The sequence below is a fragment of the Ochotona curzoniae genome, unplaced genomic scaffold, assembly GCF_017591425.1.
Source record: "Ochotona curzoniae isolate NIBS_2020 unplaced genomic scaffold, NIBS_Ocur_1.0 contig_4514, whole genome shotgun sequence".
Classification (NCBI taxonomy): Eukaryota; Metazoa; Chordata; class Mammalia; order Lagomorpha; family Ochotonidae; genus Ochotona; species Ochotona curzoniae.
Window position 1 is genome coordinate 2,677,827 of NW_024466312.1, and position 144,179 is coordinate 2,822,005.

The 144,179-nt window shown below is 41.5% G+C and overlaps 1 protein-coding gene across 26 annotated transcripts; it reads right to left on the reverse strand.

Annotated features, from left to right (window-relative positions):
* Window positions 1-4,303: 4,303 nt before the first annotated feature.
* FN1 (fibronectin 1) lies at window positions 4,304-68,851 on the reverse strand. 26 transcript variants are annotated; one of them, XM_040986456.1, is made up of 47 exons: window positions 68,546-68,851; window positions 67,534-67,662; window positions 66,326-66,463; window positions 64,931-65,062; window positions 63,879-64,016; window positions 61,693-61,844; window positions 58,120-58,315; window positions 57,267-57,446; window positions 56,720-56,896; window positions 55,512-55,664; window positions 53,888-54,016; window positions 52,742-52,885; window positions 46,856-46,977; window positions 45,715-45,895; window positions 45,344-45,520; window positions 44,476-44,604; window positions 44,288-44,377; window positions 42,983-43,177; window positions 42,197-42,469; window positions 40,678-40,944; window positions 36,514-36,608; window positions 35,037-35,205; window positions 34,498-34,584; window positions 31,123-31,314; window positions 29,626-29,898; window positions 28,481-28,663; window positions 26,486-26,575; window positions 24,954-25,223; window positions 24,131-24,247; window positions 23,335-23,499; window positions 22,625-22,780; window positions 21,587-21,700; window positions 20,470-20,739; window positions 19,137-19,324; window positions 17,597-17,684; window positions 17,192-17,368; window positions 16,562-16,651; window positions 16,051-16,230; window positions 14,877-14,966; window positions 13,658-13,916; window positions 13,456-13,564; window positions 12,052-12,190; window positions 9,929-10,093; window positions 7,973-8,098; window positions 7,362-7,468; window positions 5,418-5,528; window positions 4,304-5,065 (listed from the first exon to the last, which is right to left on the reverse strand). In XM_040986456.1, the coding sequence occupies exons 1-47, from the start codon at window positions 68,694-68,696 to the stop codon at window positions 4,994-4,996; spliced, it is 7,335 nt and encodes a 2,444-aa protein (XP_040842390.1). In that variant the 5' UTR covers window positions 68,697-68,851; the 3' UTR covers window positions 4,304-4,993. The 26 variants fall into 26 exon arrangements, with proteins under 26 accessions (XP_040842390.1, XP_040842398.1, XP_040842399.1 ...); XM_040986464.1 differs by lacking the exon at window positions 20,470-20,739; XM_040986465.1 differs by lacking the exon at window positions 29,626-29,898 and having other exon boundaries at window positions 68,546-68,850.
* Between the last annotated feature and the right edge of the window lie 75,328 nt (window positions 68,852-144,179).

Consider the following 144,179-nt stretch of genomic DNA (forward strand, 5'->3'; position numbering starts at 1 on the left):
TCTAGCCACTGCTGCCCAAGTCCTGGTTTTCATGCTCTCCAGTGGCATTGATGCCCAAAGAGGGAGGTGAGAACTGTTTCCCTACTGGGCCACTCCCACTCCTGGATCATGCACTCTCCAGGTGGTTCTGCAGTTTAACTTGTCAGATTAAGTCCCCAGTGCCAGCCTCTGCCAATTGATGCTGCAGCAAAGCCCAACCAACCCTCACCCACTCTAATTATTGCTTGCACCAGTTGGACCAGTCAGCCTAGCCTGGATTGTTCCTGACCTAGCCCACATGAGGCCCACAGGTGTTGTAGCCCTGCCTGGTCTGGTCTGCCCCCATCAAAACTCACGCTCTCCAGTGGGAATGGTGGTCCAGCAGAGGAGCTGTCCACATTCCCCCTACCAGCTTTGCCCCCTCACCCACTGGATCTCATGTGTGCTGGTTGGGTGCTGCATCCCAGTCTGGCATGGCCTTCCTTGCCTCCACATTTGCCAGTGGGTGCTGTAGCCTGGCCCTGGTTGGCCTACCGCCAATTCCAGCTTATGCTGGTGGAGGTTACAGCCTAACCCAGTCCAGAAGGAACCCAATCCCAGCTGTAATGTGCACTGGTAAGTATTACTGCTGAACCTGGCCCAATCCACACTCTGTTCTGGTGCTCAGATTCACCTGCGGTTAATGTGAACTGGTTCAGTTTGGTCTACCCCCAACTTATGCCAAATATATGTTGGTGGGTACCTTTCCCTGGCCTGCTCTGGGCTGCTCCCTATCATGGTTTTTGTGCTCACCTTCAGGTACTATGTCCTGACAGATTAGTTTTCCAAGCTCTTCCATAGAACCTCCCCAAATGCCATATCTTGCACATACTGGTGGGTCCATGAGCCAGTCCTACTTAGTCTACCTCCCTGTCCTGGCAGTAACAGTGGCCTTTCCTGACTGCCCTTCAGCCCATTCCAGTTCTTACTGCTGGATGTTTCAGCCCAGCCAACGCTTGTCCATACCCAGACACAGCTCACACATGGCTCTGTTGGGGCAGAGACCTAGCCTAGTCCATCCTACATCTATTCTGGTCCTCCAGAGCACCAAATGGTGCTGGAGTCTAGTCTGGCTTGGTGTGCCCAGCCCTGGTCTACACTTGTGCCAAACGACACTGCAGCCATATCCAGACTAGAACACAGCCCCCATTCCAATCCCCGCATCCACCAGTGGAAACCCCAACCCAGCAAGGGTGTACTCGCATAGCTCCCCAACTGGGCCTATTGCCAGCCATAGATTATGCACATACCAATGGTTGCTCTGACCCAGTTGGCTTAGCCCCTCATCTGTCTCAGCCTTTGCATTAGATGCTGTGGCCTAGTATCCCTGGCTCATGCAGACCAGTAGGTGTAAAAGCCTAGCTTGGCATGACCTGTGCTCCAGTCTGATTTCTATTCTTGGTTGTGAGTTAAGGTTTCTCGGCCTTGCCTGGTCCAGCCCCTTCTGTAACCAACCCATACATTAGCCAGCTATTGAAGTTACTTTTCCTAGCTTGTCTGACCCCCATGCCTGGACCATGTGATCATCAGTGAGTTATGACCCACTAGGGGAGTTTCCCAACTTCTCCCACTCAATTCACTCCTAGACCCAGATCTCATATATACCAGTGGGTGTCAGGCCAGTGTCCGACATAGTCTACCCTTCCATCATGGCCTTGCATGAGCTGGTGAACGTTGCAGCCCGGCCCACCCCACACCCTGTTTTAGGATGCACATTTGGGTGCTGCTGCCTTAACCTGCCCAGACTGTTGTTGGATTTTTATCAGTGAGTGATGGCAGGTTCCATGAATCACCACCCCAACTCTTAAGCTAACCAGAGGGACTTGTATTTTCACATTGTTGGGTCCATTTATCCCCCCTCAGAATCTTTCTCTGGACCTGGTTCTCTTGCGTGCTGGTTAGTATTATGACCCTTCCTAATGACACCCATCCCTTATTCTGACACTTAGTCAGGTACTGGGATGTAGCCCTACCAGACATGCCCTCAGCCATAGCTTTCACGTGGACTGGTGTGTGGCAGTCAGTGATGTTCTATGCTACCATCCTATCTCAGGATTCCCAAGTGGGCTGGTGAATCAGTCTGACCCAAACAGATCATACAGACTCTCCTCTCCAAACCACCAGGTCTCAGTTCCCATGCTTCTACAAGCTCACTGACCCCATTGAATCACACAGGATTTGTCCCTCACCTATTACACTCACATTGGCTTTATCCATGGATGTCTCTAGGCAGCAGTTTTTCATACCCTAAAAGCTCCAGAGCTCACCGTCAGGTAGCCCCAGGCAGAGCCTGTCGCCCAATGGGTGCACCGGCCACCCAAAGCCCAGGACTTGTTCACCATATGGCGACGGTGTCCATGGCCAGAGTCTGAAGCATTTGGTCCGACCTGGCTCAGGTACCCCCCTGCGGCTGCCATGTTGCTGAGGGCTGCTTTCACCCTAGCGCCACGGCCAAACCTAAACCCAATCTTTTAATTATGCTTTTTAATCTAGCCTGCTAGGGCTGATTCTTAGGGAAAGCATAACTGAGTCAGTGAAAGTTAAAACGATCCCAGTGACTTGGGCTCTTCACCGCAGCCTTCCCAGGTCATCAGCAGGGGGCTACACTGGAAGTGGAGTCATCGGCTTTTGTACCCTACCCATATGAATTTCTGGTGCCACAGACAGAAACGTAGCCTATGTGCCATAATATTGGCCCCCTCTGAACTTTATTTTAGGCAAAATGTTTTTAAAGGAATTGGTTTAAAGAAAAATTCATGTCAACCCAAAGCTGTTCTCTGTTTTTTAAATATAAAAATCTTTAAGCCAAATCCTTATGAAGATGGAAGTACTTCGTGCTTTCTTTTGGGCATGTTCTCCATGAGGTTTCCATTGCACAGTGTGCAGAAGGATCTTCAGTTCTGTTCTTGCCTATGAGCAGATAGCCCACCTTGTGAGACAGTCCTTTAATATCTCCTGAATCTGTACTTTATGTGACATACGTATTTGGGTCAGAAAAAGCATATATGGACTCATCTGCTACTTCACTCCCCAAAGTCCTCAGTAGCAAGACTGGGCCAGGGTGGGAACCAGCTTCCTGAAGCTCAATCCAGGTCGCCTATGGGGGTGGCAGGAAGCCAATGGGTTCAGCCATTATTGCTGCTTTCTAGGGTCTGCATTATCAGCAGGACACTGGAATGGGAAGCTGGAGCCAAGCTCCAAACTCAGGAACTGTTCTGTAGTATGTGGGAATAGTAAGCAGTTGTTTATCACTACTCGAAATGCCCACTCCAACTTCCTGTGTTGGAATAAAAATGATATAGAATAACCATCTTAGGAGCAAATTAGTGGGCTTGATAAAGTTGAAAGAGGAATGATGTTAAACAGAAGTCCAGGGTCTGAGCCCGTGTTTTGCTGAGCAACACTCATCAGAGCTGTATTGTCTATAAAATTAAACTGTGAAGTCTGCCCCAAATGAGAAACGAAATGTCAGAACATTTTTACAAGCTGTAGATCAGTTCAAATGTGGGCTAACAAATGAACCTTTACAAAATCTCTCTGGATTTAGTCTTCATATTTTTTGCTGAGGACTTGTGGAAATACTTGCCTTCACTGAATGATAGTATAAAAAACTGACTTCACCTGTTGTCTGTTACAAACTACTAATGTTTTCCTAATTAATAATCAACTACTTCCGGGGCTCCTACTCACTATTCTGAATGCCAGATTTAATCCCAAAGTTTTGTTGTAAAATTGGAGAAAAATATCATCTTTCGTCTTTGTAGGTTAGGAGTAAGCACATTTTCTTCAGTGTTACTTAACTACAGCATGGTAAGTTTCAGCTAGCAGATATTAAAACCAGCTAAATGAGATTACTATACTATGGGGATTCCATATGACAAAATTTGTTATACCATTCTGTTCAAGTACTTCTACACCCCAGTTATTCCTTTATGTTCCTTGTAGGCAAACTAATTTCAACAGCTGAAGGAAAGAAAGGGTAAGGGAGAGAGGGAAGAATTACAATGGAAGAAACAAGAAAGCAAGAAAGGCTGTTTACATTGTGAACTCAGCTGGCGCGTCTGCTTAAATTTTTGGTTATCACATATAAAGCCATCTCCGTTACTGAGGAGATGAAATGGCCACCATGAATCTGTGTTTTAGATACAGTACATGCTGTGAAAACCCCGTTAGAAAGGAGCCAGCCTGGCACACCGTGGTTTCAAATGTTTGAATTGAAAACAGAAAAGGTAAGATTAACCCTCTTCAGGTACCCCTTATGTAAAATAAAATGCCTTTCAAGTTGTGAAATGTAAATCTTTTATTAAAACAATTGTCTTTCCACAGTAGTAAAGCTTTGGCACATACAGTATAAAAAATAATCACCAACCATAATTATACCAAATTCCTTTTGTCAACTGCATACTAAGTGTCTTCATTACAATTTTTTTCCATATAAAAATACTGGGAACATTGATAAATAACAGGTAAGAGAAAGATATTTCTAGGCAATTACTAGAATCATTTTTGGGAAAATTGAATACTGTGAATATTTCAAATGCCACAGTAACACAGCCAGGCTGTTCCTACAGTGTTGCAGGCCAGAGAATTAAGTGAAAGCAGAAGTGTTTGGGTAACTTTCCTACTTGATATTTTGGTAAGATTATTTCAACACATTTGGTATTTTGGTTGGTTGCATATATGCTTCTCTACTGACCCCAAACCAAATCACAAATCACAATCATTTCCTTTAAAATACTGAGCGGTATTGAATATTTTGAAGCAGAACGGGCATCACCTTGCCCTCATGGATGAGAAAAGTCTCAGAGCGCTCCCAGGGTGATGATTGGAGAAGCTGTGAGTTGAGCTGAAGCTGGAGCCCTTACTTGAGAGCAAAAGGCTTACAAAGAAGCAAACACACTAACACTGGCTCGGCCAGCATCCCTGGGGCCGGGCCTTTGCTGAGACGCACGTTTGCCCCTCAGGGCTGGAAGTATTACTCTCTGGAGTCATCTCTGTCCGCCTGCACGTCTAGAGGCATGAAGCATTCAATCGGGCAGTTCACGTTCTGTTCAAATAGAAGAAGAAGACAAACGAATGATCATGGGAAGTATGCAGAAAACACAAAGGCAGGTCGGGGAGACTCCCAAGACAACCACGTGTACAAGATCATACGATAGTATTTCTTTCTAGTAAAAGGGAACTAGCAGCACACTAGACCCTGATGTTCAGGACCTTAGTCAATTCTAACTCAAATTATGTTCTACGGTACTAGATTATACCTAGCGTTTGTGAGCTTTATTTTACATCATTTTTTCAATTAAAAAATATTTGGTCCATTCAGAAGGAAGGCACCTGTAGAAAGATGCCCTACTCTGTACCTACTTGGGCTTAGGGAGAGATACAGTACACGCACTTACAGTGTTTGTCCTCTGATGATATCTCTGTGAATACTGGTTGTACGAGTGGCCGGTGGAGCCTTCAGGACCGAGCTCAGATCCCGGCCGGCGGCAGTTATCACAGCGCCAACCCTGAGAAAGTAAATGCACAAAGTTAAATGGGGATTATGATCATCTAAGGACATCATAAGTCAGAGTTCCAACTCAAGAATTTCAGCTCTACGCACTGGTGAAGCAAGAGTAGTTAATCATGAAGGGAATTACGATGCTCTCATCTACTAAGAACCCTCGTATTTTGATTTATTTACATATTTTCTCCCTCCTCACTGTTTGTGACCTTTCCTTCTTCCTGAGATATCCCTAAGTGAAAGCCCGGGATCTGCCAGCATCGGAGGCTGCTCCTGGGACAGACAGGGGGTGGGGGGCGGGTGTCTCTGCTGTCTCTTGCAGAGAAGGCCAATGTGAGGCTGGCTGTTATTTTTGCTACAATCAAGTGAGACTTTTCTCTCATCATGGAAAGGACCCTAAGCACTACAGTTACTTTCTTATACATTCATTGAAATATTTTAGAAAAATTTCCCATTTAAAAGCCATATTGTACTAATAATACCTAACACAACACAGCTAAATATCTACTTGGAAGAAATCAATTAATTTTGCTTTCAAATAAAAACTAACAGTTTCTACTCCAGAACTGTACCATTTTGCACTTTCTTTTATAACAGGTGTCACATACCAAAGGTTTGCTGAAGTGAGACCAATATCTACTTCCAAACAAGTTTATTCTCCATCACAATGCTATATCAAAATGATGACAGTCTTTCAAAGTGTTAAGGATATAGAGGGGGCAGGGCAAAGAGAGAAAGCTCAACGGTTTTTTTCCCATCACTATGAGGAATGGCTTCCTCCTCACTTAGGACACTTGCCATGGGCAGCTCCAGGTCTTTGGGTAGGGTATGGACAGGCCCCTAAGGACCCTCTTCTGGTGCAGATTAATCTTCCTAAAATCATTTTTCCATCAGCTTTTTATCCATCTTGGGTATCTGTAATTGGTTAATGCCAAACCCACCTGCCAGTGAAACTCAGTGTAAGGTAGGAGCAGGTTTTTCAAGCTTCAGAATTGGAGCACTCCTGGAGGAGTGTATGTCTCCACTGAAAACAATGGGCTAGTATGTTCCATTGCTTATCTTTGTGGCATAAGTCAATTCATTTTGGTATTTCAAATAATATTAAAGAAAGACATAGTGGTTTGTATAACACTGCAGTGGCATTCAGATTAGAAAAAGTTAAGAAGTACTGGCTTCAACTATGGATTTCCAAAGCCCCCTACATTCTATTTCTTCCACTGTTAATATCGTAGCAATAGACAATAAGCAGAGGGTAGCTGAGAAAGCCCATCTGGACTTAACATCTTCTCCCAGGGGGTGTGATCATTTTCTTACTGCTTCATCTTCCCCACCAAACAAATGTTAGCCAAACTAAGCCCTAGCAAATTTACATTTCTTTCTTGCTGGCAGATACCTACCTGGGGATGGTACTTGCCAGACCCACTCAAGACCATACTTGATTCATAAGCAAGGTTAAAGATACTTTGTCGGTTAACATCTGCGGCTGTGACATTAACAGCCATTACCACCTTCTCCTTTCCTGTTTGTCCTTTATTAGGACAGTGCTAACAAGGCCACAGAGTCACCTGCCCATCAGCATGGAGCTGGAGGCCCAGGGCTACAGAGAATTCAGTACTTTTGTTGCAGAAAAACAGAGACAGCCTGAGACTAGTAGGCACAGCAAGTGGCTGAGGCTGGCTAGGAAAGGGAAAGTAAAAGAGAGGTACTGAGGCAGAGCCTGATGTTGGCAGCTGTCAACATTGTAAGGGGCACTGTCATGCTGATGTGTGCCATGCAGCAGTGCAGCCACCTCTTCTTTGTCTCAAAAGTGCAGGGAGCCTGGCACAGTTGTTCTTACCCTCTGGCCTCCAAAGCACGTGCAGGAGCAAATGGCACCAAGATATTCCTTCTGCCACTGTTCCCCTACATGGTACATCTTCCCGTCATCGTAGCACGTTGTCTCGTCTACATGTAGGCAAAAGTCAGAAGCGCAGGAATGAAACGATGCATCCAATAATGCAGACTTCACCTAGGGCTCGGCTCTATTTGTGTCTTGAATTTGTACACAGTCACAACACAAATCCAATGTATTTATGTGAATCATCTGCGGGGAAGTACCTCTGCCCAGATCTCAGGGCAGTATTTTCAGAATCTAATCAACCATAAAGGGTTCAATGGGAAATCCTATTTTTAAGAGTTGAATCTACAGACCTATAAAGGTTCCTTGTTAACACTGCACTGCAGATAATGGTCAAACACTCCAATAAAAAGTACCCCATGATAACATTAAATCATGACATATTTTTGAAGTTTGGCTCTGCTGTCTCAAAAGAAAAGATTAAAAAACCCACTGTTCACTCCTCAAAGGAACCTAAAAGTCTCCAATCATTTCTGGAAATGAGAGTTACAGCCGGGTAATGAAAGTGGGAGTGTGTATGAAGGCACTAAAAATGATGTGTGATGACGTACGAGGATCGCATTTGAATTCTCCTTTTCCGTTCCCCAGGCACGTGCAGCTCATCATCTGGCCGTTGTCTCCCTGACGATCCCACTTCTCTCCAATTTTGTAGTTCACACCGTTGTCATGGCACCACTCTATAGGGGTGGCGAAAATCGGGGCAAAGAGTTATCTGCGTGTTTGGATTCACAGAAAAGCATTGCAGTGGGTCAAAAGGTTTTAAAAGCCACAGATCTTGAGTAACTGGAAAGTTAAAGGTCCTAAGGTCTAGGACAAACCATTTGTATAGTTTCTGTTGGTTTTTAAAATCTTGGATTTTTACCACTTATCATGTTCTAGGGTTTTTTTTTTTAAGATCTAATTTATTCCATTGCAATCATAATTCATAAGAAAAGTCAATGAATTTCATTTAAACACTCACTGCTAAGGTTCAAAACTATGGAAGGCTAAAGTAGGATGAGATTGGGGCTGTCTTTAGGAACAACAAAAGAGAAATAAGCTTTTGGGTCTGAAAGACCCTAGACACATAACATTTAAGTTAACCCTCAAACAGGTCAGGTGGCTTGTGGATGTCACCCCTCACTAAAGGTAAATAGGGAAGAGTCAGAGAATCAGGGCGGGCAGTAACACAAAACACAAAACAAACAACATCAACAACAAGTAATGGTCATGATCCCTAAAGATGAAAGAACAGTTTTAAGGAACACCTAGAAGTCACACACAGTCTGTCTTCAATTACCACACAAAAAAAGATGACTATTTACTCTTCAAAAGTTTATGTAAAAATACACAAATTCTTGCATTTTGCCAGCAATCAGATCTTCTTATATTGTAACAATGCATGTAAGAAAATTATAACATCTAAGCAAAGAATGTGTCAACTGAGCTAAACAATAGCATAAATGAACCTCTATAATTGCACCTAAGAACCTACACTGATAAAAAAATATGCACAAACTTAAAAGAATTTCTATTTTAGAAGTTTTAAAAAAAACCCAACATTTAGTTGATACCAAACATTGAAACTTTCACCTCCTAAACTTCCTGACTTCCTTTTTTCTGACAGTCAAGCATGGATGTCTGTGTTGAAAACACATTAAAAAAATCTGTTCTATTTCGTCTTCACAGAACATCGTTTCCACAGACGACCAGAGGAAGCTTATGTATAGGGTATAATGTTTAACATGTATAAGCATGAATAGCTATCAATAATATTTACCCATCCTAAGAAGTAAAAAAAAATTATAAATGCAGATACTTAATATCAAATGATAATAAAGAAATACTCTGATCATTTTAACTAAAAGAAAGTTTGGAAAATTACTCTCTTTATACTTTGAAAATCAAATATTTAATTAAAGTTGATTCTTAATTTTCTACATATACATGACCTGCATGATTTCATATATATTAATATATGTGTTAATATAAATATTACTGGTAAGGCTCAAGCTGATTAGGTTGGGGTATGTGTGCATGTGTGTGTAACTATTTACTCTTCAGTGCCAACGTGACAGTGTGTGTCTTCTAGGACTTGTGTAGTTTGACCTGTGTGGAAAGATTATTTGAGAGCACAAATATTCACCTCTGATCTCACTCAATACTGAAGACTAAAAGAGTTGTGGGGTTTCTCTGTGTTTACAACACTCTCCATTACACATGGTTCCACTGAGCTTGACTTCACAGAGTACACGTAACAGACAATTTCAAACACCACATTACCACCACAGACTTACGCGTTAATGGTTGTATCCACATACAACCCTTGGAGTGAAGCAACATTCAACAAGTAAAATTTCCCATCATTTTGTATGATGCAAAATGTTACTTTTTGTCAAACGTTTTTTGTTTGCTTCATGTTTGGAAGGACACGCTTCTGCCAAACATGCCTCCTTGGCACATTAGTGCGAATGCGTGGAACTGGAAGGGATGGATGGACAAGGCGCTGGACAATGCGAGCTACTCACTAGATGAATCGCATTTGAAATGACCACTGCCAAAGCCCAAGCATTGGCATGAGAGCTTAAAGCCAGATTCAGATAACCGCTCCCACTCCTCTCCGACGGCATAGTGGGAAACTGTGTAGGGATCAAAGCACGAATCATCTGTGGGCTGGTTCAGGCCTTCATTGACTGGGAAGAAAAGGAGGAAAAAGCAACAGAAGACATTTTATTGGTGGCATTGAACGGTGAATACTGCACACAACGTCATAACCCAGAATTGCAGCCATTCGTGTGTCAGCTGCTTCAGTGACTAACCTGCAGGTGCCACCGGTAGCAACTGTTCAAGTCTTTAGGAAGAGCCCATCTTTCATAATTGTCTTTGCTTCTAAGAAATGATCATTTCTGGCAAATTCACATTGTAGAACATGGAACAATTCTTGAGGAAATTTAAGCTAGGTAAGTGCATTGGTGGCAGTATTTCCCCACTGGCTATGCACCTAGTTCAAGTTCATTATTTAACATCTCTGCCTAACTTTTCTGATATCTAAAATGAAGGATAATAATAACAATAATCAAACTATCTTAGGGATCTTATGAAGATTATGTGAGGCCAAGAATTCAAAGCACTGGTTCTCTGACAACACAGTACTCCTTAAATTTAAGAATCATTTTTCTCATTTATCATCTTCACTTTTGTTATTGAATTTTTTTTTTTTTGCTTACCACTGAAGAAATCAGAGGTTTTGCACATTGTTACAGGATGCTTTATACAAAGCAAAAGCCTTTCAAATAGGAAGTGGGATACAGATAGCTTAGAAATAGGCAATGTCTTCATGTCACTCAAGATCTTGTTTCTTTCAATTTTGGAGAGGTGTATTTTAAAACAACTTATGCAAACAAAGCCTATCTCAAATTATTCACTAATAATTAAGTAAGCTAAACTAGCATGGCTTTAAATTCCACTGTGTATTTTTTAGTGGAATAATCACAAGTCCAAATACAATAGGTACGTGGCGTGCCTAATGTTTTAAAAGGCATCACCCTGTAAGAAAATAGTCCTGAAGAACTAGGAAATCTGGAATGTGTCTGAGCCGGGAGAACCTGGCTAGACTACAGAATATTTCAGCTGTTATTAAGATGTTGGAAAGAAAAATGAAAGGAACTCAAACTGTTAGGAGGGGTTTCATTACTCTAAAAATAGTTGGAAATTAAAATCTACCCTAACAAAAGTCATAGAAATGGAATTTTGCAAAAAAAAAAAAAAAAAGATGTGGAAAAGGAAAAGACCTTTACACACTGGAAGATTTTTTTTTTTCCCCACATGGCATTCTACTAGTAAAACTACAAATGAGAAAAAGATGAGCATGACTACCAATACGTGATCCAACAAACTCCAAATAATCTCTCTCCCCAGCTGGTCAAACACGAGTAGTCATCTGTTTAATTCACAGGAATTTATTCATTTAAGATAGCAGTTTTCATCAGATGAAGGAGGCCGGAATCAGTCACTGGTCCTTGGAACTGTCTCTACCACTCCCTGCTGCTATGAAGGAGCTGGAGCCTCCAGGGGGAAGATTGGATTTTCACGACTGCGATCACAGTCTACTTCAAGTTCTTTCTCAACCTCTCTCCTGGTTGCAAGTTGAAAAGCAAGGTAGCATACTACAGTTTTAACCGAGCTTTCCAAGAGCTGTAGTCAAGGGCCATTTAACATTTAATCGTTAAGATTTTGAATGTATACAATTAAAAAAAAAACTTTCAAATATAGACAAATCTTTTTTTTTTTTTTTCCTTTGTTTGCTAAGAATTACTCAAGAAGACAACGATGTGGTGAAAAGGAGAAGGCACAGAGGAAAAAATGTCAGGAAATTGTGCTCTGCATCAACTCAAGACTCGCTAGCAAGGACTTTAAAATCTAGCTTCATATCTGTTTGAAAGTCGGTGAAATTTTATGTTTAGCTAGTGGGAAACACTATGGGAAACCATAGGAAATAAATACTCGAGTTTAAAATTTTTTATTTACTTTATGTCAATGTGCAGCATTATTTCCCAAAGCTAAAAGACAAAAGCAACCAAACAACAGTCAAGAAAAAAGCTACCTCTGGTGAAGTCCAGAGGTGACAAAGTGCCTGAATGTGTTTACATACCAGAGTTGCCCACGGTCACGACCTCTTCCCGCACCTTATGCCTTCTCTGGTCCTTCAGTGCCTCCACTACGATGTTGTAGGTGACACCTCGGGTGAGGCCAGTCAGAGTGGCACTGGTAGAAGTTCCAGGAACTCGGAACTGTTATCATTGTACATCCAAAGGAGGGGACAAGGCATTACAACGAGGAACACACATAGGATCCTGTGTTTCTAATCACTGATTTGCGTGATTTCAACCATTCAAAGGGGAACAGAGAGGAAGGGCTTGGGATGAAGTCCCATCTTTCCTGACACATGCTCTTGCCCCTAATCTACCTATATGTTCCAGAATTGTCATGGACCCCGTCCCAATGCCAGAGACAGCTTTGGTCTCAGCTTGCTGCTGCACTCCTAGTCTGCAAGTCCAGTGGAAACCCCAGGCAGGCCCCACTTCCCCTAAAACACGGGGCACGGCACCAAGTGGGAGATGCGGTGAGGCTGGGTGATGCGGCACATCATAGAATCCTGAAAACACTTTGACGAATCCTCAAGCTCATGTCTCTAACTGAATACATTTTCCACAGTTGCAGTCAGCTTTAAAAACTGTTCTACTTTCTAGAAATAAGGACACGATAAAAATGGATACTAACATCAGCAAGACAAATGAACAGAAGAGAAGTTTCAGGTAGGGAATCAATCACGTCTAACAGCTGATATGTAAGCTTCCCCTAAGTTCTTTTCTTTTTCAGACATATTATAGATAACGCAATTCTTCAAGGACATGTGATAAAAGAAGGACAGTTTTAGATTTCTTCACATAAATGTAAATGAAGGTAGAATATTTTTCCTTCTTTTCTAGGATCAACTCTGAGTCACTAAGAAGCCTCAACTATGTGAGAATAATAAAAATGATTTCATTCTGTCTGGGAAGTAAAAGCTTATGACACTCTCTAGTACATGTTCCAGAAAACAACCATACTGAGATTAAAAAAAAACCAACCAACCAAACAAAAGGGAGTAGGAATTTGGCCTAGTGGTTAGGATGTCTATGTTGCCTATGGGTCGGCCCGGGGTGGAGTCCTGGCTTCTTCGCTGAATTGAGCTTCCCCTGATGCACATCGCAGGAGGCAGGGGATGATCCCGCAAGTACTAAGGTCCTGGCCATCAAAAAGGAGAAGTTCTCAGGCCCACAGCCTCAGCCTGGCCCAGCTCTGGCTAGTGCAGGCATGATGGAAATGAAGCAACAGGAGAGAGCTGGGACTCTGAGCTAAGTCTGATGCTTTAAAACCTTAGGGATGAAATGCACCATCCTGCTGAACCTACCAGACTTGTATTCACTTTCCCATCAGGGCACTGTTCATTTTCGTTACCTAGCTGACTCCTTTCTGAGCTACCCCATTAGAAGTAAAGAGAAAAATGAATTACCTGCAAGGGTTGTTCATCAATGCCAACAGGTTGACATGAAATGATGTACTCAGAACTCTCCTGGAATGGGGTCCAAGAGATGGTTGTCTGAGAGAGAGCTTCTTGTCCTGTAGAGGCATTTGGGTTGAGTCCCAGAACGTGAGGATAGAGGTGGTGGTCCACGTCTCCCCTGGGGACGTGACTAATTTGGAAGTCCTCATCTACATTCGGTGGGTAGGGTCTTGGTCTAAGGTTTACTGGGGTGGCCGCTGTGGGTGGTGTGGTCCGCCTAAAACCATGTTCCTCAAAGATCATTTGTTGCCCAACACTGGGCTGCTGACCGGAAGTGCCGGGAAGCTGAATACCGTTTCCAGTGTCAGGATTGGTGATGAAAGGGGTCTTTTGTACTGTGGAGGGAACATCCAAGATCTCTGGTCCATGAAGATTGGGGTGTGGAAGGGTTACCAGTTGGGGAAGCTCATCTAGCCAAGAGAGGTTAGAGCCAAAAAAGCAAAGCATGTTAAGCTCCAGGAAGTAGCAGCAATCATTGTCATCATCAATACAGGCAACAACGACTGTTTATCAATCTGATCAAAGCTCCTGGGAAATCAGCAGTTCTCAGATCACAAAACACTTTTTTTTTCCTGAAAGAAATCTTTAGGATTTTTTTCCCCAAAGGTTTCTTGATAGTTAATAAAAAAAAGTGTTAGTATGAATTTATCATACACACAAAGCTTTGAACCAGGCAGCCCCATAGAAACCGCCTCTGCTCAGATTAAGCCTAATGGAGCTAAAATGTGCAGCCTTTTCTTTCTCTCCTTTAAAAATTTTAAAAGCAGATTAGAAGAACTAGAATCCAGAATAATCACATCAGTGTCTGAAGTATGAGGATAACAAAGGCATGGCTCAATAACTTTCTCATGGTTCCAAATGGCAAAGAATGGATTAAAAACACACCTATGTTTTGTTTTAAAAATTTCCTGCAACATCATTAACACAGTATTGCTTTTTTCAAATTAAACTGGATGGAAAAACAAGACACTGTTTAGTTCCAAGTTTTAGAAATCATATAAGACAGTGGGGAGGAGTTTATCTCCCCCTGTTTTTGTTTGTTTGTTTTTTGTTTGTTGTTTTTGTTTTTTTTTAAATAATTTTAAAACAGAAGTTATTTTTTTAAAAAAAGGCAGCAATGACAGCAACGTCACTGTTCGTTTCAATATCTGGTTTGAGGTTTTCAAAGGTGAATAACAAGATTTTATATTGACTGATTGTAGGAAAGAAAAAAATAAATCCAAACCCTGCAGAGCATGTTACATCATTCAAGTATAATTTATAAATTACGCTGTTAGAAAATTCCACAAGAACACATTAACACGTAGAGAACATTTTCAATGGCAAACCGTGTGCTGTTAGTTTCTTATAACCCCGAGCTTTCTTTTTACCAGTCTTTTTCCTCCCGATCAGGGGTTCACTCTTCTGGTTGTTCTTCAGGGCAATGATGTAGATGGTGTACTCGGTTCCCGGTTCCAGACCTAAGGGAAGGCCAGAGCCATTGCGTTACGCTGGTGGATTCAGCCACTCTGCTGGCAGCTGGTCTCATCAGCAGAGGCTGCTGGGAGCAAGCAGATCCCTTGCAGCAGGCTCTATATCTCTTGAGAGGCAAAATCAACTCCCTATCCCCCCCCCCCTTTTTGTTCCATATACATCAAAGACTCTGCATTTGAAGGTCCCTTTGCCAATGACCTTACTATCAAATCTAACACTTGAGTAAGTATTTTCATGCTGTTTGCAGTGCATTCATTTAACATGTTGTCTATACATGTTCTGTGGGACATGATTTGAGAGAGATCATTGCAGATGGGTTACAAGAAGTTATTAAGGTATAGTGACCAGGCAGCCCTTGGCGGCAGTTCTGGGAAGAGTTAGACTAAAGAAAGCTAAGCGCTGCAACAGACAATGAGCAGCCCTTGTGTCGATCCAGTTCAACTTCTCCAACAGCCAATGCTATGTTCCTGTACCCCCAAATTTATAAACAAGCAGTGTCTCTTCTGGTATTTAGGAATCTTACATCAAGATGATATCCTATAAAGTGCTTTAAATATTTAATTTTTTACACAAAAATACCAGAGAATTTTCATCTTTCTCATTGAAGTGAAAACTCCTCCCTGTGCTAGGTATTCTCTCCAGATGCAAGGTCAGCACTGTCCTATTTCCAGATTTAGCTTGTGAAACTGGAAATTGCAGACAAAAACAAAAGTCAACTTCTGCCAAACCCACAGATGGAGAAGCATGGTGACAACAGTCAAAGATGTTTAGATTTGAGAAGTATCTTTTTTCCCCCCCAGGATTCAACTAACAGGTAATAGGTTTAAAAAAGCAAGTGTAACTTTGCTATGACAATAGTCCTGCAATTGTCTTTTCATGAATTCCTTCCTTTTGAGAACACAATACAGGTACTGAGCACTATAGCTCCTAAAGAGAGAACGCCTTATGAAGATCTCAGGAAAAAGGATTCTTGTTCTTATAATACAGCATCAAGATGCACTTGGGGTTTGCTAAGGACCTCATGTGTCAGTGGCAGTTCACAGAAAAATCACAGCATAAAACCAGCAATACCTGTGATGGTGGCTTCCGTCACGCCAGGCCGGGGTCGAGGGACCACTTCTCTGGGAGGGAACCCGGGCTTCTCATACTTGATGATGTAGCCGGTAATCTTGGCACGTGGTGGCTGCCATGACACCAGCAAGGAGTTGGGGGTGGTAGCCAGGAAACGGAGGTTGGATGGTGCATCAATGGCTAAAAGAAAACCAAAGTTAAGTTTCTAAATAAATGAATAACCAAGAAAATGACTCTCACATTTTTCCTTCAGTCCTTCTAAATAGACGTGAGGGAATCTGAGGATTCTGTGAGCTATAAACCCGAGTCATGGAATCTGAGGATTCTGTGAGCTATAAACCCGAGTCATGGAATCTGAGGATTCTGTGAGCTATAAACCCGAGTCATGGAATCTGAGGATTCTGTGAGCTATAAACCCGAGTCTTTGGGATCTTTCCAACAAAAGCTTCAGCCCATCCACATGATTGATTCCCTAGGTCCACTGCCTCATCTCAACAGAAAGTGTAGTTACCAGTGGAGGCATCGATGACCACAGGAGAGCTTCGTGCATTGTCGTTCAGGGTGTACAGGTGGATCTTGTAGTCAGTGCCTGGCTGCAAACCTGTAAATTAACAAGTAAAGATTTGCAACAGTCCTGGCTTTATCAGGGAGTTTTCAATCTCATGTGCAATTTCTTTAGTTCCTTTGCCATTCTAGATCCATGTGGATGACAGAAGTGAGCCACATTTGAACACTAACATACAGCGTATGATGAATGTTTGCTCATTGATGAGAAATATATTTCAAAAGCAAACCACTGGTGCACACCAAGACAGCGCCTACAGTAACGCAAAGATGTTATGGTAGAAGCAATCCTCTTGGAGATTCCCTTATCTAATTGACCAGGATAAGGGAATCTGATGGTCATTGGCTGGAATCTGCAATCAGTTTTAAAGCTTCAAATTGACACAGATAAAGAATACTCTAATTACAATTTTGACCTTTATTAAATAGTAGTGCTTGCCTTTGTAACTGCAATCATGCATTTTCATCTGACTATACTCATGCTAAGTCGTTATTCTTTTTGTTTCATGTGTATATAAAATAGACATATTTATTCACAAGCCAGTCTTCATTTCACGGGTGCAGTGGGTTCACTGACCTGTGATGGTGTAGCTTCTGACATCTGGCTTGATGGTTCTCTGAACTGGAGTCAGGCCATTGGTGGGGATGGCATCGACCTGGAAGCCAGTGATGGTCTCTGTCTTAGTTCGCCAGGTGATGGTGATGGTGGTCTCAGTAGCATCGGTCACACGTGCCCTTCTCGGAGGGCTGACATCTGCACAAGATCACAGCTCAAGATCAGTGCCTGCTCCTCAGAGTTTACGGAATGTGAATACTATCTGTGGATTCCATTTCCCCACAAACTTCACAAGGAATCCTTTGCATACAAGATTGTGGTTTTAAAAATACTTCCTCATTATTCACCAAATACACCCAAATACTATCATTCTCTCATTTTGGTTGATAAGGAAGGTTTGTCAAACTAAAACATTTAGTTACTTACTCTCTAGAGTGGTGACGACCCCCTGAGCTGGTCTGCTTGTCAAAGTGTCTTTAAGAGCATAGACACTCACTTCATATTTGGTGGCCACCTGGAAACAGGGCACAGCAATAAACAGTGTCATTGCACGAAACTCAAGGAATGTCACTACCATGTTAGGTGAATGAAGTGACTGCAAAAGAAAACCGTAAAATGGCAAAACCTACGGTACTATAAATTTCAGGATTAATCTTATTTTTTAAATTTGTTTATTTTTGTTAGAAAGGAAGATTTACATTTATACAGAGAGGAAGAGAGAAAAGCAGAAAGAAATTTCTTCTATCTGCTGGTTCACTCCCTAAATGGCTGCCTTGGTTAGAGCTGACCTGATCTGAAACCAGGAGCCAGAAGCTTCTCTCTAGTCTCCAACACAGGTGCAGGGTCCCAAGGCTTTGGTCCATCCTCTACTGCTTTCCCAGGTCATAAGCAGAGAGCTGGATGGAAAGTGGAGTAGACAGGACACAAACTGATGCCTATTTGGGATGCTGGCTTTTGCAAGCAGAGGATTATGCAGTTGAGCCATTGCACTGGCCCTGATTCATTTCATTCTTACATTATAGATGATCAACAGAATATTTAAACTAGATAATTTAAAGATGCTATTGTGGTGTTGGAGGGAGACACTGTGACATAAACTGCTGCTTAGGATGCCTGAATCCATACCGGAGTGCTGCTCTGAGTCCCAGCTGCTGTGTTTCTGATCTAGCTCCCTAAGCTGCCAGAGGTGACAGCAAAAGGTGGCTCAAGTACTTGGGGCCTCTGGCTGTTGCAGTCATTTGGAAAGTAAACCAACAGAAAGAAAATCTCTCTCTGCTTCTTTCAATCTCTGTAGCTGTTCCTTTAAAAGCAACCAGCCATCAACCTTAAACATGCTTTTGGTTTTAAAGTAAATCACAACTTACAAAAGTGTATGAAAAAAAAAGGAAGATGGGTATTAGCCTATTTTTTCCCTTTATGATCTGGAAAGTAGAAATCATGGTAAAGTTTGTTCTGCTTTATGTTTGAATCTTTTTTTTTTTCCCCCTGTAAGTTTAGCTTTATGTTACAACACATTTCAGCCCCACAGATTCTCATTTAGTTTTCTGTATGCATGTCTAGAAGGATTGTGTTTTAACAAGGGTAGCGTCAAATTGGATTGGTGTAAACTGAAAAATATTTCTTGCAAAAGTAACAGAACAGAGAAAATGTATCACTAAACTGGTCCAAGGTATTTCCACCTAATGATGTATTATAAATACACAATCCCCACCCCCAAATTATCTTTTAAAATAAGCAAATACATCTAAAAGAGTTGCACAAACCCCAAAGCTACTTATAAACTGTGTTCAAAGAGTCATCCGAAAGAGCTTAGGTCCACATAAAGAATTTCTCTTGACAGAAAATCACACTAAATGTCTTTGATGGCAGCAGAAAAATATAGAGTATCACATTGTATTTTCTACCTCATAAACCACGTTAGAGATGACCAACTCCTTTATTGCAATGAAAGAATGTAACTTCTTACCATGAGTCCCGATACAACGACAGAGGCGCTGTCAGGAGCAAGGTTAATTTCCTTCATTGGTCCGGTCTTCTCCTTGGGAGTCACCTGAACTCGATATCCAGTGAGCTGGACCCTGGGTGGTATCCACTGGGCACTCAGGCTTGTGGGTGTAACCTGAATGAACTTCAGGTCGGTTGGTGCAGGAATGGCTGTAGGGATGGTCATTAGTTACAGATTAAAGTGCAGAAAATCAGAAAAGGAGGAAACTAGTGAATTTCAAGAAGTAGAATGTTAGGTTTGGTGGGTTTCTCTGGGCAAACAGAGGCTTGGGGGAAGAAAGTACAAAAAGAGATGCAGTGTGAAAAAACAATGTTTTCTGCAAATCGGTTTTATATCCACCAATTCTCAAATAACACTGCTGGGAAAATGCCACAACTTGAAAAAACTGGCGGTTTTAAAAATGGGTTTTGTTTTTGTTTTTGTTCTTCCTTGAAAAACCAGAGAAGCTGAATTGACTTATTGGCCATTAGGATTGATCTTTCACTCGTATGAAAAGATGAGCAATAGCTCTTTTTCTGTAGAAATGATCTTAGTATGGAAAAACCATTTCACAGAGTGTTTCACCTTAAAAAAGACAGACTTATTCTTTTTGTGTCTTTACTTGGACCCCGTGGCAGATATTACTGCTAAATCTGAAGCATTCTCCACGGTACAGCCTAAGAAGAAAATTGGCTCACAACAGAAGCAGAAAAGAGAAGCAAAGAGCAATAATCTAGGTTGTCACCTCTGGGGTTTATCCTGTCACCAGGACACATCTTTAGCATTCTGTTCTGCTTCACAAACAACGCACAAGAGGATAAAGAATTGGGGAGAGTGCTTGCCCTAACGACGGTTCCCTGTGTGTCTGAATCACCATCTTGAAAGCAGATTACACGCTGGAGAAGATGAGTCGTCTCCAGCTCGTCTCAGAACCACGCTGTTCTGAAACGCACGTGGGCTCCTTTGTTTTTAGAGCTGGCTCTAGGATGCCAAATTTTCTTCCTTTATGCACTGGGAAGTTTACCACAGGGAGTCACAGCTTAGGAAATAATCCACAAAATCATCTTCAAATATCCTATGGTATGGCCTTTTTTATAAGCCAAGATACTCCAAAATCACCTTTCATCAGGTTTGTTTAAACAGCACCTCTGTTTTACCATTACTATTCCTCTGTAAAGAGAGTTTGCCCTGATAGTTTGCTATTTTTTTTTAACCCCCTTATATGGGACTCAATTGCCCAATAGAGTATAATTCATTCAGCGGGGCATTAAGCCGCTGCTCCCGTGAGCACCCGGATGGTGCAGTAACGATATACCTGTGGACTGGACTCCAATCAGGGGCTGGCTCTCCATATCACCGTGCAAGGCAACCACACTGACTGTGTACTCAGAACCCGGCCTGAGGCCTTGCAGCTCTGCAGTGTCCTCTTCACCACCAGGTGCAGGGAATAGCTCATGGATTCCATCCTCAGGGTTCGAGTAGGTCACCCTGTACCTGGAAACTTGCCCCTGTGGGCTTTCCCAAGCAATTTTGATGGAATCGACATCCACATCAGTGAATGCCAGTCGTTTAGGGCGATCAATGTCTGTTAGGCAAATTAACGGTAAGAGGTTATGTGAAAAGCAAGTTGTGAAATAAGCATTTTTTTTATAACATGCAAAGCAGTTTTCTCAGATACCATTTTATTTGCTCAATTAAATTTCAATTAACTCATTGCTAGCTAGAAAATTACTTGACATTTGCTTAGATATCTTTGGTTTAGAAAATATTTAATGTTACATCACTTTTTAAAACACAGTTGTATGTGATACCTAGAAATATTCTCCCACGGTTGGGAGAGTTCTTAAGATATTCTACCAAGATTTGATTTTTGATTTTTTTTCTTTTTTTGCATTGTGATGTTAGTCTTAAAGACCTCAATTTTCTACGTCTTGGAAGCGGCAAAGTTGATTTTCAATGTTAGGTTCCATTTACTATAGTCTTTTTTCAACTCTTCTTTTCCCTCATCTACAAAAGCTCTTGGAACACTGGTCCCAGCAGTCTTACAAGTGCTTAAGTCGTAATAGGTCCATGAGGCCCACTGCAATCAACTTTTCCTTCCGTGGTAGAAAAAGGAGGTCCTAGCGAAATATTTTGTAGATCTGCTATAGGCAAATAAGATTGTGCTGAGGCCATTTGAGCAAAAGCAATTTAAAGCACAGCAACTAACGACAGTGGTTTTACAGCTTCTTTTCACTGAAGTTCATTGCTTGTCACTGAGAAGAAAAAAGTTTTTCACCAAGGGCTCAGCTGAAGTTATAAACTAAGTGACAAGACAGTTGTTCTCAGATATCAATATAAGATACACAGAAGGCATTCAGAAACAGAAGGCATTCAGAAACCCAAGAGCAAAATACGACAGTAAAAATGGAAACCAAGCATTGGGCACTTACTGGTGACTGCAGTCTGAACTAGCGGTTTGCTCTCTCCGTTCTGGCTCTGAGCGTACACACTGACCTCATACTCCACTGTGGGCTGCAAGCCTTCGATGGTCATTTCCGTTTGATCTGCACAGGGAGGGAAGAGCAAACGCAGCACGTAATGTCATCCACTATAAAGTCATCCAGGTGAGTGAGTGTTCAATAGTAAGTGATCCATGTGGAAGGATCCTGGAAGAGTGGCACACATTTCCTCTTGGAAAAAGTTGTCTACTACTGCTGCAAATGATTCTATTGGAATAAGGTCTTACTCAAGGATAAACTCTACAATGTAATACAATGTAGTTCTGCCATTGAGAATAATAAAAATGAACTTGATTTCAAGTGGTTGCCGTAAGATCCTCATTAACAAGTATTTCATATGAACACAAAGGCGTCAGAGTTGAAGCCACCATCCGCTGCATCTTTGTGCACAAGAAAGAAAACCGCAAGAGAAGATCCATACCATTAGACAGAAGCACATATGCTAGAGCAGAAATGACCTGTCCTTAAGCTTCTACTCCAGAGTGAACTAGTAATAGTCTCGGCCTTTGAGCTCACAGATAGGGAAATTATGCCATAAGACAATAAACAGACAGTACTTATGGTAGGGTGGCTATTTATTTATTTATATTTATTTGAGACACAGAGAGAGAGAGACAGAGAGAGAGAGAGAGAGAGAGAGAGAGACAGAGAGAGAGGAAGAGTATGTGTGTGTGGGTGTGGGTGCGCGTGAATCACATCTCAAGTGTCCGCAGCAGCTGGAAGCGGACTGTGCAGAAGCCAGGAGTCTCTAGCTCCATTTGGGTCTTTCATGTGGCTGCCAGGCACTTGAATACTGCAGCCATCATCTGCTGCTCCCCAGAGTGTGTGTTAGTGAAGATGGATGAGGAGCTAAGCCAGACGCCGTGATTTGGAAATAGTACCACCATGCCAGTCTGGGTGTCTGTTTGTATTAACAAAAACGTCCTACTCTAACCATGCCGCTAGATGTGTGATGCTGGCTGTTCTTACCTGGGCCTACAGTCTTAGTTTTTGATGGTCCTGAGCCATTTTTGGGGATGGTGGTCACTTTGTAACCAGTAACAGGGGAACGAGAAGGCAGCCACCTGATACTGATGCTGTTATCCTGAACATCTGTCACTTGCATTTGGGAAGGTTTGTCAATTTCTGCAAATAAAAGCAAAGGAGAAATGAGTGAAATACAGGTCTTCGGGGACAAAGCTGCACATGTCTTTTGGGAAATTCTGGGATATATTCACATGATCCCTTGGTTCCACTAATCTCATCCAGATGTTGCTTTTTGCAGAAATATAGTTATATTTTTCTATGTGTGAGACAGGAACATGTATTCATTCACCTTTACAATTATCTCCAAGATGACTATTCCTATAATAAAGAAACCGCATTTCCAAGCAGGTGCTTGTTTTTTTTTTTTTTTTTACCTTATCAGCCCATCATCCATTATTCAACATTTATTGACTACCCCTTAAGCCTGTTTCAGCTGTAGACACACAGAATTTATCAATTAACAAGACAGTCAAAAATTCCTTTCAGGTGCCTCCTTATATATCTAAGTTCAAAACTCAGTTACAAGCATCAACAGCAGGTTATTATCTTGTTAAAAAGAAAAGTCAATTTCACAATGAGGAAAATACTTTGGCAGAATACTTTTGAAAATTGTCTTTAAAAAGTGGTGTTACTCCTAGAGAGGGTGTCTGTACCTGTTCGGTAATTAATGGAAACTGGCTCGCTGCTGGCTGGGCTGTCCCCTCGGCCAGTGACAGCATACAAAGTGATGGTGTACTCTACTCCAGGTTGAAGGCCACTGATGGTAGCTGTAGACTTGGTCCCAGGCACTCTTATCTCGTGGTCAGGGCTATTTTTTCCTGTGGAAAAAGAGTTAGTTTGGAGTGTGAGAAGTTTAGATTCATCTGGGTGTTAATGTGAACTAGCGTAGTGAAAACAGCATGTTAAATACCCCCCATCCAATCGCTTATTCAATTTCAAAGGACACTATGCATAGGCCTGAAAAGAAGAGTCAATTTATGCATGGAGCAAAGTTTGATAGAAGTATAAAAAAAAAATCGAGACAACTGTAGTTAATGCTATCTTAACATTATGGCTGCAAAAAAGTCACTGAATTGTAGGTTGATGTTCAACGGGAAAAAAAGATAAGCTTTCTACACAGGATTATAATATATCCTTTTTAAAAACTGTTACATGAAAATTGGAAAAAAATAGAAAAGTAAAAAGAAAAACAAAAGTCATTGATTTCATGATTGGTATTTGTGAATTTGCAGCATTTCCCCCTGTCTAGTTGCATTATATAAATTATCTTCTGTTTGTTTTATAACCATTTATATCATACACATCATCCATACGTCCTTGGAAAAGACTAGACTCCGCTGAAAAGGCTTACAAAAGATCCTTTGGCTTCATGTCCACTGCAGTGTTTGCAGATTACCCACAAAGGAACTTAATTTGATCAGAGTGTGAAGCAGCATTTTAGTAGCGCACCTGTTTCTCCATACATGATCCTGTAATATCTCACTGTGACCGGTGGAGGTTCCCAGCTGATCAACAGGCTGGTGGGAGTTGAGGCAATAACTTCCAAGTCCTTTGGAACATCAGAAACTAGAAGAAACGTGAGAAGCATTTCAAACTCATAACTTCCAAAAAATGTCGAGATCTACCACTCTTATTCAAGTTTCATGCAATCATGCAAATAGTACACTAATTTAACAGAGCTAAAATTATACACAATTCAGGGTAAGGGGTTAAGGATCTCAAATGGTGGTAAAATGATTGAAAGTCACTTCAGATTTTTCCTTTATGTTTTTATTTTGAAAAAAAAACACCCAAAACCATAGAGAAGTGACAAAAATCATAACCCATATTTTATCATCTTAGGTATCTGCTACTCGCTTACATTTGCAACATCTGCTGACCTTCCACTTTGTCTGGCTAAACCATTTGAGACTAGGGAATTAGATACCATGATGACACTTCCCTTTTAATCTAGGAAAATCTCATAAGAACAGCAATACTATCAAACTAACATATTTTTAAAGCAACTTTGAAATACTGTTAATTCTAAATAAACTTTATTTATCCAAAATATACAAATATCTAATCAGGTAAGAAATTTCTTGGGGTAAAGAAATTATCCTCTTATATTGTACAAAGGAGTTTTTCCTCCCACATTCTCTCTCCTTTTCCTTTTCTGTCTTGTAACTTGGTCTGTTCTTTAAAGAGGTGATGACTCCAATTACAGGGCTACTTCCTTATCTATCGCACCTACATAAGGAAGTCTTGAGGTTCTTTGGAAACCAGAAGTTACCTGTTGACTGTTGGCCAATCAAAGGAGGACTCTGCTCTCTGCCATTGAGAGCCACGATGCTGACCACATACTCAGTGCCTGGACTGAGGTGCATCAGGGTGATGGAGTTCCGATTTGGGGGCACACGATCTTCCCGAGGTCTTCCACCGCGGTGCTCAGGGTGATGGCGAATCCAGTAGCCCGTAACGTGAGCTCGAGGAGGAATCCAGTGAACCACGAAAGAGTTGGTAGTGATGTCAGAGAAGTCAATACCAGTTGGAGCAGCAAGAGCTGATTTTCCCAGCCGAGTGAAGAAGAGGAGGGATAAAAAAAGGTAAGACACCCTTGGCTTGGAAAGTGACCAAGGCTCACTTGGTGTGGGGAAACGTGACATGTATCCAGTATGTGGGTTCTTTCTCATCAATGCCTTGATGTACATGGGACCTCAGGTTGAGATATGTCACATACGATTTCTAAAATAATAAACTTAAAAACAGTCAGTGCACACATGCCATTTTTTGTTCTAGGGAATCTTGGTAATTTTCCTGTGTTTTTCTAGTAGGTATCTGCATTACCTTTGAAGACAGGTATTTAAGATACTATGGGAACTGATATTTTCAAGTGCTTCAGTGTTCAAGTATTACGTTTTTATCCTCAGTGAATTCTCAAAAGTAACATGAGATCTGTTCATGCCCAAGGTAAGTTTTGTTTTCTAAGAAGTGTTCTACGTTCAGGAAAAAATTAAAGTATCAACAGAATGGCAATGGTACAAGGCACTGAAAACTCCAAAACTAAGAACATCCTCCTACACAAATTACAGCACAGACCGGTCCACATGAACTGAGAACACAGTGCATTTTTAAACAATCAACAGTAATTTTGAGTTTATATCATATTCAAAATATGTAACCTCTTTGGAACATCCAGGAAATTTCTGTTCCAGCTACCACATTAACTAATCCTGTCCAATAACAATCATCTCAGACTGAGATACCATCACTTCCCTTTGGAGGTAAGTGGACTATAAATTAATTAGTCAGTATATAAAACTATAATTTCTAAAGGAAAAAAAAACTAAAAGAAGCACTGTTTTAACAAAGGGAATAATCTTTATGGAATTTAACTTCTTCCTTGTTGTAAATGAACATTTCATTAGGTAGAAAGTGGATATAAATTTACCAGCTTAACAAAGTTAGAAATACTTAGATACCAGTGACAGTGCTGGGTTAGTCATTAGTTGGAGGTGCTTAATCATTACTTTTAGTAATAGGGACCATAAGTTTGGCAGGGGCAGAATTTTTTTGAAGAATAATTTCAATTCTCTTTGGAAGCAATGAGTAGAATCCGAGCGCCACAATTACTTCTTACTAATTAGCAATTTTAACTGTTGAACAGAGTATCTCTTAATTTCCAAGACCAGTGCTGAACAAGTAAGGACAAGGCAATATGCACCCTCACCACCAAGCACAGAGAGAGATTTGGGGAGTAGCATTTCATCTGGTGCAACAGGGAAGTGAAAGTGATTTGATAAGCTCAGCCCCAACATGACTCACCTGTCTTCTGTCTTCCCCGGAGAGGTGTACTTTCATGTTGTTCGTAGACACTGGAGACACTGACCAAATATTCTGTCGAAGGCAGGAGATCTGAAGAAGCAAGTGGGACTTATTTTTAAACATGCACTTGGAAGCATGGCAAGTACATAATCACACCGTGGATTGTTGCTTTTTAAAGCATCTTATATTGACATATAATACATGCATAAAAAAGTAAAATTTCACCAGCTTTGAGATACGTATTACCTGTGAAGCCATCACTGAATTTAGGACAATGAACATATCTCCACTTCCCAAAGTTTTGTCTACTACAATTATCCCTTTAGTGCAAATCTGAAAACTGAGGCACAAAAACGCTACCTTCTTTAATTTATTAGCCCTAAATAATACATGTTGACCCAGCGAAAGTCTTAGCAGTTAACCTTTATGAAAGGAGCGCCACACTCCATAGGGAGTGCGGTACGTTCCACCACGTTAAGGTGAGACTAATTCTAAAACACTGGATAGGTATCCCTGATTATCATCTCTCCAAAAGGTGCAGCGTTGGCTTTTGACCTTTGAACCCATTAGATTCTCATCCTTCCCCTCCCTCCGACAAACGCACACCTGCCCTTTGGTCTTTTCGTAGAGGCTTCTGTGTGATGTGCAAAAACATCAGACCAGGTAGCTGTTTGCTTGGGTGTTACTTCAATCTTTCTGCTTGGCCAGGGACAAATTCCTTAACCCCTGGCAGCCTCAGTTGTTTCATCTCAAAAACAGGGTAATGATGAATTCTCTAGTGGGTGGGGTGGGGGTGGCTATGATGGCCATTTGTAGCATTTTGCAGGGATGCAAAAGCTCCTATGTTGACTGAAGCTGTGAAGACTGATTCCCAAAGATACTGGAACGGAAGCAACTGCCCATCCACGTAAACAGGCAGATTTAATAATGTTCTTGTCTGGACCAGGGCAGTGGCATAGCAAGCCAGGTTTCCACATACGGTACTAGCATCCCATATGGGCATCGGTTCAAGTCCTGACTGCTCCAGTGTTACTCCAGCTCCCTGCATGTGATCTGGAAAAGCAGCAGCGGCTGGCCCAGTTGGGAGACTTGGTAGAAGCTCTTGGCTCCTAGCCTCGGATTAGCCAACTGTTTCCATCGTGGCCTTTTGGGAAGTGAAGCAGAGGATGGAAGATTCTCTATTTCTCCTTCTCTATGTAACTCTGCCTTTTCAACAAAAATAAATACATGTTTAAAAAAATATAAATGTTTTTGTCTTCAACCATGAAAAGTGAAAGGAAGATCATGGCCAGGCTGGGCTGCCTTTATTTGTGTTTCACTCCCTGAAATATGTTTGAAAGGTGGAAGACATTGTGAGATCATCTTTTGATAATGTACCTGAGCAGAAGCTATTTCTCTTTAGTGGAAATGTTCGTCTTTTTGTATACATTATTAATGTAGTGAAAATAATAACAAAAGTAGCTGATGCTTACATTAGTACCATGCTATGCCTACTCTCACTTTCTATAGCGGAAGTATTGACTCCAATACTGTAGGAAGTCAATTTCCAGAAAGTGTTGATGCTTAATAACAGTTGTCTTCTAGGTAGTCGCCTTCTGAGAAATCCTGTCAACAGATGTTTCGTGAAGTACAAATTAAATTTCTGACTCAACTTCAAAACAAAATCCTGATGGAGCCCAAGTAATCAGTTTCTATTTCTGAAATTTTCAAATGCTAAGTGGATTACCTGATGACACTGCTATTAAAATCACAATAAAAAGAGAGTGACGCTATATTTAATCAACTTTTTCAGTAACGTTTAGATTTAATAAAATAACTTGTCTTGGTATTCACCTATAGGTCTTTCAACACTGACAAAGTTGCACACTGGCGGGGAGTTTGGCCCACTGTTCTGTTGCACCTTGCTAACTCTCAATTGCTCTTACTTGAAAACTCGGAATTCATGCCTTAGGCTTTAGATTAGTATTTGTTGCACAGAAACATCTGACTGCTTACTTGTTAAAACCACTGCATTGTCCGACGGAGAAATGGACAACTCTGCAACATCTTCCTCGTTCTTCACAGGTGAGTAGCGCACCAAGAAATTGGTCAATTCAATAGATGGAGGTGGGGCCCAGGTGACACGCATAGTGTCTGAACCAATATTGGTGAATCGCAGGTCAGTGGGTGAAGGGACAGCTGGTTTCAAACAGGAAGGACAACTGAGTTAATATACACTAACAAAAAGCTGGAAAGGTAAAAGCTCTATTTCATGCATAAAGGAAACAGAGTCATCATCATGCAAATAGTCTAATCTGATTCTAATCTAAGTTATAGTGTACTACTGTTAAAGAGAAAACATTACACATAGTACTGTTAGGTCCCTTTAACCCTTCTGTCATTTTTAAGAATATATTTTAATCTGCTTCCAAATACACTGATTTTACATACATTGCAAGGCTCAAGTGGCCACACAGCACAAAGAAACATAGCAGTACTTTCCAAAGAAACACATGCACACGGACACAGATCAGAGGGTCTTAATCCACACCCCCCTCCTCCAAAGTGAGATGTCTACAAGCTACGGCGCAGCTACAATTCCATTCCGTGAATTCTACTCACAAGTGAAAAGGGTTCATGCAAATTGGTTCTCGGCATGTTTCTTACCATGCAGGGCAGAGAACCTATAAAATGTTGCATGCTTGTCCCTAGACGATGGTTAAAGAGGTGTTTCTTTACCACAGCATAGAAATAAATCCTTGACTACTGTATCTCAAAGAGTCTCCCTCCTCTCCGTCCTCAATTTGGAAGAGGGATCAGGGTAGAGTTAATTAAGTGTAGGAGAAAGAGCATACTGGTATACTGGTTAGACACGAAAAGATCTATGCATTTAATTATCTGTGCTCTTTAAAAGAACAAGTCTCCAAATATTTCTAACTTCAACTCTATTTGTGGTTTTGCTTAAAGTACACTTAAACTTCCTGCATATGTTTTATCTAATTAGTTTTACGTATGCAATTGATTCCTTATCCCTCAGCCAACCCCGTTTTAATGATTGGCCAATTGCTGGGCTCTCTTATGAAACATCCATGTTTAACCAGAGCGGCTAGTGGCAGCATGCAACACCATCCATGTTTCAAACACAAGTTTTCAAAATTCACCCGTTTGCTGTGTCAATGTAGTAGGGGCACTCTCTCCGCCATTAATGAGAGTGATTACGCTGATGTCATAGTCAATGCCCGGCTCCAGCCCTGTCACTGTGTAGTATCCTACCGAGGAGTCCACAAATTCTTCCAAAATAGGTATCCCTTCTCCTGCTGCAACTACTGTGATGCGGTACCCAATAATGGTGGAAGAGTTTAGCGGGGTCCACCTCAGGCCGATGCTTGAGTCAGTTATATCAACAAAGCTTAAGTCAGTGAGCTGGGGCACCTCTATTGAGTTACAGTGCAAAGAAAGGGCACAAGGAAAATGGAGGCAAAGAAAAAAAAAAATAAAGCAGTGTACATCAGGTTACTGGTGGCAAAAACTGAAAGAACAGTAAAGCAATGATGGTAATATGCAGTCGGTTTCAAATAATCTGAAAGACTCTAAGGCATCATGATTCAGTAGCTTCCCAGGGCGAATAGAACAGGTTACAAGATTTCTTGTGGGATTTTCGTGCATGTTGAAAATGTCCCTAAAAATTACAGTTTCAACATTTCAGCTTCTTAATAATTACAGCTGTATTGAGGATATCAAAATAATTCCTAAAACCAGACAAAATATCTGCAGGATCAGAGGCTTCTAAAAAAAATCTGCAAAAAGAAATTTTTTTAACCTAATTTTCCCCCATACCAAAAATAACTGTAATATGCCCATAATGCTAGTGCATTATGAATAGTGTGAAATGTGCCATATAAAAGCACACTCAAGCCAGTGACCAGCAGGCCTAAGTTCAATGCCACGGCCGATATCTTAATGTATACTCAGTTATTTAGTTACTAAAAACATTTTTACCAAATAGTACAAGGGGAACACAATCTGTGTCATGCATTTACTGTATCATAATCCAATTTTGGACAATAAAATTAAAAATTATCCCTAGATGGGTCTTAGAAGTCTTTAAATTCGTAAGAAATAACATGCTGAAGATGTGGTCTTATGGTTTTGACATTTTTACAAAATTTTATCCAAGAAGGATTTGAAGCTGTAAGATGAAGAACTGGACGTGTCAGCCAAACGTTGTTTCAGTGCTCATATGGTGACCAAATTACTTTATAGATCGCTGTTGGAAATTGATATGGACTATAAAATCAGGCACAAAGGGACTGGTCGGATGCATTTACCACATTACTTTTAGCCTGTCAGCACTGAACAGACGCGTACATTGTTTTAGTAAATTTCCAAGTGGGCAGACAGTACAGGGTTAAGGCCACGGCTGCCACATCATCACACAGCCATTGCCACAAACAGCATCCTGTGAAGCACAGACAGTGAAGCAGCGTTGACAGCAAGCGTTTGTCCAAACAGTTGCTCTGATTCCATGGTTTTCAAGAGTGGAAAGTTAGGATTAAATACCAAATATATTTGATACTTTCAGCTGTCCAGGATACAATATTAATCCCTACTCTAACTGGAACTGCCCCTGGGAGGATTCCAGCTTAGTCTTCTATTACCTGGAATGATGGTGTCAGAGATAGGGACGCTTTCCTTGTCATCTTTGACAGTGTAAACACTGACATTGTATTCCAAACCAGGACTCAGGTTTTCAAAAGTGCATGAACTCTGATCAGCATGAACCACTTCTTCCAAGGAATATCCCTGCTGGCCATTAACAGGGGTGGTGGTAATTCTGTAACCACTGATGTCTACGGACAAACACAAAGGAGACCATTATTACAAAGAGCATTTGTGACCCATGGCATATTAACTTAGACTCCAATGATGGACCACAACGAAGAGTGGAGAAGAGACGTGTTCATTATTGGCAATTTCACTGTCATTCAATGCTTGGAATAGTACTCGCAGGGAGTGTGAAGATACTTGGGCTTTAAAGGCAGTCTTGGTTATCCCGTGAAGTGAAACAGGCTGGCAAAGATTCAGAAATGCCACTGTTCTCACTCACATATTAAAGCTAACAAAATTCCCTTCATAGAAGAGAGATCGCCACTAGAAACCAGGAAGGGTTGGGATAGGGGCACCAAGAAAGAGACTAGATAACAAATACCAAAATACAGTAAGCTAGGGGGACATAGCATTAGTTTTCTATAATGCAGTAAGGTCATTACAATTGCCAGTAACCTGCAAAGTGTTTCAAAACAACTAGGGAAGAAGGGTCTAGAACTTTCCAACACATTCAGAATAGCTATTAGAGTAGCTAAAAATGGTGATTATCTTGCTTTGATCATTAAATGTTGTATACATATCAGATTATCATATTAATAATCTGATCCCATTAGTATGTATAAATATTAGGTATCCCATTAGTATGTATAAATATTAGGAGTCCCCAAAAGGCCATTTTAAGGAAAGAACATGGTGACAAGCTAATCCTCCACCTGCAGCGCCAGTGCCCCTATGGGCACCAGTTCATGTCCTGGCTGCTCCACTTCCAATCCAGCTCCCTGCTTATGCCCTGAAAAAGAAGCGGGGAATGGCTCAAATCCTTGGGACCCTGTGTCCTTGTGGGAAACCCAGAGGAAGCTACTGGCTCTCCATTTCGGATTGGCTCAGCTCTGCCCTTTGCAGCCATTTGGTGAGTGAACCAGAGTCTGGAAGACTTCTCTCTCTCTCTCTCTCCCTCTCACCCCTTCTCTCTGTAAAATCTGTCTTTCAAATAAAAACAAGTCTTAAAAAAATAATAAGAAAAAGAAGACAATCTTGGAAAGGAGATATGATGCTAGACACTATTCTATCACCCCATCCTACTTCTCCTTAATAGACTAATTTAATAGACAAGTGAGGCATGCTTCATTTTGCCTGCTGAGCTAGTATTCAATTGCTTTCTACCTAAAGACATTCCTTGAAAGGGACTCTCTTAATATAAAAGGTCTAATGTGATGGGGTTTACAGGATGAAGCTCAAGGAAGGAGCAAAAACGAAAAACAAAAGTGGTGTCACTGATTCTAAAAATATTAACTGTTGAAGTATTCAAGAATAATTGGAGTTGGGTAGGAAAAGGGTTGACGGGAAGGAGAAAGACATTTAAATGAATATATAGTGGTTTGAAATCTGCAGAGCCATATTAAATGTAAACCAAGAAAGTATAATATAGTTAAGCTTACTACAGAGCAAGAAAATGATGGCACATTTCTCTTTAAGTACTGGGGGAGCACCAACAGCACTTATAGAGGGAATCCTACTGGGTGAGGAACAAATATTTAGATCATTACATTTGCCAGATGGGGCCATTTAGCCTGGATATTGATTATGCAGTTGCTGGCAAGCATGAAAGCAAACAACTTCAAGTTTCAAGTTCAGGGTACCTCAGCTGGAAACAGCGTGTCTCTGGCTTAAAAACTGTTTCCACACATATTGAGAACTTAACCAAAATCACTCAACTTTAGAGGAAACTGAGAAGGACCCCTTCAGCTAGCTTTATTTTGTGTGACAGAATATATTAAACAAAGATTAAGTAAAAGACTTTACTTAGAGAAACATTTGAAGATAATTGTGACAGTGAAAAATAGTGAACCAAATAAATCTTTAAGAAGTATATGCAGTGAGTCTGCAATCAATATTAGTTGAAACTTGTGCTTCTGTTTAATTTAGAATTGTTAAATGATGAGTGCTATGTCTTAACAGCAAATTCCTCAATACATCCAATATTAAATAATGCAATTCCATTTCCACTTTAATTTCTCAGAGGCTTTCATGTGATTTTAGCAAAGGTAATTCATGCTTTAAATTTCCTATCACTGACATGGCACATAATGCTAGTCAAATACTGCATTAGATATTTTTCACATATTTCAGAATTTTAGAAATACTTTTCAGCACATGGAGTTTACACAAAACTTTCCTTTAAGCTTTTAAAATAGTCATGGGGTTCCTTAAACAAATGTTCACTTTTCATGTAAATGAAAAGCAAGATCAAAAACATGTGTAAGTTGTAATTTCCAAATATGTGATTTGTGGTGTGAGAAGGAGTCAAAAATTTAAGTTACACTTCCAGGTCTGTAGCATTTTAAATATGTCTATGGGGAAGCCAATTTCTGTGTCCCAGTTCTCTCATTCTGTAAAAAGAAGGTCATCTGTCATTTCTACTTTATATCATCCTTCTATTTTTGTGATGCAACTTGTGAAAAATGTATCCCTCCTATCTATCAGTTCCACATTCAGATTCAACTAACCTCAAATCAAAAACATTCAAAAGAAAAATCTTTACTAAACATGCATAACCTCATTTTTACAACGTATGTACATATAAATGTAAAATCTCTCAATACGTAAAACCTCATCACTCAATAATATAATATTATAATAATTTGTATGGCATTTGCACTGTAGTGGATAATGCAAGTGATCTAGGCATGATTTAGTCATACTGGAGCGTGTACATAGGTTATATGTTAATATCAAACCGTTTTATATAGGAACTTGAGATCTGTGGATTCAAAGAACTGCAAAATGGGGATGAGGGCAGTACTTCAGGAATACCAAGAAACAACGGATTTGTAAACTTCAGTGGCTACTAAACTTAAGACCTGTGAACAACTCACCAGAGAAATTAGATAGTACGGTTTTCATCATTTGCTTAGCAATCTTAATGCCTTGAGCAAAAGGCACCCTTCAGTTTTCTTCAGCCTTTATGACTCCTTCTAACTGCATAAGGGTCTGTCTCTCCGTGACAGGTTAGTACAGGATTGTTGGCCTCCCAGACATGAAAGTCCACATGCACAATGCACCCTACCTATCCTTCTATCACGGACACCCAATGTACGCCTGTGAGCTGATGCCACCTGGATCCTGTCTGTCTAAAAGGAGCCCATCTGTAAAATCTCAACTGGAAAAGGATGATGTGTCCTTGTCCGTGTCCATCCCAGGCTTACCGGGCGCGGTGCTCCTCTCCCAGGAGACTGTGAGCACGCCAGTTTCCGGGTTGCTTTCCAGGTGCAAGTTCGTTGGTGGAGACAATGCTATTGTCACAAGAAAATTTGTTACAAACTAAAGCACTAAACAGAACATCATTTGGTTTACGGAATAGTTCTCCCCTCGCTCTGCATTTTATCCCCTCCCTCTCCTCCTCCTTAGGTCCATTCCCACCTTCAGTCGCCCTCCTTCCTTCATCAGTAATAAAAACTATTCTATGAAAATATAGTTAATTCCAATAGTTTCCCAAGAATTTTGATATGATAAAAGATTCTGCAATACTGATGAGACTGGCATCTTTGTCTATTTCCATCTTGCCAGTTTTGAAGCATTCTTGATATGGACTTGGGACTCCAAATTTAGAAAAAGCTGATTCAGCAGGGATAGGATGGTTCCCCCGTGTCATTCTCACAACTAAAACGTGAAATTGACACTGGCTTTTTTTTCTAAAAAGAAAACAAGTAGAAAAGAAAAGAACGAGGAAAAGGACCGTTCTTACGTGTCACCACTCTGTTCACGATTGGTGCATCCCTTTCTTTTCCATTTCTCAGGACTTGGAGGGAGTAAATATATTCTATACCAGGGGTCAAGCCAGACACAACGATGCTCCCAGATTCTGAAGTCACTTCTCGTGGTGCTTCCCCTCCCTGGCTGGGTCGTACACCCAACTAGAAGAAGCAAAGCAGAATAAAGACCGGGACTAAACAATACTGCGCAGAGATTGTGGCACAAAGTGATATCCTTGGGGGAAGAGACCTGGGGACTTAACTTTATTATAGCATACGTTGGCTGGAAATGCCCTGCACCAGTGGCCCAGAGTGGGAGAGATATCTTCTACATTACATTAAGGTGTCTTGTTATGGAAGGCTCTCGAGACATGCCATCATATATCAGTATTTGCTGGCTTTGAGCCCCATGGCACTTCAACTCTACTTTCTCTGTGCCAGAAGAAATCCCCAGGCACTCTGCTTCATCAGTTACTCGTGTTCAACTCACTTTTTAGTTACCATTGAAAAGCACTAGCCTCTGTAATGCTTTACACCGCAAAAACACTTGTTTAAAGAAGTATACTCATAAGCTTAACTACAGGATGGTACACTGGGAAGGAAAAATTAAAATGAATGTGCCCACTGACTTTAGGAGTCTAGGTAACACTGTTGGTAAACAGCGTTCAGCACTCAAAAAAACTTCATATGCTAACCGGCTGCTGAAAACCACCATGACACCACTAAGAAAAAAGAAATCTTCCACAAGATTTTCTCCAAATTTAAGTATAACCATTGGGTTCGGGTATCTGCATACCTCAAATGAAAGTGACCCTATATTACTTAAAAAAAAAAACAAACAATTATGAGTATGGGAATTTAGTATTGATTTCCAGTCATAAAAATATTTTCTCTCCATACTTTAAATGCCAAAGGAAGTAATTCATTTAAGCATATTCATTTGTATTCATTGCTTTCTCAATATTATTACTTTAAAGGAATGAATTTAGACACCTGCAGGGAAGATCTAAATCTTGACTTCCATTAAAAGATTCCACCCACAGGGCTTTGAACACTTTGAGATGAAACTGATTGGATGAAAATGTGATTTTTAAGTGACTCTGAGCTTAATTGGTCTCCTTAATTGGCTTTCATGAACTCATTGACACCCATTTAGAACAACAACACATCCAACTGAGCCTTTCTCTGTTTTTTTTTTTTTTTTTTTTGAATGGATAACCCCAGGGGAGAAAGTATAGTGGAAACAAGATAACAACAGCTAATAGTTCCATGCTTAACAGCTCTCCTAGGCTTAGCAGGCACTGGCATAGCTTCACTTCTCCTGTGTCCAGCCTAGCACTTAAGGAAGGTGAGTGGGCCACAGGTGTCATGAAGTCCTCCCAAAGGCAGACAGGCAATGGCGGAAGCAGGTACCAAAAGCCATGCCTCTGAACTCTTGCACATCTTGCCTCCATCTTGAGGGCAGTTTACCTTGAAGCCAATCCTTGGTGCAGGGGTCCAGGTGATCACGATGCTGGTCTCTGTCACCTCTGTGTTGTAAGCAGGGATGGAGCTGTGAGGTTGCACTGTGAGACAGAAACAAGGTGCATGTTCAAATGGTGGAACAATACACAGTTGACTGCATAGGACACACACACACACACACACACATGTATTTTTTAAATCAAGGTTCTTTATTCAACTGGTGGATCGAGAATCTAACATACGCTTCTTCACTAGACAAGGATTTGGAGAAGATAACTGTCTTCAAATCTTTAATGTGCCACAACAGTTAACTGGGGCGTGGCTAAAATATTAAGTCCTGATTCTGTAGGTTCAACAGGAAACCAAACAATTTACATTTTGGACAAACCCACAGATAATGCCAATTTTATCTGTCAATCAGTAACAAAGACCTCAGGATCTTTGGGGAGGTACTTTTAAGCTTTCTGGTCTAAAATTTCTTTCTTTTTTTTTTTTTTTAACCATTTTTTCATATTGTCGGTATGGCATCTGTATAAATTGTAAAGCTAGCCACACACAGTGAGGATCACATTACTGACCATCAGTTTAAGAACAGTTAAGTTTCAGGAAATGATCTTATAATTAGCACTATGCTGAATTATTCCATTGTGATGGCCGATTTTTTGTCATCATTATTTTCATGTGCGAGTTAAACAAAAGCTGCTGCCATATACACATGTTAAAATTCTAAAGAGCTCTTCCTTTGCTCTTTTCCTAAATATATTTAGTGTCTTACCACTAAAATTAGTGATTATAACAAAAATTTATTTTTGCACTCCAGCATCCTGACACCATGGTTATTTTGTATAAAAATATTTCTTAAAGAAAACAAAAGAATGAAAGAAAATGGGAAGTTTTGGACAAGTAAAATTCAGATACATGTTCACAATAACTTTACAGGTATAAATCTAGAAAGGTGAGACCTCAGGTACCAAGCTATTTGAATTGGGTCAGTTAAGGTCAAGGGTTTCATGTTTGGTGGCGTCACAATTTCTTCTTCTTTATGGTCCAATCAAATCATGTGCCACTGGAAAAGAAACTGCTGACTGCAGGGATACTAAATTATGAGTGGCTCATGAGACAGAGTTACCCTTCAGATTTATATGCATGGGAACGCAAAAGTCTTCAATCTTCACTCAGCTCCAGCTATTTTTTTTTTCCTTTGCCACAGAGATTTTAAGTTCAACTTTATAATTCTATTTTTCTCTTCCAATCTCGATTTGACTGTGTACTTTTGAAATCTTATTTTTAAAAACGACGTGGGAAAAAGTCAAATATATGTGTGGGCCTCTTGATAATTACTGCCCTCATGGTTGAATTGATGTTGTGCTGGTTAGCGAGCTGTTTCATAAGTAGGCCATTATTTTCATGGCACTGGGGATGGGGTGGAGGACTTAGAATGAGTGACCCATGATGCCTTCCATGCCTCTGAAATCATACGCCACTTGGCCGCTGCTGACTTGGCCAAAAAAGCCCAGGCCAGGCTGGGTGATCAGTTTTTAACGGCCCACAAGAAACAACTCAGAGGACAGTTTCTGAACATCTGTGAAAACCACAACTTTTTCACCAATTACATTTTCCTTAACTATCCTGGGCTGTAACACTGGGTATTTTCTACTGCTTGAGCCAGCCAGCTAGAAACTCCCTAAGTTTAAGATGATGCTTTCTGCCTGGGAAGGCCATTACAGGAAAATCACCAAACCACAAATCCACAAACTGATGTCAAAGAAGGGAGACCGCGGGAAGCACGAGTTACGGGCTCTGGCAGGGCTCGTTAGGTGAACAGCTGGCTGGCCAAGAAATAAAATTTGCTCTGTCGATAAAGGAGTAAGTGAAATTTTCCCTAGAAACGGCTCTTTTTTTCCCTACTTTTCTCACATTTGCTCTTAAGAATTTAACATAAGTCATAAAATCCAGAGATGTTATTCCCAGAATTCAGCTTAGTAAAACTATAAAACGCTACAAAGAGGTTAAAGTAATTTCAAAAACATGCAAGCCTTGATAATGTCTGCAGTCTAAGGGAGTGCTCAAAATTCAAAGATTTCATCGGTTAATTTACATCTGCATTTGGTTGAAAAAATATGTGAAATATATTAGGTTGGCCCTCTCTTTCCATTTAATCAACATTAGCATCATGGAATTTTTTTAATAGACGTTCTATCTAACTACATAAAACAGGTCTCATACAAAGGAATGAAAAAAGTCAATTTTGTAATTTTGGATTTTGGTTAAAAATTACATCTACTAAAAGGCCACAGTCATTGAAATTCTCCACTCTGGTTCAATGAAAGACATCTGTAAGAAATGCACACCTCAAAGAAATACATACAGAGCCATTATTTCATGAATCTTTCATCAATTTAAGCCATGTCAGATCCATGTAACATAAAATAGAAAAATTGTAGGGTGAATTTACTTTCAAACTGAAAAAAAAGAGACTCAATTTGTTAATAATTAATAGTTAGGAAAAAGTCTTCATTGGCCAAATTCATATACTAAATGTAAATGGAAGAAAACAATGAATTTCTAGGAGGAAATTTTATAAAATTATTTTTTGGAAAGTAAATTTCAGATTTTATATCCTCCCCACTATACCACCCCCCTGCCAAAAAAGCCATAAGACCTGGTGGGCACTGATACCTGGAATGCTGCTCCACATTGTTAGAAATAATAGATAATGTTCAACTAGGAACAGCACTTTCATAATTCTTTAACAATGGAATGTTCCTGACACAATTCAATTTGCAAGGTCTTTACTATGATGTAGACTTGGGAGATTGAAATCCATGTCTTTGGGCCCTGCATGGTAGCCTGGCGGCTAAAGTCCTCACCTTGCACGTGCCAGGATCCCATATGGGCACCAGTTTGTGTTCCAGCAGCCCCACTTGCCATATAGCACCCTGCCTATGGTTTAAGAAAGCAGTTGAGGATGGCCCAAAGCACTGGGACCCTGCACCCACGTGGGACACCAGAAGAGGCTGCTGGCTCCTGGCTTTGGATCAGCTCAGCTCTGGCCTTTGTGGTCACTTGGGGAGTGAACCACTGGATGGAGGATCTTCCCCTCTGTCTCTCTTCCTCTCTGTATCTGACTTTGCAATAAAAATCAATAAATCTTAAAAAGAAAAAAGAAAGAAAACCATGTCCTCTAAAATGTTGAGCAAACAGAAATGACCAAAAATTATGGTTAGTATTGTTTCCTTCTGTGAAATTTCAAGAGTAATTTTAGGCGGAAAAAAAAAGCTCCTCTGTCCTGCAGAGGTACTTAACGGTCTGTAGCCAACACTGCTAAAGAAATCATTTCCTCAGCTTCTTTCTCGGTTGGTTGCTTTCCACTCAATCTCTTGTTACTTTCTACTCAGCATTTACGGCTACCATTTGATGGCCAAAGGAACAGAATGGAGATTAACTGAACTGTTTTCCTTGCTTTAGCTGTTTTCTGCACAATTCATTTCAGGCAGTAAAATATCAGGATTGCTTCATAACTACATTAGTCAAAGTGTTGGCCCTCAACGACATAAAAACAGCAACATTTGCAGATTAACACAATACTTCCTTCATTAAGAAAACCTTATTACAAAATCATTATCATCTGGGAGCCAGCTTGGTGGCTTATCAAGCTCACCCTCCAGCTGCAGTGCTGGCATGCCATTTTGGCACCAGTTCTAGTCCTGGCTGCTCTGCTTCTGATCCAGCTCCCTGCGAAAGCAATGTAGGATGGCCAAGGCCTTGGACCCCTGCACCTACATGGGAGACCTTGGAGAAGCTCCTGGTTCCTGGCTTTAGACAGGCTTAGCTCTGGCTGTTGTGAACATTCGGGGAGTGAACAAGTGGATAAAAGACCTCTCTAGCTCTCCCTCTCTCTGTAATTCTTCCAAGTAAAAAGTAAATAATCGTTAAAGTAATTATCAGCTGAACTAAAACCACGCTTTGTGATTTAAACTTCTTTAGTTGCTGCAAAACCAAATATAAACCATGATCCACCGGCCAATCCATGGAGCATATGCCAAGTAGCACTGCTTGAAATTATGTAGTGGCATTTTAAAATTAAATTTTGTAAAATGGATTAACAATATAGAAATCTAGTTAAGAATCTCTGGCATTACTAAAAGGCATATCTAAATTTTGACTTACAAGTGGTGAAGACTCCAGTGACCCTGGGGCTCTGAAAGTTGTCTTTGAATGCAGTCAGGGTCACAGTGTACTCGGATCCAGGCTGCAGATCCTGGACTGGGTACTTTGTGACCGAGGGCCTCAGAGTCTGCTGCGTGGGCTGGCCTCCTCGGGTTGGGCCCACGGTGAGCAGGTAGCCTGTTATGTGAGCCCGAGGTGGAGTCCAAATGATCACTACACTCGAGTCAGTTTCATTGACGAATTGCAGGTTAGAGGGAGCATCCAGTTCTAGAAAACAAAAGATGTCACATGTCAAGAGACCTTAAGATTCATGATCATCACACTGAGATCCTAAACCTTGATCAAGTATTCCAAGTTTTCTCTCCTTAAGGTCGAACCTAAGTGAAAGACGCAACCTTGGAAAACTTGAGCCATTAAAAGACTCAGTGCCATGTTGAGCTTGGCCGGAAGTCTGTGTCAGTCATGAGAAATTGCTGACCCTCTTCTTGGCTATCACCCTTTGCAAAGTCTAATTTTCTAGCAAGATTTTCCCATCACACCCAGAAATTAGAGTGACATGATAGTGATGGTGCTAAAAATCAAGGCAGAACAAATAGTTTGGAGCCCCATAATTTACTCAACTCTGAGCCAAACAGACCAAAAGGGAGAAAAGCACAATAGAATGAGGGAAGGAGAACACTGCAAAATTCTCTATGCAAATATTGCATAAGTAGTTATTTACTAGAAAAATAATAGCTATTGTCACATGGTTTAGATTGGCCAATAAATACAATTATCTAGTTAGAAACTCAACCTTCTGGTAGGACCCAAGTGAGTTTGTACTCTCTGAAAGGGTCACTTGAATGGTGGATTTTCTTCCTCACCATGAAAATGTGCAGTCTCCCCACAGAAATTTAAAATGCCTTCCAGACAGGGGAATCTAGAAATTCTCCATGTGGTCACTGAGAGCCCGAGCTTTGGAAGGGAAAGCATGTATGTCGCAGGGTCAGTTCGAGCATTCCTTTCTCTGTGATTTATTAGTTTCCAGACTTTTAAAAATCTTCAGTTCCTTTGAACGCAACAGGAATGATAACAAGACCTTTTTCGCAAAGTCAAACTGAAGATTAAACTTGCAAAAAAAAAAAAAAAAACAAACCTGAGCATGCTGGTGCCCAGCCATATTACTCAGTCACTATTTTTCTGGACTTATGTGAAAGTCTAGAGCCCGTATTTTTCACTCTGATCTAGCAATATTTAATAACACAAAAAATGGATCCTTAGTATTACTCCAAGCATCCATTAGAGGAGAAAATTAGGATTTCTCATGTTCTCCCTGCTTAGTATCATTCCTCTGGTCCATGTATCTTGGTCATGGATTACCACTCAGCAGCTACAGAGCTTGTATGAGTTTTCATTTCAAGTGTAACGCGCTCTATGTCCCACTGCAACCCAGGAGTGGACCACATGCTGCATTTCATTACAGGTTGGAATTGAGGGTGGAGAACTGGAGCAGGTGGGTAAAGCCAGAAACAAGACATACTGGTTGTCTGTTGTGCAGTCAGAGGCCGGCTCTCCCTTCCTTGGTTCACGGCAAAGACCTTGAAGTAATAGGTGACCCCGGGGGACAGTCCAGTGATTTCAGCGAAGGTGTTCCTGCTGACAGGCAGCCTCTGTCCGTGCTCCCCTGGCAGGCTGACGGGGAGTACGTCCACTCGGTAGCCGGACACCGCGCTGTCAGGGGGTGTCCACATGATGGTGACCTTCACGTCCGTCACTTCCACAAACTGCAGGTCTCGGGGAGGGGGAACTTCATCTAACAGACAAGAGTCAATCAATTACTCACAATTCCTGCTGAAGATTATTGCTTTTCAAAAATCTATTTCTGTGGACTTGTTAGGCAATCCAGAGCCTCTCACTGCAGGAAAATATTGTTTTGTTTTAAATCAGATAATATGCTTTCTCTGTTCCTATTTTCATCATTCAGTCTTACAGTTTAAAGTACGCAGGCAAGCAGGTGCGCTTACAGCACTTGAAATGTCACAGAGAGGATGGCTAGCACACACACAATCACAAACACACCACACACATATACACACAAGTAAACGTTTAGGCACACATGGAAGAAATGAAGGAGTTTTTGTTTTACTGAATCATTTTATAATCCCTGAGGTTCAATAGTTCTGCTGCCTTGCACTGTTTGCCCTCTGCAGGAGGCTAATGCAAAGAACCCACTGGAAGGTGGCTGGATACTCCGACAGACAGCAGGATAGACATCTCCGGCTCAAGCCCTGCAGGATGGACCAGCATACTGCCTTTCTGAAGTTACCTGTACGTGGGATGCCGGTGGTCTCTTGCTGGATGAAAACAGGAGTACTTTCTTGGTTTTCCTCCACAGCGTAGATGGTGATGTTGTACTGAACACCAGGTTGCAAGTCACTGAGAGTGACAGAGTTGGCACTTTCTGGAAGGTTGAGTTCTGTGCTGCTGCCTTCTACAGAGGGTGAGTAGACTATTCTGTATCCTGTAGGGGCAGTGGAAAAAGTAAGATACATTGGTTTTCTGAAAGGGGCTTTGAGAAAACATTAAATCCCCTTTTCAAATAGCTCTTAGCATCTTGCCTGATTATGTAAAATTTAGAAAAATTCTTTTTGAAACCTTCAGGATTGTCATTTCTTGCAATAATGACTAATTTACACAAATGTAAAATAAGAAGTTACACAAACTCTTCACTGAAAAACAGTATCCTTAAAGTCCTGAGATCTTTTATAAACGTCTGTTAGAGAAGCCACTAGATGAAAATATTCCCATGAAGCCTCTGTTTTCCCTCTTGAGTTCTGGAGGCTGAAGCGATAACCATGAGACCATAACGTTCTTGGAAACGCTTGTGCCCTCCAGGAGCTCGTGAGGAAGCAGCGCAGTCACCTTACGGGCCAAGGAGGCCACTCAGCTACCGCTTTATGATTAAGTCTTAGAGGCAGGTTTTCAAGAAAAACATCTCTCTTCAACCCAAGGATATTTGCTTTAAAAAGTCAGTGAGCTGGCTGTGTGTCTGTGTGTTTGTGCATGTGGGTACTATGAAATACATGTTGATACAGGAGCCAGCAAAATGAATTAAAGGGAAAATGAGGTAAGGCTGGGGCCAGCATCGTAGAGTATGTTAAAATGCCAAAACACTAGTACTCCATATGGGAACCGGTTCGAGTCTCAGTTGCTCCATTTTTAATCCCAGTTTCCTGATGATGTGCCTGGAAAAGCAGCAGAGGATGGCACAAGCCCTGGGGTCCCTATCACCTATGTGGGAGACCTGGATGGAGCTACTGGCTGCTGGTTGTCAGCCTGGTCCAGCCTTAGCCACTGTGACCATTTGTGGAGTGACCTAGCAGATCAAGGTCCTCCCTCTCTTCCTCTAACTCTGTCTTCTAAATAAATAAATAAAATGAATATCCAAAAAAAAAAAAGAAAGAACATAGGGTTGGAAGACTTCAAAACACACACACACACACACACCCCATCTCTAAAACCTGTATGGCAGATTTAAAGTAAAATACAGGTCCACAGTCATCATCCATACCCTTCACCCCTATGCCACCAAAATGAACCCGGTGTCCAACAAGAACAGGGCTGGGCTGACCTGTGATGGGCGCCTGGGGTCTATTCCAGCGAACAACAATCGAGGTGTCATCAACTTGGTCCACAGTAGGGTCAGGGGGCGCATCAGGAGCTAAGGCAGATGGAAAGGAAGGTGTGAGGCAAAGAGGACGTGCTGTACCTTCAGTGTCTGCCTTATGACTGTTTTAGCATCACGTAGTACCCATGTACCTGTTGTCTGTGAAGTGGACAGGATCAAGCTCTGCTTTCCTTCTTCAGAGATCTGATAAACATTGACAATGTATTTTCGGCCAGGAAGCAAGTCAGGGATGTTCACAGAAGTGGCTGTGCTTGGAAGATCTTTGAAATAAAAAGGAAAGATTAGCACTTACAGCAAGCCAGCTTTTCACGAGAAGTTATGAAACTTAACAGAACATTTTTAAGTTATATATGCATATGGAGAAAAGACTAAACAAAAACATACTAATGGATAATCCATAATCATCATGGCACTATGCACTCTTTGTATCTTCCAATTTTTATTTCAAGATATAAAAATCCACCACCAAATTCTGAAAGCTAACTCCATACCATGAGAAGTTAAGATAATGGTTCTGGGAAAAGGGCTGGCTGGGGTGAAGGTAGGAGGGAGGTTCGTTATCCGGATGTGGGTGCTGCTTATCTGACTGGGTTCAACTTGTAAAACCTCCTCCAACTCCAGGCCTGCGATCTGTGCCCCTCACAGTTGAGTTGTGTGAAGGCCTCTGACCCTGAGAGTTTGTAACCCCCCACACCCAACGTTGCCATCTGCAGTTCTCATAGTGGTGATCACTCCTGTGGAAACACAACTTCTGTTCCAGGGTCCTGTGCCCAAGCGAATGCATCGTGCAGCTCTCACGGGGACCAGAAAAATGTGAGGCTAGCTCAAAAAACAAACCGGCTCAGTTCTAGACAGCATTAGTGCCACCTACCCTCCGAGAGGGAGTGGCTTGTTAAGTCTGAAGCATCAATTAGTTCCAAGCAGCAGAGACCACCTGCTGTAAAGGCCTCTCCTACAGCAGGGGCTGACCAATAGCCCCTCCAAGGCTGTCACACTCACCAAGGTACTGGGGCTCATCTCCTTCCTCACTGAGCTCATACTCCACCCGGAATCCGGACACCGTGTCAGAGGCTGACACCCACGAGACCACGAAGCTGCTGGCTGTGATTTCAGTCACGGACTCAGAAGTGGCCACGACAGGAGACAACCGTGCCGTCTCTCCTGTGACTGTGTTGCCTGCAGAGACACGGAGAGAGGAAGGTGAGCCTTCAGCCGTGGGGGACGTTTATCGCCTTCACCTACAGGATATTGTTTTGCAAACAAGAGAGGTAGTACGCGCAGGAGCACATGCATTGGGAAGCACAGCCCTTCCAGAGCCGAGTCCTTCTCTGAGAACGCGGGCACAGACACCAGGGCGGCAGGACACGTACTGGTCATGGGCGTGCTTGTGCTGGTGGTGGTGAAGTCGAAACGCGTCACCTCTCTGTGGCCGTACTGCTGGATGCTGATGAGCTGCCCTTCGTAGATCACTCCTGGTCTCAGGCCTTTGATGGTGTAGGAGTTTAAGTGGCCTGGGATGGTGGCTTCCTTCCAACGGCCTACTGAATTTTTCTGGGAAAAAATAAAAGGCAATTACATGTGCGAACAAAGCTGAACATTCAGAGATGACTTTTCAGTGCTCTTTGATGTAGAATGAGGGGCTTGACACCGCTGGGTTTTGGAGGAAGAGCGGAGCAGGGACCTGTGCCAAGCTGAAGAGTAATGAATCTCACAGCCAACACCTACGGAAAGTCTACCGTGCGCTATGCTCTGTGTCGTTCGCTTGCTTTCTCCCATAATCTCCACCTCTCCTCCTTCTAACCATCCCACTTCACAGACGGAGAAGCCGAGTTCAGGCACATGTTCAAGGTTACATTGTTCAACATCAGTGACACAGTTAAGATGAATGTAAGTTTCACCTCTCCCAATCCCTTAGTTCCTCTTGAGTGTTGGAAAAATGGGGATACAGTTCAGGCTTCAGGCCATGCTGAAGCACTCAAGGGCATTGAGTCAGTTCCTGGGGTCATTATAAATAACCAGGCTGGCTTGTGACTCACTTTCAGAATATGTGCTACCCCATCAAGAGTGGCTAGCCAACTTGGGGCAAGGCTGCAGAAAAGTCCGATTTCAATTTATTTCATCTTTTATTTCCAGTTTACATGTACACATCCTGTCTAACTTCATTAATATGTCATAAAACTCATGGCACTAAAATGTGTGGAAAAGAAACACTCTCATTTCAAACAGGATGAGACCCTTTTAAGTGTAAATACCCTAAACTGATATCAGTCCAAACAGGCTTTTATGTGCAATGATTTTCTAAAATGATACAATCAAACAGTTCCTTAGTAATTCACATACCCCACAGGGCCAGCCTTGTGGTACAGCAAGCTGAGTTGTTGCCTGCAATGCTGGCATCCCATATCGCAGCAGCAGTTGGAGCCCTGACTGCTCTGTCTCAAAACCCACATCCACATCTGGTAAGACCACGAGATATTCAGGGTCCACACTTCATTTTGGGTGAATACTCACGGGTCTCCACCTGAGGATGTACTTGGAGATGTGAGATGGTTCGGGTGCATTCCACTGAATAGGGTGTGAGTTGGGCTGACTGGGCGTCTCAGTGATAATTACTTGGACTGGACCGCTTGTGCCTGAAAATAAACACGTGACGTTGGGCATTGATTCATTTTCATTTAAACTTCAGTGTCTATTGCTATCATTACAGAATTCTGCCTATAAGGAAATGCAAATGCAATACAAATTAGCTGTCATTAGTTCATCTTTTCCATGCTGACTTTGGAAGGCAATGTAACAAATACGTTTTTAGTTGGTAATTGTCCCCCTTATGAGAAATGCAAAACAACTTGTTCATAAGAAAAATTTTAAATGCAAATTCCCTTAGCTTACTCTCTTTAAAGTCCAAATTGTGAGAAAATCAGGGATCTATCCCAACATAAAAGATGGGACACAGAAAACAGACTTCATTTACTTATTTTGGTAAACCTTCCTTCACAGCAAATTTTGCTTATTAACCTAAACAGAACAAATTCCATGTATCTCATAAATAAAACTCTAAGAAGATAACCATACCTCTCGCCCTCCCTCAAACTCCCTTCCTTTGCTTCTGAAAACAATTATAATTTGCAGAAGTCTTTGTTAAGAATCAATCTATTTAAGAAGGAAACATTCCCATGGCTATATGACATGATATAAAATACATTTCTAAATGGGTTAGAATCTTAGATGAACAGGCAAAGGTAATAAAGACACAGCTTTTTTAAAAAGATTTATTTTTATTGGAAAATCAGATATACAGAGAGGAGGAGAGACAGAGGAAGATCTTACGTCCTATGATTCACTCCCCAAGTGGCGACAAGGGCCCTGGCTGTGCCAATCTGAAGCCAGGAACCCAGAGCCAGGAGCTAGGAGCCACGAGCCAGGAGCCTCTTTTGGGTCTCTGATGCGGGTGCAGGGTCCCAAGGCTTTGGGATGTCCTTGACTGCTTTTGCAGGCCATAAGCATGGAACTGGATAGGAAGTCGGGCCGCCAGGATTAGAACCGGCGCCCATATTGGATCCCGGAGCATGCAAGGTGAAGACTTTAGTTGCTAGGCTATTGCGCTGGGTCCAACCCAGTTTCATTATTATTTTTTTTATCTAATAAGTCTAAGTATTCTTTTAATCAAGAAAAATAAATCTAGCTTTATTTTCTCAAGCTATCAGAACAAGCTTTTTATTCCAAAATCCACTGTAATGACATTAAGCATAAACTCAATGGTTCCACATTTTGCTACAAAAGGAGAATACCAGCAAAATTTAAAGCATGGGTTTGATTATTTTGTTTAAAAAACAGAGAGAAATTAAGGAAAGGGAATCAATTTCTAAATAGACTTCCTTTATGAAGATAATGGAATAGCTGAGAAACTCATTCTTGTGGAACAGAAAATTGCCTTTTTCTATTTGTCACAGTTGAATCCATTAAAAATTAGAAAAAGGGCCCTGAGCTTGGCGTAGTAGCCTAGTGGCTAAAGTCCTCACCTTGCATGTGCCGGGATCCCATATGGGCACCAGTTTGTGTTCCAGCAGCTACACTTCCCATCTAGCTCCCTGCCTGCAGCCTGGGAAAGCAGTTGAGGATGGCCCAAAGCCTTGGGACCCTGTACTCATGTGAGATACCAGAAGAGGCTGCTGGCTCCTGGCTTTGGATCGGCTCAGCCCTGGCCCTTGTGCCCACTTGAGGAGTGAACCAGTGAATGGAAGATCTTTTTCACCGTCTCTCTTTCGCTCTATATATCTGACTTTCCAATAAAAATAAATAAATGAATGAAATAAATAAATGTTTTAAAAAATTAGAACAACAACAACAAAAAAAGGGTCAGGGTTATGGCTCGGTAGATTAAACTGCTGTCTGTACTGCCAATATCCCTAATGGGCGCTGGTTTGAGTCCTAGCTGCTCCAATTCCAATCCAGTTCCCTGATCATGCAGCTGGGAAAGCACTATAAGACCACCCTGGTCCCCTGCACACACGTGGTGGAGTATTAAGATCTGACTTCTGCCCGGCCCAGTCACAGCTGCTGATGCCGTCTGCTGTCTTTCCTCCTCTTTCTGCAACTCTGCCTTTCGCACATGTAAGGAAGTAAGTCTTGTTTAAAGTTCTTTGTAGTCAATTTTCCAAGGATTCCTCACTGACACGCCAGTCTGTCAAACAGTATCAATTTTGCTATTTGATAAAGGATGTGAAACCAGTAACAGATTCACTTCTGAAAGCTCCTAGGGAAAATATATTGATTTTCAAACTTACTTAATATCTTCCCTGTTAAGTTCTCTTGGAAAACAAAGCTTACTCTGGCAGAACAAACATACCACTTCGGGATCTGTGTGTATGCGGAAGCTTTAGTGTAAAACACTGACCTATATACTGGGAATACTCCGAAGTTGGCTGAGGATTCACAAATGTTCTGAGTCTAAATTTCACTTAATGCACGTATTCCCAAGCCACATGAACCCTGACATTCACATACGATATTCCCAGTTTCCCATTCTAACATGGAATAGATTTCCCAGAACATCAAAGATGTCTACACCAGCAGCAGGCTGCCAATCCATGACGCCCTTTGATCACCACTTGTGCTCACCAACGCCTCACCAATCGGAATTTTTAAAGCTGGTAGCTCAAATCCTGGAGATGTGACGGTTTAAAGTCCATTCATCTAACCGGAAATACAGCACTACCATGCTTTCCAATTATTTACAAGCATGGGCATAAAGCTGTTTGGATATTGAGCTTTACAGAAATCCTATTTTACTTGTTTAGATAGGAATACCAGATATGTAGAGTCTCAATTTTTCAAATGATTTTGGGAGGGAAAAGCTGAGGACAGCTAACAGCTATTAACTTTTCAGATAACATAAACGAACTTTAGCAGTCTGTTATGACACGGGAGGAAGATATGAAGCGAGAAGGAAGGAAAAAGGAAAAGGCACTAGCAACGGCTTTTCCCTGACCCCAGGGGCACAAATCCAGAAAAGTTTATTTTCTTTAGAAAACTTCAATCACTGATCTAAAATTCAAACTTAAGAAAAGATTACGCCATAACCTGCAATTAATGGAACTACACTGATCAGCATATCTTTTTCTCGGGAGTAAAAAGACTATGCACATTACTTGCTGGGTCAATTAAATCCGTAATCATCATTACACTCTATCCTGCACCATAAAGAATTTAAAGCTGGGGAAGTTGAGCATTCTGATGTTATTTGCATTACTTAGACGTCATATTTTGGTAATCCTTTTGAAACTGGCTGACTGATCGGTATAATGTTTTAAAATGGCCTACTTAATATGCATTAGCAATTGTCACTGTGAAATTTCCATTTTCTCTCTTATTCAATATGATCGAGACAACACTAAAATAGTGAAGTAGTGATTGATATGATTTTAAAAATCGGCTTAAAACAAGGCTAAAATGAGTAACTTCCAGTAATAGTGAGCCAGGAGAAGTTAAACATTCATGACTGTTTTACTCCGTCTTTTTTTTTTTTTTCCTCTAATTTGCTGAGACCTGTTCTTTCCTGGTTGCTTATTGACAAACGAAATGCCCCTTATCTTCTGTTAGTTTGAACTACTCTGTTAAGTCCACTGTTGGAGCAACAAACAGGGCAAGGCTCACTGACAACCCCCCTGGTAATCTGCTCTTTATTCTTCCTTCACCTTAAGTGAGGCATGAACCACTGAACAAATCATGTACACATATCAGCACCTAACTGAGTGTGGGAAGTCGAGAACCAGTATTCTTTCCCTCAAACCTCTTCCATGCTCCGTGAGCTCCTGCTGTTGCCCTTTTAAGAGAACAGGAAAGGGCCCGGCAGCATGGCCTAGCAGCTAAAGTCCTCGCCTTGGACGCACCAGGATCCCATATGGGCACCGGTTCTAATCCCAGCAGCTCCACTTCCCATCCAGCTCCCTGCTTGTGGCCTGGGAAAGCAGTCGAAGACGGCCCAAAGCTTTGGGACCCTGCACCCATGTGGGAGACCTGGAGGAGGTTCCTCATCCTGGCTCCAGATCGGCACAGCACCGACCGTTGCGCTCACTTGTGGAGTGAATCATCGGATGGAAGATCTTCCTCTCTATCTCTCCAGCTCTCTGTATATCTGACTTTGTAATAAATAAATCTTTAAAGGAAAAAAAAAAACACAGGAAAAAAATCAGCATGTAGACTTTAACACAAAAGGACTTGTTTCTATCCAGATCTTGTCTCTAACATGTCTGCCTACATGCTTCCAGTTAACTCCTTGGGAAACCAACTTATTTTAAAGGAGAGAGAGAGAGTAAAAGAACTTTAGGTAAATCAACACATCATTTTTAGTAAATTGTCAGGCCAATGAAATCATAAAAAAAATACGAGATTTTTTTTAGACATCTCTACGTTTTGGTTGTATCATAAAAAATATTTAGAATGTGATTTCAAAAAGTTCATGGACATTTTGGACAGGGAAAAAATGCACAGAGTTCAATTTTTTGCATCAAAACAAACATTCTTCTTTTGAGAAAGATTTATTTATTTATTTGAAAACAAGTGTGATAGAGAAGAAAAGAGAGAAATATCTTCCATCTGTTGGTACACTCCCCAAGCACCCACAGGATCTGAGCTAGCCCAGCTAAAGCCAGCAGCCAGGAACACCACGTGGGTGTCCAAGTGGGTGACAAGAACTCAAGCACCTGGGTTATCATTGCTACCTCCCAGATGCATTAGCAAGAAACTGAATCAGAAGAGGGGTTAGCAAGCTTCCCTGGCACTCTGACAGCAACGCAGGCATTGCATTCAGCAACTCAACTGATACACTTTGCCCTCTCAAATGTTTTCATGAATAAGCCAGCATACTTCAGATTTGGGAGCAGCCCATGCATGTCCATTCCCCATGATCATTAATTTTAAAAGATACTATATTTCCATTTCTCATTTTACAGATCAGGGAAAGTAGTACAGCTTTGTGTGAGCTAAAACCAAAGCCATGGCCCCCACTGCCATTGGTCACATCGTTTTCATGGTTTGTTTTCCAGGATAGAATCTCCTATCCCATTCGACAGGAACTGAGTTTGAATTTCCTCACAGCCCACTTTGATGCTGCAAAATTTCTTTGTATCTTAGTGCAGGCCATGTTTTGAGATCTCAAATTAAGGGAAGTTCAGGAGATTTTGGTGCTACAGTCATTGCTCAAATAATTAGGCTTTCCTAATCCAACAATATGATAATATTTCAGTGTATATTAAATTCAGTTTTTAAACCAAATATGAATTAATAAAACCTGTAGCTGTGCATGATGTCTTTGTGTCCTAAAACAAAACCCAGAAAAACATTTCAGAATATTTGTACTGTGTGGGCAGAGTTGACCAAGTTACTCAACTGTTGTCCCTGGGTACTTTGTGCCAGACGCTATTGATCAAAACAGATGAAAAGTTTAACACAAAAAGCACCCACATGACATGTCAGGGGAGCAGATGCCTTGTGCTCTATTTCATTTCACCTGTCTGCAAAACACCTCTGTTAAGAACCATGATTATAAAAACCCTGATCCTTTACCCCCAAATAATTCACTTCTTGCTCTTTATTTCCATGCTTAAATTTGAAATAAAATTAGCTATAACATTTTAACCTAATGGAATATTCTGCATCTCAAAAAACAAAAAGTGTATCAGCACATTTTAAAAGTCTTCCATACCTTCTACTTGATGGAGGGAGAAGGAAAAAATTTTAGTCAAAACTTTGATAATTAGACATTAGTATGATTATTAGACACTGGATGGGAATGAGAGGAGACCCTGACTCGGTCATGCAGGTATTAATCCACACTTGTGTATTATGGCCTGTGGTATGGGCACTGCCAATTCTGTCCTGCAGTAATATCTTACTTACCTGGGTATGTCTGCAAAGGTTGACAATGCCACTCCCCAATGCCACGGCCATAGCAGTAGCACTGGTACCTGACACCATGCACAAACTTCTCCCATGAGTCTCCAATTTGATAAAATGTTCGAGTTTCTGAATCCTGGCATTGGTCTAAAATTTAAACAAGAAAAAAGTAAACAGCCTTGAAAAGGTAGAAATATAATTTCAGTGGGCAAACATACATATTTAGCTTGAACATAAGTTTGCAACTGCCCTTCTAAATACATGCATTTGGAAAAAATAGTTTATTTACCTCCTTGACCTTCTAGGATAATAGGAAAAAAATACTCATTGAGAGGAATGTTATTTTTCTAAATGGAAAATATTACTAAATATAAGAATTAAGTGTACATTGATCATCTGAATCTTATTTTGAGGGAACAATATATTATATCTTGTGCTTTATCCTTATAAATGCCACTGACCTAGCATTTGAATAGCAAGGGGAAAAACTGCAATCATTTCATTTTTTAATGCTTCTTCAAAATGTGGAGAAATTTTATATGGAAATTAATGAACCAGATTTTCATAATGAATGTTTGTCAAGTAGCTTATAGGAAAATGGCCAGCCGTTTCCTAGCTTTGGTAATCTGAGGTCAAACGAACACATTTAAACCGATTTCATCAGCTTGTTTTCTTAGTGAGCAACCTCTGTCCCAGTAAAGGAGTATTAATGGGTTCCCTTAAACTAGGGAGTGCAGGCAATGGGACTTTTTTGAGGCTCAAACCCCACTCTGTGCTCAGTTCTATTATAAAGGGGCAGCCTAAAAAACTGAGCATTTTGGAGGGAGGTGTTCACTGCCATAATCACTCGCCCATGTTACTGCACAGTTCACACGGGAAAGTTTCTTTTCAAAATACGAACTTTTTGATGACTCAGAACCCAAGAATTAATTCCTTTTAATTAAAATGTATCTACATTTATTGTTAAATTCAGCAAAAACAAACAAACAAAAAAACTATCAGTCATATCAAGATTATATAGGTTCATGATCAGAAAGACATCTTGGTCATGCCCTCTGCTAGCACCTGACCAAGGCCTAGACTCAACTTGGGTCAACTTTCTAATCATCCTCTTTGTCTAAAACGATGTAGGGAGATGCGGCAGCTTACCCACGGGATCACACTTCCACCTGCCTCGGCCCTGACCGTAACAGGTGCAGTTCAGCATGTGTCCCTCTTCATGACGCTTGTGGAACGTGTCATTCACATTGTAAGTGATGTCATCGACAATGCATTGATCTGTTCAGGAAATGGTGAATGAATGAAGAACCTTTTAACATTTCATGGATAAAATAGAGAAGTGATACTTATCAAAACATACAATTCCTTGCACTTAATGAACACCTTCCACTAAATAACATTTCTACAAGCATATGACAAACTTTTTCTTTAAAGCTTATATTTATACTTTTTGTCAAAAATTTCTCCTACAGACTTATCAATGTCAGAAGTTCAAATATATGCAAGAGAATGTGGTAAAATACATGTTCCCATGAAAAGCTCCTGTTTGAACAGATACATGTCAGTGTCTGTAATTTCTACTTAGTTGACCATTTAAATCTTTGCTTTGCATAAGAAAATTAAACATATTTATACAGTACCTAGAATAGTGTAGTGGTCTGGCCTTTGGAGTGAGAAGGGAGGGGAAACACTCTGATTTGGAAATAACATCTAAAGTATTTACAAAGTTGAAGAAATTCTCCTCAAAGTGAGAAAATTTACTCTCTCTTTTTCTGTCCCAGCGTCTTATCCACAATGAGGAGCTTGTCTGCATGCCTTATTAAGGCCCATTCAGCTCTACAAAATCATGAAATTTTTATTATTCCTTGATTTGTTACTCATTGTGCACCATAAATTAAACAAATTCAGGCCAATGTTTACACTAGTCTAGCTACATTGGAATATTATCAGTGCAGACTCCTACCTAAATATTACTTTCAAACCAAAGAAATGAAAACCAAAAGTTTTAATGAATCAATAATTCCTAAATTTCTATTTGATTTGTAAGAGGAAAATCTGATATGAACACAGAATACTCTCTCCATATATTTGTCTTCTTAAATTTAGATCTTCAAAGATCTAATCTTAGAAAAGCAAAGTCTTTTTCGTTATAAAAATTATTCCACCTTTCTCAGATACAAATCCAGTGGACTAACCTCAAGTTCAAAGGACCAAATATCTGTGTTCTTATCTCTAAAATCATCTTTTTGGCTCAACCTAAGTACTTACATCCTAGTAATATTTCAGAATGGCTGTGCAATTTTTTAAAAACTTTATTTATGTATTTGAGTTTCAGGGAGAAAAATAGAGAGAGAGAATCTTTCATCTGTTGTTTCACTTCCCAGATGGCCACAATGGCTGAGGTTAGGCCAGGCAGAAGCAAGAAGATCCAGATCCATGTAGGTGTCAGGTAGTTGGGCCATTTTCTGCCATTTTTTTTTCCAGGACATTAGAAGAGAACTGAATTGCAAGCAGAGCAGCTGTGGCAGGAGCCAACACTTCTATGGGATGAGATGTTGTACGGAGCTTTGCAACTACAGCACAATGCCAGCCCTGTGCCAGCTTTTCCTAACTGATTACCTTAAATACTAACCTTATCCAGCATAGTACACAAATGAAGTGGCAAGGCATATTTCTTTCTCTGCTTTTGGGAGAATATAACATTTTAAGCCAAAGTCTGTTGTTTTTGGTACACTCTGTTCTCTCGAATGCTTTCACGAGTAACTCAGTATACCTCGGAGTTGAGAGTAGGCCACGCATGTCCATTCTCCACGACCATTCCCAACACAGGTGCACCTCATCATGTGGCCCATGTCATGCTGCTTGTCCCACTGATCTCCAATGCGATACATGACCCCTTCGTTGGTTGTACAGATTTCCTCATGGGCTGTTTGCAAATAGATAAGAAATGCACTGGATAAACAACCACAAGGGCTGAACATGTTTGGATGTGATGTTATCTGACTGGTTTGATCTTCTAAGAACTCTCAGAAGCCTGTGCGTCTCAGGTGAATCTGTGGACTCCTGATGCAACTGCAGTTTTGAGCCTCAGAGGCAGAAGGCACAGTTCAAAGGTAAGGTACACTGTAGCACGTCCTAACAGGAAGGGCTAGAGGAGGTTAAACCGAGCTAATACTTACACATATACACCAAGGACTCACACTGTTCCAGAAGCTGGGCTTTAACTACTGCTTCACAAATTTGCCTAGTTCCAGTTTATTCCAGCTCAAAGAAAAACCATGTTTCGCCATAGAATTACCATTAAACGTGGGTTTTCTACCTCAACCTTGCATTTCCTTTGTTTGAAATGAGAATTTAAAAAAAAATCAAAATGAGCGTTAAATATTTTTCTTACTTCATATTCACTCCTGACAACGGCGTAGAATCTAGTTCTTCGTTTTACTACTGGAAAGATCAAATGTAATCTATAAAGTTCATGAATTTTGAAAACAGATGAAAAGATTGGTTCCCCTTTATGCATTCATAAAAACTAGAAACATTGTTTAGATTTCCTACTAGGAGTAAATACTGTATTTCAGACACTTTAGTACTTAATATTTGAAAGAACTTATGTCAATCCAACCCAAATCACGTGCTAATACTGTATGTCTGTGACTATATATATCACATAATGTTTTAAATTACTCAGTTATATGTTCATTAGGGAAAAAACCTGTGTACATCAACTTATCTAGATTTACAAAACTGAGTTCATTTGTATATTTTCTACATTAAATCATGCCTATGAGATTTAAAAACTCTACAGATGATATTATAATTACATTTGCTTAAATCTTAGGACTATGTCGTAGAGTCTCTACATACGTAATACATCCGGTTTACCATTGTCTCTAAGTTTCCTTCATGGATAAAACAGAATTAGCTCAATATTATTGCTTCCACACTAAATCTGCACGTGAAACCTACTAGGACGCATCTTACCAGCCATGGGACAGAATCCAAACTTCTGGTCGGCATCATAGTTCTGTGTGGTTCCACACCACTTCATGTTGTCTCTCCTGCCCTCAGAAGTACAGTCAGTGTAGTTGCGGTTGTTGTATAGGAAGGGGAAGTGGCATAAGGCACCATTGGAATTCCCACCTCGAGTTTGAACCAAAACTGCCAAGAACAATGCACAAGGCGAAAGTAAGGTTACATATGAGTGTTTGCACACACAGAGGGCACTCCTATAGAAAGATTCCGAAAGAACCAAGGTATCCCGCTGTCTCTCAGGCAGCCTAGCCTCAGAAGAGATATCTTGATTTACATTCAAACATCCTTCCTGTGTTTTCCCAGCCCAGAGGTATCACATATTGATTCCAAAAATACCAGCCGTTTTCTTTTTATCGCATCATCACCCAGTGTGCTCAGATCAATGAACAACAGGGCTTTTCCCTTGCTTCATTTCCCGGAGGGATGACATCAGCCGGACGGCTGGAAGATACAGAGGGCACGAAAGGTGAGGTGTTCTTACTGTGCAGGGACTCACCAGTGTGATCCGTGCAGAAAGAATACTTCTGGTCTTGCTCATAGTTGGAAGTTGTGCTGCACCACAGATGCCCGTCCTGGCGCCCTTCCGACGTGCAGGAGTAGAAAGTCCTGCCGTTGTAGGTGAAGGGTAGGACACACGGCTCCCCGTTCGAATTGCCTCCGTACGTCTGGGTTATAGCTACAGGCATAACCAAGTGAGGCTCAGTAAACAGAGCAGCCGGATCTTGGATAGCTTAAATGAGAGACTAAGCTGGTGCTCCAGAAGCAGAAAAGGCCGCGACTACAGACTATCACCTGCTTAAGCTCAGCAGAACTGCAAGAAGCCTTGACTTTTTTTGGTTAGAAAAGCAGCTGAATTCTTGTGCTGATATTTTTTGTTACCAATTCTGCCACTCGGCCTCAGTGTCTCCAATTCTACAACTATATTAACACAGGTTCACTAAGAATGCTGCTCAAGGATGTTGGCAAGACACCTGCAACCACACGAGTGGCGTTTCCGCAATCACTGCCACATCTGTAGCCCAGATGAAATGCTCTCGGTTACTGAAAGAAGTTTACTCCATGCTGAAATATGTCAGAGGATGCAATACTGATGCTTAGCTATTGAGAGATAACTCTTACAAGAGGAGTTTACAGAAATATGATGATGCATTAATGTTTAATCCCCATAATGGAAAAAAGTTCGGATAAAAATATTTAAGAAAATACATCAAAAGTCAATGTGATTGTGATAGAGTGGTAAGATTAAATTTTCTTGTCTACTTTATCATTTCACTTTTCTAAAACATAAGTGAGTGTGCTGCCTTTCCACAGAAGGCACCAGTACTGTTTGTTGAAAACACAAGGCATACCTGTCTCTTGGCAGCTGACCCCGTTGCCCAGACATGTGCAGAGCATTTGTTTATTTCCTTGCGTCTTTAACCACTGCATCCCCTCGGAATAGACCACATCACTGTCTGTGATACAGTGGCCATATGAAGCTGGCTGCGGTTGAGGCTGGGGCTGGTAAACGGACGATCGGATATCTGTAAAGGGATCAGATAGATCCTAAGTTCACGAGAAATGAAAACTACAAAACCGATTACAGAAGACAGCTGGGCACACTTCAGGACATCACAGGGATCACGCTGAAATGTCTGCTATTAGTGTTCATTAGAATCACTCCCCACGGGAGAGCAGAGAAATCTTACATTCCCGAGAAGGTGTGAGGAAGATGGGAAGTACGACCTATCAGGATCAGAACTGGTAACTCATAGACAACAGACTCGAATCAGCATTAGACAACAGCTAAACTACAAAGGCATATGGGGGAATCAAGAGCAATCCTAACAACCTCTTAACAGGAGGTCATATGCACAGAGCAGGGAGGGACCCCAGAGTGAAGCAGGGGGACAGAAGGAGGCTTGTATCCCAACCCTGAAGCTCCCAGATCCTCACCAAGGACTATCAGTATGAGCACTGAGGACAACATCCCAAATGCCAGGGAGACCACAGGGAAGTGGACAGCCTTCGGAGGCTGAGAGCTCTGAGGCCACCCACCCCCGCTTGGATCTACCACATGGGATGGAAGAAGCCCAAATCCTGCCTTGCAGGATCCAAGGTCATCGGAATGACATCGGAGCACTGAGCGGTCCGCAGAAACAGAAGAACAGTAAACTTCCTTTGGGACTAGGGATAGGAGCTTTCTCTGGTCCTTGCTCAGTTCTGACTTTGGGTCCCCACCCTCTCTTGTAATGACCATCAGGATCACCCCAGAGGGCCCGGCAGCATGGCCTAGGGCTAAAGTCCTCGCCTTGAATGTGCCAGGATCCCATATGGGTGCCGGTTCTAATCCCAACAGCTCCACTTCCCATCCAGTTCCCTGCTTGTGGCCTGTGAAAGCAGTTGAGGATGGCCCAATGCTTTGGGACCCTGCACCCATGTGGGAGACCTGGAGGAGGTTCCTGGTTCCTGGCTTCGGATTTGCTCAGCACCAGCCATTGCGCTCACTTGGGGAGTGAATCATCGGATGGAAGATCTTCCTCTCTGTCTCTCCTCCTCTCTGTATATCTGACTTTGTAATTAAAAAAAAAAAGATCGCTCCAGAAACCCCGCAAAACAAACAAACAAATAAACAAAAAAACTAGAATAGATAGAGAACAACAAGGAAAGCTTAGAAACAGACAGGAAACAGTCAGCGTGGATTCACTTATACATTACTAGGTGGGACACAAAGATTAGTTACTCCTCACTATGGTATTGAAGATTTCTCTGCACACCCCTCCTAAAACTGTTCTGCACCTAAACTGTTGACATATGTCTTGTTATAGTTAGACTACCCGAAAAATAGCCAGGTTCAGCAAAATCATGCTTCAACGCTATAAACTGCTAAATACTAAAATTAAAATAGACATGAGACAGCTGAACAGTAATCTATAGCCATTTTAAGGTGCATAGAACCCGGTTGTATATAAACTAATAATTGAAATGTCAATGTAGAAGTCATAGGATGTGGTTCAGAACTTGCATTCTTTTTTTCTCTTTCAACGTATTGGTTCTCAACACCATGTCAACTAATTCTATAACGTTAGAAATTGTTACTGATGTAATGTTGGGGCTTTTAATTGATCGGGATTACAGTCTGCCAGCTCTACCTTCAGACCAGAGATGGTCTCCCCAAGAAACTGTTGAACTTATCTGGACAATAAGATGCTGGACTTTATGCTTGGTAGATGCTTACAATGAAAGAATCTCAATGGAATTTGAACTGTGGTAATGCAACAAGGTGGAGAAAAAAAAAAAAAACACTCCCCGTGCCCCCATTCTGTAAAAGGTTTGCATTTAGCCTTAGAAATAATCCCTACAAGGTTCTACTGAATAAATGGTCTCCACTTTCAGGTTCATGCAGGACTACTGGGATTGCATTACTAAATTACAAGTGGTTTTATCTGCCACTCAACAGAGCAGATACTTTGAACAAAAGCTTACTCATGGCAGTTAACTGCAAAGTTCCTATCTTCACCATCCTTCCCACCAGACTTTGTGTGGCGTCTCTTAAGTCGACTTTCTCCCTTGCTCGATGCCTCAGGCTCACATAGCCATGCATCAGTCCACATCACTCATCCCTCAGTGCGTTCAACTTCATGGTTCTGTCTTGTCCTCATGCTTTTTTCTTCACTTGAAATGGTCAGCCTCAATCATTCTCTCCTAGCAACTTGCATAAGCTCAACCCTCCCAGACATGGCACTTCCTAGCAATACTGTGAGAAGTCCCTGCCATGTCTCAGCATGCTTCCCACGTAACTCCTGAGCAAGCTCAGCAGCCACAGCACCTTCTGTGGAATTTGCCACCTTCTTCTACATTTCACTTTCTCTTACAGTGATTTGGGATTGTGTTACAACTTTTCTGCTTGAGACTGCAGTTTTTTTTCAAAGTCATACAGTAGAATGTGTTGGTCATTTCTTTAAAGTTTTGGAAATCTCTTCCTTGGAAGGTCAGCGGCCCCAGCCAGGTCAGAACGGAGACTAGAATGACAACCAGACTGAATTCAGTGTCTCCCTGAGTGTACTGAACACCAAACACCAGTGGTCCTTCCCCAAGAACCTGAAGGCCAAGCACACTGGAGATCCATGGCTGCTGCCTACACGTGTCCCACCTTGGAGGCGCTACACAGGAAGTCCAATGTTGCTTAGCCTAGCGTATATCCAACTTCCTTGAACGGTGGAACTGTTTCAGTATATTATTAGTAATATTAACAAAGGGAACTAGTCATATCTATCAAGAGTTCACCTTCATTTAATTTACAACTACTTTTTAAATTCCTTTTAGTAGATTCACAATTGATTCTTTTGTTTTTTTTTCATTTTTTGCAAGTGGAAATTTTACTCTTAATAGTCAAGTAACTCAAAGATATTACCAAATCTAATCTTATTTACCAAACTCCACAAAGCAAAACAAAAACTCAGCAAAAAAAGAAAAATTCAGATTACTTAATATTTCTAGCAAAATGGCTGATTGCTGATGTGCCAAGCAACAAGACTGGCCTCTCAGATAGTAAAAGTCTAGTGTAAGCATTGTAAAAGTCATAACAGAGAACGAGCACACTTCAATTCCCATTTTTCTTCCTTCATCCTTACAACAACACCTATGAAGCAGAGGCCATGTTTTGGGGACTCAAATTGCTTTTATAAGGACACTTAAATATTGGTGTTATTCCTTTCCATTTCTGGACCCTCCCTAATTTCTCAAGTTTTGGATGCTAATATATGAATGAAATGATTATGTGTTACTTTATGGCATGTTTCAAAAGAAGTTGAATAGCAGGATGAGGATTGCATTTTGAAAAAGAACAGAGACATTATCCTTGTCTAGAAAGGTTGACTTGCAGAATTTCTGCCTCGTTCGACTCCCCGTTTCTGAGCCCTGCTGCCCAGTGTCTCACCGGCCGAGGTGCTCTGAGATGCGTGCCTCTCACACTTCCACTCCCCTCTGCCGTTGCCTGTGCACACACACTGGAGCAGGTTTCCTCGATTGTCCTTCTTGCTCCAAGTGTCCCCAATCCTGTAGGAAGTCCTCGTGTCCTGATCATTGCATCTGTCTGTGTCAAAGAGGAAGCATTTAAATTTGAAAACCAAGTCAAGCCTAGGAAGGGAATACAGTAGTGCAAAGCTTGAAGCCATCCTCCCCACTTGTCTTTGATGGTTTGCTCATAGCAACACTAATGTCACAGGTATCAAAGCTCTGACAAGGGACTACATTTGTCACACTGGAAATGAAGTACGGAAATCGTGCTTTGGCTTAATTCTACTGCTCTGTCGAAAAAAACTTTCCATCATTCTTCATATGTTTATTTTTTGAGTTTTAAATTTATTTTTTCAACACAGACTAAATTTGACCAAATTTTTCCTTCTCTGCATTCTTCAAGTTTCTCAAGCTTTCTCCTACTAACGAATGTCTAGTGTCTGCTCTCAAATGAGAATTTTCTTCAGAAAACTAAGAATAGCAGGAAGTTTTGTAGGCGTTGACGGGGCTGTACTTCGGAGGGATTTATTCCCCAAGGAGCCAGAAAGAGTTCTTTATTTGTTATATAAAAATATGTTCAAGGAATTGAAGTCCCCTTTGACTACACTGCCTTCTTCTACCCTCCACCTGACCTCAAAAGAAGTTTTTAATAATCACACACACAAAAATGATCTCTTTGGAATTGTTCCTGTTTACCCCCCAGTGGAATGGGGAATTACTGTAAAATGCTCATTGGTAGTCAACTTAGTCTGAGTTAGACCAGCTTTGCCCATTTACTACCATGAGGGCACAAAGGACTTAATTACTTTATGAAACCAATATTACTGCAATTACCAAGTGGAAGAAAAATATTTTTACAACCAGTGAAGGTTCACACAAATCTATGCTCACATGGCCCACCTCCAGGATGGAGATCTGAATGCCACATGAGTGCTCATTATAAACCTTTCCCAAATTCCTACACGAAAGTGCTAACATCCTCCTGCTCAACCACCACCAATTAATATTGTGTATTTCCAGATGTACATAAGCAGGAAGTATTCTCTGAAGGCTGGGATAATGTCCAATTCATATTTGCACTGCTACACTGTGCTATACAAAGTAAGCACTTAAAAAATGCCATGAAATAAATGACTTTTCTTTATGAATCTCTTCCCAACTTGCCGTTAGAAGATTTCTAAATAATGTACAAAAGTTTGATGAGATATTAAATTGTCTTAGCCTCAAATATTATCATAAAGGTCTTGGAAGGTTGATGGTTCTAACAGTTTCCATACAAAGGATCGACTAAACCAGCAAGTTTGGGGGACAAATTTGGTTAGAATTATTTTCATGTTGTTAGAAATGACTTTTCTTTATTGGACAGGAGTCTGAATTTGGATGATAAGTTTTGCATGATAGTTAAATACTTTAAGTGAAATAAATAAAATAGGCTCAAAGTATTTAAATTTGATTTTAAGCTTATTGGTGACACCAACAGTTAATGGCTCTTCGGCTTCCATAACCTCTATAGTTGTCATTAGTTTGCAGTTCCAAGAAAAGTCTGGAAACTGGAAGACCTTACGACTATCTTGAAGGATGCCGGGGGCTGGCCTCTTTCCAGAACTACTAGGAAACCTTAGGTAAGCGATTGTTCGGAAGACTTGGGTAAGGAACATGATCCTCCACTTCAGCGTAAACAATTTCACTCTATTGGACAAGCGCTTTCTACTCTCATCAATTTTGCTTATGAATGTGGCTTATGTAAGTTTCAAATACACATTGTTCAATTCCATATCATACTATGCATATGTCAAAAGCTGTCATCTGCAATCTCTTTTATTGATTTCTTTGCTCTAAATACCTAAAAAAAATATTTCAGTGATAGTTAAATATCAGTAACTAACCAGGACCACGAAATAGTTGCGTTTCAACACATATAACGGTTGTTGGTAAATGATACCTTAAGACCTCATTAAACTCAACTTGCTTTCCCCTATTCTGTTCTGAAGCAGCAACATAAATTGTATAGAGCTTCCAGAAGTTATCACAGGGTGTTGATGCGTTTTAAGTGAAATTATACCTTAGGAATCCCGAAGACAATATTTTTATATAAAAATTGGACACATACTTCTAGAGGTACAAGTGATACGTCCACTGCCTTCTCCCAGACAAGTGCAGTCCACCATCATCCAGCCTTGATAAGGTTTTTCCCAGGTTTCCCCAACTACATAGGAAGTTCCAGCAGCATGATCAAAACATTTCTCAGCTGTGGAAAAATTTGGAAGAAAATCAGAAAAAGAAAAGCTTATTTTGAATTATGCAGTCTCCCTGTAATTTGAAGTGTAGTGTGTAAGCAAAAATACAGTCACAGTTTTTTAAGTGGCACTGTGTTCAGAAAGAAAGGCACACCCGGCAACTAAGCCCTTAGCAACCAGTCAAAGCCAAAGAGGACTCAAGCCCAGTTGGCAGGCAGAAGTCCTGTTCTCTCCATGATGCATGCACGGCGTATTTCCAGCTAGTTACAAATTCCACACTAGCGTTTTTGATAGGATCTGTATATATCTAGTTTGTGGGTGACCACATAGGCAAAATTCCAGTCTTCATGTATGGCCAATTATAAATTATGAATGGCCTTTGTAAAATAAGGAAGCTATCTAAAGGATGGATTTCTATAAAAGACAAAACAAAAATCAAAATCTGTGAATTAGAAAGAAGAAAGATAACCAGAAAGTTTTGCATTTGTACTAACAGGGTTTAACCGAGACTTGAAAGTCATCAGTAACTTTGATTCGGAGAAGAAATCCCCAGGGTGTGACAGCCTGTACCATTTTGTGTTTCACTCCAGTAAGTTTCTAGAAATAAATGTGTCAAAAGTGTCATTTTTTCCTTTTAAAAAATTTATATCTTTGCATGGGAGAATCTAACTACTAGAAGAAATTACTTCTTCCTAACTTATCAATTCTTGTGTTTTTGAAGCAGAGCATTAAGTACATGGATAGTTATCTGGATCTATTTCTTTGAAAAACATCAGAAATTCTAGAACATTTCACTATATGAAATAAACTCCTCATTTTATAATTTTTGGATTGACATTCTGGTCTCTTGTCTAGGTAGGTGTTTGGTTTAATGCAACATTACAATTGTGCATTGCCACCCAACATATCCCCAATGGTCACTCACCTATGGGCTTGCAGGTCCATTCTCCTTTTCCATTTCCCAGACACACACACTCCAACATGTAACCACCAGTCTCATGCGGCCTCCTCCAGGTATCACCAATCTTATAGGACTGACCTCCTTCATGGCAGCGGTCTGTTTTAGAAAAGAGGCAAATGTTAGGAAGGGATCATACAGAGAACTTAAAAACAAGTCTCATGTTTCTACCTAGGATAGATATCTAGGTTACCCAAATCACAAAATCAAAACCACTTTCCTGACAGAGATAGGGGAAAAGTCCATAGGTTTAGTCACTTTGAGTCAATTCAATTAAGTGTCTGCTTAAAGCCCAAAGGGAAACCTCAGAAAATTATGAATGGCAAAAGTGGGGTTATAAATCCTGGTTCCCTAGGAAGATCACAGAAATGGAGTCATGATAGCCTCAACACAGACACCATAGGCTGAGTCCGAGGTTGTCAATGAAAAGGCTGCATCGGGCAGAGCATCCCAGGTTTGGGGAGTATGAAGAACCCAAATCTCATCTTGGGACAGAAACACCACTTGGGTGGAAAGCAGAAAACATACAGTGTGAAAATCCTGGTGCTTTTCAAGGCTGTTACACTGAGTGATGGAACACCCAAAGGCTGACCTACACAACACAGTGCACACATGACACATCACTGACTCCTGTGATCAACTTATAAATGTAGACAAACCTTCACTTAAGGTATGGGCAGAGCTGACTGGGCCGATTCACAAATGACTGGTTCTCTGGGACAGAAGCCTTTTAAGATGACTTATACTTACAAGAAGAATTTTAAAAAGTGTTAAATGTTATACTAACAGCCTCTCTTGGTAACCTGGTGAATCATACTGGAAATATTGACTTAGCTGAACTAGACCTCATGAGAGTTAGTCCAGTCCTCAAAGTTCCCTGGAGAAACTGTTGGACTATTTATTCCATATTATCCCTAGGAACAGAAAGAACTGCTTCCTGTGTAGAACCTAGTGGTCACAAAGAAACCAGACTAGCGTTGTGAGAAGGATGAGAGTTCTGCCACTGCAGAGCTGACTCATTCTTCATCAACATCTTCTCAATCGCCAGAAATCCCATGATCAGTCTGGCTTGACGACATTCAGGAAATATAAACTAGGCACCTGTGCAAGACATGGAGCCCAAGAGAACTAGTTGGCCACATCATGCATACACACACCCCCCCACCACCACCAATTTACACATTAAAAGCACTGATGTCAGTTAAGCTCAGACAAGTCTCCAAGAAGCGCAGGAGGCAGTTGGGTAACCTTGGTCACCAGGGGTGATTCCCAAGGTTAAGATTATCCCAGTCATGGATGCAAAAAAATGACAGCGATGGTAACAGCACAGTTCTCATTTATGTTACAGGACGCTTTCCTTACTTGCAATAGTGCAGCTTATCCTTCCTCTCCCAGCCCCAATGCAGGTACAGTCCCAGATCATGGAGTCTTTAGGGCGCTCATAAGTGTCCCCAACTCTGTAAGTGTTTCCGGTGTACTTATCAAAGCAAGTTTCTTCAGCTGAGGGGAGACAGAAAGACCATGTGAGCTCACACGTGCAAAAAACATTACTGTTCCCCAAGAATCCCATACATAGTAGGAACAACTGAAGTTTAAAATAAGAGTTATGGGCCCAGTGTGGTAGCTTAGCAGCTAAAGTTCTCTCCTCACACAAGGATCCCATATGGGCTTGTGGACTGGGAAAGCGGTCGAAGATGGCCCAAAGCCTTGGGACCCTGAACCCAGATGGGAAACCCAGAAGAGGCTCTGGGTTCCCTGCTTCAGATTGATGCAGCTCCGTCCATTGTGGTGGCTTGGGGAGTGAGTCAACGGCCAGATCTTCCTCTCTGCCTCTCCTCCTTTCTGTGTATCTGACTTTCCAATGAAATAAATAAATTAATTAAACAGAGTGATGCAGGTCTTACCCTAAGCTATATCCATGCCACAGCATTTGACCTTTGACAAGCTCTCAAATTTCCTATAAATTCATTTCTTTGGGAAAGCACTCTCGGGCCCCGAGGGGGGAACACACACACAGGCAGGGCTCGCTGAGCAGCTTGCTTGGGAAGGAAGGGTTTCAGATTCCAATCTCTGACTCAGGAAGTCAAGCCAAGGTCCACAAAAAAAGCAAACAGTCTGAAGCTCCTCACCAGGCATTTGCTAATCCTACAGGGTATGTCCATCCTAGCTTCCTCGGTGCCCCTCTGCAGGACTTACTATTATTTACAAGAAAGCTACCAATGGCCTCAAAGAAATGTGAACTTCGAAGTGGTGGGTGGTTTTACAAGGCAGCTGACAAACCGCTTCACAATACAGTGCCCAGAATGTATTCTGCTTCATACTTGTACAGTTAAACTTCTGTAAGCAAATTTTAATTATCTTCAAAAATGCTGCAAGACTAAATCAAGCAGCAAACCCCGGGGGTTGATTTGGAATACATTTGCCTGCAGGTTTTAAAGGCTACAGTAACATGCGAAAGACTGTAACTTACACAGTTATTAACTCTTTATGAAAGAGGGCAAGATGTGCTTCTAACCGCAAGCAACACTGTCTACTACCAGACAGTGACCATGGAGTTTCTCACTACTTACGCTCGGGTTTGCTTTCGCAGTTGAAACCTCGGCTTCCTCCATAACAGGTACAAACCAAGGCATTGCCCAGGTAGGTGCGTTCCCACTGCTGGTTTATCTGGTAGTGCTTCCCATTGTCGTAACAACCCGCTGGAGGTAATGGAAGGAAAACTATAATTACATTTCCATCTCACCTTTGGTCTCCATGGTGAAGTTTTCCCTATACCTAGTTGGTCAGTCTGAGCATCAAACATCACACAGTCAACGAATCATCAGAAACACATCAGCAGAATTAACACGCAGTGCTCTACCCAGACACAAACTAGCTATCCCCAGAGTGGCCACATGTTCTTCTTCCTTCTTTTGTAAACTTAGCTCAGTGTTATGCAGTGACCTCATTGCCTTAGAGCCAGGCAGGGGTCGGCACGGAATAAGTGGAAAGGATTGGAAAGGCAGATGCCTGAATTTACACTTTAAAACAGGCCAGCAACTCTGGTATCCATATGGATTCATAAGTCACCAAAGAGCAAGCTGAGCCGAGGCAGAACCAGGGTGACTCAGTGGAAAACGCACCTCTAGGTGTAGCGCAGCGCTGAGCGGCCCCACAGCAGCATGCATGTTTGTTTCAAGTTAGTTTGACAAAACTTCGCTATTCTTGAACCCACATTTTGGAAACAGCCAACCATTATTCAATAAGAAAGAGACCAAGGGGCGGCCAGGACCATATCGATCCCAGGTGTAAAACGTACAAGCACGCATCATCCACCCTGCCACCCCCCACCCCCGCCTTTGTAGAGGAAAGCTTCCCAGAGCCCTTGTCCCTCAAGGTGCATTGGCTTATTCTAGGCCCTCAGATCCAGCCTGCCCCGACCGAGGGCCTTTTGTGTCCACAGTTGGTTCCTCTCAGTCAAGCGCGCACGCCCTCCCCGAGACGCAAGAACGCGCGCGCGCCGAACTTCAACCGCAACTTGCGTCGGCTCTGGGGTCCCGACCCGCGACGGCCGGCCCAGCCCGCCGCCACCTCAGTACTCACGCTTGCTCTGACTGACAGCCACCGGGGACTGGGGTTGCACTATTTGCTGAGCCTGCCTCTTGCTCTTCGAGGCTCCGGTGGAGGGCACCGCCGTCCCCAGGCACAGGAGCGACAGCAGCAGCAGGAGCCCGTGTCCCGGACCCCTAAGCATCTTGAGACGCTGCGGGGAGAACCGCCCTCACCCCCCGCGCCAAGACAAGTTGCCACCAAGTTTTCGCTGCCCTTCGTAACCTGCGAGAGCAAAGCCTCTGGCAGGGTCCCCCGGGGCTGGACGCCCCTACGAAGACGCGGGGGAGGCGAGGGTAGGGACGGCAGAAGTTGAGGCTGCAGGCTCCCTTCGCCTGGTCCCCGGTCCTCGCCAGTCCAAGCGCTGCCGGCGGGCGGCCGAGTCCCGAGCGCCGGGGCTTATATGGCACGGTCCCCTCCCGCCCCCCGCGAGGCCACGGGTGCCCACGGGGAGGGTCGGTCCCGCTCCCCCAGCCCGCCCCCCGCCCCACCGCCGCCTCCGGCCGCGCGCCGATTGGCCCGGGCCCGGGCGACGTCACGGGGGTCTGTGGGTTCGCGGCGAACAAAAGAGATGCTGATGGGCCGCCAGGAGTCGGGCGAGGGAACTTTTTTTTGTTTCCTTTGCGGTCGTCAAACTTTTGGGATGGGAGGAGGAGGAGAGGGACGGGAAGCGGCCGTAAAGGGACAGACTTGGGAGGAAGGGAGGGGCTGTGGCAGTGCAAAGCGACAGGGTGCAGGGCCCCCCCCCCCCCGCCCCCGTCTCCTTTTTCCCTTTATTTTTTTTATTGGGAGGGGGGAGGTGGTAGTGGTGGCGGTGTTTGAGGACATTGCGTCACCTCTGGAAAAAAAAATAACCTCTGCTCTCTGGAGTGTGTTTTGTGGGGGAGGAAAACCCATAAAGTAGCCGCCACCTTACAGCTGTAGGAATCCGGGGTGGGGCCTGCCGCCGGGTTCCCTCGCTCCGGGATCCAGAGCGCACACTTGGGATTGGGGTCGGACCTCGCTCCAGCTCCACGTAGCCCTTGCCCGGCGTGGAGAAACGCAGCGAAGGGAAAAGCGAGTCCTTTCCTGGGCTTAGACCAAGTTCCCGACGTTCTGGGACAGCTTTGCAGATCTGGGGTTAATTTTGAGGATGTTTCCTTTAACAGGACAAAGCCACAGTTAGCTTTTTCTTTTCTTTTAAAGATGTTCAGAAAAGCCTTCTTTTCCTGGGAACGGGGTGCCCGTGTGCACGGAGCGAGAAGTCAGCAAGTGGACAGCCCCAGAACCCCAAAGTCGGACCGGAGACGGGCAGAGAGCACCTTCATGCCCCGGTTTTCCGTCACCTTTGTCGTTGCCAGTACGAGACAAACAAATGGAGAAAATCAATGAAACCTTGCGGCTCGTGGGGAAGACTTTAACAGCTTGCTTTTCTGTGGCCTCCTCCTTGCCTGTATTCGGTATTTTTTTTTTTTATGCAGACAGAAGTTTTATTGCAGATTTCCACTCCCTCCCTGGCCTGCAGCGCCAGATTTTTCACATCAGTTGCAAGAATGCACTTCCCGTTTAAGATTCGCCCCTCCCAACCTTTCCAAGTCTCTCTGAGAACTCAGAGCTTGGAAACGGAGTCTGGGACACGTCTCTGCCCAGTCCTTTTCTCCAGGCACGCAAAACACCCTAGTTTCAAAGATGGTCAAAAGGAGGAGTCGGCAGCTTCCACAGTAGCCTCCGGGAGGCTCAGGCCCTTAGCTTTAACTTCTCAAGTTAGCAAAGTTTGAGAACATATGAAAGCTACTAACAAAATACGTGTGTTTCCCTAAAATATTGGTTTTCTCCAAGAGTTCCATCTTCACTAACTGCCCTAGGGGGTAACGTGAATCCTGACAGCTAGAGAAATGTCCAACACATGAAAGACACAAAGCTAACATTTATTTTATTGATGCAGGAATTAACAAACAAACAAAACAGCCACAGCAAATACCAGTTTCCTGCAAGCGGTACAAAATAACCCTGGAGGAATCTGTGTGACCAACACTGCATGCATGGCAAGGGTTTTCCCAAATTTGGATTCCAATTTTTTTTTTTCTTAATTTCTCATCATCACTTGACAAACTGTTACTCTTTTTTCACATATAAAAAGGCTCCTTGTAAAATTCTTAGTAAATTTCTGGGAAGCGGATGCTCATTCCAGTGGGAAGGATACCTGGAAACCAGGATATAAGCTAGATTAACCTAAAGCTAAAACTTTGTGGGGTAAGGAGGGAAGTGGTCAGGAAAATATTTCATCCACCCAGACCATGAGCATTTGATATATTTACTGTACCCAAAATATAGTAGAATAATACACACTTGAGAGCTGAAGGTGGAGCAGGGAAGCCCACGTTGCATGTCAGAGAAAACTTTGTGCTTTGCCCCATTTACCTCTAATATCTTGCCATCAAATATATCGCATTTTGCTGAATTTTATAAGAATGCTTGGGAAGAATGCTTGTTTTCCTTGAAGAACGTTTTCCCACCATTTTCTAACTTTGTTTTTTAGCTTTTGAGATGGAGACTCCCCTCCCCGTCCACCCGCCCCAGTTAAGATAACAGGGCTTGCTGGGGTATTCACTCATTATCAGAGACCCTGGTAACTGTGTAAGTCTGTTATCGCTACTGAGATAATCAAAGCTTCAAGACCACACTGGCTCTGACTAACCCGACCGACATGTGCAGGGCCGGGCTGTGTGACAGCGATGGGCTCTTCCTCAGTAAACACTGACCTGTTTACTTCCAGGAAATACCTTTGCATTTTTTTTTTTTAAATCTCAATTTGGAGAGGCAAATTGATGAAAAAGCAATAAACAGTAAGTGGACTGAACTGGGGTGAGAGGAGATAAGTGTTCTAAAACCAGATTATGGTTGTGATTTGGTGAAGTTACACAAAAAGTGGGTAGCTTTATGGTATGAAAATTCTATCTAAAGTTGTCTCTGGTGTGTGTTTGTTTTACATGTCTGTATGTCTGTAAAAGGAACAAATTGATTGATTTGACCAGATTGAAGCGTACAGGGATGCTGGCTGCCTCCAGCCTGCACTCCCCACCCACACACCCTCCTCCTGCCTTATTTCCCCCCCCCCCCCCAGGTTTTACAATGACATCTTTCCGTTTTGTAAGTTGTCTTTGAAAAGCAGCATCTATTCTTTTGCTTTTATGATCTCCTGACTTTGTTTCAGGCACACACTCCCCAGTGGAAGCAACAAACACAAGGCATCCTCATTCTCGCTCTCTCTTTTTTTTTCCAAGAGGAAGTTTTCTTGAACACAGTTGTGAAAACTTCCTTCTACACCCGTGACTTTTCCCGAAGTCTGTATTTGTGTGGCGGTGTGATTATGGTAGAGACAGAACAAGTCTTCACTTGGGACTGTGCTTTTGTTTCTTCTTGAATTTTCTATGGCAATAATAAGGCTTTCCCCAGAGTTTCGGATAATTTTTCGAATTTTCAATAACATAAAAGGGGCAGACGTATTTGTGTGTGTGTGTGTGTGTGTGTGTGTGTGTGTGCAGTGGAGGAGATAATGAGGAACTTGAACAGTCATGCAAATCTGAATCAAACTGATTTCATTTGATTGGAAGATTGCAGATGAAGACGTTTGACTAAGCATAAAAATAGTTGATTGGATCTGGTCATTTAGGACTGAAATCAAAATGATTTAAACAATAAATTTTGAAAAGCATCTTTTTTCCCCCAAGTGAAAAATTGGTTTCCTTTAAGACAAATGAAAACACTGCAGACAAATGCCTTGCTGATATCCCTGATAAGAAGTAACTTCTGGGCCCCAAGGGTTGCATGTCCATGTTGTGGGTTCTGGGCTGTTTTTCCACTGACTCAGCAACCTCTAGAACTTTCCCTGTAGTAAAAACCTGTAGTTTCTATAAATGTCATGATCTTGTGTTAAAGAGAAATAAATTAGGCAGTTTTTCTTATCATGGTTTGATTTTTTTTTTTTTTCGTTTTGGCATGAAATCCTTCCCTTCTTCCATTGAAAATTGCTAAGTTTATGAAAATGCTACTTATTAGCACAGGTGTGTGAAGGAAAATGAACTGCCCCCAGGGCAGATCCTGTGGTTGTCTGGAATTGACAGGGTGCCTGCAATCAGGGAGAAATACATGATAAGGACTTTATATTATGCAGTGAAAGCTAGACAGTTTTCACTTCATAAGCATTTTGTGTATGTTTTAAGTGACTTCACTTTTTTTTTATCAGCACTTTTAAAACCTTCGCTCTCTGCCTTTTGCTTTTTAATGGGTGTACTCTTTTCTCATTAGAGTGGTATAACTCCCAAAAGGCCTTGCAGAAGAGTCCAATTTTTCCAATAAAATGTAACTGACTGCACTGAAGGTGAAACACGCAATCAAAACCATGGCTATAGGACATGTGGGCCTTCCAAGATAGGTAGCAGTTTTTTTCTTTTTTTGAAAAATTTGTTTTTATGTGTCATTGCTCTTGCTAATTCTGACTTACTTTATGCTGGACATTTGTTTTAAAAGACTAAACAGGTTTTTTTTTTTTTATTTTTAATTAAAAAAAATTTGTCCTGTTACATTAACTTGCATTGTAAGTATTTCATATGGAGCTAGTCACAAATGCTCAGTTGAGTGCTTAATGACCAGTACTAAATATTATCTTTTAAATAAACTTTTAATACTGAGAATATACTACCATAGTATAGGTGATCAGTACTCACATTTTCTAAGTAATTGTAAATTAAGAACATATGCAACTGAGTGACAAAAATGCAAATTTAAATATCATGATTCTCAAATTTATATTGAACCATTATCTACATAAATTTGACATATTCTATTTTTTGTAAGTAATGAGAATATATATATGTATATATTTATTTCATTTTGTGACACAGTTTCATAGGTTCTGGGATTCCCCCAACCCTTCCCCATGCTGGATTCCTCTACATTGTTGCAGTAGTACAGTTCATATTCAGTCAGGATTCCTTCATTGCGAGCATGTACCACACATAGAATCCAGACTCTTATTGTCCAGATAAGTTCAACAGTTTTCTTGGGAGACCATCCCTGGTCTGAAGGTAGAGCTGGCAGAATATCATCCCCTCCAACGAAAGGCCACAACATAATATCGACAACAACTTACAACATTATGGAGTTAAGTGACCAATATGTTAGAAAATGCAAGTTCTTAACTACATCCTGTGACTACTTCATTGACATTTCCCGGATCCTCACCAAGGAGTATCAGTATGGGCACCAATGACTATACCCCGTCTGCCAAGGAGACCACGGGGAATTGGAATGCCCTTGTAGGCCGAGAACTCTGAGGTCATCCACTTCCTTTCCGATCTCCCACATGGGATGGAAGAAGCCCAGATCCTTCCTCACAAGATCCAAGGTCATCGAAACAATACCCGGGAGCCCTGAGTGGTCCTCAGCAACAGAAGAACAGCAAACTTCCTTTGGGGCTCGGGAGAGGAGCTTTCTCTGGTCCTTATTTAGTTCCAACTTTGGATCCCCACCTTCTCTTGCAATGACCATCAAGGTTGCTCCGGAGCCCCCCCACCCCCCCAAAAAAATTAATTAGATAGACAGAGACCAAAAAGGAAAGTTTAGAACAGACAGGAGATGGTCAACTTGGACTCACATATACCTTACTAGGCAGGACACAAAGATTAGGTACTCCTCACTAAGGTATTAAAGATTTCTCTGCACACCACTTCCAAACTGTTCTTTGCCTCAGTTGTTAACACATGCCTTGTTAGAGTTATAAGCCTGCTTAGACTATCCTAAAATTCGCCAATTTCAGTAAGAATCATGCTTCAATTCTATATACTGCTAAATATAAAAATGCAAATAGACACGAGACAGCTGAATAGTACCCTATAACTGTTATAAGGTATACAGCAGCCGGTTGTGTATAAACTAAAATTGAAATGCCATATTCTTTCATTAAGTGTGAATGCTTTACTGAGATGGAATAGGTAGCTAAAATCACTCTTGTTTTCAACATCAAAAGCTAAGGCATGGTTAAATGAATGCATAGGGTCACAAAGATGCCAGTATCTGAGCAGAAATAATTGAAAGCTGGGATTTTAAGGCACTGACTTAGACCCAGTATCAAATGCTTCATATGCATTTTTCATTCACCCATCAACCATCCTTTGGCAAACACTATTATTCTCTCGCTCAGGAAAATAACCAGGATAAAGTCTGCTGGATCACCAGCCTTGGAGACGCTCTATCAGTTAACCATCTCCTTCCGGAATGAAGGAATGCACGGAGACGGAGGCTACAGGATTTTGTGGATGACTTCTCAGTTGAAGATGATTTTGTTTGAAAGATACCACATACAACCCTGCTACCAGCTTTCCCCTGTTATGCCTAGCACCATTCTTTGAATTCACTTTCTTCAAAGTTCAGTGTGGCTGTCATTTAATTTTTAAAGTATTTTCATGTCCTTTGAAGACAGGGGAACAGAGAGAGCTTTCATCCACTGCTTCATGCCCCAGTTACCCACCGTAGCCAGGGTGGGACCAGGCTGAAGCCAGGATCCCAGAATTCAGTTTTATTCTTCCACGGGGGTCACAGGCACCCCAAACCATTACCATTGTCTCCCTGGATGTGCATTAGCAGAAAGCTAGATTCCTAAGTGGAACTGCAACTTGAGCTGGATACTTTGATATGGAATATGGCCACCCCAAGTGACGTTGGAACCACTCTGCCAAACTCCGGCCCTGGCATTCACTGACGCCCCTCTATACTGCAAGTTTGATGGGAGCACGGTCTCTGTCTTATTTGCTCTGTGTGTTGGGTGCTGGTTAAATCTTGAGTAACAGTTAAATACTGTGTGAGTGAATGGAAGGAGAGGAGGGTGGGAGATGAAAAGCCCCAGGTTCACAGTTAGTGGCTGTGCAACCAGACACAGTACTGAATGTGCTGCGAGTGTTATTTTACTTTATCCTTAAAGCGACTGCCACAAGTAGACATTAGTAGTGCCATTTTACTCGCTCGCTCTCAGGGAATATAAAGGTGGCCATAAGAGACCGTTCTTGTGTCTGAGAGAAGGTGCAGAGCTGAAATTTAAATCAAGGTTCTCCTGACACTAAATTCAATTGCGAACCTAGGCGTAGGTAGCTATCTTCACTGTGACACCGTATAAGAAATGTGGAGAATTTCTTTGGGGGCTTCTTATCTTGTTCTGGATCTTCATGCCTTGCTCTGGTCCCAGGGTCTGAGCCTTTGGGTTGTGTGGGCAGCTCCTCTGCTTGCTGGAGGCAGGAGAATAGCTCAGGGTGCTGCTTCTCCACTCCTCGCCTGTTTCTGGCAGTTGGCAGCAGCTGTCTCTCTCTCAAGCGTATGTATTCTTGTGGCCAAAAATATTGGCCAAAAAGGGTAAAAATGTGTTATAAAAGTATGTGGTTGGAAGGTTTAAAGGACATCAGTCCTGTATTCTAGCAAAACAAAACCCTTATTCTTTTTTTAAAATTATTATATAGAATTCAATCAAATTCAACTTCTCTGCAGGTGATAAGGTGGGGGATAATACATTTAGAAAGTGGGTGGAAGAGAGGGGACGGTGCTACACAGCCAGAGTCATTGGCAGGCTGTTCTCCAAGCCTCCAGCTCTCATGGGCTCCTCCCCAGGGTGGCAGCCCAAGCAGTGACAACGCTACTGGCCTTATGAACTTCACAAGCCCCGGTATCTGTTCTTCTTCTTTTTTTTAAATTATTATTAATTACACTGCATTATGTGGCACAGTTTTACAGGTACTGGGATTCCCCCAACCCCTCCCAAAACCCTCCCCACATGGTGGATTCCTCCACCTTGTTGCATAACCACAGTTCAAGTTCAGTTGAGAGTCTTACATTGCAAGCATATACCAAGCATAGAGTCCAGCATCTTATTGTCCAGATAAGTTCAATGGCTTGTTGGGGAGACCTTTTCTGGTCTGAAGGTGGAGCTGGCAGAGTATTATCCTGATCAATTAAAAGCCCCAGCATAACATCAGCAATAATTTATAACATTATGGAATTAATTGACATAGTATTGAGTAACCAATATGTTAGAGAAAAAAAATGCAAATTCTTAACCACATCCTGTGACTTCTACATTGACATTTCAATTTTAGTTTGTATACAACTGGGTTCTATACACCTTAAAATGGCTATAGATTACTGTTCAGCTGTGCCATGTCTATTTTCACTATAATATTTGGCATTTTATAGCGTTGAAGCATAATTTTGCTGAACCTGGCTTTTTTTTGGGTAGTCTAGACTGGCTTATAACATATGTCAACAGTTCAGGTGCAGAACAGTTTTAGGAGGGGTGTGCAGAGAAATCCTCAATACCCTAGTGAGGAGTAACTAATCTTTGTGTCCTACCTAGTAAGGTATACGTGAATCCATGTTGACTGTTTTCTGTCTGATTCTCAGCTTTCCTTATTGTTCTCTGTCTATGTATTCTAGATTTTTTTTTTGTTTGTTTGGTTGGTTATTTGTTTTGCAGGGTCTCTGGAGCAATCCTGACGGTCATTGCAAGAGAGGGTGGGGAGCCGGTATCTGTTCTTTCTCCCTCAGCCATATCCGCCGCTCAGTTATCATGCCTTCCCGAAGTCCTCCAGTGGAAATGCTTTGAATTCTCTTTTCTGCTGAAATCCTCATGATCTGCGTTCTGACAGTCTCTAATCATGACATGAGCCGTTCACATAAACTCCGGTTTTTAGTCTTTAATCATAGCAGAAAAGATCTAGGGCGTACAAATTCTTTTCCAAACTTAGCAACTAATAGTATGCAGTGATTTCCTTGTGTATAGAATTTCCCACGTCCTGAATGGTCTGATTCTTTTTTTTCATCATTTCTGAATGCATGCCTTGGAACCTTGCATCCCTTCCAAAATAAAATGTCCTGACTGTAGTGACGGTAAATTTAAAGCAAAGAAATCAGGATTTTATGCCTTAATAGACAGTATTTGTCTTTATTTCTTAACTCATTTTAAAGTAGTTTGATTTGTCCATCAAGTAACTTGGTCCATGCCAAGAAGCTGGAATGAGAAGCCCTTCTATTGTGTGAGCCCATTTATAAGTATCTTCTATACCTACAAATGCCATATATAGAGAAACTAAAGATTTAAAGATATTTCCCATAAAGTACAAGTTGGCTTTTGAATTTATTTTTAAAGCTGAAAAATTTAGCAGAGTTTCTACTTTTAAGGAAACCTATTAAGATCTGTTCAACTTCAGCATACTGTAAGTTCTTGGGTGTTGCAGATATTGTGTGGACAAAGTCCTAAACGGAAAGCAAGACTTCTTGAATGGAGACACTGGTAGTATTTATGCTTTTCAGAGGCACTCCTGAAAAAACAGATAAAAATTAGCTTTGTCTTTTATTTTAGACCAAAGTGTAATATGAGGGAAAAGTTTGTTTCTGAAATTATTTGAAAACTTCTCATATGTTCTGGATTTTTCTAGTTATTTACTTTATGAAACTAGACAATCCATTTAGTTTGGGCTTAGGTTAGAATTTCAACATAATTGTGTCTGTTAACTATTTGAGATATTAATTTCTGTACAGCTTCTTGTAAAGGAAGCTTGTCATTTATCCCCAGTTTTCCCCCCTTACAATAATGTGTTGCATTTTTGTCAGTTTATACAATGTGTCCTTGTATTTCGCTTACACATTCATCTCATTTTCTTAGTCTAATTCAGTTTATAAGAATGTTATTGGAGCCAATATTGCGGCACAGTAGGCTAAGCCGGCTGCCTGTGCCACCAGATCCAATATGGGCACTGTTTCATGTTCTAGTTGTTCAACTTCACATCCAGCTCTCTGTGGCCTGGGAGAGTAGTGGAGGTCCCTGCAGCACATGGGAGACTCTGAAAAAGCTTCTGGCTCCTGGCTTTGCATCAGCTCAGCTCTGGCTATTTTGGCCATATTTGGGAATGAGCCAGTATGTGAAGCACTGTCTCTCATGCTCTCCCTTTTCCTTCTCTCCGTAACCCCGTCTTTCAAATAAAAATAAAATAAATTATAAGGTGTCTATTTATTTTTATGTCTTCGAGAGGGAGAACAGTGAAAAAAAGAGAAATAGAGAAAAAAGGTAACTTATGCAGCCATGCCTGAGCCGGGCACAAGGAGCCCACGTGGCGGCAGGGGCCCAGCCACTTGAGCCGTCCTCTGCTTTCTCCCCACACATTGTCAGAAAGCTGAATAGGAAGCAGAGAAGTTGAAAATGGGAAATGAACTAGGATATGGGACGTGGGAGTCCCAAATATGGCTTAAACTTCTGTACTATGATTCCCAGATTGAGTTTTAAAGCAAAATCACACACACATTTGCAGACCCAAACTAGAGATCACTTTCAGTTTAGGAACGCAATCTGAAGTTTCTAAATTTACAAATGTATTTGTGGGCTCGGCATGGGATCCTAATGGCTAAAGTCTTTGCCTTGCATGCACCAGGATCCCATACAGGTGGTGGTTTGTGTCCCAGCTGCTCCGCTTTCCATCCAGCTCCCTGCTTGTGGCTTGGGAAAGTGATCAAGGATGACCCAAAGTCCTGAGACCCAGCATTCGCGTAGGAGACCCGGAAGAAGCTCCTGGCTCCTGGCTTCGGATTGGCTCAGCTCTGGTCGTTGTGGCCATTGTGGCTACTTGGGGAGTCAATCAGTGGATGGCAGATCTTTCTCTCTCTCTCTCTCTCTGTTTCTTTCTGTAAATCTGACTTTGCAATAAAATAAATAAATTAAAAAATGATTATTAGTATTTATTTGGAAGAGAGAGAGAGAGGTGAAAGTTCTATTCATTGATTCACTCAAGTGCTGGTAGTTGCCAGGGCTGGGCCAGACTGAAGCCAGGGCCCAGGTACCTGATTTAGGTGTCTGTATGGATGCTGGAAAACCAGCTACCTGAGCCATCACCAATGCCTGCCTGGCTACACATCAGAGGACAGCTGGAATCTGAAACATAGCCAGATTTCAAGCCCAGGCAGTCTGATGGGGGAGGGAAGCATGTCGCTGATAGGCCAGAATCTCCCCTGATCCATTTTTTTCAATCTCTGTGAGGAGTTGGGTTCTTAAATTTAGGTGCACAGTGTGTTCATTCGGAATATGATTTCCCTCACAAGTAAAAATCCTTGTCTCTTTAAATGCTTTTTTTTTGTTTGTTTTACAAATTTTGTTTTTAAGCCCTGTTGGGGTCCGTGCAGTGGATGTGAGGGACATGAAGGTGTCAAGAGTATTGTTCCATTGCAGGCAGGGCCGCAAGGAACTTCCCACTGTTTGGCAGGGCCCAGCAGATGTCTCTACAACCACCTGAATGCAGTTCCACCTTCCTTTGCATGGACACCGGACCACCCTGTGGAAGAATTCTAATCCATTTATGCATTGTTTGCTACTGTGGAGTTGGCCTTTGACTCAATGGGAGCTTGAAGGTTAATGTCAATAATAATGTCAATAATAATGTCTCGCAAAAGGGCCTTTTATTACTCATACTGTCTTGGCTGTCCCCATTGCCCTTATGTTAATAAGGGACCTCTATTTAGGGTTTCATTCTTTCCTTGATCTTTAGGTTCTCCTTTTCTTTGTGATACAAGATTGAATTGTAGAACAAGAATAGTGGTAGGAACTTCTATCGTTTTTTAGGTAAAAGAAATGGCAGAATTATCCTTGGAAACAGCCACTTGACCATGACGAAAAAAGTCCGAGCCAGAGTTTGACTGTTTCTGTATAAATAAAGCAGCCAGCTTTCCCACATTGTCCATTATGATCATGAAAACGTAGTGGTCCATTTCTTTCCTCTGTATGCCTCATCCACGCACCTGTCTCGAGTTCCGAGCTCGGCTGGGGTTTTGCTCCGGCAAAACTATTATCTAATGAAATTTTCTTAGATAAAGTTATAACCTAGATATCCAGCTCAATTATTTCAGCAAGTTATAATTCTAGATGTTCTCAAATACTAATTAAGTTTAGGGGAACAATGTTGGAACATAAAAAAAAAAGACTAATTGTTTTCTCTAAAATGTCCCCATTCAGTTTTGTGTAACAGCTTTATTGGAGTGCAATTGCTATATGATAAACTGTACATCTTCAGACGAACAGTCTGCTAAATGCTGGCATAGGTGTATCTAAGAAGTGACCACCACCAATTAATGTAGTAAACACACCTATCATAGCCTAAGGACGGCCGTCTGGTCATGCTCTCCTGCTGTCTTGCTTATCCCCGGGCCACACTACTCAGAGTTGTATCTTTATGGGTTGGACTGCAGCTTCTGAAGCTCAGTGCAGTATATACTCTTCCCTAACTCTTGCATACACTATAATCATTTTGAAATGCATCCACTCTGATCATATTAATTGCTCATTCTTTTTATTACTAAATAAAATTCAGTTAAATGTTTATCCATTCCTTGATTAGGGGATCTTGAGTAGTTTACAGCTTCTGTTGATTAAAAACAATGCTGTAAATTGTTCTTGTGTGTAAGATTTTGTATAACAGATATTCTTTGGTAAATAACCAGGAATGAAATGACTGAATCATATGGTAGTTACATATTTAATATTTGAAGAAAATGTCAGTCTGTTTCTCATTCTTTATTGTGCTGACCGGTAGAGTATGAATTCCAGGTCCTCAGCTTTATTGTCAGCACTTACTACGGAGAATTTAAAAACCTTAGAAATTTTAGTTGGTGCCTAGCTACTGCTCGTTGGCATTTCCCTGGTGATGCTGCGTGCCTTTCCACTAGGGAATTGACCACCTGGATATCTTCCTTAGTGCAGTGGCTGTTTGTGTCTTTTGCCCATTTTGAACTGGAGTGTTTGATTTCTTTTGAGTTTAGCAACTTTTTATATTCTGCATACAATTTGTTTATTAGGTACATGCTTTGAAAATGTTTTTTTTTCCTGTGTGTAACTTTCTCCTTCAATGAGATTTTTTGAAGTGTAGAATTTTCAATTATGGCAAGTAGAAGTTTGTGCTTTTCCATCTCATTTGTTGTGTGTCTTTCAGGGATCACTGTCCATTGCAGCCTGATGTCTAGTGTCTTAAAAACCTTCATTCCATGTGTTTTGTGAAGATTGCTGTTTCTTCACTTTTGTAAACTTGTTACATTTGTTCCAATTTTTTTTTATTGTATATTAGCTCTCATTATGGTTATCCTTCTGTCTTTAGGTAGTCTAATATACTAACCAATAGTTTGAAAAAAATTCCTTCCTTGGCAACTTCAGTTATAGTCTGGGTTCTACTACAAATTTCTAGCAAACTTATTTCTGTGACTTTTATGCTGTGAGTTATAAAAATATTACTTCTGACAGTTTTATGACATAATTTTTTACTATTGTTTTAAAATTCCCTTTGCGCTTATATATTATTACATTCTTTTTCCCAGTTTCATTTTTGAAAGCTGTATTTCTCTTGGAACATAATGACAGATTGAAATGGGAAGAAAACAGGAAATAAATTTTATATCCATGGCTTCTCCAAGTGTTGAATTAAACAATAATTAAACTAATTGCTAGATAACTATGAGACATATTTAATGTATTTAATATGTAAATACCAGGTTGCTAGATAACTATGAGACATATTTAATGTATTTAATATGTAAATACCAGGTTATAAGTGATGTTATGTAGGAAGTTACTGTGATGGTGGTTGTTACCTCTGAGAAAAATTGGAAAACCAATTTGAAGCCAATGATTATCATGATAATGCTAATGATCACAGAGTTCTCTGATTATTCTGGCCCCAAAATATTTTTCAATTTATTTTTGTTACACTTATGCTATTTTCTTCATAGACTAAGTCATTAATATAGCTCTTCTAAAATGTACATTGATACTTTCTTTTTCATTGTAGTGTAAACGCTTTGATGCTAGGCACCAAATTCATTCCTACCAGGAAGATTTCTTTTTAACTTTGCTATTTGAGGTTCCTTAAGGAGTGTAGTGGAGACTGCTAATTGTCCACCACATTCGTTCTCTCTTCCACAGCTAGACTCATTCTGCACCACTAGAGTTCACTTTCTAGTTCTTCCTATGGTTAGATATGGCCATAGAAACAGGTGTCACCAGTGGAATGTGAGAAATGAGGTGTCTCAAGTCCAAACCTGGCACTTAGTTCATTAGCATGTCTCCTGCAAATTCTCCTGTTCATGTCCACTCAGCTTTCAGCCATGCTGATGACAGAAACACCTTGGGAAATTCTGGTACCTGAATCATCACAAGGAGCAGAGCTTAACCACTGAATTGGGCTATTCATGTTGACTATCCCATGAGAAAGAATTCACACGTATTCATTAGGCCTCTGTATTACTGAGACCTTTATTACAGCAGGGTAGCTTTCACAGTACCCAGTGTGCCAGGCCTTGCATAGATGCCCAGTTGTTGAGCTCCTCTAGTCTCATGGGGATTGCATGAGCTTTGTTTACTAGCTTTGCTCTGATGTTTGTTCTTTTTTCTTTCTTCGCTCCCCTCTGTTTTGATTGCATCTTTTCCTTCCTGATGCCCAGCTTTTTTTTTTCTTTTGCTTAAAAGGCAAAGTGAAGGGAGGAGAGTGGGGAGGAGGAGGGAGAGAGAGAGATGGAGAGACAGAGGGAGAGAGATGACACGCGCTTTCACTGATTCACTCTCCAAATGCCTGCCACAACTAGGATGAACCAAGTTGAAGTCAGGTGTCCAGACCTCAGATTGGATTTCCCAGGTGGAAAGCAGGAGCTCAGCCACTTGAGCCTTTGCCTACTGCTTGCCAGGGAACTCATTAACAGGAAGCTGCAATGCAGAGCTGCACTGCATCTTGAACCCAGGCACACTCACACGGGCTGCACCAGTCCCAATTGGCATCTTAACCACTGTTCCAAATATGCCCCTGATCCTGGCAATTCTGCTTCTGAGTTTTCTCTCTTTTCTTGGTTCTGCATGTTTCTGTCTATGTATATAGACAGATTCTTAGCATCTGAATGTCTAGATATTTTGCAATTTATTTATAAGTAATAAATGTAAGTCATTTGTCATGTATTTTCGAGTACCTGCTAAGAACACTGTGGTGGGTGGAATTGGCCCTCCCTCCAAATTTGTATTTTGAAATCTTGATCTCCAATGTATAAAAATGTGACCTTATTTTGACACAGGATCATCAAAGAGGTAACTAAAGGAAGAATCATCTGGATGGTCCTTAATCCTATAGGACAGCTATTATTTGTGAGTTTTTTTAAAGATATATTTATTTTAATTGAAAAAGTAGATTTGCAGGGAGAAGGAAAGACAGAGAAAAAGATCTTCCATCTGCTGGTTCACCTACCAAGTGGCCACAACATCTGGAGCTGAGTTGATCTGAAGCCTGGAGCTCCTTTTGCGTCTCCCACATAGATGCAGAGTCTCAGGGCTTTGGGCTGCCTTGACTGCTTTCCCAGGACACAAGTAGGGAGCTGGATGGGAAGCAGATCATCTGGGACATGAACCAGCACCTGTATGAGATCCCAGCACATGCAAGGTGAGGATTTAGCCACTAGGCTATCACACCGGGGCCCTGACTGCTATTGTTGTAAATAAAAAGAGGACATTTGGAGACAGATATGCACACTGCGGAACCATCATAGTAATGGTAAAGGTGGTAGTCAGTGTGATCTACAAGGCCAAGAGTGACAAAGATTGTCAGCTCCCCTCAATCCACATTACAAAAGCAGCACCAATCAGATTCTGTCTCAGAATCTCAGAAGGAACCAACCATGTTGATATATTGAGTTTTGACTTCCTTTTAAGAACTGCAAGACAATAAACATGTTACTGAAGACATTGTGTTTGTAGCACTTTGTTATGGCATACCCAGAAAACCAATGCAAGCACCTGGAGTGTCATTGGTAAGTGTGCTGTTAGTGATGAATTCAGATCAACAGCACTCTAGAGGCATGGCGACACACTCAAAATACAAACTCCCAATAGCCGAAGGGCTGGCATGACTGGAAATTTCAATACATGCTCTTTTTTGCAAGGTGTTTTTTTTTATGTAGTAGTAAATTGCTAGCGTTGAAAAAGCTTGATTTTTACATAAACATTGACAAGTGTATCAGAAGAAGCCATACATGTGCACAGATGTTTGTGGAAATTGTTGCAATCTTTTCCAAAGATGTGTTGGCAGTAAAAATGTGCATGCCTAAAGTGTGATAGACTCAACATGTGCATTTCCTTCATACTCTATTGAAATCACATTGCCATAGTTCTCAGAGATGGAAATCCTATAAACATACAACAAGAAAGAGAATAAGAGAGGAGATGGCAAACAAAGATATTAACATTTTGGAAAGAAGATGCAGAAGTGGTAAGTGAGGTCATAGAACAAATGACTACAAGGCAAGGAGAAACAAGTAATGAGACCTTGGAAGACTGAGAAGTGGGAGGCACCACGTTCTTCTGAAGGGAGAGGAAGAAAAGTGGGACTGAAATATGTTTGGAAGTCTGTTCATAGGTGCAGCACCCTCTTCAATGCCTCCTTTATCCTACCCTGCCAACCAACCCCTCTTCTACCTTGCCCAGGTAGGATCCAAGCATTTTACTGTTGGATTGACAGAACCAAAATTTCACTGTTGGGTTGACAGAACCAAATCAAAGTCAGTGATAGCAGGGGGTGGTAGAAGTGACACACAGTGCTGCTGAAACCAAGACACTTGCGTGAAAGTCTGCAGACTTGCCGTCTGATAGCAGACTGAAAAATTTGTCTCCGGCATGGAAGTCATCTGTAGGTGCTTAGACTGAGGAGTCTTGCCATAAAAGAGTTTGATCCCAATAATTTGACCACCATATTGTGAGGCTAATCAGTCATTAAGCTGCACCCTCATGCACAGCTTCCCAACAGATCCTTGCTGTCTTGATCCTAATTGTGAATTAACTGTGAAAGATCAATGAATATCACCGAATATCTGAGGGAAGACTAACACAAAGGAAGTATTGAAGTGACTTGATATCAAATAAAACAAAGGGTGGGAATAAGAGGCAACGAAAGCAATAGAAGAAGATGAAAAGCAAAAATCAGTGAGAAATTCTCAAATCGGTGGCTGTAGGGCGAAAATATACTGCATGGAAATCACAAGAATATGTATTTATGTATCTATGTGTGGGAATTCAGAGAAGAAGTCACTCTAAAACTTAAAAACGGGGTAGCAGAAAAAAGCTTTGAATACTCTGATCTTACTAAAAATTACAATGAAATTAAAAAGATGAGAGAGAAGTCTGTGTAGGGAATAAGAGGATTAGAAGGGAAAATGGAAAATAACAGGGTGAGAACAGCTGTTTTACACTGAAAACTTTGTAGGGCTTTTTTTAAAAAAAATTAAAATTGTATCGTGTTGTCTATTGATAAAATAAAATTATAAAAACACAAAATAAAGAGAAATAGAAATTATCAAGACCCTGGGTGTTCCTAATTATTTTAGTTATTGGGATGAATTTGGAGGTTTTCCCTATTTCAGTAGCTTTCCAAGTTGGAAAGACAATAAGAGGTCAGGACAATGAGAGAATTCCGCTGTTCAAACCAAATAAGTGATATTTAGTAAATAAGACGTATTGCAGCTCCTTTGCAAGGAGAAACAAGGACTCGCTCTTAGAAATTCAGATATCCCAATGTATTCTGATCTTGGGAACATTTGAACCAGGAGGGGAGTTATAGATACCAGGTCAGCAGCCACAGAGGTGACTACTAATGATTACTTGCTGAATGCATTGATGTTCTCCTTGTCTCTGCTGAAAACACAGTCAAAATTATTGCACAGACACATGTTAGGGGCTGAATGTGTCCGTGCCAAATTCACGTGCTGAGGTCCTAACTGTCAGCGTAGCTTGTAAATCTCAAGGGAGATTCTAAGAGAATATTTAAAGACAAATTAGATCATTTGGAGTGAGGTCTGGATACTAAAGAATTATCATTCTTATAAAATGAGGCATCAGGGTACCTTTCCCTCAGGAGGTACAGAGGAAAGACTGCAGGAGGGCACTGGGAAAGATAGCTGTTTATCATTCAGGAAGTAAGCCCTCATTAGAAGTGGACACCACAGGATCCAGATTTGGGACTTCTGGTCTCCAGGTCTGTGAGCAAATAAGCTTGTGTTGTTTAACGCATCAAGTTGGTGGCATTTTGGATGGCATCTTGAGACTAATATATTACATTACAGCAAATTAAATGAACACTAAAATAAAAAGCAGTTGTCTTTTGATGAAGCAATTTCACATGTATTTGTCTATTTTTTAAGATACCCAGCCTACTTCAGGAGTTGGTAAAGTAGAGACCAAATCTAGTCTACTCTTTGTTGTCATACAGCTGATCAACTATGGAACTGTGAATGATGTAAAAATTTACAAGAAATTTTTTTTTGTGAAGGGAAAATATTCTATGAAATTCAAATCTTAGTGGTCATAAATGAGTTTTCAAAAATATAGCCATGACCATTTTTAACATTTGCCTGGTTTTGTGAGACAATAGAATGGTTGAATAACTGTCAACGATTGTATTGTCTACGAAGCTGAAAAAGGTTATCTTGTGCAATAAAAAACAAGTACAACTGAGATGAACAGCTGGACAACCAACATCTGAGTCTGGTAAACACAACTCAACAGCTAGGAGCAGAGATGCACTGACAAGTCCAGGGGACCACGAGCTTTGCGTATGCCATGGGCATCTCCAGAATGGAGCACGGTTCATGTGGTAAATGATTTGCATGGTTGTTATAATGTAATTGTAGTCCAGCTGTTTCAAATGCCCAATTTTGTCTCCCCAACTCCAGAATAAACTCTTTGAAAGTAGGGATACTTCCATCTTTTTTGTATCCTTCCAAGTGTGGAGAATCAAGTTGGGTGTATGATATCTGCTCTATAATCCTGAAGTGACAATTCCTGGGGCAAGTTAGGTCTCAGCCACCTCGAAGGGCTTCCTCCACCACTGATTTTAGATTCCCCATCTGTTTTGATTTGTGATACTATATCTTTCTTTTGCCATTCTCCCAAATGACATGTCTGCTCTCATGATTCATTTTTATGTTTTCTCATCTATCGTTTCAACATTGGGCTTTTGCCTAAGCAGCATATTTCAGAGAAATCTCTTTTGTTGGAATTGCTGATGTGAGAGAATACTGTAAGGTTCAAATGACCTCATAGTGCATTAAATGATGTGAGTGAATGTTGGGAATACTATTTGTTGTTTAAGACAAAAAAAAATGAGAAACTTGTGAAAAGCTTGCTCAAATTTTGGTGAGATGGGAGTGCTTACCACATAGAAAGTCATTTAATATTGGCAAGAAAAGAGACCCATTTTGGAAGGTCAAGTGTTACATGTAATCTACATAAATCTTCCTTTCAGTATTTTATTTTTAACTAACCAGGAATACTAGTAAGAATCTGTAGGAGTAGGGTCAAGTTTAGGCTGCCTTGTTATTCTAAGAGAAAAATGCATTAGAATAAAAGTTGGCCCAGCATTTTGTAGCATTTCAGTATAATATATGTGTATATATATATATTTAAATTCTTTATTTTTTATGGTACTTTTCCAGGGATTTCCTCTTCACCTTCTCCCACCCGCTGTCTTCTTCCGTTTTATAACAACGGTTTAGTCCTTCAGTAACAGTCACAAGACCATCATTCTTCTATGTAAGTGTATATTATTAATGTATGGGAAACACTGATGGTATTAAGATGTTTTTAATTCTACCTTAATTTCCCTTGAAATTGTTGAAAAATTCTAATTTTTAATTTTTTAAAATAAGTTACCTTCCTTTGTAAAAACTGTATAAGAACACACATACCTGTTCTTCCCACATCAATAGAATATTGGAAAGATGCACAAAACTTGATCTTCACTAAAGCGTTTGCAGTTTTGGGGTTAATGATGTTTATTAATTAGCATTTTTACATAGTTGACATCCTGGCTCCTGCTAGTGTGAATTTGACTACATTTACATTTCTTTGTGTTTCAGGTTTCTTATTAGTAAAGTGAATGTATTCATTTACATTATTTCTCATCCCATGTGCTCAAAATGTATATAGTTGTTAGTAAGACTTTGTCCATTTTAGTTTTCAGCTTCACTGTTTAGTAGAATACTGATACATTTATGCTTGCTAAGATTCAACCAAGTGTGGATCAAATGCACTTGTACTGAACATATTGTAGACTAAACAGCACATTATAACATGCACCAGTATTGAAGTGTGTAGACTACACAGGTCGTGATAACAACTGTATAAGTATCCTTACTGTATCAGTGATCCAGAGATGATTTTAAGCGTATGGGAGATTGTGTGTGGCATCCATATTTTGTTTATAAGCAGGAGAGAATTGGGGTTTTACTACAAGCAAAACTAAAAGCTTTGCTTATTCCCTCTGATATTTAAATAATTAAAATATATTTGTCATCCTACCTTGTGATTTCCTACTTCTGGGGTCCCTAAAGATGAAAAGTATCTCTCTTAGTACCAGGGCTTCTCTCCTCTGACTGATTTCCCAGTGGATGACAGATGGGGGATTAGCTGGAGGAACTGGCTTGGTGAAGGGTGTGAAATAGGGCTACTGAGTGGGCCTGGAGCGAAGGTGTTTCATCTGCTCATTGTAGCCTCTTCTGAAAAAAGGTATTGGCCTCCACAGAGGCCAATGTACAGAGGAACATAGAAACGGTCCATCAGGGTGAGCTGTCGCCCTGGCCTGGGACAGAAAGCAGGGCAAAGTTGAGCAGGAAAACCCTAGTTATTCTTTTGATAGTTACAACTATACGAAGTCAGTTCACTTCTTTCGAAAATAGAAAAGGCAAAAATGGAGGAGAACCAAGGCTGTGCTTACAGAAAAGCACCAGGAACAGGAAAAAGATGTTTCCTCTAAATTGATAACCATAATCACTGCTAGCTGCAGTCTATGAAAATAAATTTTCATGAATTTAAAAAAGTGCTAGAAAATGTCAATCTGTGTCATACAAAGAAATCGAATACAACTTTTCAAGTAGATTGGTTTATAATGAAACTCCTCGGTTTTGCATTTGTAGATGCTCTTTGCCAAGATTTGCATGCGTGTATTTAATATTTACCTTCGGCATTAGCTGTGTTAACATTACTATCACTGACTTTGACATTTCAGTTGTAACATTTGTATTTGGAGAATTTTTTTAAAGAATACTTGACTTCAAAGGAACTGTAACACATTTCCCCTGCAATCAGAGTTCATATGAGTATCTTAGAGACAACTTCACGAATGATTCGAAGGATCCCGAATCAGTGTTTTGAGGTCACACTTGTCAGGGGACTAAAACCTGTCTGCTGCAATTGCTTCTGTGGAAACACAATTGGATGCACAATTGCAAAATGTGGCTAGAAGGAATGAGAATGTTAGAATTTTCACAATGAGCCAGATGAAGGCCCATAATTAAATAACTAGAAATAGGAAGGAAGTAGCTACCATTTGAAATGAGTTTGTTTTTCATAACAATAGTTTGAAGTTATAGGGAAGTAGATTCTATTTCAACTCAAATATAATCATCCTAACGGCTAGAGCTGTGCAAGAGAAATGGGTTGCTGTCACTGCAGGCCGTTAAGCCACTTGTCAATGATACTTGATGGGGATTTGCTCATGCGTGTATTTTGCTGGATAACTCATGATTTCTCTTCCATTTTTAATGTTGTATAACTGCAATTGAATACTTTTTCTATATTCTTTTCTTCTATACCAGCTAATAGAATATGATAAAACTATCCCTATGCCTCTATTTACAACATAAGGAACCAACTATTTATAGCTAGTTACAAAACAAGAGAGTCATGTAAAGTAAGTTTTATGAATACAGTGTTGGCAGCCATATCTATTTTTAAAAAATAATTTTAACAAAAATTCCTGAGAGTACATTCTTTGCTATTTCTGGAAATTGCTCAATATTTATTACTTTTTAGATACAACTATACCTGATTGAAATTGTATTGCCATAATTGTTTCAATAATTCTAAACTTTTTAGAAAGAAACTTATGAAAACTATTTGTCCCCAAAACGGACATTTTTTTTTTTTTTACCTGAAAGCATGGAACTGAGGCTTTGCCAAGGAGAGGGGTTCTCACGAATTGGTCATAATTTATAAGTAACCACAACCTCCTGTTACGTGGATGGGTAGAGCCACCTGCACACACAGTCCTTGGAACAACAGTGGTTAGGAGCCACAACTAGAGTTAGGTTGGCTTTATCAGCAAATATTTCCTGATTTGCTAAAAAATGTCTTGTCCTCAGTGGCAAGTCAGAGGAGCTGTTTGGTCTCGACACTGTCTTAAAATCATCTCTGTGGGACGAAAACCTGGCAGCTGGCAGGACTGAGTTGTCTCTATGTTTTGGTCTACATACATAAGGGCTACAGAAATTAATTTTTAAAAGATGTATAAGGAAAATAAGATTGGTGGATTATTTAGTATTTGAGATTTTAACGTTGATGAAGATTCCTCTGTTCTTCTTTTGCCAATGTTTGTGTCGTAATCAAAGACAGTTAAGGCTGTGAAGCCAAGTACCTCAGAGTGTGGACTGAGGGAGTAGACGAGCCGGGTTCCAAGCTTGATCACTATTTCTATGACGTTGGACAGGTTTTTAGAGCCCTCCATGTTTCTGTGAAACAAGTATTATCTTCAATCAACTGACTTGGATAGTGGATTAAATGAGATAATCCATGAACAGTAGTTAGTATAGTGATTGCCGAGTGTTAACATTTGCATAAATAGTATTGGAGTAAAACAAGGTGGGAAAAGAATAGGTGGAAGGAGATTGACTCAGGCAGAGTGGTCCAGAAAGTGGGTATGAAATTACAGTTACGTGGGAGGAATAAGTTCTGACATTCTGTTGCACACTATGGTGATTCCGGGTGACACTGTTGTACTAAATACTTCAAAATAGCTAGAAGATTGGCCATGTTCCCACCAGAAAGAAACTATATAAATATATACATGGATATATATGCTAATGGAAACCCAGTGTATATATATATATTATATATATACTAATATATATATACTAATCTATATGCAATATATATATACTGCATATATCATATATACTATATATACTAATGTATGTAATATGCATACTAAATACATCTCATAAATGTTTCAATTTAAAACTAGATGAGAAGAAACAATTTAAAAATAAAATGAGGGCCCAGCAATAGCATAGTGGCTAAAGTCCTTGCCTTGAACATGCCAGGATCCCATATGGATGCCGGTTCTAATTCCGGTAACCCCACTTCCCATCCAGCTGCCTGCTTGTGACCTGGGAAAGCAGTCAAGGACAGCTGAAAGCCTTGTGACCCTGTACCCGCGTGGGAGACTGGAGAAGGCGCAACTCTGGCTGTTGCGGCCACTTGGGGAGTGAATCACCAGACAGATCTTCCTCTCTGCATATCTGTTTTTTCAATAAAGATAAATAAATCTTAAAAAAAAAATAAAATGAGGCCTGAGCTGTTCAATTGAATTTTCAAAGCAGTTGAAACGGGGGTATGCAATTCATTCTAAATTATATACAAATTACCAATTAAATGTCTTTATTTGGTTAGTGGAAGCAACCCGGACCTAGCCACACATTCTGCCTGTGGGCAAACTCCACTTTTGTTTAGTTTTAGTTTCTTCAAATTCAGAACTCAAACACTCTAACCAGCCAGGCACGCTGGATTAGCAGGTCTTTGTCCTGGGTTGATAGGCAGGATCATTTCTATAAATCAGATTTATTCAGATCTACTTGTCTGAATATGCAGGTAGACTAGGGAGGGGTCTTGGGTATGCTTTCTCATCATCAACTGACTGACCGAAAGGCCTTGGTCATTTACTCCCAGCGTAATCCAAGCTAAGATGAGTAATGACTGATAGATAAGGCTCAAACTCCAGTCGGAGGAGAGAAAATGCCAGACATGGAGATCACAAAGCAAAAAACAAAACAAAACAAAACAAAACCCACAGAGTCTGTAGTCAGTCCATCTTGCTATCAATTTTCTATTTTGAATTTCTTCTTCAAAAATGGGGTAGCCTAAGACTGTTCCTAGATAATCAATTGAAGTAGCAAGCAGTAAATCAGAAAATCACCAATATACTGCCCTGGAGGAGAGGGTTTGGGGATTTTGTTGTTTGTTTGTTTTTTGCTATAAAACCTTTCTTTCTCTGTGTTCAGTCAATGACCTTCAGGCTTCAGGAGTGGGGTGTGCATGGCCAGGGCATGGTAGTGCTCTAACCTTTGATATTAGCTCATGCATGGGCTTGCAATGCATGCCATATCAATGCAAACCTTTTGTGAATAGTTTTCTAAACTTAATCATGAGTGGAACTTCCATGTCAAGTTGCTTAGAATCAGATGTGGAATCACTGGTGGTTATCTTGCCCCAATCTGGGAAAAGCTTGTTTGAGAATCAACACAACTCCAGGAATAATTAATACAACCAAATAGATTCTAGTGCAGTCAGCTCACACCCTCAGATTTTAATCCAAATTTAACCATTCAGATCCATGAATTAGTCCCAAATATAGAATCTTGATTGACTCGGTCCTCCTGTTCCACGCAGCTGAGTTCAACATCAGAGAGTTTAGACAGCGTGACAGGCTGGCAGTTGAGTGCGTGAAGAGGGGTAGTTCTCACCTAAGAAAAAGGACATTTGTTTTTAAATGACAGTTGTAAGTCATGAAATAACTTTAGTATTTAATGATGAATACACAAGCAACAAAACTGTTCAAGCAATGTGAAAAAGAAAGCAGATAATAGTGCTTCAACGGAGCACACAAAAGGTCATGCGGGTCCTTCTTCCTTTCCATGTTTCCTAGGCTGATGATCTTGAGCCAGGTGCCCATCCCTGGAACTCAGTTTCTAACTCTTTTGTTCCCTAAAGCACACTCTTGATGGAAGTGGTGATGCACTACTAAGTGGACCACGGCAGGCACTGAGAGCAGCTTTCATCTGGGAGGATATATTTCCAAGAAGTCAAGAACAATGAAACAGAAAGAGGGGATTAATTTTATCAAAATTCCCCCAATTGACTTGATTCTACAGATATTAGGAGACCTAGCCCACCTGCAATTAGTTGAGTTCCTTGGTTTGTAGATTTTATTTCTAAAGCTAGCATTGTTTTTAGAAGAGAGTGGTTAGGCCTATCTCAGGTTGCAGGCTGAAGATGCCTAGGAACTTATCTAATTGAAACACACCATCTTACAGAGGAAGTGACTCAGGCTCAGAAAATAGAGCCCAACACTAAGAGGCTAAGAAAGAAGAACACCCCAGGAAGGACTAACAGCCTCAACAAACGCACTGAGTTGAGAAGAGATGTGCTCTGCGGCAAACCTTCGCCAATGGATTTGAATGTGACTTTGGGGGCTTGAGGGTTTGACTTTAAAAATTTGATAGGCAAATTATAAGGTCCATGTTCTAGGGAGTCTTGAGTCTTGAGATCCAGAGTTGTTTGTTGTTTTAAAAATTCTTTTTATTTTAGATGTTTTTAGCAAGCATAAGCATATGTTTATGTGCATTTGAGGGGTGTTTGTGATCCATGTACATGTGTACAATAGCTAATTAGGGTAAACATGTCTATCTCCTCAAACATTTAACATGTTCTATGGTAAAAAAAACATCCTAAACTCTATATTCTATTTTTTTTTCAGGGAGAAATATACAGTGCCTTGCTTGCCCTATTCTGCAGCAGAACCAACTTCTTACTCTTACACAGTCATAATTCAGCACTCATCAGCCTTTCCCCATCTCTCCTCAAGTGGGAATGATTTATCCATTCTAGGCCAATGGAGACATTTCCCATTTAGAGGTTTTGTCATCTTGATGTTTCAGTTTCACACTTTGTAGTTATTTTATTCATTGAGCAATATGGCAGCAATGTAAGTATGGAGTTTTCTGTTCCTATTTGTATATTCAATATTCATCTTTTGTATATTTCTCATAAGGACATTTTAAGTATTAGCCTGGTGCTTATGGAAAAGAGGAAAAAGGTTGCTTAGCTCTAAAAAATTTGACTTTTAAGTTCCTCATCTCTGTAAGTAGGAAAATATACCACATAAATTATTCAGGCAATACAGAAAGAAAATAAATGCACTTTGAGTGACTATGCACTCAGTTCTCTCTCCTATGGACACTGAAAACTATGAGAGATTGAAATATTTTCTGAATGAGAAAACTTTCAGCATGATGCACACCACACAGAGCCTTGCAAACAGGAACAAAAAATAAACCCTGTCTGGCCTCAGGGTTCGTGCTGAATACTTCAAGTTGGAAATACTCATTTCAGGGTACATTTTTCTTTAACCCAGTCATCTTACAGCAGACTAACACCACCAGAGAATAGATAACAGCAGCTGTCTGGCGGGCTGACTCAAAGATTTACAGAGTACAGTAGAAGTTTTTTAGATCCTGGAACCATACAATACATCTTCTGCTTTTAATTTATGCTTTGAAGATTTACACACAAAATAAGACCAAATAACTCACTTTCCAGTTAAAGTGCTCATTTTTTCCATCTGGCACATTGTTATGAATAACCTGTCTGCATCACGTAATAGTAAATTTTTCATACTAATGCTCGTCTACCATCAATTTATAATCAGAAATGTCACATGATGTATTGAAAAGGCATCAGAGCCACACGTGGCTGCTACATTTGCCCCCTTACATTTCTTAGCAGAAACTTCTCCCTTCTCTTTAGCTACTTCTAACCCAAGTGAAAGTTAGCAATTTTACAAATTGATTAGAAAAACTGAGTAACCATAACAACTGCATATTCTTAAAAACACGTCCTTTCATCTTTTTGAACTCATCTTATGTTAAAACACAAACGTACAGATGATAGATAATCAACAAATTTTACAGCCAAATCTTTCCTGGTGTTTGAGATTTCAGACAGACCAGCAGGAAGTGATGGGAGCATGTGGTGACTGCTCCAATGGGTCAGTGCAATACGTCATGCTACCTACAAGAGTCTTTGATGATGGCAGCCAGACATGTTTCTTGGGGGGAAAAAAAAATGACTTTCCATACAGGCTTTCAGCTTCAAGGAGAGAAGTGTTCACGGTGCTGCAATGCGTCTCTCATTCACAGAGAGGGCAGGCAGGAGAGCTGTGAACTCCGACTGGTGGGATTTTGCTCCTTAGATTTGTTACTGATTCTGTTTTCAGTGCTTCACTTTCTTTATTTTCAAATCTGGTTTTTGATTATAGAAATGGTACAAAAATCATGCACCAGGTGAAAATTGGTTATTTTAATCTAAATCTGGGGAATTATAATTAGGAGCAATGAATCAATCACAGAATTTATTGAATAGCTCCTATACTAGTATTGTCGTCACTGTTGGTGATTTAGCCATAAACCAGACGAAGTCCCCTGATCCATGGAGTGCTTAGTGGGAGAGTCAATCATCTATGAAAATGGTGGTTATTATCATAGATATTTCAAAAGGCCAACGAAGAGCCCCGAGGGATTGAATGACAGAGTGCATTAATCTCCTGTGAGAAGTCAGAGAAGCCTTCCTAGAGAATTGAAGCAAAAATCGAGCACTGGAGAAGCTAGGTGAAGAGTTAGAGAACTGGAGTAGAGGAGAGGCTAATGGAGCTACAATGGGACTAAAAGGAGAACAACATGATCAGACCAGAGCAGTGCTTCCTTCCTGGTATTTTTCATTCTATTGCATACAAGGGTCAGTGGTCAGACCAAAGGGTCAGCGTCTTGAAGTATCTACAACTGATTTCCACATATGTTTCTGAATCCTGGCAAACCAAATGGGAAGTTGTAATTCAGTGTTCCAGAAGTCTGGGTGGAGTTCAGGAAATCCCAGAGCTTAGGGACCGTGCACCCATATGGGGGGCCCAGGAAGAAACTCTTGGCTGCTGGCTTCATATTGACTCAAATCTGGCCATTGTGGCCACTTGGGGAGTGAACCAGCAGATGGAGGGGTTTTCTCTTTATATCTCCTTTTCTCTGTATATCTGCCTTTCTAATAAAAATAATAGATTAAAAAAAAAAGAGGACTGGGTGAGAGAGGATGTTTACGATGTAAACAATGGGAATTCCTGAGTGGTGAGTAGCAGGTGTGTTAATGCAGGTAACACATTCAACATCATCCAGAGTCAGAGAGACTGTGTGGGGTTTACTTGACTTTGTGAACAACAGCAGAGAGCCATGGAGAGTTGTCAGCAGGTGAGAAGTTTCACACGAGGAAGAAGAAATCCTGATATTTCTTCAAGAAATGTGAAGTTTTGCTAGAAACTTTACCTAGATTGGAAAAAAAAAAGGAAATTAATGATACATCTGGAAAATTGTTTAAAACAGGACATATCAGAATGTAATGCTGTTTGCTTTGATATTTATTCTTGCATTTGTTTCTCATAATAGATTTTTTGTAAAGATTCTTAACTTTTTTTTTAAGTTTTATTTATTTGTATTAATTGTTATTAACATTATATTATGTGACACAATGTTACGGGCACTGGGATTCCCCTCACCCCTCCCACAACCCTCCCCCCATAGTGGATTCCTCCACCTTGCTGTATAACCACAGTTCAAGTTCAATTGAGATTCCTTCATTGCAAGCATATACCTAGCATAAAGTCCAGCATCTTATTGTCCAGATAAGTTCAGTGGCTTCTTGGGGAGACCTTCTCTGGTCTGAAGGTAGAGCTAACAGAGTAAAGTTCCGGTCAGTTAAAAGCCCCAACAAAACATCAGCATCAATATACAATGTTATGGAATTAATTGACATAGTATTGAGTAAACAATATGTTAAAAATAATGCAAGTTCAATTCTTCAAAACACCTGGGTTGAGACAATATCAATGACAGGTTCAAAAAGTAACAAACAACCAAACAAAACTTACAGGTTAAATCAAGGCAAACGTGTGGTATCTAACCTTTTGGGATTCTCTCATTTCCCTTAGCATTATAGTTTCCAAGATTCTTAACTTTTTGTTAGTAGTAGTCTCAGGAAAATTGTTCTTGGGAAAAAAAAAATAAATCCACTTACAGGTACTAATACCTGGAGCCCAGAAAAGAGCTTTGTCCAGTCATCTAGCACCATGCTACTTCTAGGAAACCCTACCATTCTTCCAATAACTTTCTATTTTGCCTGTGGTAGACCCAGCTAGTTTGTGTTGTTTGCCATAAAAGAATTCTAACAAATGTAACTGAGAAGAAGCAATGAAGATAACACTCACATGCCACCCAGATTCTCATTTAATTCTTTACTTCAGTATGTAAGCACAGCAAGATCTTCTCTGCCGGGAGTGTGTGGAGTGGAGTTGTCTGGCTTGAAAGGCCTTTGTGAACTATTGAAAGATGCATTTTCTTCAGTGGAAGACTAAATGTGTAATATCCTCTTTAAAATGGAACATTAAGACTAAAAGTTGCATTAAAATGTGATGCAGGAAAATGTGTAAACTTTATATGAAGGAATATTTACTATCAAATCACATGTAACAGACACATGATTTTAAACTATCTAATTTTGAAGAATTATTTATTTGATAAGCTGGGAGAGACAGAAAAAGGGAGGTGGAGGGAATGTTCCCATCAGCTGATTTATTTTCCAAATGCCCACAATACCAGACGGGACGGAGGCTAAAGCGTGTACCCAGGAGCCCGTTGAGCTCTGCCGTGTGAGTAGCAGGTTCCCAATCCTTTGTGTCATTACACTGCTGCCCAGAAATCCGCATTCAGAGAACATGGAGTCAAAAGCTGGTGGCTGGTACTAAGTGTACGCACTCTGCTAGGGATGTGGCATCTTAACTAATATTCTAACATTGCATCAGACACGCACCGCATTTGCCACACTTTTGTCTCCCTTTTATGTCACTAAAAGTAGTTTTTTCCTGTCTGTGCAACAAATATAATCTTTAAAGTTAATATTTAAAGCGTTACGCTAGTTGACATTTGATAGATACAGACTAAGTAAAAATTAGCTGTATTCTCTCCTTTGGGCAAATGATGTCATTTTATTCGGCTGCTTTTCTGTTTTAGCTAAGTTTTTTTTCTAGTTATTTTGATAAGTAATTGAAGATGAATTTCTTCTCAACTTGTATTACTTCATCAGATTAATTTTCTGTTTTGTCTGCTTCAATACTAAGATGGTAGCATCCCTAAGGGGAAAAAATTCTCACTGTGTGTAGGTATTCTCTTGGAAAAATATCAGGAAAATATTTTATTAAAGTTAATGAAGATATGCCTTTTGATTTCAATGACTTTCACAGTTAGTGTCAACAATGTGTAAATAGCCTAAAGCATTCATGTGACTTTATTTTTTTTCAAAATATAGTTCTTCAGGCTCAGGGATTTCCCCTCCATGTAACTTTTAAAAGCAGGAAAGAAGAAAATCTACAAAGACACAGAAAAAATGTGAACTTGGGGCCAGCATTGTGCCATAGCAGGCTAAGCCCCTGCCTGCAATGCCAGCATCCCATATGGTGCTGGTTCACATTCCCATAGCTCTGCTTCCAGTCTAGCTCCCTGCCAAACCTCCGGCAAAGGCAGCAGCAGAAATATTTGGACCCCTGCTAACCACGTGGGAGACCTGGAAGAAGTTTCTGGCTCTTGGCTTCAGCTTGACTCAGCATCAGCATTGTAGGCATCTGGGGAATGAGCCAGCAGATGGAAGATCTGTCTTTCTATCTCCTTTTCTCTGTGACTTTTAAAGAAATAAATCAGCCTTTTTAAAAAATTACAAATTCAGTACTTCTTCTGATTTTTTTCCCCTTGTGTCTGTGCATGATAATATGTGTATTCAGTCTAGACAGGCCAACCCCGAAGCAACCAATTTGAGGGTAGTGAGTCATCTGTACGTTAATCTCCTATTGATTACTTAAACTGATGTCCTCCCTGTGTTTTCATGTTACGTGCTCCAGTAGCTATCCCATTGCAGAGATGTGATGCTTGCGTTCACGGAGGGCATTCATCAGAATCCTGCTCTCTGCCATTCCAGATGGTGCTTTATACTAGAAAGCAATCATCTCAGTGTTACAACTGGGTTTGACAAAGACGGGAATATGAGGAAACTCTTCAATGATGACATACATATTTAGACTGTTTTCAATGTTAATATGACTAGCATGAAATTTCCTGTTTTAAATTCTTACTATTTATAGCTTCCATGAATGTATTTTCTGCTTTTTTTCAATTTTTAAAATGATTGGAAAGTCAGATATACAGAGACAAGGAAAGACAAAGAGGAAGATCTTCCAGATATTCACTCCCCAGTGGCCACAACGGCTGGTGCCGCGCAGATTTGAAGCCAGGAGCCTGGAGCCTCTTTCGGGTCTCCCACCTGAGTGCAGGGTCCCAAGGCTTTGGGTCATCCTCGACTGCTTTCCCAGGCCACAAGCAGGGAGCTGGATGGGAGGCAGGTCGCCAGGCTTAGAACCGGTGCCCATATGAGATCCTGGTGCATTCAAGGCAAGCACTTTAGCCACTAGACTACCGCACAGGGCCCAAAGACATTTTTTTCTTACCTCTCCTTCAAGGAAGGCTATTTAATTCATCACAATATTTCTCTGATTCTTGTTAATGTTCTCTGAAGAAGCGCAACTCTTTCTAAAATCTCAACTTTGAACTTTTGAAGTTGTTGTGCCACATGCGGCATTAGTATCCCACATGAGAGCATTGGTTCCAGTGTTAGCTTCTCCATCGCTAATGCAGCTCCCTGCTTACGCTCGCAGAAAAACAGTAGAAAGTGGCTCGAGTACTTGGGCCCATACTACCCACAGGGAAGACTCAGATGGAGCTCCTGGTTCCTGGCTTCATCCTGGCTCATTCTGAGAAACCTCTAGCCCTTTGGGGAGTGAAACAGTGAATGCACTTTCTTTCCTTCTCTCCACTACCTTCTTCCCCCCCCCCCCCCCCGCACCACCCTCATCGCTCCCTCTCTGTCACTCTTTCAAATAAATAAGAAAAATATGCATTTTGTTTATAAATTGTGTGCAGTATGCAGCCATATCAAATACCCTCAAATCCTATCAAAGGCTTAAATACTTAATTAATAAAGGGAAATGTAAGGTAGTTACCCACTAAACAGCCTTTCCATTATTTGGGAAAATAGCATGCTCTTCGTGAGCTAAGTTCATTCAGCTTCCCTTACTGGGAGAAGATGCTACTTTGCTCTGCTAGGCTAGACAGTTGTTCACTGTATAAGCTCATACTAATGGTTTGTAACTTCTGTTTACATCTTATCCAATTCAGATACAAGTTAAAAAGGTAAATATTTTGGTTACCAAGATTCCAGCCAAGCAGCCCATCCTGCCCATTATCGGTCAGGTGTTTTCAGCTGCACGCATCCACGCTCTGTGCCCGAGGCAGTGTGTTGGCTGCTGTGACTGCGGAGCTCCCAGGCACCCAGCACAGCCGGATACAGATGAGCAGTATGCCCCCAGGACTCCTACTTTTTCCAATCTTCTCTGCCTGTATCACAATGACTTGTGTTCAGACAGGACTCTTCCCACTCGCAAGTCCACAGGGCAACACAGCTCCAGTCTTCTTTTGTATGAGTTTAGCAGCTTCAGTGGAAAGAATGACTCCTAGTGATGGGTTCTTTCAGGGACTGTGTGAATAGCATCAATCTTTCCTACCTAGTTCCTGAACCAAATGAAAAATACGAAAAACAGTACAGGGACCAACTCACTTTGATTATTGGCCAAGTCTGTCTGTTGGCCCTGACGGGCTTCTCAACATGAGTCATATAATCAAGTTTCTTTTTCAGTCTCGGGCTGGGAATAGAGCTTCCCTGAGCTGGGGCTCCCAAAGCGGCCTCTGTGAGCAAGCTGACTTAGCAAATGTGCTCAGTTTATTCTCAGAGTCACCAGTTAAATCAGTCACTCTCCCATGAGGATTCGAAGGCCGAGAGAAAGGCCAGGCAGAGCTGTTAAGGGTAGCAGAGCTGGAAATGTCATGGATGTGAAGGAATTTCCTATTTGTTATTTCCTGACTTTCTTCTCAATCTTCTGAGTTCAGCTTAAGTTATTAAACCCACGGGCAGTCCCAAATGTGACTACCTCTGTCTAATGAGGTAGTCGCCCCCAAATGTCAGCCACTGCTCTATTGAATGCCCCTCTGGAGCTACCGTGACTAGTGCAGATTTAATCCCCAGAAAGCTTTGAAGGCATTTGCACTGCAGGCTCAACCTGCATGTTCTATTGTGTTTCCTAACCAACATAATGTCTAGCATCATCTAGTGCAGTCTTTCAGAGATAAAATGATATTGTAAACAACATGGTAGTATTAAAATGTGTAGAAATATCCCTGGTGGGTCTGCTGTTGTGGTACATCAGGTTAAACTGCAGCCTGCAACTCTAGCATGCCATATGGGTGCCGGTTTGAGTCCTGGCTGCTCCACTTCTGATCCACCTCTGTGTTAATGCACATGGGGAAGTAGATCCGAGTTCTTGACATTGGCTGTGGGGCCATTTGGGAAGTGAATCAGTGGATGGAAGATTCTCTGTCTCCTTCTCTCTCTTTCCCTAATGTACTAAGCCTTTTCCAAGAAATAAATAAATCTCTATAAAGTTAAATATATAATAGAAATCTTCCTAGTGTAATTTCAGCAATGTAGACATTCTCCCAATGTAACCATAACATGTATTCAAATCCGTTAAAAAGCCTTCTTTATATTAAAGCCCACATAAATTAAATTCTAGAGAATATTCCATTCCATTAAAAAAGTCAGAAGCCCTTTGAATTAAAGTTCAAATTTCAAAATTCTTAAGTTAAAGCCCATTTCCTGAATTTAGTTTATTCATCTCAGTTTGTGGGAATCTGGTTACCTTGAAAGAGATGAGATTCTTCTAGAATGTGCATCCTGGGATGTTGTTTAGAGTAGAATAGTTCTTGGCCAATGTATTTTGTCCAATGCCAAATACCTCATTTTCCAAAGAACCCCCAATATTGCTAAGACCGAGATTTCCATAGCACTAGACACACACTCCTCGTACTTTAGAAAGCAAGTGTATAACCAAGCTAATCAGTCCTCTAAGGCAAAATCAAGCTCCTGGAGTTGAGTGATGTCAAAGAGCATTAGTGACATGTAGAAATGTTTGAGCAAAGAGGAATTGATGAGTATCTTAGCTTTGGCCTCCCTAACCACTGGTTAGTTAATGCTGTTCGCAATGCATGGCGTGTAAAGTTAAAGTCAACTGAGAGAAAGAGCTTAAAAAATGTGCACTTCGTATTTGTCATAACTTAAAAGGAAAATCCATTTCCCTCTCCCATCTGCACGTTCAGTCATTGGCTCTCCTTGCAGAGTAAGATTGGCAGCACTGGTTACCTGCTCTTGTTTGAGCTTTCTGCCTTTCTTAAGCTTTCATTGGGAACCTCTTGATTGACATTTTCTCTTGAGCCATATTCTTTTGGCACTCTGAGGCTGCACAGAAACTGAGTTCAGTCTAATGACATAGTGTCTACTCCTCTGGGAGCAAGTGGGTAGATTCCTAAGACATGAGAAACTTGCCTTCTTAGAGAATTTAATTTCTAACCCACATCTGAATTTTTCAGATGTAGTTGGGGGGAAGTTGTAGATATGTCTTGAGCCTGTGGACAAAAGCCATGTATGCCTAAGATTGATCACTTCATCATTTTGTTTGTGAACATGTGGAATAAAATTTGTGTTTGTTTACCCATTATAACCCAAGTAGGCCAAGAGCAAGCATTGCGACATACACAGCTAGCTGCAGTACCTATGATTCAGTTGCCTGGCAGTTCAAAAGAAGATGAATTCTGTTTTGTCTTTGAATGTTTAAAGGGCCTGAAATACTCCTTTTCTCTGCCATCAGATCCTTGGATGTGTGGTACTTACAGTGGAAAACGTGTTTCTACTAGCAGAACTGATTCTGGATTTCTCACCAGCCTAGGAAAGGCCTTTGGTATGCCCTTCCATCTGGTTTGAATTTGATTTGGAAGCCATAGACATGGATAAGTTTTCCTTGTCTATATCTTTAGATGGCACGTCAAACTTCCTTTATGAGGTGGAGAGACACCAAAGAGGAGAGAAGGGACAAAGGATGGGATAGATGAGATGGACAACTCTTGCTCATGGCTGAGCTTTATGCTGGTAGAGATATAAAAGTTTATTCAGCTTGGGAAGAAAGGCAAGTTAGCCTTTTGGGGATTATGGTGTATGGTTTTACTATTCACTGCTGCTCTTCGCCATCTCTGGCTCCATACCTCTGTATAGGAGGTAGGAGAGCCCATCAAACTCACCTCTCAACACTGTCTCTGCACCTCTGTTGACCTAAAGACCATCACAGTCAATCTTACCCTGTCCAGTTTATTGCTGTTTGACAACAAGAAACCTGCCAGGCTTGGCATGATGGCTCAGTGGCTATCTCCTTGCCTTATATGCACTGGCATTCCATTAAGGGCACCAGTTCATGTCCTTGCTGTTCCACTTCCCATCCAGCTCCCTGCTTGTGGCCTGGGAAAGCAGAGGAGGATGCTTGATGACACTGTACCCATGTGGAGAAACAAAAGAAGCTCCAGCTGTTTTGGTCATTTGGGGATGGAAGTAGTGGATGGAAGATTTTTCTCTCTGTGTCTCCTTTTCTCCGTATTTCTGACTTTGCAATAAAAACAAACAAGTCTTTAAAAAGGAAAAAAAAAAGAACAAAAGAAAGCTGCTATTTTCCACTTGTAGGCTCTATTCGCTCCTCTCCCTCCTGGAGCCAGACCCTCGACTTTCCCCTTTGGAGCCCTTTCCCACCTGCAAGATGTTCACAGCACAGCACCAGTCTGATGCTATAAAACTAGAAGACAGATGATGTCACATTTTGTCTCGTTACACTCAGGTCGTCTCAGTTCATCCAGGATCCATTACACACTCTTTCTTCAGTGACCTCCATTCCTCATACCTTCTGCTCTTCCACTCCTTGTTCTTTGAACTTCTTCCTGGCCTCTTCCCGTAATATTGAGCTCTTCAATGTTCAGACTCTGTGAGAGCTCAGAACTTCTTGGCTGGTTCAAAATACTGCCTTTTCAGTGAATTTATCCATGATCACGCTAATTAAAATGGCAACATTCCCCCATAGTAGACAGAATAACATATTCTCAAGGAAATGCAAGCCCTGATCCTTAAAACTTATGAATATGTTATATTACATTGCAAGGGGACCTTCTCAGTGTGAATAAATTAAAACTCTTTACTTGCAGAGGTAATTTTGAATTATCTTGGAGGGCCTCAAGTTCATTGTGAAGGTTCTTACAAGAGTGCACCAAGAGGTGGGGCCAGTGTTGTGGCACAGTACATTAAGCCACTGCTATGGTACTGATATCCCTTTCTGGAGCTGAGGTTCCAGTCCCAGCTGTTCTGCTTCTGATCCCACCTCCTACTGATTTGTCTGGGAAGGCACTAGATGATGAACCAAATGCTTGGGTCCTTACTACTCATGTGGGAGACCTGCGAGGAGTTCCAGGCTCCTGGCTTGGTCCAGCCCTGATATTGCTATCACTTGAAGAGTGAACCAATGTATGGAAAACATCTCTTCCTCTCTGTTCCCTTTTTCTTTATCTGTCTTTCCCTCTCTCTCTTTCTCTGTCACTCAGCCTTCTGAGTAAATTAATTTTTTTATATGGGGAAGAAAAATGAAGCAAGAGGTTAAAAGCCTTAAAGAAGTCAATGATGGAAGCAGAGGAGGAAGTGCTTTCTGGAAGGGATCCATGAGCCAAGAGACGTGTTCAGCCTCTGGAAGCTGGAAAAGGCAGCCTTGCTATGAAAGCCAATTTGTAATTCAAAAAGAAAGTTTTATCTGTTTTCATTTGTTTGAAAGGCAGAGTGATGAGAGTAAATGAATGAGTGAGTGAAAGAGAAAGAAAGAGAGAAAGAGAGAGATGGTCTATCTATTGGTTCCTTCTCTGAATGGCCACGACGGCTGGGACTAGGCAAGCCTGAAACCAAGAGCTGTGAGCTCCATTTGCGTCTTCCATATGAGTGGTAGAAGTCCAAGTCCTGGATCATCATCTACTGCCTCCTAGGAAGCATTAGCAAGAAACTAGATTAGAAATGGAATAGAAAGAACTTGAAATTTCAATGAGATGTGGGTTTCTCCAGTAAGTGGCTTTACCTACTGTGCTCTAGTGTCCTTCCCCAAACTGAATTTTGACCTGTAGAACTATATAAAAGATTAAGTTTGTGTTAAGTCATTTTATGATCATTTTTCACAATAGTAATACAAATGATTATGGAACTGACATGAACTAATATAAGTGTATATTAGCATTAAAACTGATACAACCTGTTACCTCTGTGGTTCCCGTGCCTCTGTCTTGCTCCATCTTCTCCATAGTCCTTATCACTACCTGAGAATCAAATTGATTTTTACTTTTCAAATTTATTAATATGAAGAGAACAGATGTTATCCATTCCATAGGCACAGTTCCAAGAAGACAATCCCACATCCAAGGCTCCCCCGTCCCTCTTCCCACACCCACTCTTCTCTCCTTTGCCTCTCGTCAGCTATATTTGCAGATGTAATTTTAAGCCACTCTATATTCACAGGGTTAGTTGCCACTAGTTGTAACATTCAACCAGAAAAAAATAAGAAGATTGAGAGCACAATTTCACTGGAGTAAAAACACAGGCTAGAAATGAGTCTCCATCCAGTGCCATGCCTATCCCACAAAGGCATAGAATTTGCTGTTGCTTTGCTATTAAAGCCTGGCATCTAGAATGGAAATTTTTCTATACCACAGCCTCAATAACTATCTGCCAACTTGAAGGCTATTGTTATTATTAATATTATTATTTTCATCATATGTTTCTTTTTATTTTTAAAGATTTATTTATTTTTATTGGAAAGGCAGATATACAGAGAGGAGAGACAGAGAAGAAGATCTTCCATCCGATGATTCACTCCCCAAGTGACCACAACAGCCAGAGCTGCGCCGATCCGAAGCCGGAACCAGGAACTTCTTCCAGGTCTCCCACATGGGTGCAGGGTCCCAAGGCTTTGGGCCGTCCTTGACTTCTTTCCCAGGCCACAAGCAGGGAGCTGGAGGGAAGTGGAGCTGCCGGGATTAGAACTGGTGCCCATATGGGATCCCGGCGTGTTCAAGGCGAGGACTTTACCCACTAGGCCACACCGCCGGGCCCCATCATATGGTTCTACAGGCAGAAGGATCCCCACTCCTCATTTCCTCCTGTATTATTACAATAGTATAGTTCTTAAGCAACAGCCGTTAAGTCCAATATTCTGCTATTTAAGTGTATTATGGAATTGTTGGTATAGACAGTGGTAGACAGTCTTGTGTCCTATTGTCAAAGTACTTTTAGCAGTTTCCTTGGCAGTCCTTGCAATTTGAAGTAAGGGCACACACTGTACTGTATCTTCACTTCCCAGTGTGCTAGTCTCCATTATACAGTTCATCTATGAGAATATATGTATACACATGTTTACCTATGTATGTATTGATCTTGCATTTTACATGAAGGTTGCCTTATATTACAGAGAGTATACGTATTTAGCCTTTTGCTACTGGCTTATTTCACTAAGCATAATGGTTTCTAGTTGGGAAATGGTAGATTTCCATTCTTTTTAATGGCAGAGTAACATTCCATAGACTAGATACACTACAGTTTATTTACATATTCCACTGTGGAACTCAATATGGAAAGTGTTAAGATAATTGAAAACTGATCAACTGTATTTGCCCAGCTATCCCACTGATGGGAATATATGCAAAAGATGCAAAATCTGTATATGAAAAAGTGACTTACAGTCCTATAGTTATAGCACCACAAGATACAATAGTGAAGACATGGAAACAACCCCAATGCCTGCTGAAAGAGAAGTCTAAGACTTTTTACATTTTCAGCATTTTGTTAGATCAGATTATTTTAAGGTAATTTTCCAAAGAAAAGTCTTGCTTAAGAGTGACATATTTTTATTTTTAATAGGCAAGTTAGTTTCTTAGATTTTGAATATTATATATTTTTGTACAGTTTAAATGAATATTAGTAATCACATCTGAAAAGCCTACATCCAAGCTTTCAATCTTTTGAAATAGAAAAAAAATCATATTTTAGATATTTATGGAGACTTATGTTCCAAAAGCATTAGTAAAATCAAAAATTATATTCTTACCTAATGAAGAAAGCACTCTTGAAACTCCTGCCAAATATTAAACTTCCTGAAGTCATACAACTTCAAACATAAGGATCTCAAGTCTTCTCCTGGGAATTCGGAAATCTGTGTGTTTCCCTCCCCCACCCCGACCCCCGACAATTTAGGGGTAATGACTCATCTAAGAAGAACTCCCTTCTTTCCTTCTTGTCCCCCGACACCACATAGTATTTGCCCATCACAAAGAGAGGAAATGGGCAAAGTGCTCTCTGCTTCGTGTTTTGTGGAACGCACAGTGATGTGTTCTGTTCCTAGGAGCCTGAGGCTCACGTTGTGCTGGTGGTTTTCTACTCTTCCCTTTCAAAAGGACAGCTGTGGTGCACTGAATCAATTTTCTATACAGGTGTTTTCTAACGCAAAATATTTATTAAATATGTACTTCTTATGTGCTACCAGGGATACAAAGACTACAGTCTCTAATCACTTAAATTTTTGTTATGTTGAGAGGACCAAATGTCAGAGCTTCTTGGTATGTATGACAAATTCCAAGAGGCAGTAAGAAAACGTAAAGGCAATGTTTCCTAACAGGGATGCTTCACTTTTCAGAAATTAACTTTTTTGGTAACATGCTACTTTAGCGTTGTAGCAGATATGTTTAAGATTCTCAGGTTCAGGACAGTCATTTGAGCACGTATTTTGGATCCTCCTCTTTGTCAAATTCCTGCAAAAATTTGAGGAATGAACTTGAGCACTATTGAGGCTTGGGTTGGATATCATTCACATGCTTGCACTGAATGGAATTCTTAGGGGATATACAGACACAGTGGGTTGAGGGACAGGCCACATAATCAATAGTTTATTGCCTAAGAAGCTAACAGATGGAAAAGTAAATGAAAGAACTGCACTAGCACCTCCCACCGTAGAAGGACAGGAGCTAGAGAAAGGGTGGGCTTTGAGCAGCCTTTGAAGTATGGTATTGGTCATGGTTCAAACACAGCACATTTCCTGCCATTGTTCTTAAATTATGTGACCTCACACTTGATGTGGATGACCATTCTGAGAGATCTCTTGGTTAGCTCACAAGGAGCAGCTGCGGCAGGAGAAAGGGGAAGGACTGCTCTGCTGGCTCACTGCCCGAGCACCAGTGGGATGGGATCCCCACAGGGAAGCTCTCCTCCTTAGAGAAATCCCGGCTTGGAGCTTGAGTTCTTCTGCTAGATCACAAGCTAATGCATCTGAGAAATCAGTGTAAGGTTTTCATTTTTTCTCTCTCTCTTTTTTTGTTTGCTTGTTTGTTTGCTAGCATTATTATTTTTTAATCAAATGTTTGAACAGATACTCTTACAATTTCTGGTGGAAGCATTTCAGATTACAGTCATAACATCAGCCACACTTTGATCCCACAACAGGACAAACCACAGGGCGGATGGGTGAGAAGTCTCATAATTACGAAAGATAGGACCACAAGATCTCAACCGTTACCCTCCACAACTGGGTAAATAAAGTTCTTCTGAACTGTAAAAAAAAATGGCAGATATTAGAAAGGAGATTATTAGGAAAATTTACTGGAGTGAATACAATCTATGCTAAGTTTAAGAGAGAAACACAAAAATCAGGAAAGAGTAAAACAAATTCACTGATCATATATATGTAAATGGAGCTGAAGTGGAGGTTACTTAGCAGAGAAAAAAAATGTTGGAAAATTACACACCCAAACTGTTGCTAGACCAAAGCTGACATACACTCCAGAATGCGAAGTTAAGATGATTTTATAACTTTTATAATGTATTTCAACTTTTTTCACATAATGAACATAAATAAAGTTGTTTTTTCCATATATAACTATAAAAAGTAAATATTATTTATTAAAAAGCTTACTTCCAAAAATGGCACTGGACTGAACTATTTTATGGATGAGTTATTAACGCTCATCAAAGAGCTGGGTAGTTTCCATTGTATTCAAAATATTCTACAATGCAGGAAATAATGAAAAGCGTACCAGCTTTTTTTACAAGGCCATCATATCCACGAATATCAAACCCTAAAATATTGGAAAAATACCAACTATGACCTAATTTCTTTTGTGAGTATGCTGCAAAATTTTGAAAACAAAAAGAGTGGTTTTTTTCCCCCCATCTGTAAGCAAAGACCTGGGTTTCCTTTCTGCTGGAAGAAAGGCAGCCAACAGTTGGTGGGCATTCTGGGTGTGGCTAATGCCAAATTTGTGTTAACTGTACCTATTTGCCAATGTAGTTGCCTATTCTATGTACTTTTTAAAGATATGTGGGGAAGGCAGAGAATGTGAGGCCAGAACACACCACCCTGCCCCCCAGATAGGGGACAGAGGTTTGCCCAGGGAAGGGAGTATGGAGACAATTTGGATTGGGAATGGTTGAGAGCATGTTTGACAGGGGTGGAATGACTTCTGGAGTCTTCCCCAGACCAGTCTGCTGTATTTGCAGGTAAACAAGGGAGTGGAGACAGAGTGATTGAGAGGGAGGGAAATCAGAGGGCATGTCTGGGTCAGGACCAAGCAGCCATCTATATGAGAAACTTGGACTGGGCTAAATCACATCACCTGCTGCCCACTTGCACATGTAAAAGCCTGGCTAGAGTGCAGTACCCACTCCTGAGTGCCAGGGCTCGTGGCTGGACATGTCAGGCTGGGCTACAGCACCCATCAAAATGTGAGAGAACAAGGTCTTAGATCAGATTCAGTAGGGGATCTGCGCACTCCCTCTGTGGAAGTACAACACCCATCAGTTTGTGTGAAGAGCTGAGGGTGCTGGCTGGCTGAGCCAAGCTAGACTTCAGAACTCACCTGACGCTCGTGGAAGCCAGGAGCGGGAGGGGACCAGACCGTAACACCCACACCACACAGAAAAGCCAGGTCTGAGGGCACTCCTGCTGGCACATGTGAGATGCAAGACTGGAGAGACTGGACTAGGCTAGGCTAGAGTACCTGTTGGTACTCATGAGAGTTAGAAATGGGTATAGGACAAGCCAGTGTAACCCACAGCACATACTAGTTCACATGAGAGCTAGGTTGGGCCTGTCTGTGCTAGACTTTAACACCCACCATCAAGCACCAGAACGGTGTGAGCCAGTCAGGATAGTACCTGTCAACGGGGGGGGGGGGGTAGGGGTCAGAACTGGGGGTTGGCCACATCAGGCTGTGAGATCCAAGCTTGATAGGGGAACTTGGGGAACATCCCTGGTAGGCCGCAGCTCCTACTGGTGAGAAGAGACCCGGCATATGTGTGAACCAGGTTTGGGGGCAGGCCAGGCTCAGCCAGTTCACAGCATACACTGGCATGACTGAGAGCCAGGACAGATCACAGGCCAGACCTGGGTGGACTGCAACACTCCCCAGTTCACATGAGGGCTGGGGGTGTGCCAGGCAGGGCTAGGCTGTTGCACCCACTGGTGAGAGCTTGGACTGGGGGCAGAACAGGCTGAACCAGACTGTAGTACCTCCTGGCAACTATTGAGACTGGGTATGTGTCATCTCAGACTAGCCCATGGAGCCTGCTACTACATAAAAGACCTCGAGCTAGGAATGGACTTGGTAGGGGAAATTTGGAGCCTGCCTTGCTGGACCGCTGCTTCCGCTGGGGAGTGTGAGAGCTGGGCTTTTCTGGGTGTGGGGTAACTGGGCCAGGCTTTAGCATTCATTGGTGCTAGGACTGGTTGTGAGCCATGTCAGGCTGGACCACAGTATCTCTTGGTGGGTACAAGTTCTAGGGTTGGAAGTGGTCCTGGTAGGGGAACTCTGAATATGCCCCTGCTATAACACAGTTCCTGTTGGTAAGCGTGAGAACCAGGGCTGGGGACAGGCCAGGATGGGCAAGGCAGTAACACCAGAACGACTCAGAAGAGGTTTCTGGCTTCAGATTGGCTCAGCTTCAGCTATTGTAGCCATTTGGGGAGTGAACCAGTGTATGTAAGATTTTTCTCTCTTTTTCCCTGTAAATCTACGTTTCCAATAAAAATAAAATCATTAAAAGGAAAAAAGAAAGAGAATGAGAGAAGAGGTAACAGACTGGAAGAGAGATCTGAGAAGTTCTGCATGTACATGAGGTCTTTCTGGAGGGGGTGACAGAAATGGCGTTGTGTCAATACAGACCCAGTTGCTAGGAGGGTGCGTTGTGGCGTAATAGATGCAGTTGCTTCTTGGGCCACTCACATTCCACATCAGAGTACAAGTTCAAGTCCTGGCAACTCTGCACTTCCCAGCCAGTTTCCCACCAATGTGCCTGTGACATAGCTAATAACAGCCCATGTATTTTCTCTGATGACACCCACAGAGATTCAGATGAAATTTTTGGCTTTTGACCTTGGCTTGGCCCAGCTCCAACTGTTGTGGGCATTTGGGGAGTGAACCAATAGAAGATTTATCTCTCCATCTCTGTCATTGTCTTTCCAATAAATCTTAAGAGAAAAACTAAAGACTTGGCCTTCAGGATAGTGAGGCTAATAATGCTTGTATTATCTTTTATATGTCAAGATTTTGCAATTTGATGTAATTTCTCCTTCTAAATAAGATGTTATACTCACACACAAAAAATTGTAAGGTATGATTTATATATAGTAAAATGCATCGGGTATTTTTGCTTCTTACCCTTTGACTACTTTATTTTTCAAATTCTTTTAGAAATACTTAGCTGTTGGGGACTGTCACTGTGGTGCAGCTGGTAAAACTGCCATCTGGGGCACAGGCATCCCGTGTGGGTACTGGTTTGCAGCCTGGCTGCTCCACTTCTGATCCAGCTCCTTGCTATGCACCTGGGAAAGTAGTGGAAGATAGCCCAAATCTAGGCCTCAGGTGGAAACCCTGGAAGAAGCTCCTGGCTCCTGGCTTCAGGCATTCTCGACTCAGGCCATTTAGGACATGAACCAGCACATTCTTTCTCTCACATTGCCTTTCAAATAAATGAATAATTTTTAAAAGAAAATATTTAGAATTTATCTTATTTGAAAGAGAAAAAGAGGGAGAGGCAGACTGTCAGAGACTACCCATTCACTGGTTTATTCCCAGAGTGCCCACACAGCTAGGACTGAAGCCAGATGCTCAAAACTCATTCTGGGCCTCCCACCTGGGTGATAGTGACCCAAGTATTTCAACCATTCAGAAAGTGGTCTTCTGCATCTCAGGAAGTGTTTTTAGCAAGAATCAGAAGTGGAGATGGATTCAAACTCAGGCACTCCAATATGGAATGTGGGGAATCCAAGTGGCATATCAACTATTATTGCAAACACACCTCCTGGAAAAAAACTGATTGTTAAGTAAACTAGTAGGAAAAATTGCATATCATAGATCAGAAATGTTGGATGATTGTGCTAGAAAATGAGAGAAGATATAAAAAGAGGGTGTGTTTCTAATCTTCCATTAGATTTGTATTTAAAGTCTACTTAGGAGAGTGTGTAGTATTTTTAAACACAAAGAGTATAATATTCTCAATATAGGCTGGTGTGTCATAAGCACTTACAATCCGAATGAACAAAATTCACAACAATCCAATTCATGGTTCTATATGCAGAAGAAATACTGTCTTGGATATAAATGATAATCATTGGTAGAAAAAGTAGGACATTGCAATTCCCGTCATCAGCTATGTTAAAGTGAACTTCTTTTTCTTCAATCGGAGGAAATAACTGTTCAGTATACAAAAAAGAGGTTTTATCTTTGCCTTCCTGTTGCTAACCAAGGCAAATACAGATGCAGGGACTCATTATCTGGTATGCTGGATTGTGCGAAAGCAAAGCTCAAAAGGTAACAGCCCCGAGCATCCGCTGCCTTCAATGGTGGCTTCAAAGAGAGTGAATGCAACAGATTTCTGTGAGCTGTTCAAGGGATGGTCTCACCGTAGAGTCACTTTCTTTGCTTTACTCCAGGAATCAAAGCCAGCCTTTTTTTTTTTTAATTCATATTCTTCATCCATCACAACTTTGACTTTGTTCTTTCCGTTACAGGTTCATTGATTGAAAAACACAAGTTGGCTGAAATACACAAAGGCCAAAAACATTTTAAAAACTCAAAAGTGTCAAATGAACAAATTCTGTACCTTAAAACTCAACGCAACAAGTGGATTTCCTGAGAAATGTCAAATAATGTATAGATCTGTTGTATAGAAAATGGTGAAGTCACAATTGGAAGACTAGTAAACCTCACAGTTGAGTCTTGAAATAGTGAAACAGTGCTTGTTAACTCACGTAACCTACAGTCTTAGTATTTAGAACTTCTGCAGTCTGTGTTACTTTGCTAGTAGTTGTAGACAATATGACTCTAGAAATACCTCGTATAGTCTACATGTCATAGAATCTTAAACTTGCAGGTTACTGACATTGAGATGACCTTCCAAAGATTTGTCTAGGCAACAGAGTGATGTTTTATTTTCCTTACTTTATTATAAGTTACAGTCATTGGGTTTCAATTTAGTTGCTGGATATCTTAGAGTATGAATGTGCGTGTGTGTGTGTGCACATGTATGCTGTGTATCTTGTGCTTATCTCTGTACAAAATTTTCCAGTAACTTCTAGAGTGAATACCAAGGCAGATGTTTCCACCCTCTAAAATATTTTTTTTTGTTGTTTTTTTGGCTTTTACTTAGGAATAACAGCTCAGTTGCCTGGGCACAGTTGATTGAATACAGTTGCAACAATTGATCAAAATCTGTTTTAAGTTAGGGACACTTTAATTTTTATACTCTTTTTCTCCAATGTGAACATTGTTTTATTTTCATTTTTATTTGACAGATAAAAATGATGCATATTCCTTGAGTACCATGTGATATATATTATACTGTTTAAGTTAGGGCATGTATAGCTACTGTATTATATGTATCATACACTTCTTGGGATGCTTGTCTAGCAGGTGATATGATTTTGGGGATGCCAGCCTTCTGGATTGGAGGATGTAAATTCAGGTCCTAGCTCAGCTTCCCATTTCTGCTTCCTGATAATGTGCACTGTGGGAGGCAGCTCAAGTATCTGTGGCCTTACCACCCTTGTTAGAAACCCAGAGAGTTCCAGGCTCTTTGTTGTTGTCTGACAGAGCCCAAGCTTCTGTTCATTTAGGGGCGGCAGGAGTACGAGCCAGTGAATGGAAAATCTTTTACTGTCTTTCTACTTTTCAAAAAAAAAAAAAAAAACTGAACTAAAATTTAAAAATACAAAGAACAAAACCCACAAAACACCCTCTCCCATTAAAAAATGTCTATCTCCTCCAACATTTATCATTTCCTTATAGTGAAAACATTCAAAATTCTTTCTTGCAGATTTTTCTGGATTTGTAATTTTTATTTGAAGGGTAGGATGACGCTGGGGTGGGTAGACACACACAGATAGACAGAGAGAGAGAGAGAAAATTTTCTGACTTCCGTTCATTCTCTAAATGGCCACAATGGGGCTGGCTGCAAGTTGAAGCTAGCAACTTGGAATTCTGTCCAGATCTCCCAGCGGGGGGCCAGGGGCCGCAAACACTTGGGCCACTTTCTGTTGGATTCCAAGATGCATTAATAGGGAGTAGTGTTAGAAGCAGGGCAGCTGGGATTCAAACGAATGCTTGTACGGGTGACAGTTATGCACAACAATGTTGTCGAAAACAGTTTCACCTATTGTGCCACGATACAAGGCCATCTTCTGCCATGACACAAGACAGCTTTCTTTTTAAAGAAAAAGAATACAGCTCATCATTGTTATCTTCAATGACCCTGTAACTGGAACTCCCCTATCTAACCGCACCTGTTACTCAGCATTTCCTCAACCCTCTCTGCCACTCTCTCTAGTTCTGAACTTCTATGAGATAAACTGTTTTAGAATCCATCTTATTAATGTACTTGCCTTTCTGTGCATGGCTTGTTCCACTTAATATAGTACTTCCAGTTCCATACATGTTGCAAATGGTAAGACTTGATCCTTTAAAATGATTGAATAGTATTCCAATGTGCATATACACCACATTTACCTTTAGTTCATTACCACTCAGGTTATTTCTGATGCATTATTTCAAATCCAAACTTTAGCACCTGTAAAAATCCCCTCTAAGTCTTAATCATTTATAAATGACCATAAGGAGACCATAATTCACTTTGAACTGAGGAAGGAGCTCACTGGAAATATTTTTCCCGGGCCTGGTGCAATAACCTAGCGGCTAAACTCCTTGCCTTGCATGTACCAGGATTCCATACGGGTGCTGGCTTTAATCGCGGTTGCCCTGCTCCCATCCAGTTCCCTGCTAGTGGCCTGGGAAAGCAGTCAAGGACAGCCCAAAGCTTTAGGACCCTGCACCCGTTTGGGAGACCTGGAAGAGGCTCCGGACTCCTGGCTTCAGATTGGTTCAGCTCTGGCTGTTGTGGCCACTTGGGGAGTAAACCAACGGACAGAAGATCTTCCTGTCTCTCCTTTCTGTATATCTGGCTGTCCAATAAAAATAAATCTTTTTAAAAAAAGAAAATATAATTGTTCCCCAGCTGTAGGCAACTACCTAGGTTGCTATGTACGTAGGCAAGTGTTACACTGCTTGGAGAAAAGCAGCTGATAGCTGGATAGCATTCAGGGCTTGGTTAATACCAACTTTCTATTCATTGTACCAGTGTATCATCACAGCAGTCTATTCTGTTTATTATTATTATTATTTATTTAAGATTTGGGATAACGCAGGCAGAGCACCTGGCTACCTGGGTGCATAGTAGCTGGGGTCAGCTTGTCACCATTGCCACTGCTGCATATGCATGGGGTTGCCACTCACTACACAGGGCTAAGAGACTAGGAACAAAATAGAATGGGGGCTACTAAGGGCTTATTGGACACATATCAATTAATATCTGGGATCTTCTGAAGACCAGGTCACTGCACTAGCAGTTGATCAAGGAAGCTGGGGCAGGGGATGGATTGGATGGGAGATCTGAAAGGCCTGTCTGGGTGAAGCCAATGCTCCCCTGCTCATGAGAACTGTGTTTGGGGACAGTCCTGGTAGTGGATTCCTTGGGATCTCCCCAACTGGACCACAGCATCTGCCAGTGCACATGAGAGCCAGCGCTGGGTGTAGGCCAGGCTGCATTTGCTGACACCACCTCTGGTACACACAAGTGTGATAGGGCTCATGGAAGACCATGTAATAGAGGATGGCCCAAGTGCTTTGGTGTGTTGTACTCATGAAGGAAGCTTGGCGCAGGCTCTTGTCTCCTGATTTCAGACTTGCTCCCCTCTGGCCATTACAGCCATTTGTGGAGTGAACTAGCATATGGAAAATTCTCTCTCCTCTCTCTACAAATCTTTCAAATTAAAATATTAGATATATATTTGCCTGTGTACATGGCAGCCTACAGCTGGGGAACAATTATATATTCTTGTTTTTAAAAAGTTTTATTTTTACTGGACATTCAGATCTACACAGAAGAGAGACAGAGAGAAAGATCTTCTGTCCACTGGTTCATTCCCCAAATGCGGGTAAGCAATGGTTATTCCAGTTGTGCTACTTGTTTTCCATTAACCTGCAATAATTGAGCGCTTTAGCTGTTTATCCTTTCAACTTCCCTGCAAGTTTGGACATCTATTTCAGAAAATTATTTGGACTCATTAACAGTTTTGGGTTTGCTAAAAGCGGTTTTCCATTATTTTCAACTACTTCAATTCACAGCTTCTAATAGTAAATATGGCCCTATTCAAGTCTTTCTTATAACACTGTCACATTCAATTTGCCTCAAATTTACCATGTTTGAGTAATTGTATTCCTAATGCAGGAGCCACACAGATTTTTAAAAGTATAGACACCACAAAGCCAAAAGCAAAATAACCTCCACAAATACACATAACGACACACAAATCTGTCACCTCTTGTCAATAATATTCAGAGTATGTTTTTTTTTAAAACAACAGTTTCTTAAAATAAATGCAACAGATTTTTCTTCTTCCTTTTTCTTTCTAAAATAATTAAGTTATAAAAGGATTATAGTCATCCCCTGTCAGCAGTTATGCAGAATTTTGCCTATAAACCTAATGTTTCTGTCTTTCCTTATTTTTAGCACACTATTATTAAGTGTTAGGCACAATCTTCACCCACCTTAGAATTTAGAATTTTATAGTTTTAAAAATATGAATTTGAATTTGGGGCCCAGCATGGTAGCCTAGTGGGTAAAGTTCTCGCCTGAAATGCACCAGGATCCCATATAGGCACTGGTTCTAATCCCGGCAGCTCCACTTCCCATCCAGCTCCCTGCTTGTGGCCTGGGAAAGCAGTCAAGGGCGGCCCAAAGCCTTGGGACCCTGCACTTACATGGGAGACCTGGAGGAGGCTCCTGGCTTCTGGCTTTGGTTCAGTGCAGATCTGGCTGTTGCATCCGCTTGGGGAGTGAATCAACAGATGGAAGATCTTCCTCTCTGTCTTTCCTCCTCTCTGTATATTTGACTTACCAATAAAAAATTAATCTTTAGAAATACGGATTTTTTTTCCTCTAAGTAATCTCTGAATTAAAGGTAGGAAATCAATGTCTTCCTCTCTCTTTACTAAGTCAGTTAAAGAGAGCAGGTTTTTTTTTTTTTAAGTTTTATGTTTTCTTTATTTGAAAGGAAGAATCACAGAGAGATGTTACAGAGAGAGGCCTTCCGTCTGCTGTTTCACTCTGCTGTTTCACTTCCATCTGCTTGTAACACCCAGAGCTGAGCTAGTCGGAAGGCAGGAGCCAGGAGCTTTTTCCAGGTCTCCCATATTTATACAGGGATCTAAGGCCTTGGGCCATTCTACAGCTGTTTGGGGGAAGTTAGCTGGAGAGTGGAGCAGCCAGGACGTGAACCAGCACCCATCTGGGATGTCACAGCTTGCAGGTAGAGGGTTAGCCTGATGAGCCGCCATGCTGACCTAAGAGGTCAAACCATTTAAAGACAAATCAAGCCTTTCCTATTTTGTTTAGAATATGGGATAGAATGTGATATCATAATTAACAGAATCTGGAGTGAAACAAAATAGGCATGAAAATGTCATAGTTATTCTATATGCAAGTGATCACACAGTGTTGATTTGAAATACTGTTCTAGGTCCTCTTAGAGAACACATTATTATTCACTGAACTCTACCACATCATTGTAGTTAATGGATTGTCCATAGATGTGGGCTGTGATGGACCCTGAATTGTTACAAATTGAAAGATGATAAAATGAGTGTCCTTGAGCTAACTTACTTATTCTTTTAGTATTATAGATGCAGCAATTTGTTAATGTCTCCCACAGGTATGAACAGAAAATACAAATAGCAATATTTGCATATGAGAAAGCTTAAGCATTAAGTAAATGTTTTATAATAACTGTTGGTAATCTAAGTAATCCAATATCGTAACAATAATAAAATAAATCTTAAAGTTTTGAGTGTGTACTCATCACAGTTCCTCTTTAGTTTGTTAGCAGTTATTCCGAAGACTGCAGGTAAAAAAAGGTTATTGCTCACGAAACATGACTTTGTCAGTGAAATGTCTGAAGGCTTTCATATTCTTTACGTGCAATTGCCTCAGCTTAGATCGAGTGAAAAAAATAGACAATCTTTCCTTTGAATCTGGAAAGGAGCAAGAAAATTAGTATTGCTTGCATCTTCAAAGAAGCAGAAGCTATTAGGAAAGCCACTCTGATACTGGTATAGCTTCTCTTGGGCTGAGTAAGAACATTTGCCTAGTAACAGGTAGGCCACAATTGCTGATTGTGTTTTTCCAAAGTTGCTGCAGAAATGCATATCTCATCATATCATATTCCTAGAATGTCGTGTTGGAGTTCCTCTCTTGAGAGGTAGAGTGTGCTTTCTCTCCCTTGAATCTGGACTTACCATCCAGTTTTCCTAACCAATAGCATTCAATGGATGTGATACTGCATCAGTTCCAAGGCTACCACAGAAAGAATGTCCAGCTTCTGCCTGGATATTTTCTTGCTTTTATACCAGTACCTGTCATGCTTTCAGGAAGTGCAAGCCACATGTGAGCATTCAGGCCAAGAGCCCCCCACGATAGGGAAGCTGACACTCAGTATCGGCAGCCATTTACATGAATGGATTTGTCTTCAGATAATTCTCGTCCCAACCTTAGATCTACTTCTGACTGATATAAAGTGGAACAGGGATGAACTATCCTTATTGAGGTCTACCTAAGTTGCAGATTTACATGTCTTTGCTTTACACCTCCAATTTTAGGTAATTTGTAATGTAGTCAAAGATAACTAGCACAGCTTTCAACAGGATAATTAACCCTGAAAATTACATTGCTCATGTAATATGAATTGCATTGAATCTCGCAAAAACAATATGGAGCTGGAGAAATGTCTTACATACTTAGCACATCTCTCTCTGTGTTGAGTATAAAACTTATTTTTGCGATTGCCTCGGGGACAGAAACAGGCAAGACTATTTCAGAATAAGAAGTAGCAAGAAAATTATTACTGTCTGGTTTAAGTTTCAGAAGTAAAAAAATATATAATTGGTTTGTATTAAATACACCCATTATCTCTGCTTTTGGAGAGGCATCTTTGTAATTAGCAACATGCTTATACCACCCTTGTATACCTACTGTAAAGCCGAAAAGATCTTTGTCTTACATGATTATTTCTGTGATTCCAACAAATAGTTTTGGGGTACAGATAAGTAAGAACTAGATAGTGGTAAGTAAGTAGAAGTTCTTAGAAAAGGCAGAAAGCATATGGCTGTGGTGATTGTGGAGATATTCTCTTATAACTCGGTAGTGTGGGCCAACTGTCCATCCGAGTGTCTGGGGTGAGCTGGAGAAAGCTACTGAGGCAGAGAAATGCTTCAGTGAACTTGGAGGTCAGCATCACCATTTCAGTCTGGCTTTCTCCAGTTTTGGCAGCTTGTATAAGATTCCTGTCAGCAAAACTGCTACATTTTATTAAAGTAAACTATTACTAGATGTTTATATGTTGTAACTAGCTGATATGACTGAAAAGTCTACCTTTGAAGTTACTTCCAGGTATCGTAAAGACCTATCAATAACAGTTCTTCTCCTGATGTGATCCTGAGAAATCCTTATGGGCTACTGAGCAAACAGCATCTTTGCAGAATAGAATGGGACTCACGTACAGCAGTGGTGTACACCATGGAAATATCTGAATCGAGTGCAGGTCACTAGGAAAAGCCTCAAGTCAAAGTTCTTAAGCAAACATTCTCCAAAAATGCCTTGATAATGTGATGAGAACAGTGTAATTACTTCTCTATAAGAAAAATTGAGAGCATTTAATACTATAGACTCTGGAACCAGACTTTCTGGGTCCAAATTCTGCCTCAGACACTGATTGCATTATCCTAGGTCAAAGTAGGATATTTGGCTTTAGTCCCTTCATTTCCGAAATGGAAACGATACAGCAGCTCTGAGATCTAAAAGGGTTACTCGCCAAGTGACTGAAATGGCCAGGACTACGCTGATCCAAAGCCAGGAGCCAGAAGCTCCTCCAGGTCTCCCATGTGGGTGCAGGATCCCAAAGCTTTGGGCCATCCTCGACTGCTTTCCCAGGCCACAAGTGGAGAGCTGGATAGGATCAGAACCAGCGACCATAGGGATCCTGCGGTGTTCCAGCCGCTGGGCCATGGCACCAGATCCAAGCATCACTATTAAATGCTATTCTTTGAATTCTACCTTAGGCAGGCAGCGAATGCATCACATGGCAACCAGTACTGCATTATGACACAATTACTGATAAGGCCTTGTAACAACAGTTTCAAGCAAGGTCTTTATTGTACTGGTGAAAACTCAGCAGCTGGGAGACTTCTGAGCTCACAGGAAATCATATTGTGGATGGTACACTGAGTGTCTCGGGATTAGCTCCATTAAACTTAATTTTGAAAAAAAATTTTTAGTATATGTAACTTTCTCTCCATAAGCATGAAAATAGATGGCCAAAATCATGATCTGTTATCAACATAAGAAACTCATTCTGCTTGGGAAGTGAGTGACCAGATAACATCTCAGAAAGTAATATCTTGCAAAGATCTGCTCCAATGAATTTTTTTTTCTCCAGTGAGATATGAAGTGGCCCATCAATGGCAGACTTTTTGAGTAAGAACAATAATGGAAAGCCACCGTCTCAGGAAGGTTTAGTGCTGCTTTGTTTAGATCCCACCTGGTATTGCACACCCTTGCCTCTGTTGGCTGCGTGCTAAGGTCAGGAATACAGTAAGTGAAGAAGGAGTCAGTGGCAATGCTCTCCCAGCAGTTGGATGCCCACTGTGTGCTTTTAGGAGCTTGTTAGCACTTTTTCTTCTCTTGAAAAGATACTGGTGGTTTATTCATATGATTAGTTCTGATAAACTTCATAAACGTAAGTTGTTTTAGCTCTCCATATTTCCCAGTTTTTCTGTAAATTCAGCCTTTTGTTGATGCCATGATTAACATCTTTTTTAGAGGTTTATTTGTTTTCAATGGAAAGGCAGATCAAATTATGAAGAGAAAGGGAGACAAAGATTTTTCATCTGCTGGTTCACTTCCCAAATGGCTGCAATTGCAGAGCTGAGCTGATCCAAAGCCAGGAGCCAAGAGCTTCTTCCAGATCTCCTATGTGGGTGCAGGGTCCCAATGCTTTGGATCATCCTCTGCTGCTTTCCATGCCACAAGCAGGGAGCTGGAGGAGAAGCAGAGCAGCCAGGACACAAACAAGCTCCCACTGGATCCTGGCACTTGCAAGAATATCTAACTATTGAGCTGTGGTGCCAGGCCAGATTAATAAATTGTTAACATGTTAGAATCTTCTATGAATTCCTCCTCCATTTTTCTTTCAACACATTCCCTGCCCTTCTCCACTGAGCAAGAGTACATTCTCCAGATTCCTTTGTACGCTGACTTGAGGGCATCGTAGGCTAAAAGGAGGCACAGGTGAGAACTGAGGGGCAGAAGGAAGGGGGGTTGATGCAGTATTTCTTCCTCTCTGTCTCTGCTTTGAGACCGTCTCCAGCAGGAAAGCATCATGTATGTGGCTCCAGCTCTCACTGGGCAGTGTGCCATGATTTGCTCTTCTTTGCACTTACCTTTGGAACTTCTGTAACACTAATTTAAGAAATGTCCTGTGTTTCTAGAGTGATTTCTAATTTTGTTTGGACTCTGTTGCAGAAACACCACAAGGCCTTTGAGTGATAACACTAAGTGTTAGAAAATCCAAGGGTTTTGTTTAAAGGATAATGTTGATACACATTCAATAATTGAGAAAATTCCACGGAAGACTGGAATATTATTATATTTAAGCTAAACAATTTAAAAACACTGTCTTTTGAGATAGCTGTATATCTTACAAAATAGACATATAACTGCTGCTATATGTTCATGGTGATTTGCACTGACATTAACTGCTCCCTTCATCAAGGAAGAGTTTGATCCATAAGGAAATGCATACAGCCAATGGACAACCATGTTGCCAAAGCAGTGATGAAACCTACCACTATGTTGCTGGTATATTTTATTTCAACGACTAAGCCCATATCTAAATCCAAACAAAAATAGACTAGATAGTTTCTTTATCCATTCATCCATTACTAGACACCTAGGTTAATTAAGTTCAAGATTTGCTAATGACATAACTGCAACTACTTCTGGATCATTGGTTATCTGGCGTCTGTGATTATGCCATTAACGATCAGCTTTAATAGACATCAACAGCACCAATTTTTGCAAAGACTTTGTCCGCAGTAAAGAGAGCAAGAATTTTATTAGCTATAAACACTGCATATGGGGACTGCTTTAGGGCTTCCTTCAGAATCCTTTCATAATCTCTATAGAGGTTAGCACAAGGCATTAGTACAGTATCATTAGCATGCTTAGTCCTTAGGATGAACAATCTATTCAATGAGGGCTTAGCTTATTAGAAGCATAAGTATTTCCTACATATTTTTCTTTAAAACACAACTTCACTTTTCACTTGCAGTGAATGTCTGGATGGAGATTTCCTTTTCTAAAGAAAAGAAGTAGGCATAATTTTAAAAGCAATTTTAACTTTATAGAACAAGTAAACAGAATGTACAGAGAACTTCTATATAGCACTTACTCCAAGTCATCCCCCTATGCCTCAGTTCTACATGTTATTAACACCTTGAATACAGATGGTGCACTTAAATCCATATTAATACATTACTATTGACTAAAGCCACAGTTTGCACCCGAGTTCACTTTTTGTGTTACCTTCCACAGGCTTTGGCAAATATACGAAGACATGTTCACCATCATAGTGTCAAAGACTAGTTCCACTGCTCCCTGTTCTCCATCTGCATCCTACTGAACTTCTGAGAACCACTGAATTCTGTCTGATTTTTCTTTTCCAGATTGTGGTGTGTGGGGATCAAACGTCTCAGATGGACATTCCCACTTAGAAATACACATTTAGAGCCTGGCGTGGTGCCTAGCGGCTAAAGTTCTTGCACTGCTCCCTATCCAGCTCCCTGCTTGTGGCCTGGGAAAGCACTTGAGGATGGCCCAAAGCCTTGGGACCCTGCACCCATGTGGGAGACCTGGAGGAAGCTCCTGGCTTCTGACTTTGGATCGGCTCAGCTCTGGCCAATGAGGCCTTGGGGAGTAAATCATAGGATGGAAGATCTTCCTCTTGGTCTCTGGTCTCCCCCTCTCCCTGTATATCTGACTTCCCAATAAAAATAAATCAATCAAAAAAGAAATTTACATTTAAACTTACTGCACATATTTTTATGTTCTGGTAACTCATTTCCTTATTTTGCAGGCTGGTATTCCATGATGTACATATATGTCACATGTGGTAATCTACTAACCAGTTGAAGGACTTCATGCTTGCTTCCAGGTGCTGACAATTATAGAGAAAGATACTGTAAGCACTTGTGTGCAGGCTTTCCTGTGGATGTAAGCTTTTGCTTATTTGAGTAAATACCAGGTGTCATATTCTAGAGTTTAATTAGTTTTGTGTGAAGCTATCCAGCTGTCTGCCTGGGGGCTGGACTGTATTACATTCTCATGACCGATGAATGAGCTTCTTGTTGACCTGTGTGTAGGCCAGCACTGCAGTCCATGTTCTGGAGCTTTGCTCTTCTCCTAGGTCTGAAGCAGTGCTACATTACTGTTTTAATGTTTAATTTTAGTGTTTAATTACTATTGTAAGGTTGAACATCTTTTCATATACTTGTCATCTATATAGCTCTTCTGATGAGGAATTTGCTCTTATATACACTGTTAATTTGATTGTTTAGTTTTTATTGCTGAGTTGTAAACATTCCTTCTATGTTTTGGATAGCAGTCCTTTATCAGATATACGTTTTGCAAATATTTTCTCAGAATCATAGAAAGTCACAGCTTCAACAACTTGGTAACAGATTTACCATAATATGAAAAATTACACCAAAATTCATTTCTGTTAAGAGAGCAGACAGAAAAGCTTGTTTGTAGTTCTATCTTAGAAATGAATTCTTTTTTTTATTATCTTCTTTTAAAATTATTAATTACATTGCATTATGTGGCACAGTTTTATAGGTACTGGGATTCCCCCAACCCCTCCTGAAACCCTCCCAAACCCTCTTCCCATGGTGGATTCCTCCACCTTGTTGCATAACCACAGTTCAAGTTCAGTTGAGATTCTTTCATTGCAAGCATATAACAAGCATAGAGTCCAGCATCTTATTGTCCAGATAAGTTCAATGGCTTGTTGGGGAGACCTTTTCTGGTCTGAAGGTAGAGCCGGCAGAGTATTATTCCGATCAATTAAAAACCCCAGCATAACATCAGCAACAATTTATAACATTATGGAATTAATTGACATAGTATTGAGCAACCAATATGTTAGAGAAAAAAAATGCAAATTCTTAATCAGATCCTGTGACTTCTACATTGACATTTCAATTTTAGTTTGTATACAACTGGGTTCTATACACCTTAAAATGGCTATAGATTACTGTTCAGCTGCCTCATGTCTTTTTTCACTATAATATTTGGCATTTTATAGCGTTGAAGCATAATTTTGCTGAACCTGGCTTTTTTTTGGATAGTCTAGACTGGCTTATAACTCTAACAAAACATATGACAACAGTTCAGGTGCAGAACAGTTTTAGGAGGGGTGTGCAGAGAAATCCTCAATACCCTAGTGAGGAGTAACTAATCTTTGTGTTCCACCTAGTAAGGTATAAGTGAATCCACGCTGACAGTTTCCTGTCTGATTCTCAGCTTTCCTTGTTGTTCTCTGTCTATTCTAGATTTTTTGTTTGTTTGTTTGGTTATTTGTTTTGCAGGGTCTCTGGAGCGATCCTGATGGTCATTGCAAGAGAGGGTGGGGACCCCAAGTTGGAACTAAATAAGGACCAGAAGAAGCTCCTCTCCCTAGTCCCGAAGGAAGTTTGCTGTTCTGTTTCTGCGGACTGCTCAGGGCTCCTGGCTGCTGTTCTGATGCGCTTGAATCATGCAAGGGAGGATTTGGACTTCTTCCATCCCATGTGGGAGATCCAAGCGGGAGTGGATGACCTCAGAGTTCTCGGCCTCCGAAGGCAATGCAATTCCCCTTGGTCTCCTTGGCAGTTGGAATGTAGTCCTCGGTGCTTGTACTGATAGTCCTTGGTGAGGATTCGGGAGTTTCAGGGTTGGGATGCTAGCCTCCTCCTGTCCCCCTGCTTCACTCTGGGGTCCCTCTCTGCTCTGTGCATATGACCTCCTGTTAAGAGGATTTTAGGATTGCTCTTGATTCCCCCTAATATCTCTTTGTAGTTTAGCTATTGCCTAATACTGCTTTGAGTCTGTTGTCTATGTGGTACCAGTTCTGATCCTGGTAGGTTGTATTTCACGTCTTCTCCACACATTCTAGGGAGATGGAAGATTTCTCTGCTTTCCCACGCCATCATGAAAAACATAGGGTATTAAAAGTTTATTAGGTTTTACAATTCTTTGATGTATATCCTAAGCATTCTGACTCGCATTGATTGTTGAATTCTTAATATTATAAGACGGTTACCCTTCTGACTAGAAATGTGTCTAGAGATCATAGAATAGTTTCTAGGCTGTCAATATACGATCAATGTAATTTTGAAATATTATCATTAATGGTCTTGGCACTGATGCAGGAGAACTTGGAGGAACTGTCACAGAAGGGTCTCAGTCTACTTTTAGATCATTTTTATGCCACTGACTTCTGTTTATTCTCTAAGCCACTGTGATCTGGCCTCTGCCCCTTAACTCCCATTCCATCTTTTACCTCTTTGTGGAAGTCTCTTAGTGACCTGCAGAGTCCAATCCAGTATCCTCTTCCTGAAAATCTACTTATTTTGGTCTTTACTTTCTCAACAATACTTTATCCTGGATGTGGTTAATAAGAGATTCTCATTTCTCTGTCTTTTCTGACATCTATCTCCACAGGATAAAAAAACAACAGAGCACAATCATAGGCTTTGAAGCCAAGAAGACACATGTTTATATCTTAGCATCTTTGAGCAACCTATTTCTGACCCTCAAGTTTAATGTAATATCTCTTGCAAGTGTGTACCTTTCCTATCTTATTGTTACATTTCTGGAGTTGTCTTTGTAATAAAATATGACAAAACCTGTAATGTGGCTTCAGCATAGTATGAAGTCATCTCAGTTATTCCTGCTTCTCTCTTCTGCTTAATGGCTCTTCTGCCACTTCTCTCTTCTGTTGGTTGCAGGGAATTTTCCAGACTCCTCAAACTAATGCACCTGACCTTTCCCAGGCTGCTGCTTTTTTTCAGTGCTAACTTGTACACCATCATACACAGCTCTGAGAACATGTATCCCGTCCTTTATGCCAGCATGTACATCTAGTGTTCCATTTATAACGGTTTTTGCCTTCATGTCTAAACGGTAGGCTGCAATGTTCTCCTCAGAGCCCTGTCCTGATATTGCCTCCAGGCTTTCAAGGTTATTCTAATGGATTCTGAACAGCTTACACTATTAAATAACTCCTATCCTGGAATATTCTGCCTTTCATGTCTTGAAGTTTGACTATACAATGAATCCACTGCTGCATTTCCTAAGAATCTAGTAATTGGCGTTGGCTTCGTAACATAATAGGCTAAGCCTCTGCCTGTGGTGCTGGAAGCCCATAGGAGTGCTGGTTCGTGTCACAGCTGTTCCACTTCCAATCCAGTGCCCTGCTTACAGCTTACATCTTGGAATATGACCCCTTTTCTTGCAATTGTTTGAGAACACAGGTTCCTTCCATGTTTCAGAGGTTGAGTTATTTTGTGCATTCTTGATGCAGGTGGAGAGGAGATATTAGAGTTATAATGCAGAGTTGAGTCATATCACCTCTACCTACATAGCAGTGGCCAGAGCCCAGTCTCAGAACCATTGCCTCCAAGCCTCAACACACACATAACTGCCAAAAGCTAGAAACCATGTTCCCAACGGAAAGAGAATTAAGATGAATTTTGACACCACTAACATTATCTTCCTCAACTCTGACAGGAAATCTATTAATTCATTTTCTGCATTTTTCTACATTTTCTGTCTCTTCCCACAGAAAAATTTATTACAAGTGCAAAATATGTGATTAAAAATCCTCAAGGCTGTAAAAGACTCTTTAATTTCTATGGTACGAATGTAAGCTGCCTATGATATTTTCTTTGACATTCCAAATGTTAATTTTGGCTCTGACGGGGTGTATTGACATTGATCATACCCTAACAGAAGACCTATGCAATCTGAACAGTCCTCAGATTTAGTAGAGAAATTCAAATAGCAAATAGCATTGAGAAGGTCCTTGACTGCTTTTCAAATTCATCAAACATTGTCTAGTAAATACGAGTGTAGAGCAATCAAACTTTACATCATGTTTTTGGTAGAGATAGGAAGCTGGAGACCAGTATTCCCAAACCTTGTACCCTTTACTGGGCATCATGACTGCAGTGTTTTGTTTTGTTTGGATGACATTTACATAGCTGATTAGGGTGGGAAGGGTCAAGGGCTAGGAAAAAGTGAGACAATTGTTTCCATATTTTCTTTTTTCTTCTTCCTGTGTCTGGAGGAAGCGGGTAGAGAAGGGGAGAAGGCACATCTAGCCTCCCAATCACCTCAGTACCCAGGGATGTGGAACGGCTACCCAGTCTCATCCCAGGGTCCTCAGTGTGGAGCATGCTCCAACGGTGCTGCTTAGGTGGTTTCGACAGTTCTGAAATGTTGTCAGTCTTGCCATTTCAAGGATGAGGAAATCTTTCCAAAGCACATTGGCTGACATAGTCCACCTTAGAGTCTCCATTCACTCAGATATTTGCTGCCAATGCTTGGCTGGGGTGGTTGATAAATTTGTTCTTCTCTCCTTCCTCTGTTATGATACCAGATGTCCTTTGCAGGCTCCAGTGGACTGCCATATCTGCCATGTGCATTTGAGCGTGCCATCCACTGCTCTGTCTAAGCCACTGAGGAGACCATATGCACTCCATGGTCAGAGCACAGGTCCTGCAATTCTCTCCACGGTTGGAGATATGAGTCCAACAGTTTAGTAGAGGGAATCCCCAAAGAGTTATCTTCTGAGGTGATCCCAGACCTGATTCTTGTGTGTGCTTGCCAGTACAGGGTCCGGCTCTGTCTATCACCTACATCAGCTTATGCACACACTGGTAGTGGCAATTGCTGTGCCAGTTCTGTCTCCAGGCCTGTCTCCCATGCCAGTTGATGAGTGCTGCAGCCCAGCCTGATCCTGTCCACCACATGGTTGGCCCTCATGTACACCAGTGGGAGCTGCAACCTAGCCAGAATGACTGCAAATAACCCCTACCAGGTCCATCTCCAGCCCTGATTCCTCTGCTTACCAGTATGAGGAGTAGACTGGTCCAGTCTGTTTCACATCCCATTCATCCCATGCACATCAATGGGCTTTGAAGCCTAGCTCAAACCAACCAATCCCATTGCCTAGCCCACAGTCAAGTCTATCTAGCCAGGCCCTCCCCCAGTCACAGTTCTCATGCTCATCAGTGAGAGTTGCATCGCATCAGAGAAGCGCTGAGAATTTCCCTGCTGGGCCCACTCACACTCTTCAAGAGGTTCTGTAGTCTAGCTTGGCAGGATTTGCTCCCAGCTCCAGTGCCTGCCAGCTGATACTGTGGCAAAACCCAACTAGCCCACACCCATTCTGGCTTATGCATTGCACCAGAGGGAACAGTTAGTCCAGCCTGACTCTCCTGCTAACACAGCTCACATGCAGGTCAATAGGCATTGTATCCCTGTGCAGACTGACCTACTCCCATTCCCAGCTCTCATGTTCACTAGTGGGAGCAGTGGCCCAGTAGGGGAGCACCCCCCCTTCGCCCCGGAAACTTCCCTACTGGGCTCACATCCCCATCTCCCTACGTGGATGGGTCTCACATATGCTGGTGAGTGCTGTGGCTCAGTCTGGCATGGTCCACTTCACCCAGGCAATTTGCTGGTGGGTGCTGTAGCCTGGTCTGAACTCACCTACCTGAAGTTCCAGCTCACACTGGTAGATGTTATGGCCTAGCCCAAATCAGGCAGTCTTCAGTCCTGGCCTTAAGGTGAAATGGGTGAACTGGCTGGTGTTGTTGCCCAATCTGTCCTGCACTCTGACCTGGTTTTGGATCTGCTAGGGAATGCTATTGACTGACCCACCCTGGCTCACCCCCAGACCTGACACACATGTATGCTGGTGGGTACAGTAACTTGGCCTGGTCTGGCTTGCTCCCTATCTTGGTTCTTGCACTCACCTGGAGGTACGGTGTCTTAAAAGAGGGGTTCCTCAAGCTCCTCTGTCAGGTATCTTCTCAGTGGTAGGTCTTGTGCACACTGGTGGGTCTTATGCCCATCCTGACTTAGTCTACCTCCTGTCCTAGCAGGAAGAATGGCTTTGTCCAACAGGCTCACACACATTCTGGTCCTGTTGTTTGCTATAGCTCAGCCTCACTTGGTCCATGTCCAGACACAGCTTTTGTGTGGTTCAGCAGGGGGCAGAGACTAAACCAGCCACCCTGCACCTACCCTGACTTTCCCAAGCACCAGTGGGTGCTGGAGTCTAGCCCAGTCTGGCACACCCAGACCCAGTCCATATATTCATGTTGAGAAATGCTGCAGTCATGTCCAACTCAGATCAGTGCCTCAATTCCAGCTCTTGTGCTTATTAGTGGGAACCACAACCCTGCAGAGGCATCCCCTTAGCTTCCCAACCAGGTCTGATTCCAGCTACAGATCGTGTGTGCCAGTGGTTGCTCTGACCTAACTTGCCATAGCTCATTGCCTGCTTTACCTTTATCATTGGATACTGTAACCTCATGTGTTCTGGCCTCATTGTCCCATAGTCCCATCTGTCACTAGCTGGTGCTACATCTTGGCCCTGCTCTGTCTGCTCCCATCCCTGGTTCATGCAAACTTATAGGTATTATAGTCTAGCCTTACATGACCCGCACTCCAGCCTGACTCTACACCTGCCAGTGAGGTAAGGTTAGCCTGTCCCTGCCTGGTCTGCCCCCCTCCAGATTCAACCCACACACTTGCTGAGGGGTGGAGCTACCTTGACTGGTCTGAGCAACACCCATGCCTGAACCACATGTTCTCCAGTAGGGGCTACAACCCAGTGGGAAATTTCCTAAGTTCCTCCACCAATTCCATTCCCAGGCCCAGATCTCACATGTGCTGGTGGGTGATAGGTCCTTACCTAGCTTAGCCTGCCTCTTCTATTCCGGTCCTTGTAGGAGCTGGTGGATGTTGTGGCCTGGCCTGGTCCACACCCTATTCTTTGGTGCACCTGTGGGTGCTGCAGTCAAACCTGCCTAGCTTGTTCCCAACCCCTGTACCTATGAGTGTTAAAGGGTTTCATGGTCATGCCTAGTTCAACCCGTTACTATCCCTAGCTCTTAAACTGACTAGCGGAGATTGCAGTTCCACAGGAGCGGGCCCACATATCCCCACAGAATCTGCCCCCACACCTAGCTCTCTTGTGTGCTGGTTAATGTCATGACCTAGCCCAACATACCTGTCCCCTGTTTCAGCTCTCACTCATGGATACTGTGATCCAGCCCTGCCAGGCAGGACCCAAATTTTAGCTTTAGTGTGGCCGCTGGGTGGTGGTCAGCTGTGAACCAAGCTAACTGGCCCAGCTGAGATCTCCCACATGGGCTGGTGCATCTGTCTGACTCATAAAAGTTTTGCAACTGCCCTCCTCTAAACTACTTAGTGTCATTCCCCTCTCTTACCTGCAAGTACAGAGGCTTTGTCAATGGGAGTCCCTCAGAATTCACTCTTTGCCTGAAACATATTCCCTCAGTGTTCTTCCCTCGCACACATATCCTTACCCATCACCCTAATCAATCTAGAGACCATGTGTGTGTGGAGATCCTCAGGGTCACACCATCTACCCGGATGCAAAGCCCCAGGTCTTCCCAGGGTCCTGCCAGTATCATCCTCCTGTGCCCCGACAAACCCACAGTTCCAGGCTTCCAAGAGCATGGGGCTGGGCTCTTTGTGCCCCGTGGGCAGAGAGCCCTTATGGGAGCTACTCACTGCAGAGCATGGGTCTAGGGGGAGCCATTTCTATAGTTTTATTGCTCTCCAATTATTCTTATTTTTGATCCATTTACTGGTTTTCTTCTTACTTCAGAGAATACAAGAAACAGAATGTTGAAGAAATGCATAGCTACTTTATTAAACTCCTCCTTTCTATATTTTGAGGCCAGCATTAATTCCAGATAACATTGAAAATATCATTTTTTCCATCCATCTAGCCATACACCCATCTGTCCATGGATCAATCCATTGATCCATCTGCTCACATAGTCATTCAATCAACTATTGAAGAATTTTTAAAAACCATGTGTTTATTTGAAGGGCAGAACAACAGGTAGAGAGAGAGTGAGAGTGTTTCCATCTGCTGCTTCACTTCCCAAATACCCAAAATAGCCAGTTCCATACCACATTGAAGCCAGAACCCAGGAGCTCATCATGAGACTCTCACATGTGCGACAGGTTCCAAGGTATTTGCGTTACCTGCTCCTTCCTTTTAAAGTGAATCAACAAGGAATTGGATCAGAAATGGAACAGTGGAGACTTGAACTAGCCATCCGATATGGAATGTCAGTGTCACAAGCAACAATTGAATCCCTAGTTTGCATCCCTGGGGATCCATAACACTCACTTTAGCAACACCCCCACTCCCCAGCTTCCACCTCCAACCAGGATTGGCTCAGACTCTAAAAATGAAAGTAATAGTAAAGAGTAGTAGAAGATAGAGTCACAGTACCTGCTGGCTGATTCCCTCCCCTCCGGTTCCCCCCTTTCCCCTCCCCAACTGCCCTTTCCTTCTCTTCCCTTCCCTTTTCTTCTCTCTCTTTCTTCAGACATAACTGCCTCAAATCTTCCATTCTCAATTTTGAAAAAATGAGGCATGGCAGTGAAAAAAAAGTTAAGCAAACATTACTGCATCTCTTATAAAGCAATTACTGCTCAAAACAATGCAGCTTGCAACTAGAAAGTCTTAAAAGACTTTAACAACTGTAGCCAGTTCATTACCCAAACAGGATCTTTCTATTCTCAATGGCATTTGATCTTGAAATAGTGGCCAAGAATACTTTTGTCACATATCATTTAAGGGTGACATGTCTAGACAAAAAGTTCTAAAGAAGAAATTAGATTAACAACTTGTGTTATTCCGTAACACTCAAATAAAAATTAGAGAAGTCACATTCATTGCCTATCTCCATTAATCAAACAGAAACTCAGAATGGTGATACCGCATCATGGGTCATTAGCATTTCACATTAATTAACATTCAATTACCTTCTTTTTCTGAGTAGGAAATGCCACGAGAAACGCATGAAATATTTAGGAACTTTGTGTTAAGTGTATCAAGTTGCCATAAAAAGATCAATTTTAAGGGCAAGAATGATAAAAACTAATTCTTAAAGTGTGTTGCTAGTTTCCAGTTAAATTTTAAACTCTTGGTTAAATGCTGACACTGGTGTTGCCTGACTAGATAAGTGGCCATCTCACCACTTTCCAACTCAATCTTTGCTGTGTCCTATTGACATTCTTCCATTTATGTGGTTGGCTGTGTTTGCAGAGCCAGAAAAATCAGGATATAAAATTTTATTGCATGTTTTGAGATTATTGGATGAATCATGCCACATGCTATTGACACAGAGAACACTGGATTTTCTAAAATACTTGGTACCTCTTTCTGCTTTTCCCAGAAGGTTCAGGCATTATGTGATTATACCAATGGCTTTTTTTTTGTGCACCCAAGGTATAAGTTATGCACTCTGCAAAAGATGACTTTAATTATGGTCTTGCTCCAGCAGGCTCATAGACCTTACTGCTCACTGATACTGAGACAGACAAACCTACTCTTTTACTGAAAGAGAATTGCTATTGCATGCCAGAATGGAAATTATGATTTTCATTCTTAACATTTATTGATTATAATTCTGACCATGTAGTAAAGAGGAATAAAAGGTTCCAATGTTGCGAAAGCATTTTTTTTTTCTTTTTTGATCGCACGGATCTACTCATGGTAAGTGAGGAAATGTGGTTAGGGACTAGAGTTAATGCGAGTGATATTTGCTAGTTATCTGAGGTGAGGGATTTTCAGTGAGTTCAGTTCAAGTTATGTAGGAACCAATGTCAAATCATTAACTTCTAAAAGCATCACTACTCATTCTTCTCAAAGGGAGCTTCAATCTGAGATCCATGTTGAATCACTATGGACCAACAGATGCTGTAACCCACTTCACAGTATGCTTTACCATCAACTGCTCAGCAAAACCAATACCAATTCTTGTTGAAGATGAAAGGATGAAAGATAAATACCAGGCACTTTGAGCAATGGTGTGGATCAGGGCAATGTTCAGTCCCCCACACTGTTCTCCTGAGATGAGAAAAAAGTCTAGTCATTAAAAGATGTAGATTCATCTTCCCCTTTTGGATTCACAGTTCTCACAAGAGAGTTGGCTGCCTCTGGCTGCCTATGGTTCATGCTTTTATTTACTCTGCTCTCCCAGACCATGCTTTCTTTGTGTCTTGTTCCGTCTCTGCTCTTCTGAGTCATGAGTTGATGTGACTCAGAGTGAAGCCTGGCATTCGTAGACGCTGACACTGAATTCAGGTACACAAGAGATTTCAGTCTGATAACACCCCAAGCACTCTATCTGCTCTCCATCTGCTCACTTCCTACATGTGAGACGTAACAGTCTTATACGCCAGTTTGCCAAGCAAATTGGTGAGAGGTCCCAGTCTAGTGGCCGCTTCTCAGAACTCAGATGCCCGTGTTTACTCTTCTGACTGCAGGGCCTAATTCTCACTGTAGCCTTGCTAATAATACAGCCTATTTTGAAGTGGAGAGTCTGGGTTTCTGGGTTTTCTCTCCTAGACTTGGGAGGGAGTTTTTTTTTTTAATGGATTGCTTTATTTCAAGGTTTATTTTTAATAAAACACAGTTCACAAGTCATGTTAGAAAGAATTTTCTGAGATGCTGTGACATATTTCCGATCATCTGTAACATTATTTCTTGTCCACTGCATTCTTCATGGCTTGGAAATTATATGTTGTTTTTATATGATACATTCAGCCTTGAATATAGATGGGATCTTTTGTTTTTAATTTCATCTTTTCTCTTCCATAATTCTTACGAAGTTTTTTTCTCTTTCATTCACAACTGATCATGCACATAGCAATTAATGACATCAAAAGTGAAGAGATGGAAAGCAAAGAACAAAACAAATGTACAGACAATATAAGAGGTGAGGATCAGGGCAATGGGTAGAATATTTTTAAAGGAAATGCTGAGACATAGTCCAGGTAAGTCTGAGCAGCAGTTGGGTACCTTAGCCATGTGGCTAAGGTTGGGAGAAACTGTGCTGGGGATCCTAGCTCCCCATCTACCACTGCTAGGAGTGGAGAGGGTCCTGGCCTTGTTCAAGGCTGAGATCTGAGAACTTCCCCTGTCTATAGAGACAATGCTGAGGACAGATCTGCTCTGGGCATGTGCAGGACAATGGCTCTGCTCACCACCACCATGTTGGTGGGGGGACCCTAGTTCTCCATCTACTGCTTGGGCTTGTGGGCTCTGCCTCTCTGCCTATTGGCTGCCTGGTGATGAGCTCTGGGGTCTTGGGGGTATGGAATTATTACCTAGGGAATCCATGGATAAGACCACTGTTCATGTAGGTAAGGAATGAATCCTGAGAAACACCCAACAACAGGGCCACTATACTTGTAGATAAGCAAGGGGACTGAGACCTGGTGGTTTGGAGTGGAGAGACCTAAAGATCTTCATGGGTCAGACTGATGCACCAGCCCACATGACAGTCATGGGTTGGGCTTGTTAGTGTGGAACATGACTGACCACCACATACCAGTGCACATGTAAGCTATGGCTGGGCCATAACACCAACCAGCACACAAGAGAACCAGGTCTGGGGGTGGATTCTGTGGGGGACATGTGGGCCAAACCCTATGGAACTACAAGCCTCGCTGGTTAGCTTGAGAGTTGAGATGGTAATGGGCTGAGCTAGGTGTAACTATGGAATACACTGATGCTCACAGGTATTGGGCCTGGGAACAAATGGGGCAGGTCTAGGATGCAGCACCTGCATGAGCACCCAAAAACAGGGTGTGGGGTGAGACAAGCCACACCAGCTCATACAAACGCCAGGACTGATGGGGCTAGGCCATGTCAGGTAAGGGTCAAGCACCGCTGGTATATATGAGATCTGGGTCTGAGAGGGCCTGAGTGGGGAGCCTGGGAAACTCCCCTAGTGGTCATACCTCCTACTGATGAGTACGTGGTTCAGGCTTGGGTGTTTGGCAGTGTAGTTCCATCTGGAGTATGTGTGTGTGTGTGTGTGTGTGTGTGTGTGTGTGTGTGTGTGTGTGTGTGTTTTGGCCTCTTTTCTGATGATTGGAAAATAATACTTATGTCATGGTTTTTAGTATAACATTGTTATTTACAAATCTAGAATAGAAACTAGTTTATGGCAAATAAGTGATGATAATGGTTCAAGATTCATACAATGTATCATCTCTTTACATGGAATAACTGAAGTCAAGACAGAGAATAAGGTTCCCACAGGGACTTTTGGTACAAACTTCCAATTTAATAGTATTTATTTGAAATGCAGAGTTCCAAAGAAAGATAGAAAAGAGAGAGAGCGAGCGAGCGAGCGAGAGAGAGAGAGAGAGACCAGCTCACACTCCAAATGCCTGCAGCACCCAGGGCTGGGCCGACCTAAGCCAGAAGCCAGGACTCAATGTGTATCTTCAGTGTAGGTGGCAGGGATCCAAGGACATCATCTGTTGCCTCCAGGATTATGTATCAGCAGGAAGCTGGACTGGAAGTGGGAGGAAAACTCAATCTCTGGTATGTGCATCTGGGATGCAGGCATGTTAACAATGACTTAACGTGCCAAGCCACAGCACTCACTCCAGATTTTTAATATAATATTCGGCTTTTTCAGAGAATTATTGCTGCTAATCGATATAGGGGAAAGTAAAATCAAGTGTGCGTGTAAACGATAAGCGATAATTTCTTGCAGTTTTTAAAAAATTGGAATTAAGCTAAAACTATTTTAGTACAAAAATTTAAAGATTTATTTTTTAATATGTAAATTTATTTTATTTTTGATGTTGTTTACACAATTAAGCATATCCATGTGGACCGATGTGGGGTAAGGAGGGTCATGGTATGGGTGGAAATGAGACAATTGCTCCCATTTTTTCCTTTATCAAGGGAAAGAGGGGAAAGAAAGGAGAGAGGGATACTCAGAGTAGCCTAACTGCATCAGTACCTGGGGATAGTGGACAGCCACTCGATACCATCCTTGGATCCCCAAATGTGCAATATGTTCCAAAGATGCTGCTTAAGTGGTTTTGATAGTTCTGAAGTGCTGTTGATTTTGTCGCTGCAAGGTTGAGGAAATCCTTCCAAGGTCTATTGGCTGACATAGTCCACCCTAGAGTTTCCATTCATCCAGATACTTGTTGTCAAGCCTCAGCCAGGAGTGTTGTCTATTTTGTTCTGCCCTCATTGGTACTAGAACTTCTCTGCAGGATTCAATGATCTGTCATGTTCCCCATGTGCATCTAGGCATGCCATCCACTGCACAGGCTTCAGCAACCAAGCAGGCCCAGTTCTGACATGTACATTCCACAGTCAGAACACAGATCCTGTGTTTTTCTCCATGGTTGGAGTTTTAGGTCCAGTGATCAAATTGGCGGGGTCCTCAAAGAAATCTCAGCAGAGGTGACCCCAACCTGACTCCTGTGTGTGCCAACCAGTGCAGGGTGTGGCTCAGTCTGTCACCCACATCAGCCAACACACATACTTGTGCTTGTACAAGTTGGGTTAGTTCTGTCCTCAGCCCCATCTCTTACACAAACTAAGAGATGTTACAACTGACCCTAATCTTGCCCACCACACACTCGACCTTTAAACATATCAGCGGGAACTATAGCCTAGTCGGAGCAACCTCCAATAATTCCCACCAGTCCCATTCACAGCCCCGGTTTTTGTGCATGCCAGTATGTGCAGCAGACTGGTCCAGTCCATCACAGATCCCATTTGACTCTCGTCAATTGGTGCTGTAGCCTAGTTCAGCGCAGCCTACTCCACTATCCAGCCCGCACTCACGCTGGAGGGTGCTACTGCCTATCCAGCCAGACCATCCCAGCTTTGATTCTCATGCTTACCAGTGAGAGCTGCAGGGCTTCAGAGGAATGCCCACAGTTGCCCTAATAGGTCCACTCCCACATCTTGCTCTTTCCAGATGGTTTGTGATCTAGTCTGACAGGACTTTCCCCATTCCCAGCACTTTCCTGCTGATGCTACAGCAAAGCCTGATCAGCCTGCACTCACTCCGGTCATGCATGTGCCAGTACCTATGGTCACTTAGCCCAACCTGGTTCTCCCTCTAATCTTGCTCACATGTGGACCAATGGGAGTTGTTGTCCTGCCCAGCATGATCTTCCCCAAATCTCAGCTCTCAGGTCTACCAGCAGGAGCAGTTGCCCAGCAGAGAAACCCCCTCCCTGACCACGTCCTGGACTCACACCTCTCTCTCCAGGGTTCTTACATGTGTTTGTGGGAGCTGTGGCCCAGTCTGGAATGGCTTGCTTTACCTTGGCATTCACTCGTGGGTGCTACAGCCTGGCTGAGCTTGGTCTGCCCCCAGTTCCAGCTCATGCTACTGCCTAATCCAGTCCAGCCCAGTTTTAGCCCTAATGTGAATTGGCTGGTGTTGTGGTCCAACCTGGCCTGGCCTGCACCCCCTACCCTGGTTCTCACATCTGCCACTGGGTGCTGGCAAATACTTTAACCTGACCTGGTTTGGGCTGCTCCCTGCCTTGGTCTCACACTCATTGCAGGAACTGCATCTTGACAGAGGAGTTCCCCAAGTTCCTCTATCAGGTCATCTTCTGGTGGCAGATCTTGTATACATGGGTGGGTTCTTGACCTAGCCTGATTCGGCTCACCTCCTATTCCAGCAAGTATAGTGGCTTTGCCTGACTGGCCTATACCCATTCCAGATCTTACTGTTGAGTACTGCAGCCCAGTCCCACCTGACCTGCCCCCAAACCCAGCTCTCATGTGGTTCAGTGAGTGATGAGACCTAGCCCATTCTGTCCTATACCCATTCTGGCTCTTGTGAGCACCAACAGGTATTGGAGCCTAGTCTAGTCTTGTACCCACTAGATCCAGTCCACACCCATGCCAATAGGATGCTGTAGCCATGTCCAGCCCAGTTTGCTGCCTCCACTAGGGCAACGGCATTGTGGGGACTGACACTTTGGTGTAGTAAGCCAGTCCTCTACCTCTGGGACTGACATCCCATACGGATACTGATTCTTGTCTCAGCTACTTTGCTTCTAATCCAGCTCCCTGCTTTATGGCCTGAGAAAGTAATGGAAGATGGCTCAAGTCTTTAGCCCCTACAGTCATGTGAGCGACCTAGAAGAAGCTCCAGCTCTTGGCTGCTGGCTTCGGACTAATCCAGATCTGATTGTTGCAGCCACTTGGGGAGTGAACCAGTAGATGGGTCATCTCTGTCTTTCCTTTTCTTTATAAATCTTAAAAAAAAAAAAAAGAGTGCAGGGGAGTTACCATCCTTGGCAACCAAATAGGGGATGCAGGTTGCCCAAGTGGCAGCTTTACCTGCTTCTGTATCACAGCACCTACCATATTGTGGGATTTTAAAAAAGTATTCAGAAAACTAATAAGAGGGCAAATGAGTCTTCACCTTCATTCAATAACAAGCAACATTTTATATATGTATTTCATTTTTTTCACTTCTCTTAATTTTTATTTTAAATGTTCTTATAAAAAACTTCCTTTGAGAATCAGTCATGTCTTTGTCAATAAGATATAATTATTTTTATGATTCAATTTACCTTCACTTACATACTGTGGTTTAACATTAACATTAACATTTGTTTCAGAATATTGGGTATGCTAGTTTCCTATAGGTGCTGTAAAAAAAACTACTACAAACTTATGTTGGCTTATCACAACACAAGTTTATTATCTCCAGTTTTGGAAATCAGAAGTCTGAAATGGGTCTCGCGGTGACCATGTGACCTTCTGGACTTCCAGGAAGAATTCATTCCCTTGACTTTTCTGGATTTTAAGGGCTGTCTACGTTCCCTAGCTTGTGGCTGCCTTTCATCTTCCAAGTCCACAAGTGTCACCTCTTATTTCCCTAACCTCTTCTGCCTCCTTAAAAAAGGGGGGAGGGGAGGATTTAGTTATTTTATTGGAAAGATAGATTTACAGAGAGAGGGAGAGACAAACAGAAAAATCTTCCATCTGCTGATTCACTCTCCAAGTAGCCACAATAGCCAGAGCTGAGCCAATCTAAAGCCAGGAGCCAGGAGCTTCTTTTGGGTCTCCAACGTGGGTGCAGGGTCCCAAGGCTTTGGGCTGTCCTTGACTGATTTCCCAGGCCACAAGCAGGGAGCTGGATGGGAAGTGCAGCAGCTGAGACATGAACCTTATGGGACACCGCTGCATGCAAGGTGAGGATTTAGCCGTGCCGGGACCCTCTTGCCTCCTTTTAACTTGTGGATGTCTGTTTGATTACATGGGCCTACCTGGGAAATCTCCCCATCTCCAGGTCAGCTAATTAGCCATGTTAATGTTACCTGTAGCCATAATCTCCCTTTTCCATGTCACCTAACATATTCGCAAGTTCTGGATATTTAGAAGTAGACATCTTCGGGGACTGTTATTGTGCCTGTCATGCAGGACACCTTGGTTTCACAAAAACACATGTAACTATTTTGTGTTAAATATGTAATGTATATTTAGTAATAGTAGATACATAGCAAAGAGGCATTTTGCCAAATCCTGTTGGTTGAATCTATGTATAATAAATTATTTTAATTAATTAATTGTTCAATCTAAATTATTGTAGTAATGATCATCTCACATTTTGGAGAGCAGTATAAAGCACTGCCTCAGCAGCAAAAATAACCGTGCCATAGGCTGCAGATCAGTTATAAATGGAAGAGTTTACATGCAAAGTAAATGTATTGGACAGCTATGTGGACTAACATATGTAACAGATCTCATATCTCAGCCCTTCGAGATGTCAGGCATTCTCTCTGAAGCCTGAACTGTGTCTTCACAGACTTCCCGAGGACTGCAGGTCATGTACAAATGCTCATGCCTTCTAGCTTTTTCTCTGAAATGAGGTCAGAGGGGACGCCTGATGGAGGGGACGCCTGATGGAGGGGAGTGATGATGTGGGATGCTGTGATTCTTCTGCTGCCATCCGCTGGACATGGAGTCTGCAGGAGCGGAGCAGATGTGTCCAATGATCATTTAAAATTCTTCGTGGATCCCTCATTTTAAAAAAAGCGACTGTGATCATTGTGAGTGTGGCCCTCATGTTCAAATTAATTATTTAAACAAAATTGTTAGCTGATTTGTGTTTTACAATCAACTTTCCACATTGCACTAGCAGCATTGTGTTACTACATTGATTCTGTTGAGTTTGGGATGGCGATAGCTTTGCCCTCCCTTCAGACTCAGGATGAACTGGTTTATCTTGTTCTGTTCTATCTGGAGTTTCCAGAAGGACAGGAAAGCACTTTCTTTGGGAGGGGCGTGTCTGCAGGCACCATGAGCACTAGGATCAGCTGAAATCTCCGCCCAGGCACCTTAGGGTGTCCATTTTTTTTCCTGAGCTTTCGTTTGTTGCAAACAAAAGGAAGTTAACTGTGTAGCCTATAAAGTCGCTGTGAGAAGAAGCTGGGGTAATGTGTAAGAAGCAGGGACTGCAGTATCTGATGCAGCATAAGTCTGTTCCTTCCCTTTCCTATGAAAAAGAAGGTCACACCACTGGGAAAACACGTTCAAGTCCACATAGTTCTGTTTTCAAGTAAAATCAGTTTTCTATTGGTATCTTTTGAGAAGGCATGGTAGACTTTAATAAAATGTGCAGAACATGGTCTAGAAGGGTCTGATATAGGACTTGGGTTAGATCCACACCATACAAGTCACTTTAGTGGTCTTGGGGAGTTACAAAAGCACAGGTGGCTATTTTTAGGGAGCTGAACACAAGGCTCAATGCAGATTCTGCATAAATGTTGCTTGACAGAGGTTTGTTATGCTTAGTAATATAGCAATGACAGGAAATAATGAAACAGGGGTTTTAAATAGGTCCCCCGAATAGGAAGTCACAAGGATGGGTACTCCTTATAACAGATGTGATATGACTTAGTGACATTTAACAAAGAATTTTCATGGATTTCTCTGCACATATATAGTGAAAAGTTACTTTTGTACACACCATGGTGACTCAGTTATTCAAACAACTCAAGAGAGCTGGTGGGCAGAAGTTGTGTTCTTTAAATTCACTATCTATAAGACATCAGGCTATATCTGTGTGGTTTCTTTATGAACCACAGAGTCATATCACTGTACTAGCAGGAACTATAGTATGCCAAGTCCAAAAATGCGACTTCTGGGAGACAAAGAGACATAAAACTGAAGGTATCCGTGAAAAATCTGATACTAAACCAGAAGACAGAGCAGAAAACATTTTATGATAAGACAGAGTATGATAACTTGATGAGAAGCACACAAATAATTGTTTCCAAAGGCTAGGGAAAGGCAGGCATTGTATGGATTGGAGTAAATGGGAGAGTTGGATTTATTAATGTGGATTGGAGGGCTTAGGGTGATTTGTGTTGTGGTGAAGAATTAAGACAAGAAGTCTTTGCATGCTGCCTGAAGATTTAACAAGTCAATTTGTTTCCTGTCTTCTATCCCATCCACTGACAATACATTCTTACACAGGATGCTAGATTTCATGCAGGAAGTTAAGCAAATACAAAGTGGGAAAATCATCTCATCGAAATAGGTCTTGGGGTACTTAATTCACAGGAACATTTGGAAATTTCCAGACTTTGTCCCCAACAGAGTACATAAATATTTAAGACAAGATGTAAAGCTGTGCAAACCTTTGTGAATAGGATAAATATTTTGTACTCAAGGCAAGTCTGCTGGAAAACCATCTCCCAAGTTCAATCTGTATTGAGTGACAGCAAATACAAATGGAAAGAATGAGTCAAATAAATAGCAAATGTACCAAAGAAATCCTTTGTAGAACCAACGTTTCGAGACCCAGGGTGCTTCTGATTTTGTGTTGGCTTTAGATAACATGCAAAAGAAATAATGGGAGTCCCCTGCCTGGGGAAGTTACACTGGCTAAAACTGGGTGGATAAGGCAATTTCATAAGCAAAGATGTTGAAAGAATATAACAGAGGAAATTGCAATAGCAGAACAGGAAATGATTATGGCATTTCAGAAGAATTTCAGAAAAAACAGGGTCAAAATATAGTCACAATTTGGAGTAGGAGGGAAGTGGAGGTGGGAAGAAAGGTCCAAGTCCAAGGAACCTCCTGGACTCCTGCCGAGTCAACAAACCTTCTTTCTGCCCGGAGGAGGAGGAGGAAGTGGGATTCCTGGAGGGAGTACATTTGCGCGAAAATGTTTTTGATTTCTGATAACAAAACCTGAATTTTTGACATAACTCAAGTGTGAGAGAATGTGTAGAGAATAGCAAAGCTGCAAGGAATAATCGCTCTCTCCTTTTAACCCTGTGGTGAATGGAAGATTCACCAGCATTTTAAATAGCAAAACCTTTCGCTCTTTTTTATGCTCTGAATTCCTGTATGTCATTGAGGCACTCAAATAGGTTACGGGAGTGATCGCAATAAGCTGAGAGACAGAGGGTCTGTGGAAATTCCACATACGAGTCTGTTCACTTCATTCCAGGATGGAAATGTGAGACTGAGTGCAGCAGACAGCAGCAGAGGGACAGGCAGGAATAACTGGCTTTGGAATGAGAATGACTACCTGTTACTTCCTTATATGGAGAAGTTTGCAAAAGTCCACAGAAAATGGAATTTAAATATTAGTTTGTTTGGTGTTGAAGAACCGAGGTGTTTTCTGCTTTAATGACTTCTGCTTTGCTTGCTTGGCTGGGGGCTGTGTGAACTCCAGGCTTGACAGGCTACGTGAGACCCAGCAGGACACCTGGCAGGTCACACAGGCAGAGCACTCCTCAGGAAGGAGGTCCCTGGTGCTAGATAAGACCCACTGCCCTATAGCCCACCAGTTTTGTACTTTTTGAAAGTTGCTTGCCTCAAACCCACCAATAAAA

Bases quoted from the DNA above. Each gene is read 5' to 3' on its own strand.
- FN1 (XM_040986453.1), bottom strand. From the start codon at position 68,696: ATGCTTAGGGGTCCGGGACACGGGCTCCTGCTGCTGCTGTCGCTCCTG. The intron at 25,224-26,485 runs GTGAGTCATGTT...TGGGAAAATCAG, and splicing joins CCGGGGAAGACAGAAGACAG to CTCTTGCTGCTCCAACTGGT. The intron at 8,099-9,928 runs GTGAGTAGCTCG...CCACCCCTATAG, and splicing joins TTTCAAATGCGATTCATCTA to AGTGGTGCCATGACAACGGT.